This window comes from Myotis yumanensis, unplaced genomic scaffold (assembly GCF_028538775.1).
Source record: "Myotis yumanensis isolate MYYU_CA2020_CCGP unplaced genomic scaffold, mMyoYum1.0.hap1 SCAF_6, whole genome shotgun sequence".
Classification (NCBI taxonomy): Eukaryota; Metazoa; Chordata; class Mammalia; order Chiroptera; family Vespertilionidae; genus Myotis; species Myotis yumanensis.
In genome coordinates, this window is record NW_027223757.1 from 9,511,032 (window position 1) to 9,655,210 (window position 144,179).

The 144,179-nt window shown below is 45.2% G+C and overlaps 1 protein-coding gene and 1 pseudogene across 1 annotated transcript; one reads left to right on the plus strand and one right to left on the minus strand.

Annotated features, from left to right (window-relative positions):
* Positions 1 to 12,722: 12,722 nt before the first annotated feature.
* PPP1R14C (protein phosphatase 1 regulatory inhibitor subunit 14C) lies at positions 12,723 to 75,177 on the minus strand. The gene is made up of 4 exons (XM_070417472.1): positions 74,353 to 75,177; positions 40,517 to 40,600; positions 38,966 to 38,998; positions 12,723 to 14,293 (listed from the first exon to the last, which is right to left on the minus strand). The coding sequence occupies exons 1-4, from the start codon at positions 74,656 to 74,658 to the stop codon at positions 14,219 to 14,221; spliced, it is 498 nt and encodes a 165-aa protein (XP_070273573.1). The 5' UTR covers positions 74,659 to 75,177; the 3' UTR covers positions 12,723 to 14,218.
* Positions 52,376 to 52,521, plus strand: LOC139013392 (small nucleolar RNA SNORA48; annotated as a pseudogene).
* Positions 75,178 to 144,179: the final 69,002 nt, after the last annotated feature.

Here is a 144,179-nt window from a genome sequence, read left to right on the forward strand (position 1 = left end):
AGAAAACGGAGGACTATTCCCAACAGGTGGTGCCCGTGTTTTCTTTAGTGACCAGCTTGATCTTCAGTTAACAGGAAAACTGACTTCTTCAATCAGGCAATGGATTTGTGGCCAATCACTTTCAAAAGGGGGAGACCTCAGGACAGCTCATTATCAAGGATTTGATTTCCACTTCAAGGACAGAGAGTACCCAGTGGAATGAATTGACATCGGGCAATTCTGTCTTTTGCCATCATTAAGGGTTTTCCTGTCTTTCTGAGAGCCTTGGAACCAGTTCCTTAGGTTGTCTGGACTCAGCAGTGTACAGACATGAAAGGGTTTTATTGTTCTCCTAACAAGGTCTCTGCCTGGGCTGTGAGGGTCTCCATTCAGGCCCTCTCTACTCTCTCTATGTCAGTCGTTGCACCTAAAAGTAGGGAGGATCACCCTCCCTGTGTACATTGGGGGTGACAGCTTGTTACATGACACCTATAAGCATTATTTAACCTATATCGACTAGGGGATGCTTGCAAAATGCTTGGGAGAGAGTGCAGCGTGTCACAGGTACAGGGCGTTGGGCTTATGCAGAGGGATTCAGCCTGAAGATCCCGTGTAATCCGACCTAATTTTTACACAGAAATAAGTGTAACGTGGGAAGAAAATAACTCCCCACAGCATGCAAATCAACAGCCATGCAGTAATGCTTTTTAAAAATGATCTAGTATCATCTTTAATATTTCAGCAAGCTCTCTCTCTTCTGAAGCTAATAGCATGGTACGTCCTGATGCTGGGCCTTCCTGCTAGCTTTTTATTTCTAATGTTCATTCAACCCATCTTTCAGCACGAGCACTGCCAACTAAATGAGTGCTTATTGCGAGATATACAATATAACAACAGTGTATGTTAAAATATAACAGCAATGCACGTTAAAATCAAGGCACAATGGCCCCAACTTCACTCTGTCTGGGTTCCTCTGCACATTAGTCATCAGCTATTTATGCATCTGCCTCAGGGCCAGAGCATAAGCACATTTTACAATTCATTGGGCCCAGAATGTAAGCTGGTCATTATGGGTTTAATTGTTCCTTTGCCAAAAGATGTTGAAATCCTAGCCCCCAGGACCTGTGTATCGTACCTTGTTTGGAAATAGGGTTTTCATAAATGATCAAATTAAGATGAGGTCATTAGGGTAGACCCCAATGCACTCTGACTGGTGCCCTTATAAGAAAGAGGCGGACACACATAGAAGAAAGACAATGACAATGTGAAGCAGAGGGAGAAGATAGCCATCTACAAGCCAAGGAACGCCCGGGGCTCAGCTACTGAAGCAGGAGAGAGACATGGAGCAGGTTCTCCCTTGCAGCCCTCAGAAGAAACCAACCCTGTCACACCTCGATCTTGGACATCTAGCCTACTGAACTCTGAGAGAATACTGGACTATTTAAACCACCCCGTGCGTGGTATTTTGCTATGGAAGCCCTAGCAAACTAATATACTAGACCAGTGGTCGGCAAACTCATTAGTCAACAGAGCCAAATATCAACAGTACAATGATTGAAATTTCTTTTTTTTTTTAAATATATTTTATTGATTTTCACAGAGAGGAAGGGAGAGGGATAGCGAGTTAGAAACATCGATGAGAGAGAAACATCGATCAGCTGCCTCCTGCGCACCCCCTACTGGGGATGTGCCCGCAACCAAGGTACATGCCCTTGACCGGAATCGAACCTGGGACCCTTTAGTCTGCAGGCCAACACTCTATCCACTGAGCCAAACTGGTTAGGGCTGAAACTTCTTTTGAGAGCCAAATTTTTTAAACTTAAACTATATAGGTAGGTACATTGTTATTAACATAATTAGGGTAATTCCTAAGGCTTAGGAACAGCCACACTCAAGGGGCCAAAGAGCCGCATGTGGCTCGCAAGCTGTAGTTTGCCGACCACAGTACTAGACTATTCTTGATTATTTTAATTTGGAGGGGTTCTCTTCCGTAAGGTAATATTCTATCCATTACTTAACCATCGTGCTTCTAGGGTACACAATTAGCTGTAGGAAAGTGGGAAGTGTTTGGGAGAGAAGAATTTGTGGAACCATGGATACCCTATGAGTGAAGAATGCAGGGCTCAAAGCAAAAGATTTTAGGACAGATGTGTAAATAATAATTCAAATCACAGCTAATATTAATTGGGTGTTGCCATGTGCCAGGCACTGAGTTGAGCCATTCGCCTGAATTAGCTCATTTAACTTGAAGTATTACAATGATCACTCCCATCTTTCAAGTGAGGAAAATGGGTCAGCGTGAGGTTAGTGACCTGCCTAAGGCGGCTCAGCTGGTAGGTGGTTCGATCCTTGGCAGCCAGGCTTCAGAGGACACCTCCCCTGACTAGAAAGACCTAGAAGCCATTAGTTGCATAAGATTAATTCCAAGATCAGCATCTCTGAGATAACAAGGAGGTTTTTCATGTATTCCTTCCACACATGCCCATGGATGGCCTGTCATGGCCAGGCGTTGCTCTGGGGTCCAAAGCTGAACCCGATGCAGACCCTGCCTGCAGGGGACACGTTGTCTGTGGAACAAGGGCCACTGCACATGTCTTCAGTTTCATTTTTGTTCCTCTGTGCTGGTGCTTAAGTCTGCCCACTAAGGAAACTGGGACTTATCCTAGGAGGATTTCTATAATACAGCTGTGATGGTTAGTGTTGTGTGCCAACATGGCTAGGCTTCAGTAACCCAGTTAAACAGAAATCTAGGTGTTGCTGAGAAGGTATTTTGCAAATGTGCATAACTTCTACAATCAGTTGGCAGTCAATAGAGATTGACCTTGGCAATGTGGGTCAGCCTCATTCAATCAGCTCAAGATCCCGAGAGAAGAGAAATTCTGCCTCTAAACTGCAGCATTAACTCTTACCTGAGTTCCCAGCCTGCTGTCTGCCCTACACACTTTGAACTTGCCAACCCCTACAATCACATAGCCAATTCTACAAGATAATAATAATTCCTTATTTATATGCATTCCTTATATAACAAACAATATGTAAACATTTATGTATACATATAAAGTTATGCAATTTATTAAATAATATGTTATTTAGGTTTATATACATATATGTATGCATACATGTATGCACACATATGCATTTATATAGGTATATGCATATGTGTATGTGTGTGTGTCCTATTGGTTCTGTTTTTCTGGAGAACCCTGATCTAAACAACAGTCTAGTTGAAAAAAAAAATCACAGTATTTTTGCAGTTGAAGGTTTGGGTCGAGTCCCAGATCCATCATGTACCAGCTCTGGGAACTTCAGAAAATTCTGGAAGGCCAAAAATTCTCTTCAAGCTTTAAATTTCTCAACCATAACATGACAATAAAGATAACTTTGAATGATAATACTTGCCTCACCTACTGCATGGAGTTGATTTGAGTATCAAATGATATGGGTGAAAACACGTCTTAATAAAATGTCATTAATATCAGTTATTAGATCCCAAGAGAATATTTTTTTACGGATGATAGGTAACTGCTTTTCTCTCAGACTTTGTAAAATGGTCTCAAAGTGAAACAATAAAAAGGGGGTGCTTGGTTCAGACAGAATGAGTAAAGCCGGAACACTTGAGGGCACAGTGAGTGACTTCCAGGGGTAATCGATACACTGCTGAGGGCTGTATTTGCTTGGCCTGAGGAGGACAGGGGAGGACAGACACAGCCTACAAGCTTACTGTTGCCATGGAGACAGAAGGGAGGGAGGCCTTTTCCATCAGTCCTGCAACCTCCTTAGGAGACACATGACCAGAACAGCGAACAGGTGTGTGAGCTGCCATACCTGTCGCAGTGTGGCTGCTCCTCAGCCCTGTGGCGGGTGAAGTTGCTGTCCCAGGCCACACGGAGCTTGTGTCGGGTGTCCCTGAGCACTGAGCAGGCCTCTGTGTGACATGAGAGGCAGGGAGGGAGCCGCCAGACCTACCACAGAGCAGAAATGGACTTTAGGGATGTGCCTGCTGTTTTCTGCATTAGGAGTCAGCTGCGAGGAGTGCCACCTTGCTGGTGCCCATGGGTCAGCAGACACGAAAAAAGGTCAGAGAAAGATATGGCGCGCAGAATGCTGATGCAACCACACAGAGTGTGTGATTGTGAGCGACACTCCTTGCGTGCTCTCAGGGGTGCAGGGTGGAGGGGTGTGAAAAAGGCAGCTGCAAAACTACCACAGCCTCCCTTTTCTCTGTGCCCCTGTCTGGGACTTGCTGCGGGTATTTCCCTGTTTACGCAACACTGAGCCAAACGGCTGCTTTTGCTGTTTCCTGAAGCCTCGAAGCCTCATGGGACTGCCTGTTTGCTCCTCACGCAGGCCTCACCAGAGCTTCTGGCAGCCTGGACCCCACCCATTCTCTTTATCGGCTCTAACAGAGCCCAGTGACACCCTGCCTGCGGGCAGGGGCACTTTAGTATTTCCCTGGTCCTCCAGGAGGCCAAGTGTCATCCAGGCCAACAAATCAATTCTGAGAGCAAAATGCTTTCTCCTTGATTCCAGCAGACAGCCCACTCCTCCAGTATTATAATTTTAATTTAAAAGGTGCTCTGAGCTTGTTCCAAGTCCCACTGCCCAGAGTCTGGGATTTCCCTGTTTTCTTAAAGCTCCTTGTGATATACTTTTCATGACAAATGTGACTTCATACTCACCCCCCACAAGACCTGTCATACTTTCGCATTTTCAGGACGGTTCTGTGTTAATATTTTCTTTGTCTTCCAGGATTCCCTCCATTTTCCATGTGTTCCCCCTGCATAATCATAAAAATCAAAGCCTTAATGACCATGGTTCACTTCTAAAACTTCATGACACATAAACAGATGATTGGCAGTTATATTTATATTGATATAGAGAAATATAGATATTTCAATATTATCCCTTAGATTATTTGTACACCATAAACATTTTATTGTTATGATTTTAAGTTACTGCTAAGTCATCTACTCTAAATAGATGTCCCAGGAAGCCAAAGTCTTTTAAAATTAATATATGGATCATATGTAAGAAATTCTATACTTTCTGGTCCCTTTCAAGAGATTAATTTATGAAGTGATGAAAATTTTAAAAATCAGCTGACTTTTTCTAATCCTTTTAGGGCAGTGGTCGGCAAACTCATTAGTCAACATAGCCAAATATCAACAGTACAACGATTGAAATTTCTTTTGAGAGCCAAATTTTTTAAACTTAAACTATATAGGTAAGTACATTGTTATTAACTTAATTAGGGTACTCCTAAGGCTTAGGAAGAGTCACACTCAAGGGGCCAAAGAGCCGCATGTGGCTCGTGAGCCACAGTTTGCCGACCACGGCTTTAGGGGGAAGGTCAGCCGGTCTGGGTTTGATTGAGGGGGCTCTTCCTCTCTTTTTCTGGAAGTCCTTTAAACATGGGGTTTTCTGTCTCAAGGAGGAAACATCGCTTCCCTAAGCTGCTTTCCGGAAGCAGCAGGAAATGCAGGTCAACGTCCTCCTTAAAATACTTTAAGTGGAGACAGATTCGGAGCAGAAGCAGGAGTGGTGGCCGTGGGGTGGTGACAGGCAGGTGGAGACAGGCAGCGGGTGGCTTGAGGACAGAGCAGGCTGGGGCCTCAGCAGGCTCACCACAAAGACTGGGAGAGAAGAATGCAACCTAAGGCTGCGAACAAAGGAAGCTTCCAGAAAGAAACAAACCCATTGGCGCTGCCAGAGAACAGCAAGACCTGCAAATAAACCTGGGGTGGAGGAGGGGCTCTGCTGGCTGGCGGTGCCTGTGAGAGGTGAGCACAGCACAAGGCGCCAGAGGGGCTGGCTGCAGCTTTAATTAAAGATGCTCTTCCATACCCTTGTCCTTGATTTGAAAACCTAGGCCCTGAGAAATGCTGGGAAAATGTGTGCCTCGTTAGATGGGTTTCTCCTTCTTTGAACCTTGAATTTGGCCCTCTGGGCCCTGGCCGGGTAGGTCAGTTGGGGTTTTGATCCTCAGTCAGGGCACATACAAAAACCAATCAATGGAAAAAATAAAAAAGCACAAATAAGTGGAACAACAAATTGATGTCTCTCTATCTCTATCTCAAATCAATGAATAAAAAATAATAATAATTTGGCCCTCTGGGATGGCTATTGGATATGGGATTTTTGCTCAACTGCGACCTTCACCCCCAGACAAATAAGACCCCAAGAGAGAGAAATGACAAAAACACATTTCAAAATTAAGAAGTAGAAATTGTAATACACAGACAACAAAGGTGAAAACATGAGTGTTTCAGGTCCCCGTGTCTAACTTGGACTTTGAGAACCGGAGAATTCTGAGGGCGGAGGCACCTGTCCCTCACCTGCAGGCACTCCAGTCTGGCTTCTGGCGACACCTCCTAATTCTGGCCTCGCAGGTAGGATGTGCGGTCAGCTCCACTGAGCGTCCTGGTCTCACACGTGCGGCTGAGCAGAATCAGATGAATGACGGCAACAGACCAAGAAGTAAGAGGGCGGCCTGCTGGGAGGGGCGGGGCACCCGGCCACCTGGCTTCCTTCCCGACAGGGCCTCCAGAGTCCTGGACCTGGCTCTTTCCCTGTCGGTCGTGGGTGTGAATGTTGGAGAACCTAAAGGTAGAACAGACCCGCTCCTTCTGAAATGTTCACGCCTCTGCACTTCTCTGTCTGCCACTCTTCTGTCTCTCTCTTTCTGGCACTCTCTCCTCGGCACACGGGCTCTCTCTGAGGCTCCGCCTGTGGCTCTATTGCAACCTGTCCCTCTCCTGCCAGGTTTAGAGGTTGTGAGGACCCCTTAAGCTGCCTGAGCCGTAGCTCTGAGAACCCCTGGTTTGAAGATCGAGGCAGGGAGTTCTCAGTTCTGAAAGGAGCACACATGCTTGAAACAGAAATAACATTCAAAAGGGGGAAAAACCCACACTGTTTGAGAGGTTTGGTTGGACTCATCACCGATTTCAGAAAGATGCACTTCTTCACGGCTTTGGGAGTATTCTGTGAAAGTGACAGCAGCCTACACGGTAGGTTGTAATCTTGTTCCCCTGTGTTGGGATTATAGCCAGAAAGCGAGGTGCTGTGCTAAATGCTATATGATATTCTTTTAAAGATATTTATCTTATTTATCCCCTTTCCATGAGCTATCAGAAAAAGAGTTTGAGTCCCCTTTTCATAAATCTAATCAGCACCTGTCGCCAACAATAGAAAAACCAGATGGTAAATCACTCACAGCAACTTGTGACCCACAGGGTATGTGGGGGTCACACTTTATATAGATCACTTTTCGACCTGACGAGAACCAATCTGGTAACACCAGATATTCTATGAGCTCAACTTCTATTTTTGGTTTCAGCTACCACTGGGTGGACTGTGATACTGCCAATAAATTAGCCTCAAAACTGCTTTAGGAGTTTAATTTAGAAACTTCAAAATAGCAAGTGATAATGTGCTACACGTATTACTTAGGCACATATTTCAAAGGGAAAAATGTGTGACAAGAATTGCCATTTGCCTGTCTTCTCCACCTCACTGGGGTGTCATTTTTCTGTAAATTCGGTGTGTCTCTCTTCCATCGTTCATTTTCCCTGATCTCCACCAGGCAGCATTCCCTTTTAGCTGCTGACAAAGGAGGAAGGGAGAAAGTGGCTTTTGTGAAAGTAATTTCTGTCCACAGAACAACCATTTTCAGGCATAGATCCCTTTAAAGGGAACTTCTGACCCTAATAGTTGAAAATGATTAGTTGAGTTAGGGTCTAAATATAAGAAGGTATCTCCTAGCTACAAGAGTGATACAAGTCGTACTAAAAGAGACCGAGAAGATTAACCATTGTCAAAACTTGTGCAGGCTATGAAATCGGACCCTACCACAAGTTGACAAGTTTGCCTGCGACAGTGTCATCGATGCTGTCTGCAGAGGACCAAACAATCCTGGGTCAGAAAGAAAGGATGGTTTGTTACTCACAGAAATAGCAGTAGCCAGAATAGCAGCGTATTTTGGCAATGATTTCTCAAGTCCCAATTCCCACAGGGGGTTGCAAAGAAGGCTAGGTGACAGCTGCACATGCCGTGGGTTACATTACAGGAGAAAGAACTCTGAACTTAGGGAACCCTCATCTTTTATAATGGGCAGTAAGTTCCCCTGCTCTTTGCTCTAGAGCAGCGGTCGCCAACCTTTCAGACCTCATGAACCACCAGTGGTCTGCGGACCACCAGTTGGCAACTGCTGCTCTAGAGCAATAATTTTCAACTGATAGGCCACAGCACATGCATATTTTTAAAATTATTGGGGCACACTGGTTGAAAATCACTGCCTTAGAGGGATAAACTATATCTTCCAAAGCTATTTGCTATACATACATAAAACAATTATTCAGAACTATGGTAGTCTCTGCTCACAAACATGCAGAAACATGACGGACCCATATAGAATTTTCTCCCAACAATGGTAACACTGAATTGAAAATATAAATATGATCAAGTATATACAGTCATGTGTCACTGAACAACAGGGATAGGTCCTGAGAAATGTGTCATTAGGTGATTTATATTCATGCCAACATTATAGAATGCACTTACACAAACCTAGATGGTCTAGCCCCGTGGTCGGCAAACCGCGGCTCATGGGCCACATGCGGCTCTTTGGCCCCTGGAGTGTGGCTCTTCCACAAAATACCACGTGCGGGCGCGCACATACAGTGCGATTGAAACTTCATCGCCCATGCGCAGAAGTCGGTATTTTGTGGAAGAGCCACACTCAAGGGACCAAAGAGCCAAGCCGCATGTGGCTCACGAGCTGTGGTTTGCCGAGCCACAGTTTGCTGACCACTGGTCTAGCCTATTACACACCTAGGCTGTAAGCTATAGCCTATTGCCACAAAGCAGTACAGCATGTTATTGTACTGATACTGTAGGCAATCGTAACACAATCTATCTTACCTAATAATAGACAAACATGTAAATTGACTGTCCCTCCGCTATGCTACCAGCCAATCAGGAGAGTATGCAAATTAACCCAACAAAGATGGAGGCTAATTTGCATACATAGGTGTGAAGTGGCGGAGCGAAGACTGAAGGCTCCGGCCAGAGCAAAGGCCTGAGTCCCAGGTGCCGGAGGAAAACCAGTGCCAGCAGCCAGGGGAAGGGAAGGCCTATTGCATGAATCTCTTCATGCAACGGGCCTTTAGTATATATATAAAAGCCTAAGCAACTGGTCAACCAGTTGCTATGATGCACACTGACCACCAGGGGGCAGATGCTCAACGCAGGAGCTGCCCCCTGGTGGTCAGTGCGCTCCCACCGCCAGTCTCCCATGGCCGGCCAACCTCCCACTGTCCCTCCCCCCCAGCCAGCCAGACCCAATCACCTAATTGGGAATGGGCGAGAGGGCCCTGGTTGCTGGCCAGGCCAAGGGACCCCACCCATGCACGAATTTGTGCACTGGGCCTCTAGCGGTAAATATTTGTGTATCTACACATAAACAAGGTGCAGTAAAAATATGGTTCAAAGATAAAAATAGTACACTTGTATAGGGAGGGCACTTACCATGAGCGGAGCTCGCAGGACTGGAAGTTGCTCTGGGTGAGTCAGTGAGTGAGGATGACTGAGTGTGAAAGCCTGGAACATTCTGTACACACCAGAGACTTCAGAAACTCTGTACACTTAGACTACATTCAATTTATAAAGAATTTATGTTTTTTAAATGATAAATTAACCTTAGCTTAGTATAACATTTTTACTTTTAAACTTATTTTTTAAACTTTTGATTCTTTTGTAATAGCACTAAGCTTAAAACACAAACACTTTGTACAGTTATCCAAACATATTTTCTTTATTTATATCCTTATCCTATAAGCTTTTTTTCTATTTTAAAAATTTCTAATTTTTTTAACTTTTAAAACTTTTTTTTTGTTAAAAATGAAGATGCATAAAGAATAACAGACTCAATCCCAGCAGGCTGATGTGGAGCAGTGCCCAGCGCAGAGCTAGGCCACAGGGCAAGCGTCTGGCTCCCCCTTGCAGCCTCTCCTGCACTATGGAAGGGAAAGGGGTCCTCTCCCACCTGCTTCTCCAGGTGGTAGGCCTAGTGCCTGGGCCAGTCTGGCTCTGTCTTGGCCTGGGCCCCTTCAGTCAGTGGTAGGGAAGTGGTAGCCATGGCTCAAAACGACCTCAGGGGCCCAGCTGGTGTGGCTCAGTGGTTGAGCATCGACCCGTGAACCAGGAGGTCATGGCTCGATTCCCAGTCAGGGCATATGCCCAGATTTGGGGCTCAATCCCCATTAGGGGGTGTACAGGAGGCAGCCAATCAATAATTCTCTCTCATTGATGTTTCTATCTCTCTCTCCCTCTCCCTTCCTCTCTCTGAAATCAATAAAAAAGGGTTTTTGTTTTTTTTTGTTGTTGTTGTCTTTTATTAGAAAGACCTCATGTTTCCAACCACTGCATCATCTTGGAAGAGCCAGGTATAATCACATACTCACCTATTGTTGAGAAGCTGACTCTGCACAACCTTTCGCGGGGACTCTAGGCGGTACATGAAAATCAGACACTTGCCTGTTACAGGAATTGCAAACCACCTTACCCTGAGCAACTCTTTCTCCCAGTTTTGCGTTCTCGGGAGACTGATGAAAGGATAGTCTATGCTCAGCAGCCACGGCCACATCAGGAGCCTTTTGTTAGGGGAGAAGCAGCACAGAGCCGGCTACACTACAGCTCAGGAGCAGGGAGCCCCTGGGTTGAGGAAGAACCAGCAGGTGGCCAGGGAACCTCTCCGATCACAGAGCACCCCAACCCCCACACACAGGCTTGGGGGCCCAGCTCACATCAGATGCAGCTCATTGCTTTCACTCATGTGAGTGAGGATAAAATTAAGACCCTGTGAGAGGCAGGAAAGCCTCATGGTCAAGGGGTGTGGAGTCAAACAGGTCTGGGTTTGCATTTCAGCTCTGTAACTCCATGACCTCAGGCAAGCTGCTCAACCTTTCTTAGTTTGTTTCCTCATTTGTAAAATGAAGATTGTGCAATATACCTGGTAACATTAATGTTGGTATTAAATGAGATAAGGCATGTAAACACTTAGCACAGTGATACATAAACAGGAACTGTAATTATTATTGTGGAGAATGGGTGCCACTCGGTAAAGTTTAACCTTAGATTTCTGTGTTGAAGGAGCACTGGACCAGAAGCTGGAACTTAGGAGTCATCCCCCAGTGCTGTGCTTTCATTCCTCTCCAGCAGAAAATAAAATGAGAAATAGTCAGCGTGCTGATGTCATAGCTGCCACCTGCGGTAACAGCACAAACACGGTGAGCTGAGGTCAAACTCACACATCAGGCGACACATGAATGACCCAGTGGCCCAGGGGTGCTCAGTCCGGGAGCTAGTAAGACGCGTGCCTAAGATCTGCTCCTACAGCTGCTGATTAAAATGGTCAGGAGGGGGGTTCTAGGCTTCAGCAGTTTTTAAAGCTTCCTGCATGAAACAAATGTACATTAAGGTCTAAGAACCACTCTCCCAGCTGTGAAGGAAACAATTTAGTTTTCTTAAAGAACCTTTTGTGTTATTTATTCCATTGACAAATACATATTGATCCCTTTGATGGACTGGGCACAAGACCAGGTCTTGAGTTATAAAATCCAGTCCCAACCTCAAGGGTTCTAGTTTAACAGAAGAGAAGAACAGGGGAACTGACAGTAATAGTACTATGGATACGTGCCATGAGAGGTCAAACTGGAAGCTCTTCAGATAGAGCCTGCTGGCAGAAGGAGGTTTCAGACCAAGGCAATAGTTTCTGCAAAGCCCCAGAGGAGAAAACGCATAGAACATTCCAGATATCCCAAAGAACTCAGTAGACTAGCCATTAGTGCAAGGCCGAGAGGGGGGGCTGGAGAGCCAGAGACCAATTCCTTGTAAGAAATGTAGCAATGTCTGGATTTTATGTAGGGAAATAGAATGATCAGAGCTGTCTTTCAGAAAGATTGTTCTATCTTATAAGTACCGCACGCTAACTGATTGTGCCACTGGAGCCCCGAGAAAGATTGTTCTGGCTACCGGGTGGAGAGCAGATCAGAGAGAGGCAAGACTGGACATGGAGAAGCCAACTCCAACGGTTCCAGCCATCAAGGCAAGCGTTCACAAGGGACAGATCTGAGAGGTATTAGGGGAAGAAGAGCACAGTGACTGGGGGTATGTTGGGGACAGAGATGGGAGTCAGACGAGGCCCAGGCTTGTGGCTTGAGTGCTCAGGGGACATTGGGTGATGCCAGGCCCTGAGTGAAGGAAGGAAGGGAAGGCGGGAGTGCGTTCTGTGGCCGGATCGGAGGCCTTTGGAGGAAAAGCTCGTTCTTGCTTCATCTGAAGACCATAACTTGGGCTGGTCAAGCCTAAGGAAAATCGCACAAATCCTGCATTTTTCTGTATTTACAGGGTGCACAGAATTCTCATGGTAATGGGAATACCTGACTAATTTGAAATCTTCTTGAGGATTTATATCAGAGGGGTAAAGGGGCGCTTAAATGAGATGAAGGGGCACGGCCGAGGAGAGGGTTGGAACAGAAGGCAGGCGGGACCAAGTGCACAGAACTCACCCTCTGTTTCCTTCTCAGCCCCGGAAAGTCCTCCAGCTCCGCTGCTCTCATCAGGAGAGGCCCGGGACCCAAAGCCTGAGAAGGAATAGCTGGACACAGCAGCCTGGCCCCTCCTCTGCAGAGCGCCTGACAGAGTCAAGTCAGCACGTGGCCATATTTTACGAGGCAAACAGTGAGCAGAGTTGTAAGCAGCTCCATTTATTTGAGTAAATAGCTTGTAAAGAAATCATTGGTAAACATTACAAAATTAAATACATTTTCAAAAGCTTGCCAGTATACATAAAATTCACAAACATAGTTCTTTTAAAAAATAAAATATGTTCAAAGCACCCTTGATAGAAAATGCCTGACCCCTGTGCTCCAACAGGGCCCCCCCAGACATAGCTCACTATAGATGGGGCCTCTGTGGGGAGGCAGCGGGACTTCCTGGAGGGAAGCAAGAGTTCCTACTCTGACCTTTGACTCCACCCGAGTCCATCTGAATTTTGAGCCTCCCCCAAGGAGCCGGTGTGTAACTAAGAGGGGCAGGGCAGGTGCCCCAGGCCTAGCTCCAGGCAAGGGAATCAGGGTGCCTAGAGCCAGAGTCCTCACCATATGCCACTAGAGAAACCAGAAATGCACTCTTCACTGAGCTTCCTGACCAGCCAGTGCTCCTCTACCAACTTTCTTGAGAGTGGGAGAGGCTTCCCCACCTCTCCCTCTGCTCACCACTGAGCGCACCCCCTCTGGTCTGCTGCTGCCCAGGCACAGAAGTGAGCAGAACCTACTTCTAAGAAGGGAGATGCATAATCTGCTGGCTTCCTTTTGACCTACTTTCATGGAGAGAGTATTACACAGTACTTGGTTTAAAGCAGAGAATTCATCACTACCCAGTGCTCCCATTTTCCACAGAAAACACTGCTCAGATAGCGTGGGCTCCTCTCTAGACATCCCAGTAGTTCTTCCAACGAAGGATTCGTAAAACTTTAAAGTACCACAAATGAGGCAATAAGTACACGACCTGGCAAAGCATCCCAATGAATGAAATAATAGAAAGTCCATAAATTAAGCCCTTGACCAACTCAACACTTTTGTAGTGTAGCTCATTCAAATAACGGATACACTGGATTCTTTCACTTTGGTGCATAAAGCGGATGTTGAAGGTCAGCAGCACTCACATGAAGAATACCTAGTGGCCTCTGGCCAACACACGTGCTGTGACCTCCAGTTAAAGGACGACCACACATTCATTTCATCAATGTGAAATAAAGCTCACATCTACGCTGGAACTCTGTTGTGTGTAGATATATACAAGTATGAGAAATTCGACGTCTGAGTCAAATGCAGAACTTAAGAAAGAAGGATTACCCAACTAGTTGTTAAAAAACAAACAAACCATCATCCCTGTATAGTTAGGTCATCAACATCGGATTTCTTGAAGAAAATACTGCCTAGCCCAGCCCATCCTTGGATGTCTGTCTGGTTTGACAATCCCTGGTTGGGCTGAAACCAGAGTGGTATCTTTGCTATTAAAATAGTACACTAATGAAACCTTAAAAAAAAAAAAAACAGAACGCTCTTGAATAAATGTCTAACAGATGCCCCCTCCCCCCAAAAAGTGAAAGAATAGTCTGAGTAAAGTCCAGTTCCCAGGACCCTGTCTTGGTCTCCAGGCAGCTCCACCCTGTGCAGAATTACACAGTCTTCTTCTGCGGGGGGCTCAGCTTCCTCATGCCTCTTATCCGAGAGAGCAGCTCCTTGATAAATTCCTAAAAGAGATCAGAAGAAGTTAATGTGAGGGGCTCACTCTATTAAAATGTGGGTTGAAAAATCTGCTTGAAGTAACTGATGTCAATTGAAGTTAACCTCAGTTGATGAGTTTGTTTGGATGTATTAACCCCAACTGATATAAGGCAGGACATTTTCAAACAAATGAAGAGTGCTTAAATTTCACACCATAATGCCTTCTAATTGCTACACAGATGCTCCTCGACGTACAAGGGATTTAGGTTGAAAATACTGTAAGTTGAGCCTGCTGGTGTGGCTCGGTGATTGAGTGTCAACCTATAAACCAAGAGGTCACAGTTCAATTCTGGTCAGGGCACATGCCTGGGTTGTGGGCTTGATTTCCAGTGGCGGGGAGGGGGGGCATGCTGGAGGCAGCCGATCAATGATACTCTCTCATCATTGATGTTTCTATCTCTCTCCCTCTCCCTTCCTCTCTGAAATTATAAAAATGTATTTGGGGAAAAATGCTGTAAGTTAAAAATGCATTGAATACACCTAACCTATGGAAGATCATAGCTTAGCCTAGCATCCCTTACACATGCTCAGAATACTAACAGTAGCTACAGTTGGGCAAAGTCATCTCACTGCCGTTATCCAGCATCATGAGAGAATATCATACGGTGTATCGCTAGTCGGGAGAATATCAAATTTCCAAGTATATTTTCTACTAAACTATCACTTTTGCACCATCGTGAAGTAGAAAAAAATCATAAGTTGAACCATCATAAGTCAGAGACGGGCTGTGCTCTCTATGGAGAAGTCCAGGCTGCCTTCATTCACTGACATTGTCTACTTGGCCCCTGAAGGCATATGTGGCTTAGATCAGTGCTTCCAAACCTTTGATAAACCTTTAATCCGAGCAGACAAATCACCCCTGAAGCCTGTGGATTCTGATTTTGTAGGTCCAGGTTGGGGCTTGGGATTTTGCATTTCCAGCGAGCTGCCAGGTGATGCCAGTGTTAGACTCTGGACCACACCCAGGAAGGCAGGGCGAGACCAGTGGTTCTGAATTTGAGTGTGCACCAGAATGGCCAGGGGGCTGGTTAAACCACAGGGTGCTGGGCCTACCCCCGGAGTGTCTGATTCAGTAGGTCTGGGTGGGGCCCGAGAATCCGAATCTGTAACAGGCTCCCAGGTGACACCTATGCTGCCTGTCCTGGGATCTTACTGAAAAGCACTGGTCTATGTCACAAGGAGACTTTTGACTTTTTTTTTTTTTTTACTGAAAATCATCATTTTAAGAACGCACACATTTTCCATTTACAATCTAGCACATATAAACACACCCCTACAATAAAAACGTAAAGTACTCATACTTACTATACCCAATGGACCCTATATCTTCCATGTATGCTAATTTCACTTACAACATAATGCTGGGAGACCCACTGAAGTGATTTCATGATTCATGGCTGAGAACCCAAACACTGAAGAACCATCTAGAATGGTTTCCAATTTACAGCATCAGGAATCTTTCACTGTTGCCTCGTGTTTTAAAATATTTGGTACCAAATGACAGAAAAATTTAATGAATTAGTAATTAAACACATTTTACAATGTTTGTGGTCTCTTTAAGGGCAATTTCAGCAGTTAAAGAACTTGGATGAGAAAAAGAATGTGCACATATAGGTTGCCTCGCTTGCAATGAAATAAAACTCAAAGTCTGTGTTCCCACAAAAATATTTGGCTACTAAATAGATCACATTTATTAGATAATTACTTTGCCTTCCTATCTGTGTTTGTCAAAGACAAGGCGGACAGCAGCCAGACTTTCTCTGATCAGCAAGTGACAGCCAGCGATGCAGAACTGAGCAAAAACACGAAGGAACCTTCCCCTGCATTGTGCCTCTGCACTGTGTAAGCTCTCAGACAGTCTCCTACCCCAATCACAGCCCTTAGTCACCAGCTCCCAGGCTAATGATGCCTGCAACTATTCTCTGGCTCTAAAACACAATAAGCTTGAATACTTCATATCCTATTAGACACCTATTTCCTTTTTCAATAATCCTTTTGCTATTATAAAAGCAGTATGAGCTTGTCCTAGAAAAAATTGAAAATACAAACCAGCAACAATTACTCCTCAGAATGAACCACTACTAACATATTTTCTTCTATGGAAAGTATTTTTTTACCTAATTAAGATCATACTGTATAAATATATCCTTCTTTCCATTTAGCAGTATGTCAGAGCTTTTCCCCACAACATTAAATTGTCTTTCTAAAAATAAAAGATTGTATAACCATTAAAATTAATTTTTACAATCTGCTTAATTCCCCCCACCAATGGATATTTGGTTGGCTCCTGGCTTTTCAAAATTATCAACAATGCCACAGGCAACATCTTTGTGCATCAGTCTTTGCCTGCAATTTGGATTATTTCCTTTGGAAAGCCACCCCAAAGTGGGTCGAAGGACAAAAGCAGTTTTATCACCACCATTTCTAAACTTGGACAGAATGAAATCCATGTGAACAAAATGAGGTCCTGTTTTCAGTTTCTGAACACTATTTCATCTAATTTAAAGAATTCTCTAGGATAAAATAGTGCTGAATTTTCCCACATAGTCCGTTTCCATTTTGAAAAGTTAAATGCATTTCCTATTGCCCTTTTACTATGTGATTTAAACAATGCAGAGGCTGCACATACAATTTCAATTTTGCGGTGTTTTTAATCTGTTACTCAGCTGACTGCTGTGAAAAGTTCCAGCATTTAAGTGAAGATTTCCTTTCTCTCTCTTTTTTTAAAGCAAAAGTCATAATTACAAACCCTATCATTTATCTTGTTAATAAGTCTGGTAACTTTCCTTCACTATTTTAATAATATTTTTCATAAAGATCATTATAAAATAAAGACTAAAATCATATAAGGAATGATGTAACCTAAACTACAGACATTTCTTCTTCAAGACACGAGTAATTTGGTAATTTAAATCAAATTCAAATTTCCTTAAAACATTGGTTATGATGTATAAAAATCTGAGTGATTAAAAAGTTAAAATAAATAACTCATCTTGTATTTATGATATATTAACATTAATAAAAGCCTCATTTTAAATTTTATATTAACATAATTTATGTCTATAACTAAAAATAACCTATTGTGCATGTTTAAACTGTTCATTAAATTTGCATAATGAGATGCTGAGCTCACTAAGTTAAAAAATAGCAAGATCAGTATTTATTCTCCAGATAGAAACTTGACAACACCACTTGCAACAAAGATTATGTTGATTACAGACGATTCACAAAGAAAATTCAAAGATCTCTAATAAAAAATACTGACTGATAGCTCTTGGTTTCTATTACTCAAGAATCCTATCTAATAAAGAGGGAATATGCTAATTGACCCTCATGCCATCGCAAAGATGGTGCGCCCACAGCCAATAAGGAGGGAATATGCTAAATGACCGCCACAGCCACAAGATGGCGGCACCCAGTCCTCTCAGCCCCACTGGGGCTGCCACACACCTGCCTCCGGAATCTCCCAGTCCCCTTAGCCCTCCAGCCGCCCAGGGCCGCCAGAGGCTCAGGGAACCAGGGCTGGCCGAGGCTTGTGCTGCCAGCAGTGGCAGCAGCAGAGGTGTGATGGGGGTGTTGCCTTCCCCTAATCGCCTCCCACCCCTGAGGGCTCCCACACTGTGAGAGGGAGCAGGCCAGGCTGAGGGACCAGGCCAGGCTGAGGGACTGCCCCCCTCCAGTGCATGAATTTTCATGCACCAGGCCTCTAGTATTCTATATAAGTAATGACATATCTCATTTACTTCCAAAAAAGCCCTGAATTAACAAAATGAAGCCAGCATGGGGGACTAGGTCACTGCACACATGCAGAGGCCTTGCAGAGAAACAAGTGAGAAAGTGGGCATTCCTGGCAAAGGAAAGCCAAGGTCAGCATGGTGGGAGCCCTGGTAGAGATGCTAGGGCCTTGTTGGTCACAGTTAGATGATGAGAGATCATTCTCGGTGCAATGCAAAGTCACCAGCCACTTTCAAGGACAAGAGAATCATCTGGTTTGGGGTTTTAAAAGATCCCTTTGGGACAGATCCAAAGACTGAGATACAGTGATCAGGCTATCAATCCCCAGAAGGAAAGTAGGGGAGGGAGGAAGTAAGGGGAAGAGATCAACTGAAGGACTTGTATACATGTATATAAGCCAAACCAATGGACATGGACAATAGGGGGATGGGAGCATGAGTGTGCGGGGGGAGGGGATAGAGGTTGGGGGTTAATGGGGCAGATGAGGACACATTTGTAATACCTTAACTAATAAAAAATAAAAATAAAAAATAAAAGATCCCTTTGGCTGCTGTGTTTTATGAAGAATGGGTTTTATGAAGACAAGAGGGAAAGAGAGATCAGTGTGGAGCTATTACAATGGTCCAAGCAAGGAATGCCAGTGTCTTGGAGTTAAGTTGATGGAAACTGAAATGGAAATCAGTGGATAGATTTGGGATCCATTTCAGAGGCAGAGCCAAAAGACCTTGCTGGTGGGCTGAATGGGGGTAGAGTGCAGTGGGGATAGGAGAATGGGAATTAAGAACTTCATCAGAAGTTACTAGAAAAAAGGCAGTGGCATTTGCTGAGACAGGGGATAACTGAAGGGCGGAAAGATTTATAGATATGAGATTTCTACTAGACATCTGGGCTAAGACATCAAGAGAATAGATAAATATGACTTTGGGTTTCAGTTCATGGTTGAATGCATAAATACGGGCACTACCAGCACTAGATCAGTGGCTCTCAACTAAAAAACAAACTGAAAAACTAAAATACTATGTGTGACCCACACATTGTTATAGCAGCCTAGTAGACAGAGATACCAGTAAAAGACTAAAACCAAAGTTTTGTGAATAAAAGATAACGCTTACCTTCTGCACAGCAAAAGAAACCATCAACAAAACAACAAGAAAACCCACCTCATGGGAAAACATATTTGCCAACGTCATATCTGATAAGGGCTTAATCTCCAAAATTTATAGGGAACTCATACAACTTAACAAAAAGAAGATAAACAATCCAATCAAAAAATGGGCAAAGGATCTAAATAGACACCTTTCAAAAGAGGACATTCAGAAAGCCAAGAGACATATGAAAACATGCTCCAAGTCACTAATCATCCGAGAGATGCAAATCAAAACAACAATGAGGTACCATCTCACACCTGTCAGAATGGCCATCATCAACAAATCAACAAACGACAAGTGCTGGAGAGGATGTGGAGAAAAAGGAACACTTGTGCACTGCTGGTGGGAATGCAGACTGGTGCAGCCACTATGGAAGGCAGTATGGAGGTTCCTCAAAAAATTGGAAATGGAACTCCCATTTGACCCTGTGATCCCACTTCTAGGAATATATCCCAAGAAACCAGAAACACCAATCAGAAAGGACATATGCACCCAGATGTTCATAGCAGCACAATTCACCATAGCTAAGATCTGGAAACAGCCTAAGTGCCCATCAGTAGATGAATGGATTAGAAAACTGTGGTACAGCTACACGATGGAATACTATGCTGCTGTTAAAAAGAAGGAACTCTTACCATTTGCAACAGCATGGATGGAACTGGAGAGCATTATGCTAAGTGAAACAAGCCAGTCAATGAAGGAAAAATACCACATGATCTCACTCATTCATGGATAATTAAGACCATTACAAACTTTTGAACAATAATAAATACAGTGGCAGAGCTGCCTCAAACTGATTGTCAAACTGCAGTGGGAAGGCCAGAGAGAGTTGGGGGGCAGGAGGGAGGGGAATAAGAGTTCAACCGAAGGACTTGTATGCATGCATATAAGCATAACTAATGGACATAAGACACTGGGGGGTAAGGGAGGGTAGGGGTTTGTCAAGGGCGGGGGGGAAAAAAGGACACTTATGTAATACCCTTTGTAATACTTTAAGCGAAAAATAAAAAGAAAAAAAAAAGAAAAAAAAAAAGAAAATATTTTAAATAACAAAAAAAAAAAAAAAAAAAAAAAGAGATCAACCGAAGGACTTGTATGCATGCATATGAGCATAACTAATGGACATAAGACACTGGGGGGTAAGGGAGGGTAGGGGTTTGTCAAGGGCGGGGGGGGAAAAAAGGACACTTATGTAATACCCTTTGTAATACTTTAAGTGAAAAATAAAAAAAAATAAAAAAAAAAGATAACGCTTACTATAAGTAAATACCTCTTGATATTTTCATTCTATTTTATTTTGAAAAAACACAGGCCATAACCAGCTAATGGGTTATCACCCATAGTTTATAAACACAATGATCTAGACTGAGGCTATTCAATACAGTAGCCCTTAACATGTGTCTATTTAAATTCAGATTAATGAAAATAAATAAAATTTAAAATTTAGTTCCTTTGTCATACTACCCACATTTCAAGTACTCAATAGCCACATATGACTAGTGGCTACTGTAATGGACACTGCAGATACAGACTATTCCCATCACCTCAGAAAATTCTACTGGACACAGCCAATGACAATGCTTTGAATCACAGGACTAGATGCAGAACATTGGAGAGAAGCATAGAGAGGAAAAGAAGGCTGGAGACCAAGGCCAGAGTCCCCCTAACAAGTGAGGTCTGGTAGAGGAGTTAGAATCAGAAAAGGAGACTGAAACAAAAGAGAGATGGAGGAAACCCATTAGCAAGCGTGTCAAACTCACGCCGGAGGGCCGCATGTGTCATTTATTTAAACAAGGCATGTGGTACATGGGCTGCAAGTTTGACATGCTTGCGAGAGTGTGCTATTAAGAAGACAAGGGAAGTGTTGGCCAGAGGGTTTTCTAGTGTTTCTAAAAGGAAGAGGTACTCAATGAAGTCAAGAGCTGATAAAGGTTGAGAAAGTCAAAGACAAACAAAGCTATTCAATTGGCAAGAAAGGGGCCATTGTGTATCAACTAGGGTGTGTGGAATTATACACAGTTATTAACTGGCAGCAGCTACTATGGAAGAAGGTTCTAGAGATTTTCCTTTAAGTCCTGAAAAAACACTAGCCAGCCTGAGGGAAGTTAGGGAAAATGAGAAGCATTTAGGAAAGGGCAGAGTCCAAGATATGTGTGTGTGTGTGTGTGTGTGTGTGTGTGTGTGTGTGTGTCAAGCCCTACCTGAGAGATCAAAAAAGCAATAGAAAGAAAATAAACATTTCCAGTAACCTTGGAAACCTGACTTTATATAACATGCAGCTACCCGATTTACAAGAGACTTCTAAGAAACAAAGAAGCCAACGCAGGTTTCCGAGGGGACCTGGCAGCCACTGTGAACACAGAAGGTCCTTCCTCACTCTGGAGTTTCAGCCATGTGGCACTGTCAGAGGGCATGGCATCACAGTGGCCACACTCTACTCTGAGCTCTCATCCCTCGATCCCTCCTGGGCCCTGTAGCTCTCAGCTTCCACCTCCTCCTGCCAGCTCCGTCCTGTGCAGGAAGTGGCAGATGGACACCCGTTTTGTAATTATCACCAGAGCCAGGTGTCTGGGAACCTTACCTAGACGCTCTGAGTGATTCATCTGTTACTCTCATTGAGGATGTTGCAATGCTTAAAGCGAAGATGGCTCCATCAGAAAGGTGGAAAAGCAGAAATCACAGCATCATTGCAAATTACTGCTTTGTGTATAAACTGCCTTTCTGTCATTCTATGAGCATTTCAAGTCATTTTAAAAGATAAAGTAAATGGATATTATGTGGTAGCCCTTTGATTAGAAGCATTTTCTGAAAAAAAAAATTAGAAAGAAATGCTTCGACCACTGCTCGGTGAATGGTGTCACCAACCACGTTAATTATATAGATCATGCCAGCTCCAATAAAGCATGCATAGCAGAACTCTGGATGCCGGACCTGCTTTTCCAAAAAATTATCCACCCCTTACACAGAGTACAGGGTGGACGAGGAGAAAGAGCAGGTGAGGATTATGAAGACTGAGATTCACATGGGTCAGCAACTTCCCTGTGCTCTGTCTTCTCTTTGTCACCCCAGTTGATGCAACAGTCATTTCCTTAAAAATGCACAGTCACAGGGACCATCTGCTCCTGGTCTGAGACTCTCTGCTGGATGACAGCAAATCAAGTCAGCTTGCGCTCTCCCCTCCCCCGCCCCAATATAATTTTGTATTAGTTTCAGGTGTACAGCATAATGGTTAGAAATTATATACTTTACAAAGCAATCCCTGTGATATTTCCAGTACCCACCTGGCACCATATATAGTTATTACTATATTATAGACTATATTTCCTATGTTGTACTTTACATCCTTATGACTATTTTGCAACTGCCAATTTGTACCTCTCAATCCCTTCACCTTTTTTTCACCCAGCCCCCAGCTCGCACATTTTATGTAGCTACCTGACATTTCTTCCAAAAAGCATGGCATTCAATAGATGACATGAGAGTGAGGCAATTTGTGATCAGGTGGAGGAAGAGAAGATTAAATTTTTTTTTAATTTGAGACATAAATGACATATGTTATATTAGTTTCAGGTGTACAACATAATGCTGTTAACGTAGGTAGCTAGTTAATATTAATAAAGGGAGGTCGAGATGGCAGCATAGGTAAATGCAGTACTCGCTTCCTCCTGCAAGCACATCCAAATGACAACTAAACTACAAAACAACCATCATTCAGAACCATCTGAAATCTGGCTGAATGGAAGTCCTACAACTAAGGAATTAAAGAAGAAGCCACATTAAGATTGGGAAGAGCTCCTGCACAGCAGCTCTTCTATTGTAGTCACAGTTGGTCCTCTCAGCCAACTGGCCTGAGGTTCAATCCCTCCCAGTGATGTCAACAGCAATCAAGGCTCAACTACAATAGGACAGTACACAGAGCCCACGCAGGGGCATATCTGGACTGCCCAGCTCAGGTAACTGGGAGGCTACACTACTGGGCCCTACAGAACACCTACTACACAAGGCCACTCTACCAAGTCTGACAGACTTAGAAACTCTACCTAATACATAGAAACAGACACCAGGGTGCAGCCAAAATGCAGGGACAAAGAAATATGTGGCAAATGAAAAAAAAACAGAAGAAATCCCCAGAAAAAAAGAACTAAATGAAATGGAAGCAAGCAAACTACCAGATACAGAATTCAAAACAATGGCTATCAGGATACACAAGGAACTTAGTGAGAACTTCAAGGAACTTAGTAAGAACATCAACAACATAAAAAGGATCAGTCAGAGCCCTAGCCAGTTTGGTTCAGTGGATAGAGCATCAGACTGTGGATTGAAGAGTCCTAGGTTCAATTGCAATCAAGGGCACATGCCCAGGTTGTAGGCTCAATCCCCCATTGGGGGCATGCAGGAGGCAGCCAACCAATGACTATCTCTCATCATTGATGTTTCTATCTTTCTTTCCCTCTCATTTCCTCTCTGAAACCAATAAGAATACTTTTTTTTAAAAAAGGATCAGTCAGAAATGGAGGATACACTTAACTGAAATAAAGAATAATTTACAAGGAAACAACAGTAGAGGATGCTGAGAATCAAATCAGTGATTTGGAATATGAGGAAGCAAAAAACACACAATCAGGACAGCAAAAAGAAAAATAATTTAAAAAATGAAGATAGTATAAGGAGCCTCTGGGTCAACTTTAAGCATACCAACATTCACATCATGGAGGTGCCAAAAGGAGAAGAGAAGGAATAAGAAATTGAAAACCTATTTGAAAAAATGACAGGAAATGTCCCTTACTTGGTGAAAGAAATAGACATACAAGTCCAGGAAGGGTAGGGAGTCCCAAACAAGATGAATCCAAAGAGGCTCACCTCAAGATACAAAAGTAAAATGCTAAAGGTTAAAGACAAAGAGAGAATCTTAAAAACAGCAAGAGAAAGCAGTTTGTTACCTATAAGGGAGCACCCATGTGACTGTCAGCTGGTTTCTCAACAGAAGGCAGTGCCAAGAAATATTAAAAGTGATGAAAAGTAAGGACCTATAATCAAAATTACTCTACCCAGCAAAATTATCATTAGAATTGAAGGTCAGATAAAGAGCTTCACACACAAGAAAAATCTAAAGGAGTTCATCACCACCAAACCAGTATTACATGAAATGTTAAAGGATCAAGAAGAAGAAGGAGAAGGAGAAGGAGAAGGAGAAGGAGAAGGAGAAGGAGAAGGAGAAGGAGGAAGGAGAAGGAGAAGGAGGAAGAGGAGGAGGAGGAGGAGGAGGAGGAGAAGGAGGGGGAGGAGGAAGAGGAGGAAGGAGGGGGAGGAGGAGGAGGAGGAGGAGGAAGGAGGGGGAGGAGGAGGAGGAAGGAGGGGGAGGTGGGAGGAGGAGGAGGAGGGGGAGGAGGGGGAGGGGGAGGAGGAGGAGGAGGGGGAGGAGGGGGAGGAGAAGGAGGAAGGAGGGGGATGTGGGAGGAGGAGGAGGAAAAAGAAGAAAAAATATGAACAATAAAATGGCAATAAATAGATATCTGTCAACAATTGAATCTAAAAACCAAAATAAATGAACAAGCAGAACAGAAACAGACTTGTAGGCACAGAGGACATTTTGACAGTTGCCAGATGGGAGGGGGGTGGGAGATTGGTTAAAGGGATTTAGAAGCACAAATTAGTAGTTACAGTGTAGTCATGGGGGTGTAAAGTACAGCATAGGGAATACAGTCAATAATATTCTAATAACTAGGTATGATATGAGATGGGCATGAGATTTTGGGGGACTATCACTTAATAAATGTTATAATATCTAATCATTAGAGTGTACACCTGAAACTAATGTAATATTGTGTGTCGACTGTAATTAAAAAATTAAAAAATGATTTAAAAGTGTTAATAAAGGAAGGGAGCAAAGGGAATCAGACATTAAGCATAATAAACTAGGGAACTGACTTGAATGCTAAGCCTGCTTCACTAGGAAGCTGCAGCATGCAGAGGCTCCCCACGGGACTGCTGCATCCTCTGCCCTCAGCACCAAATCCCCCAAATGGGCAGGAAGGATCTGAGGGAGGAATAACGTAATAAGGAGATCATTCCTTTGCTGGGTGCATGTGTAGCAGGAGCCAAGATGGTGACCATAAAAGGGAGGTGCCTAGCCGTGGAAAAGGGTAGTATTGGATAAAGGACACAAAACCCAGGGAGACCCAGAAACGGGATTAGTTAGGGGATGGACCCAGTACAAACCATGAAGGACTGGGAAAGAGATTGGTAAGTTGGAAAGCCTGAGATAATATAACTGAAGCTCTACAATGGCAAGGGCTTTCCACCCCTGAGTCCCAACACACATTAGTGCATTCTCTCTCCATAGCAGCCATGTGGGCCTAGCAGCTGTGCAGGCCCCAAGCTCAGCCTCATGGCAGCCAGGCAGGCTCCAAAGCAATGGCACAGAATTTCTGGACTCCGGCCCTAATTCTTGATGAAGACAAGGCTGGACTTCTCCCACAGTGGGACAGACGGAGATGGGCCATCGGAACCTGGGGACAGTCTTTTATTTCTATTCCAATAAATCTTACCACTACAGCTCATCCTCCCATATGTGGGTCTCCAAAATGCTTTTCTTGTGACTCAGTGGAAGGACCTCATTCCCACCAGCAACATCATGACATACTCACCATAATAAGTCTAGATAACATTCACTACCACATAACTACCCTATTGTTTTCTGTGATGAGAACTTTTAAGATCTACTCTCTTAGCAACTTTCAAATATACAATACGGTATTAACTCTAGTTACCATACTCTGCAAGATGAATTTCTAGATTTGACAAAGTTTAGGCAAGGAAGGACAATGGAATGTTAATAGGTATCTCTTTTAAAACATGATGGCAACCCTGAAAATGGTTCCAAATGGCAAAATATCCTCACCCAAAGAACCAGCGAAGCATTTAAACATCACACTGTAAACTTTTATTGGCTTAAATATTCAGATCACACAGGAGGCCAAAGGGACAGGCAGCGATTCAGCATGAGAATACAGCTTCTGGGGCGTTCCCAGCCCCATGTGACACTGGGATTTGCTCCCTGCAGTCACAGGCTTTCAGCACCGTCATCACTACCCACTGAGATATTTAATTTCTTTCCTCTCAGAGGAGAGGGTGGATAGTGCTGTTTATCATTGGAGAGGTTCATTTGCTAGCAGGGCACACCAGAACTGATCCTATTTTTCATTATCTGAAAAGAGGCTCATGAATCTGTTATGAGTAAAGGTTTGTGCCTGCTGTTGCTATAATCACTTCTGCCAACAGAAATTCCTGAAGGTCTTGGGCATCCTGGATGACCCCCTTACCCAACCCCCACCACCCCATCTCCTTTAACTTAAAAAACCACTGACACTACTTTGTCCATTTATTTTCTTGACTATGTGCCTTTAAAGATTAATTTGTTCTGCTGATAAGAGCAGTCCCCTTAATCTACTTTAGAGTTTCAGACTACTGCTCTTAGGCTAATTTATTTTGTACCCAAATTCTAGCCCTTATTTGTATGCAGAACAACAGTTCCTTTGCTCTTACCATATTCAACTTTACCAGCATTTAGTTCTTACTTCACTTACTAATAGTTTTCTCAAGATCCACACACTTGGAATTCAGACAACATAACATAAAATCCACATAAATGATCCAACCAATGCAAATAACCAATGGAGTTAATTCAGCAAAATTATAATCTCCCATTTTATAATCACCACAAAACTAAAGTAATTTCATCAAGGATCCCATTACCAATGAGGGACAATAGTACTTCCTACAAGAACCTCAGTCTCATGTAAATGAAAGAAACCCATTTCCAAACTTTGAAATTTGGTTTTGATAGTAACTCCCTTTGCTAAAAATTATAGCAATCCAAATGTCATGTGTTAAACTGCTCTTAACTCATATTCCCTCTTCTGTCTAGATAAGTCTAAACACAAGAAGAGAATGTGGAGCTGTTTATAAGATAGAGTTGATCAGCTTTTAAAACTCGATCATTCATTTTGAGTTTAATGAAAAAAGGAAAGGCCATAAAATCACACTCAAATCACTCAAAAATGCCAATCATTTTAAAGGTCCACTGCCCTTTAAAACCTGTACCCTTCTCTTCCTCCATCTCGCTTTAAAAAAAAATCAGGAGGAAAAAAAATGGCGGAGGCTTAGACGGATGTGTTGGTGCTTTGTCCCGGAGCAGATAGGGGCGAGCAGCTGAAACGGGTAACAATCAGCCCGATCAAGCTGGGGAGGTTCAGCTGAGAGACAGTCTGCAGCCAGGAAAGACAGAGAACTCCTAAAAAATGCGGATGGTTAGAGACTGAGGCTGAAACCTCCCCCTGGGTGCCAGCGCAGCGGCGAGACCGCGCCATCTTGGGTAGCGGTTACCGGCATCCAGAGATCGGCTACTAACCCGGCGGCTACTAACCTGGAGGCAACGACTAGCAAGCAGCGCGACTGCAAGAGCCCAGAGGAGACCTGCACCCCTCCACGGAAAGGTTAGACTTACCCCAAAGGTGCGGTTTGCAGTTCAGGTTGGAGCGAGGAACGCGCGCGCGCGGCGCAGGGGGAAATCTGCGCCCTCCAAAATCCGCGCCCATAGAGGCCAGCGTGACTCGCAAGTGGGGAGGGCTCCCGCAGGGCTGCTGCCAGAAGGTAACACTATAAATGAGCCCATAGTTGGACTGGATGCAAAAGGGCTGCCTCAGAGTTTCCCTGATAGCCGGCTACTTGTTGCCAGGGGCTTGAGCGCGCGCAGACACTCCGCGCAGACACTCCCGCAGTTCTGGAGGGTGGAACCCTGCAAGTTCGAACAGCTTCCCAGGCTCTTGTTTGCACACTTCCTCTTACTTCTGTGAGTTTGATTGTTGACCCCAGTACATGTGATTGCCCAGTTGGGGTCACTAGCAGAGCTTGTAGGGGAAGATTGTTTTTGGGGAGCCTGGGAAACAGAGCTGGGAGTGGCGCCTGGGGAACCAGCTCTGGGCGGAGCTGGTTCAGGTACAATAGAGAGCTCCTGGTCAGAGAGAACTTATAGCCTCAGAGGTCAATCCAGACACACTGCCACCCAGAGGCAGAGCCACAAACGGACTCTTCTGTAAATACAGATAAGGCAATAAGGGGATTTTACGGCCGGCCTTAAAATCAGGACTGTGGCTTACAACACGGAGGAACAGTGTATCAGAGGGAAATTCAACATTCTCCTGAATTCCGGGCGTGCCAATAAGAAGAGTAGAAGATCTGAAGCACCTGCATTACTGCACATTTTTATTTTTATTTTTTTAAATTACTTTTTCTCCTTTTAACTAAGAAAACATTTTTTTTCTTTTTTTTCTTTTTCTCCATCACCTGATTTTGCCCTTTCAGCTACTACATTTTTATTTTTAACTAGTATTATTACCGCTACCATTTTACCATTTTTTAAAGTGTCATTTTATTTTGTCTTTATTTTATTTTGGGACTAATGTTCTCCATTCTATTTTCATCGTTCCTTTAGCAACATTTTTCTCTACCTCAATTTGCCTCTGTGCTAAACAATCTTCCCCACTTTTTCCCTTTTGCTGTCCTGTTTCTCTTACCCTACTCCAGCTTTTGATTTTCCCTATTCTTTTTACCCCCTGTCAAAATTTAACCCTGCTTATATATCCTACGTCCAATCCCCTGTTCTAAATCCTTATACACCTTTCCCTTATCTTCCTTCACTATCCAATTTTTTTTTCTCTTCTTCTTCTTTTCTCTCTCTATTGTTTTATTGTTGTTTGCTTGATTGACGAGTATATTGGGGTTTGTTTTTTTTTTTTAGGATTGTTTGTGAGGTTAGACTGCTTATTCTTTTTATTTTCCTGCCCCTCCCTCCCCCTTCCCCCCCCCCCCCCCGGTTATTTCTGTGCTTCTGTTTCCCCTTGCGTCGCTTGATATTATTGGTTGTTTGTAGTTTGTATTCATCTCCAGGAATCTGTTGCTGTAATTTGTTGGTATTAGTGGCGGACCTATAGGAGTTTTCTCCTCATATAAATAGTCTCTTCCCCTTTTATACTTCATTCTCTTTTCTCTCTTACTTTTTTTTTTTCCTCCTCTTTTTCCCCTCCCTTTTTCCAATTTCATTTTTGCACTCCTTTTTTTCTTTCTTTCTTTTTTCTCTTCTACCTTTTTCTCTTCTTTCCCCCTTATCTCTCAACTCTCTTAGCTCGGGTGGCCACCTTTATTTGGGGTTAGTAATATCGTAAATACAATAGTGTTCAGTGCCTGGTACGTTGTGCCTTGTTGTGTTGTATTTTGTGCCTTTAAATCAACGCAGCAGATTCAAGCAACAGCGGCCTCCTGATCACCACACGCTCTGCCTGGGGAACAGTTGCTGTGTGTGAAGCCTCCCTCCACCAGCCAGAAGAGCCACCACAACTGTGAACAGCACCCACCAGAGGCCCTGCTATCAACAGAGGAGCCGCTGCTATCACAACCGCCCAAGGAGCAACCACAGCCCGAGGAGCCACTGCCACCCAGGGAGCAGCCACTGCCACCCACGGTCCAGCCACTGAACGACTCAACAACTAGTCATGTCAGTGAGATCAAACATGGGTAGACAAAGAAACCCCCAAAGGAAAGAAAAGGAGGACTCGCCAGAAAAGCAGCTAACTGAGACAGAGATATGCAACATGACGGAAAAAGAATTCAGAATAAGGTTCCTAGAGTACATGCACCGGATGTTCAAGAAGCAAGAAGAAGCAGATGAAAAACTCAACTACTTATGCAAGAAGCTAGAAGAAACAGATGAAAAAATCAACAACTTAAGTAAGTCCCAAGAAGAAATGAAGAGCGACATAGCTGCAATAAAAACACCATTGAAAGTATCAACAGTAGACTGGGAGAAGCGGAGGACCGAATTAGTGAATTAGAAGACAAGGAAGCAAAACACACTCAAACTGTACTGCAAATGGAGAAAAAAATTAAAAGACAGGAGGAGAGCCTAAGGGAACTTTGGGACAACATGAAACGAAACAACATACGAATAATAGGGGTGCCAGAACAACAGAAAGATGAACATGGATTAGAAAACCTATTCGAAGAAATAATATCAGAAAACTTCCCTGAGGTGGGGAAGAAAAAAGTCACACAAGCCCAGAGAGTCCCAAACAAGGTGAACCCGAAAAGACCCACACCAAGACACATCATAATTACCATGGCAAATGTTCAGGATAAAGAGAGAATCTTACAGGCTGCAAGAGAGAGACGGAAAGTAACATACAAGGGATCTCCCATTAGATTATCAAATGATTTCTCAACAGAAACACATTAGGCCAGAAAAGAATGGACGGAAATCTACAAAGTGATGCAAAGCAAAGGACTGAATCCAAGAATACTCTATCCAGCAAGGCTATCATTCAAAATTGAAGGGGAAATAAGAAGCTTCACAGACAAAAAAGGGCTAAGGGAGTTTATCACCACCAAGCCAGCCATGCAAGAAATGCTAAAGGGACTGGTGTAAACAGAAGAAATATCAAGCTCAGAAAGAAAACAGCCACACACACACACACAAAAAGAAATGGCTACAAACAAGTACCTTTCAATAATAACTTTAAATGTAAATGGACTAAATGCTCCAACCAAAAGACATCGAGTGGCTGAATGGATAAAAAAACATGACCCATACATCTGCTGTCTACAAGAGACCCACCTCATTAGAAGGGACTCACACAGACTGAAAGTGAAGGGATGGAAAAATATCTTTCACGCAAATGGAAAGGAAAAGAAAGCTGGGGTAGCAATACTTATATCTGACAAAATACATCTCAAAGTGAAGGCCATAACCAGAGATAAGGAAGGCCACTTCATAATACTAAAGGGATCAATACAACAAGAAGATATAACCCTGGTAAACATATATGCACCCAATGCAGGAGCACCCACATACATAAGAAAACTTCTGGAAGATGTCAGGGGAGAGATCGACAACAATACAATCATAGTAGGGGACTTTAATACACCACTGACATCACTGGATAAATCCGCTAGACAAAAACTCAGCAAAGAAACAGCAATCCTAAATGACTCACTAGATCAGATGGACTTAATTGACATCTTCAGAACACTTCACCCCACAGCTGCGGAATATACATTCCTCTCAGGTGCTCATGGGACATATTCAAAAATAGACCACATATTGGGTCACAAGCAAAGTCTCCACAAATTCAAGAAGATTGAAATCATAAAAAGCTTCTTCGCAGACCACGATGGTATAATGTTAGAAATAAACTACAATAAAAACAACCCAAAATACTCAAACACTTGGAAGCTGAATAGCATGTTATTAAATATTGATTGGGTTACCGATGACATCAAAGAAGAAATTAAAAACATCCTGGACACTAATGACAATGAAAACACAACAATCCAAAACCTCTGGGACACAATGAAAGCAGTCCTGAGAGGGAAGTTTATAGCTCTACAGGCCTATCTCAAAAAACAAGAAAAAATGGTAGTTAGCCATCTAACTCTACAACTCAAAGAATTAGAAAGAGAGCAACAAGAAAACCCCAGAGTGAGCAGAAGGAAGGAGATAATAAAGATTAGAGCAGAAATCAATGAAATAGAGACCAAAAAAACAATACAGAAAATCAATGAAACCAAGAGCTGGTTCTTTGAAAGGATAAACAAGATTGACAAACCCCTAGCCAGGCTCACCAAGAAGCAAAGAGAGAGGTCCCAAATAAACCAAATCAGAAATGATAGAGGCGAAATAACAACAGACCCCACAGAAATACAAATGATTGTTAAACAATACTACGGGCAACTCTACTCCAACAAACTAGACAACCTGGAGGAAATGGACAAATTCCTAGAAAAATACAACATTCCAAAACTCAATCAGGAAGAATCTAAAAACCTCAATAGGCCAATAACTATGGAAGAAATTGAAGCAGTCATCAGAAAGCTTCCAGCAAACAAAAGCCCAGGGCCAGACGGCTTCACAGGGGAGTTCTACCAAACATTCAAGGAAGAACTAAAACCTACCCTCCTCAGACTACTACAAAAAATTCAAGAGGAAGGAACACTTCCAAGCTCATTCTATGAAGCCAGCATCACCCTAATACCAAAACCAGGTAAAGACATCACAATGAAAGAGAATTACAGGCCAATATCCCTCATGAACATAGATGCCAAAATCCTCAACAAAATCTTAGCAAATCGGATCCAGCAGTACATCAGAAGGATCATACACCATGACCAAGTAGGATTCATCCCAGAGATGCAAGGATGGTACAACATCCGTAAATCAATAAATGTGATACATCACATAAACAAATTGAAAGAAAAAAACCACATGGTCATATCAATTGATGCAGAAAAAGCATTCGACAAAATCCAACACCCATTTTTGATAAAAACTCTCAGAAAGGTGGGAATAGAAGGATCATACCTCAACATAATAAAAGCCATATATGACAGGCCCACAGCCAACATCATACTCAATGGACAAAAACTAACACCATTTCCCCTAAGAACAGGAACAAGACAGGGATGCCCACTCTCACCACTCCTGTTCAACATAGTACTGGAAGTATTAGCCATTGCAATTAGGCAAGAAGAAGAAATAAAAGGCATCCAAATTGGAAAAGAGGAAGTAAAACTGTCCTTATTTGCAGATGACATGATATTATACATACAAAACCCTAGAGACTCCATCAAAAAGCTACTAGACTTAATACATGAATTTGGCAATGTAGCAGGATACAAAATTAACCCCAAGAAATCTGAGGCATTTCTATACACCAATAGTGAACTTTCAGAAAGGGAGATCAGAAAAACAATCCCATTTACCATCGCACCAAAAAAATTAAGATACCTAGGAATAAACTTAACTAAAGAGGTTAAAGACCTCTACTCAGAAAACTACAGGACGTTGAAAAAAGAGATAGAGGAAGACATAAACAGATGGAAGAACATATCATGTTCTTGGATTGGTAGAATCAACATCATTAAAATGTCCATACTACCCAAAGCAATCTATACATTCAACGCACTTCCCATTAAAATACCAATGGCCTTCTTCAAAGATCTAGAACGAACTCTCCAAAAATTCATCTGGAATAAAAAAAGACCCCGAATAGCTGCAGCGATCCTGAGAAAGAACAAAGTAGGTGGGATCTCAATGCCAGATATCAAGCTGTATTACAAAGCCACTGTTCTCAAAACTGCCTGGTACTGGCACAAGAACAGACATATAGATCAGTGGAATAGAATAGAGAGTCCAGAAATTAGCCCGAACCAATATGCTCAATTAATTTTTGACAAAGGAGGCATGAACATACAATGGAGCCAAGATAGTCTCTTCAATAAATGGTGTTGGGAAAATTGGACAGATATATGCAAGAAAATGAAACTAGACCACCAACTTACACCATACACAAGAATAAACTCAAAATGGATAAAGGACTTAAATGTAAGACAGGAAACCATAAAAATTCTAGAAGAATACAAAGGCAACAAAATCTCAGACATATGCCAAAACAATTTCTTCACTGATACAGCTCCTAGGGCAGTTGAAACTAAAGAGAAACTGAACAAATGGGACTACATCAAAATAAAACGCTTCTGCACAGCAAAAGAAACCATCAACAAAACAACAAGAAAACCCACCTCGTGGGAAAACATATTTGCCAACGTCATATCTGATAAGGGCTTAATCTCCAAAATTTATAGGGAACTCATACAACTTAACAAAAAGAAGATAAACAATCCAATCAAAAAATGGGCAAAGGATCTAAATAGACACCTTTCAAAAGAGGACATTCAGAAAGCCAAGAGACATATGAAAACATGCTCAAAGTCACTAATCATCCGAGAGATGCAAATCAAAACAACAATGAGGTACCATCTCACACCTGTTAGAATGGCCATCATCAACAAATCAACAAACGACAAGTGCTGGAGAGGATGTGGAGAAAAAGGAACACTTGTGCACTGCTGGTGGGAATGCAGACTGGTGCAGCCACTATGGAAGGCAGTATGGAGGTTCCTCAAAAAATTGGAAATGGAACTCCCATTTGACCCTGTGATCCCACTTCTAGGAATATATCCCAAGAAACCAGAAACACCAATCAGAAAGGATATATGCACCCAGATGTTCATAGCAGCACAATTCACCATAGCTAAGATCTGGAAACAGCCTAAGTGCCCATCAGTAGATGATTGGATTAGAAAACTGTGGTACAGCTACACGATGGAATACTATGCTGCTGTTAAAAAGAAGGAACTCTTACCATTTGCAACAGCATGGATGGAACTGGAGAGCATTATGCTAAGTGAAACAAGCCAGTCAATGAAGGAAAAATACCACATGATCTCACTCATTCATGGATAATTAAGACCATTACAAACTTTTGAACAATAATAAATACAGTGGCAGAGCTGCCTCAAACTGATTGTCGGACTGCAGTGGGAAGGCCAGGGAGGGTTGGGGGACAGGAGGGAGGGGAGTAAGAGATCAACCGAAGGACTTGTATGCACCCATATAACCATAACTAATGGACATAAGACACTGGGGGGTAAGGGAGGGCAGGGGCTTGTCAAGGGCGGGGGGGAAAAAGGACACTTATGTAATACCCTTTGTAATACTTTAAGCGAAAAAATAAATAAATAAATAAAAAATAAAAAAAATAAAAAATAAAAAAATCATTAATTGCTGGAAGAAAAGCATCCAAAGGCAAAATGCGTGTGGCTCTTCCTATCATGGCATCTCTTTTTTCTTTCCTTATGTTACATCACAATTATTGTTGTCAACATCATCATCACTATTCTCATGGTCAAACTGCTTCTAAGAGTGTGTAGTAAAGAATTTAACCTTGCCCAGAAAGATGTCTAGTCTTTGCCCTCAGCTCCTGGGAGGCAAGCTCTAAGCCCTTGGAATGTTCTGCCTGATGAGAGTGTCTTTGTTCACCTGGGGCCTTGGGACGTGAAAGACAGTCTAACAATGTGATGTAGGGTGGGGGCTTTGGGTCACATGGTACCAGCTCAATGTCCAGAGGGCCTGGTGACTTGAGGTCACTGTGGGCAGTCAACCATGACTATGTGACCAAGTCCCAATAAAAAATATTTGGCTCAGATGAGCTTCCCTGGTTGGCAATACTCTACACTGCCACACCGCATAGCTGAGAGTCAACACTGTCTGTGCCTCCCCTGGGAGAGGACGGCTGGAGGCTCTGCACTTGGAACTTTCCTGGACTCTGTCCCCTGCATCTCTTCCCCTGGCTGACTTTCACCTGTAGCCTTTCACTGTGATATAACTGAGAGTGTGACAACTTTCAGTGAGTTCTGTGGATCCTTCTAGCAAAACAGCAAACATGAGTATGGCCTTGCACTTGCAATTGGTGTCAGAAGTGAGAATGGTGTTGGGGATGGTTTCCTAACTCGGCAGAGGATGTGGAATGAAGACTAGAAAATAAATGCAGAGTTTTGCTCCATAACTCCATGTCTTTGGCAAGCTCACCTACTAGTAATGTTTCTGGCTTGATTTTCCTCAATGAAGATCATCTTAATCAGGTTTATAAATATTCCAGAGTGGAGCATGTGCTCACCCAGTAAGAATTCAGAGAAAGGAGGTGAGAAGTAGACAGAGCACAGGATGTCAACTCAAATGTGGGGTCCAAACACCAGCTCCAGCACAGCCCGGCTCTTTTTCCTGGGCCGAGGAGGCCTGGTGTATAAAGAGCCCTATTCTAAGTGTGTGAGCAACTGACCTACTGGGACCAAATTTTTTTGGCTACTAGGTAAGGTTACTCATGTTTCTGGTGAATAAGTCCCACCCCTTAATTACTTACCTCTAATTACCGTACACTGAAACATAAGGCTCTCATAGCCGAGGGCTACAACCACTAGAATGTCCTTTTCATCAAAGAAAGACTATGACTATAGTCTTTCTTTGGAAGCTCCCAGTTCTCTCACTAGTCAGAAACATTGTTCTGAAGGTGGCAGCTTTCAAAGATTGTATTTCAACTTAATCTAGCATTCAAGCTCTACCTCACCGCAGCCCAAAACTGCAGTCTTTTTTAAGGAAACCCCCTAAGAAGCCACATGGAAAGGTTCCCCTGAGTGTAGACACACCGGTTAGAGTGGAGTGAAGTGCCCCCTTCCTCAGTTTCTCTAGCAAGTACAGATTCCCATAAAATCATATCCTATTAAGCAAGTTGGTTCCTAACTTAGAGAACTATGGGATAAGCTGACACCCTGGCATTTCTGTCCTGTTATTCCTTTTTTAATATTCTTTCAGCATTTAAATTCTCCCCATAGCTCACTGTGGCCTTATACGAGATTGTTTTTAAAAGGAACATACAGATTCGCTGCTTTATCTGAGTTCCTAGATTAGTTACAGACACATAGATGTTTGATAAACATTTGTTGAGCAAATGAATAAAGAAAATATAGCAAAATGCCAAGCCGCATCTCTTCCCATCACCCACACAGCCTCTCTGTGTTGTAAATATCCAGTTTATAGTTTCTCTCCCCTACAATCGGCTCAGTGAACAGGGACTGTGAGTACTTCCAGGGACACAGAAACTCAAGAATATTTCAAACAACAGGTTAAAATGCTACATGGGTAAGAGCTGATGTGATCAGAATGAGTTGACAATGGCCACCACCAAAGCGTGTCAGAAAGTGAGACCAAGGCAAAAGCTGAGGATTCTGCTTTCCGGCTGCCAACACAGAAAGAACCACAAAGCAGGCCTGCTCCTGTCTGCTTCTATTTACAACCATGAGCAGAAATTCCTTTCCTGCGTCTTCATGTGGACGTGCCATTTCCACAACCTGGCAGGTTACTGAGGCCCAGAGATGCTTCCCACCACCTACTCTTAGACTTAGTCATCTGCACGAACCTCTGATCATATCCACTTTGATTGCCAAAATGATAGGAAATAGCACAACCTCTGTTTCACAGAAATGAAATAAATGCACAGAAAAAAAAATCGGATGTTTATCTGAGAGAATGGCACAGCCACCTTCAACTGTAAGAAGAGATTTCTAAAAGCCCATTGATTGGACTGGCAACTACCTTAACAGATGCTAACACAGGTGCCCTCAAGCCCATATTAAATGCATTTTCTGTCACATCCCAAAGCAATGGAGGCGCTTCTATGTGATCTTAAGATCTGAAAATCATGCACAGTTAGACTGAGAAATAGAAAAGCAAGCTCCTCCTAGTACCCCCACCCCTGATTGCTACAATGTCCACTATGCTGTTAACTATGGATCCTCCAGGTCCAAGTAATAACCAAACAAAAATACTCCTTTTCTTCTTGCATTACATAAAGACATTCTTTTTCTACATTTTAATCAGCTCTATGTTAATACCTCTCCAGGAAAAAAAAAAATGGATGTCCAAACCTGGGGGGGAAGGGAACAAATCCAATATAATAAAAGCCTAGGTGGCGTCACACCCTCATGCGATGGCCCCCACAAGATGGCCGCACGCACAGTGGAAGCTCCGCGTGGTGAGGCCTGGGGGTCCCACTGCTCTGCGCAGCGTGGAGGAGGCTGGTCACAACAGGGGAGGGCACTTGGGGGCAATCAGGCTGGCAGGGGAGGGCAGTTGTGGGTGATCAGGCTGGCAGGGGAGGGCAGTTGTGGGTGATCAGGCTGGCAGGGGAGGGCAGTTGGGGGCAATCAGGCTGGCAGGCAGGCGAGCAGTTAGGAGCCAGAGGTCCCGGATTATGAGAGGGCTGTCCGACTGTTGGTTTCCCTTGGCAGTTGGACATCCCCTGAGGGGTTCCAGATTGGAGAGGGTGCAGGCCAGGCTGAGGGACACCCCCTGCCCGTGCACAAATTTCATGCACTGGGCCTCTAGTTGATTTAATAAAAGACACTGCTGTTTTTTTTCTTTAGAAGCTTAATCTTATATCTGACTTTCAAAAGTATGACTATGTATTACATTGATTAAAAAATATTTTTAATAACTAAAATTAAAAATCCCTGTGACCACAAGATAGAATCAATATAAAGAAGAACTAGAGATCGTAAGAATAAATCTCAAGGTAGTAACTGGCCATAAACCAAATGATCATAAAACACCCAGTCATTTAAATCTTACACATTCTTATAAAAGCATGCTTTCCCCTCACTTTGTAATTATGTCACTTTAAAAAGCAGAAGTCCTACCACCAAATGGACTCCCAAGCATCTGATAAACCTTCCTATTTCTCTGATTTATCACAGATACAATAAAAGTACTTCTTTGACCAATATTTTCTTAACTGATCAAATCCTCAATTCCCACATTGTTCTTTTGGTCTTTAGTGTATACATTAAATGCTTCGGTCTAACCAAACTAATACCCATTGTTTTCCACAGTAGTACTTATACACTTGATAAGTATCCAAACTAAACATAAAATCGCTCCTTCCAAAAAAGGCAACTGTTCAATTTTGAACAACAGAATTGGCTGTAAGCTTTTTAAAAAATACACACCTAGACACCAATAGAATGCATTCTCCAGTTACAACCTAAAACCTCTACTAAAATGATTCCAAAACCTCTTACAATTACCTTTGAAGTTTGGCTTTTATATAAAAGCAAGCAACGCATGAAAATCAATTCATTTTAAGTCTTCCTAAACCAGGCATGTTCAGGCTTACAAATAATTATGGGTAATAATTGCTACTTAGTATATATGTAATCAAACCCACTTATTGTGGTTTGGCTTTAAAAATAGACTAATTGATTTAATAAAAACCAATTAAACATGGCATTTAGGAAACATGATTTGCTTACCTCTGTTGGTTTGTGGCAGTCTACGAGAGCTTCCTGGAATGAAATACACAGAAGGTAAGTTTTATTATTTTAAAAATCAGTATCATTTTAAAGGTGAAATTAAAAATTATTTCTTCTTTATAGTATTATTCTAAACATGGTGAATCAACATTTCATATTGACTATCTAGAATCACACTTTATTTCAATACCCACTGACCACCTAGAGATATAAAGAGTTGTGCGGGACCGGGGTGGTTCGGTGGTTGAGCTTTGGCCCAGGAAACAAGAGGTCACGGGTTTGGTTCTTGGTCAGAGCACATGCCAGGATTGCGGGCTCGATCCCCAGTAGGGGGTGGGCAGAAGGCAGCCAATCGATAGTTTCTCTCTCATTGATGGTTCTATATCTCCCTTCTTCTTCTAAAAATCAATTTAAACTTATTTTTAAAAAGATATAAAGAGTTGTGTCCTTCATATGCAGGAATGCCTTACATTTTCCAGAGCACATGCATGCACAGGCATACACACACACACCTTTCCTTTGGGCTGCCAACTTGGTTAATAATGAACGGGATATACTTAAATTGAGACAGCCCATGAAAGACGGTGACAATCACACTGGATAATCACACTGGAGAGTCAGGGGCCTGGGTCACACCTCTACAGGCTTCAGTGTCCTCACCTGGGAACCAAAGGGGATGACCTGATGGTAGCTACACCCCTTTCAAGTTCTCAATGTTAGGAAAACTTGATGTCATTCCATGCTGTATAAAACTGATGCCCGCTTTCCTTTTTTTAACTTTCATCTCCCACTTAAATTTACCAACAAGATATAATCATTAAACCAAGACTTGTTTGCCACTCAAGGGATGTTAGTAATTATTAACACATTCATACATTAAAATGTGCCCTTTAATTGCCTTTAGCGATCATTTGCCCCTGGTAATAACCAACAACCATTAACAGTAATTACCTGTGAACATTCAAAACATTGGCAAGTCAAAGGTTGACTGGTTTTAGAAACTCCCAAATACAGATTTTTAAATGATAGATTTGACCTCTTCTGGGAAGGGAAATAAATATTGTATTACTGTGGGCCAAGGAAACATGAGACATCTCAGCATGTACCAGGATGCTATCAGGTGAGCATACTCTAGTAAAAGAAACTTTATTAAACAGAATTATGTTGTACATAATCTTATGTAGAAATGAATGTCATGAATGATATAATCCACAACTGCAAGACCAGAGTCCTGGGTTTAGACACCCAGTTCCAGCTCAGCCCTTCTCCCTCTCATACAATTGTTGGGCATCTCTTCCTTCTCTGGCAAATGGATCTCAAGAGGAAGAGCCAGCTCTCCCTCCCAAAAGAAAAGGCTGGAAAAACTCACATCCATAAGGTGCTTCGAAAACTGACTGTTGTCAAGAACTGCTTTACCGTCAGAGAATCAGAGATGAGCTTCATGAGGGTGAATACTTAGCATCCCATCGCTTTCCCCTCTGCAAGCTCAGGAACCCCGAGTGGATTCAAGCACCTACAACGGGAAGGTTCTAGATTTTGAAAGCTGCTTACCCGTAATTTTAAAGCTCTCTCTTCTTCACTGTCCGCATCAAGAAGATCATCAATGTCAATTTCTACATCTGGCATTTCTTCTTCCTGGAGGACAAATGGGAAGGCATTCTATTTAGTGAGAAACTACATCGTGCTGAACCAACTTAGTTGAGTTAAATAAATGACTAGATCACCAGTTGACAATAAAGGGGAAGAAGAGACCAGGAGGAAGAGGAGGGAAAGGAGGGGAAGGAAGGGGAAATGGGAGAGAGGAAAAGGGAGGGAGGGAAAACAAGAAAAAGTAGGAAGAAGGAGGGAGAAAAAAGAGGAGGGAGGGAGGAGAGGGAAGGGAAGAGGGGGAACAAAGGAAGTTTAAGAGTCACAAAGCAGTAAAAAGTAAATTTTCAAAAATAACAACTTTCTGCTTTCGGGCAGAAAACTGCAATGATAAGTACACAAGAAGGATTGGTAAATTATAGAAAGAGTAGTGAGAGTTGGGGTTTCCTACCCAACGACTCCCCTTCTCTCAGTGACTACTGGATCTTTGATTCTTTTTGGGGGGTTGAATAACTTCTTTTATGACTCTGGGTCTGAGGAAAACCTGATTTTGTCACAGGTTTCTGAGGTGGGGCACTTGGATGAGTCTCGCCTGAGCCCAGCCCCAGTTACTGACTCAAGAGAGGACTCGGACCCAACTGAGATCAGTGAGGGCCTCTGGGAATAGAAGCTCTTCCAACAGACGCATCCCTCCACTCTCCCTCCGATCTGACCGTGGGCTGGGGAAGCTCTGAGCCTGAACATTGCCAGCAGTCATCATGGAACCCGAAAGGAGTGGGGCTGGCTCCACAAAGGGGCAGGGGCAGAGAAATAGGGAAAGAGGGTTCTGGAGAATGTCACTCAGTCACCGAGTCAAACCTCCTCTAAAACTGGCACCTTCACAAGTAAATCCCTGTTATCATTTCAGCCAGAATGACTGGAGTTTAATATTCCCAAAACTAAACATCCAATCAAGAAGTTAGGGCAAGAATGTATGGCTGGAATGTGTGAAAGGCCTCACTGACTTGGAACCCGTACTTCCAATCCAAAGTAAGTCTTTGCTGCTTCTCATTTCTCCTGCAACCTGATCTTCCCCCATACCTCTGAGGGTGCTGAAATCAAATCACATCTAAGAAGCGCTGTCATTTTGCATTGCACCTTCCCATTAGGAGTCACCTGCATTCCAACCCCTCCAGCCACAGGGATGGGCGAGAAGCGATTGAGAAACATGTGGGGGGGGGGGGGGGGGGGGAACACCTGTGCATCCACCTGGCTTAGCCGCTCTGTGTCAGCTGCATCATCTGGTCTTCAGGGCAAGGCTGACTTCCTGAGTCTTTCCTTTCTAGTAAATTGCATTTACTAAGAACATTTTCCCCTGTTCCAACACAAAAGCAGACCCAAGTGTTTTGAGGACACTGAGGACTCTGATACACTCCTGTGAAACCATAGGGGCTGCTGCCCTGACCTGAAATGCACGGGGCCCACTTGCATCCAGTCCCTCTGTCTCTCTGAGTGGAGCCCTCCTGGGGCAGAGCAGAGAGGTATGTACAGATGTGGCCTCTTTATGAGCAGAGGATGCTGGGAGGACCCCAAGGCTCCACTCCGTTGTCAGGACACCAGGAAAGACCACACTGAACATGTGTGCAGCTCCCCCTCCCTGGGTACCGGTCTCCTTGCCCAGCCCTAACCTTCCCCTCCACCACCTGCCTGTGCCTGCCCGACTTCCTCTTTTTGTGTCTGTGTGAAACCACGCCGAAAGAATTTAAGATGACAGTGGTGGAGCTGTCAAGGGTGCCAGACTTCTCAGAGTCAAAGGACTGGTGGGACCTGAGACACCATCCAAGAAATGCCCTTGATGACAACACCACCGGCAGCCCCTGAACTCGGAGTGATGCTGGGAAGGCACAGCCTCGGGGCCTCCCGGCCACGGCCTATCTCAGTCATAGTCTATTTCCTTCCCTCTCCCCACCCCCCACCCCCCATATCAGTCATTTGGGTGCAGCATTTAAAATGTTTGGAGCAGCAGGTATATATTTATGTGATGGTTCATGAAATCAAGCAGAGGAAGACGGTGTAGGACCTGCTCCAGGAGTCACAGGTACAGGGCCTTTGTGTCTGCTCTTCTTAAAGGAGATCATAAGTAAATAATGGCTTGCCCAGAACGCCAGAAAAGAGTTTTCCTGCAGCTGCTATTCAGCTTTGATGCCCCACCCAATTTGGTTAAAAGGGCTTTTACTTGTGTCGCAAGACGGCAAGCTCCAGGCCTGCCCACGTAGGAGGCCCCGGCAATTAGGTGTCCTCCTCCCAGCTCTCCCTCGGGCCCCGCATGACCCACTTTCCCCAGTCCTCGAGATCCAGGCCGCCCAACATGGCAGCCACAGGTGGTGTTTAAACTGAAATTCACTGAAATGAAATCAACAAAGAATTCAGCTCCTCAGTCGCATGAGCCATAAATTTCAGTGCTCAATTACCGCCTGCGGTGAGTGACTACTGCCCTGGACGGTCCCCATAGAGCAGTAGTTCCCAACCTTCTGGCCCTTTAAATACAGTTCCTCATGTTGTGACCCAACCATAAAATTATTTTTGTGGCTACTTCATAACTGTAATGTTGCTACTGTTATGAATCGTAATGTAAATATCTGATATGCAGGATGGTCTTAGGCGACCCCTGTGAAAGGGTCATTAGATCACCAAAGGGGTCGTGACCCACAGGTTGAGAACCGCTGCTATAGAGGCTCTCATTCCTCGGGACAGCACTGCCCTGGAGCCCACCCACCCTGGACTAGAGGTGGGAAGCAAAGTTCCCTTCCTTCTCAGAGACCCTCAACAGGAGTAAAGAAAATGCATCGCGAGGCCACCGCCATTACCCAAGGCAGGTGGCTGGGAAACCCTGGGGGTGACCATCCCGGTGGGAAAGCTGATGCAAACTAGTCCCCCAGTCATTACAACAATCATGAGGCAACGGCACTGGCTACCAACCTATGTTGCTACCCACCCTCATTCATCAGAGGGTAGGAGGGACCTGAGCCCAGGTGCGTTCCCACCGTCCATGATGCCAAACCAAAGTCTGGATGAGAAGGACATGGAGACACGGGCCACAGAGGCACATGTGGGAGAGGCCTGGGCAGCAAAGGCTGATCTAGTATCGGGTATAGAACCCTGTGTCTATTTGGCATTCAACATTTTTAATGAGGAGTGTGGAAATAGTCTATATTCCATTGACGGTTTCTGTGTCTCTACCTTCTGAATAAAGCAGTATCACTGAACGTAACCTTAGTGACACTGCTTACTCTGGTGTCCCAGAGTTCACTGGGGCTTGGGGGTTTCCCCACATTAAACACAGATCAAACAATCACTTCAGAGTCGCTGTGGTAAGCCACCGCCTGACAACATGTAGTCACAGGCCCTCCTGTAGGGACGCACGGAACAAGGCACCTGATTATTTGGCGCCTCTTTCCTGCTGGGAACCCACTGTGTACGAGGCACCATGTGTCAGCCGCTGTAAGGCTCTGTCTGGGACAGACATGCCATCTAAGCTCAGGACAAAACAATGTACAATGGCACCAAAAGAGAGAGACAGCCCAAGTGCCCTGGCAATTAAGGAGAGGGAAATTTCCACCTGGGCCGGGCCGGGAGGTTTCACAGAGGAGAGAGCATGTCAGCTGGCCTTGTGGAATAGCAGGATTTGGACAGGTTTAAAGGGGGAGGGGGAGCACCCACAAGAGGCAACAAGGTACAAAGGAGGCCAGAATACAAGGTGTGTTCTAAATACATCGTGCAGAAAGGCCCTTTTCTTGAGTCGGATAGCAGATATTAAAAGAGGCTACTCAGGAAACAGAGATGAGCGCTGAGGCAGATAGGGGCTCTATAAGGAGTAGTGGGGAGTGTGGCAAACATGAAAACGAGTCCCAGGAGAAGACAGCAAAAAGAACACTCCATTCCTGCCTATTGCACTCAGGGCTGTGAGATCCTCCAAGTTTTCAGGAAAAGTTGAAAATACAGATCTTTAGTGTAAAAATATCTTGATTTCTTTTAAGTTGGTTAGTAACTCCTTAAAATGTTGTGAAAGACAAAGTCCGTCAGCCTGACAGTTTCCCCTCATCCTGTAAGACCAGAGCCACTGAGGGCTCCAGAGCGAGGGTGGGAAATGCCAGGAGGGCAGCTGGCCAGCGGCAGGGCCCGGGCGAAGGGAGGAGGTGAGCAGGCCGCTGAGAGGCTGAGAGGCACTTCGCTTATCGCTCATCACCCGCCTCGGGGAGAGTAACAGGGCTTGAATGTAGGTTGTGGTGAGAATGAAGATTTCAAACACTGATAAGCAGGGAGGGCAAAGCAGGTGGAATCTGGAGATGACCTGGATGGTGAACGAGGGAGAAGGACAAAGTAGAGAAGATCCCAGTTTTGAGCTGAGAGGTTTTGGAGAAGACGCCATCATAGGACCACACTGGGACCCTGAGGACATTTCACAAACCAACAAGCAGTTCTGCGTTAAGCCATTTCCAGTGCCTGCCCCATGCCCGATGAGCGAAGTGCCTCTCAGCAGCCTCCTCCCCTCCTCCCTTTGCCCAGGCCCTGCAGCTGGGCCAGCTGCCCAACTGGCACACCCAGGGGCATGCTGCCATGCTGAGTGACAGAGGCACAGCCCTGCCGGCAGAACCCTTGGCCTACAGCCAGGCCTGCAACAGCCAGGAGCTCCCCACAGGCTCAGGCGCCAGGCTGCAGCAATGCAACTGAGGCAGGTCCCCGAAACAGTCAGCCTGGGTGACAGCACATGCCACATACCACACACACACTCGCATGCACATACACTCACATACACACATTCACATGCACACACCACACACATTCACATGCACACAGCACACACACACATTCATATGCACACACCACGCACACACATACACATACCACACACACATTCACATGCACACACCCCACACACATACCACATACACTCACACACATTCACATACCGCACACACACATTCACATGCACATACCACATACACACATTCACATGCACACCACCACGCACACTCACATGCACACATACTCAATACACACACGCACACTCACATGCACACACCACACACACACTCAACGCATACCACATGCACACACACTTCTAACGAGCTACACCATGAAGCCTGTCAAGTGGAGTGTCAGCTTTTAAAAAATAGACACGCTCACCTCTCTCCACAGTGAAGGGGGCAGGACTGCTCAAGCTAAAACAGCTTGAAATGGATTATGGTTTTCAAGCTCCATGACAACCAGCTTAACAGCTTGCCGAAGGTGACAGTGGCTCACAGCACAGTCTCCGCCTCAAAATGGGGGTGTGAAGTGCCCTGGGATGGCAGCCCTACGAACACTGGCAGCTGAGGGAGACTCATGAGCAGCGGGGCCGGGGGTGGAGACAACCTGTTATGACAGCCACCACCTCCGAGGGCCCCTTACTCTAGGCCTGCAGGGGAAACCCACACAGGAAGACGCCGGAGAGCGGAGGCAGCCTGCAGCCTGGGGGTTGGGTGAGTGCCCTGTGAAAATACTTACACATCATGGTTTCACTTTATGACAATCCAAACAACGTTCTATAAGCAAGCCTATTTATTCTAAGAATCGTCTGGATGGCTGTTCGCTAGCCAAGTTGGCTCTGTGTGTACACATTGGCATCGAGCAGAATTACGTTGTCATGGGTGACTGAGAAAAAGGCCAAAGGGTAGGTTTAATACTTAAATGACTTATTTACACCAAGCAAAGCCAGAGATGTCGCTTTAAGGACGCTGAGCGGCAGCAGTCTGCACCTAATTCCCAACCCACACACGTGACACCCGCCACCACAGTGAACTCATGTTGTACAGCTGAGTGCCACTGGCTGGCTATTTACATTTGATTTGCAATTTTGATTTGATTTTATAATTGGAAGAACCATCAGCAGAAGGAGTTTATACTTGGTTTTAAGTGGGATATGTTTAAATATTATATTATTCAACGTTTAAATCAGCCCTGGGATCTGGAAGACATTTCTTCAGTTAACAAGGAGCCAGCTTTGCCGCATCACTGGAGGGGCCTCAGAACATCGGATGAAGGGAGACGGGGAAGCTTTCAGAAGGAAAACGGGTCACACGGAAGGACAGAGGACCGATGCCCTCAGGCCTCCCAGCAGCACCGCTGCCCGCAGGAAGCCGAGGAAGCAGTGCGCAGGGGCAGCAGGTGGGCGCAAGGGTGGGTGTGAGCACTGGCGCTGTGGACTCCGCGGTGAGGGGGGCACTGGTGAGAAGGTGCTCAATCCGAGAAGTTAGGGGAGCACGGGATGCTGACTGCAGGAGGGAGGAGCTGTGTGGGAAAGCGGGATGACGTGGAGCCAAGCTGAGGAGGTGCTTTCCCAAGTCTGAGCCCCATTTCCCTTCCCCACCCTCCATGCAGGGCGCTCCTCCTCCACCCCCAATCTCTGCCCTTCTTAAAACCAACATATAGTGACTTGTTGAACAAATGAATATTTCTGGAGAGATTATCGTAGCTCTCCAGACGCAGTTTTTAGAAAAGGACTCAGAGTCGGACAGAAAGGGTGTGATGTGTCCCACCCTTGGTCTCAGCGGGTCATAAGGCCACTCTTTTCTGAGATAAAAGGACCTGGGGGTGGGGAGGGTCTGGGTCAACAGGGCACAGAACAGGAACCCAGGGAACAAATCCTCCATCTTCCCACACCGGCCCCTCTGACCTGCCTCTCAGCACAAATGAGACCCTTGGGCAGGGGCCAGGGAGTGGCCAAGTGCAAGGAGTTTAGAGAGAGACCAGCCCAGGTTTAAATTCCATCTCTGCCACTCACTACCGGTGTGAGCTGGGGCAAGAGAGCTCACCCTCCCAGCCCTTGCCCTACGCACGTAAAATGGGGGTGACTGATTCCAAGAGCTCAATGCAAAGTTGGCGTGAAGGTGCCCGGGCGTGGAGCGCATACTCAGCAAACGGTAGCAAGGACCACAGAAGCTGCTAAGTAGCCTGGGCACCGAGGAGCATTCGTTACTCTTTCTAAAAAGAAGTTCAGCCCTAACCGGTTTGGCTCAGTGGATAGAGCATCGGCCTGTGGACTGAAGGGTCCCAGGTTCGATTCCAGTCAAGGGCATGTACTTGGTTTCGGTCACATCCCCAGTGGGGGGTGTGCAGGAGGCAGCTGATCGATGTTTCTCACTCATCGATGTTTCTAACTCTCTATCCCTCTCCCTTCCTCTCTGTAAAAGAATCAATAAAATATATATATATTTTTAAATTTCAATGCAAATGTCTCTTCCCAGGAACCTGTCACTCCTGGTGCCTGAATATTTCAAGTAAAGACCTAACACACCCCCAACTTGTTCAAAACCATAAGGGTGAAAAGAAAATGTGAGCAAAAGCCCCCAGATGCAGAGCTTCCTGGAAACAGGAACACGTGCTCTGCATTTCTGCAGCGTTGTTAATAATCACCGCAATAATGTACACTAAGTGAGTGCTTACTCTGTGCAGGCCATGTGACTACTGCCTCGGGTGCCTCACCCACTGACTCCTTCTCTCCCTCCGTCTGCTGGTGGTGAGAGGCCCACAGTGTAACTTCCTAGACAAACCACAGGAACTAGAAAGTCAGCCTTCGCATGAAAGTCATCAGGCTGCTCCCCGAGGAGACCGTGCCTCTTACACTGGGCTCCCCTCCTAGCTTTCTCCTCTCCCTCAAAAACACTCCCCATCCTGAACCTCTCCAAGGCCTAAGGCAGGTACGCGTGGCTGATAATCCTTCTAACCCTCTGCGGGCCTTCGAGGATTGAGATTTGAGTCACTGCCCTAGGATAATAAACTGCTGCTTGGTAGACAATTGAAGAATTGTTCCTTTAATTAATGATAAAAGAATGATTGGTACTTGACATACAAATGGTGGTGGAACATTATTTGGTTCTCTTCGCTAAGTTACACACACCATTTAAAATCCTGCATCATTTCGTGCACATTCTTTCACCAGAAAATAAACAGGATTGTACAATACAAAGATAAATCGTGGCTCAAGCTGTGTCCAAATCCTCAGAAGGATTATGAAGTGGCTGAGTAACCATTTGGAGGTGGGAGTGGAGGTAAGGAAAGGGTAACCACAATAGGAGAGGGATTTGGAGAAAGAAAGGAGATAAGAAAGCCATGCCCACACCAGGCATTCAGCATAAACATCTGCCGAGGAATTGGAGGAGAGCTAGGGTGAGGAGGTTGGGGCACCGGGTCAGGAGCCACATCACAGAAATGGCAGTTGAAGGGAATGGGGTCTAGCTGTTATCACAAATGGGCTGCCTCAGAAGGACCCAGATCCAAGTGACCCAGAGCAGCCGATGGAGAGCTCCCTCCCTCCTCCAGGTCACAGGCAACTTCTTTATATATGTCAAGTATGTATTATTGGGTGTGTTCTCTGGAGATGCTGACTAAGGAGGCCTGGAGTGGTTTCTAAAAGCTCCCAGATGACTCTGATAAACAAGTTTGCAAACCACAGGATTTGGTATCATCTAAGCTTCCTTCTCTGCATAAATCAAAGCCTGGCCCACATCAGCACGTGGCAGCCTCTATAAATGATTTTTACTTTGTAGTTAAATAAGAGATCAAGGAAAGAGACTGCAGAAAAAGGGAACTGAGCCCTCACACTATTATAGGGTCTATCTCCATCCCACTAAACGGCCAACCGAATGTACTGTGCCCATGTCATCCTATAGCACGCTCAAGCACGATGTGAATAATCTGGGCCACATCTTAGAGACAGTTAAATAACTATTTCCAAATCAAGTCCACAAAATGGGTGAGAAAAGTCCAAATGGATCAGCCTACTCCTGCAGCCAATCAAATCTCCTGCCTTAAATTTCTACATTGTGAAGATCCTAGGTAAGCATTCAGCACTCCTCTAGGGAGACACTGAACTTCACAAACAGGAAACTTAGAAGCAAATGAAATTACCAAACCAAGTGACTCATTTCCCATGCTGAGTGCTCCTGCGTCACTCAGGCACATGGGCATCCCCACCTGGAATGCTCTCCCACCCCCCAACCAACCTCACATTCCAGCTGTAGACCACTCCCATGCCTGAGACCATTTAGTCTCATATCACCAGGGCACTTCATGATAAGGAGGGGAGCCCTGACTGGTTTGGTTCAGTGGATAGAGCGTCGGCCTGCGGACCAAAGGGTCCCGGGTTCAATTCAGGTCAAGGGCATGTACCTTGGTTGCGGGCATATCCCCAGTAGGGGGCGTGCAGGAGGCAGCTGATTGATGTTTCTCGCTCATCGATGTTTCTAACTCTCTATCCCTCTCCCTTCCTCTCTGTAAAAAATCAATAAAATATATTTTTAAAAAAGGAGGGGTCGTGTGCACGGCTTGTGTCATACTATGGGGAACACTCAAAGAATAGTATACATGTCGATTTATTTTTGTGCCCCTCCCAACCCTAAGCACTCTTCTTTGTGCATAGTTATAATAAATAGACACTCTGTGGATAAATTCATCCCACAGATAGTTATTGAGTGCCTACTATATGCTAGGCATTATTCTAGGCACTGGGAATAGAGTAGGAAACAAAATAGATAAAATCTGGCCCTCCTGGAACTTAGATAAGCAAAATAGTGTTAGATGGAGATAAGAGCTGTAAAAACAATTAAAGCAGGAAAGGGAAATAGAAAGTGTTGAGGGTGTTGTGATTCCAAACAAACAAAAAAAAACGGTGATCATGAAAGGTTCACTATGGGTAAAGCTCTGAAGGAGGTGAGGGAGTGAGCCACACAGATATCTAGGAGAAGACTGTTCCAGGCAAAGGGAACAGCAAGTTGCAAAGCCCTGAGGAGGAAACACTTACGGCATGTATAAGGAATGAGGAAGCCAGTGGGGAGTGTGGGGAGCAGAGTGAAGGGGAAAGAAATGGAAGATCAGAGAGGTATTGAGATCAGTGTAATAACACATGCTACATCCTATATAATAAAAGCCTAATATGCAAATTGTCCCTTCTACCAGGAGTTCAACCAGGGGGCGGGGCCAGCTGGCCAACCGCCTGGGGCCCCTCCCCCCAGCTGGCCAGGCCCAATCAGTGCTGATTGGGGTGGGCTGTCCAAACCCCACCTGTGCACAAATTTGTCCACCGGGCTTCTAGTATATATATAATTTGATTTATATGATTAGTATCACTCTAGTTTCTGTGTTGAGAATAAAGTGGTAGGGGATGAAGGAGGAAGAAGGGAGAGCAGGTGGAGCTTACTAAAATAATCCAGGCAAGAGAAGTTGGTGTTATGGACCAAGGAAGAGGAGGTCAGACTCGGGGTTTATTTTGAAAGTTGAACCAATGGGATTTACTGACCAACTGAATATAGGATACGAGGCTAGGATGACACCAAGGTTTCTGAGTTGAATAACTTTTAGGATGAGGTTGCCATTACTGAGAAGAACAAGGCAGAAAGAGCAGTTGGGAGAAGGACAGGGCTGAGAGCTTGTGTTTGCATGTTAAAGCTGAGCTGCCTACTAAGTGAGATGTCATATTCTTGATAGCTTTGACCGGTTCGATTCCGGTCAAGGGCATCTACCTGGGTTGTGGGCACATCCCCAGTAGGAGATGTGCAGGAGGCAGCTGATCGATGTTTCTCTCTCATTGATGTTTCTAACTCTCTATCCTTCTCCCTTCCTCTCTGTAAAAAATCAATAAAATATATTTAAAAAAAAAAAAAAGACAGTGAGGTGAAATATCAGAGCACTATTGGGTGGGCAAGAAGTTACAGTGCCTAGTTTGGAATGTGGACAGTTCGTCCACTGTGAGAAGACTCACAGTGTGTGTGGACACATGCCAGTGGGGACACGTGGGGACTTGTGGAAGTTCCCTCCGATTGTCTTTATCTTCTCAATGAAACAGGAAACAAGGCTGATGGCTGAGATGAGGTGTCGGAGAATGGAGGAAGAGGAATGGTATGCATATGTCACCTAGGAAAATGGGAGAACTGGTGGTCTAGACAAACATAGTATAAGGACCAGCTTGTAGTTACCCATCATGAATTCACAGTGAACCCAGGCAGAGAATGAATGAGTGAATTCACAAATATTTCAGAAGAGATCAACAAACCACAATCTGGACAAAGAAAGTTTGGCTAGCTCTCCTTTTTCCCTCCAGACCAAGTAACACCAAGACTGGGGACAGTGTGTAATTGGACACTTCAAGCAGGTTTCTTCTTAGTGGACCTCAAGCATCATCTTACACATTGTTGACACTCCATTAAATATTTGCTCTTAAAGGAATATTTCTGAAACTCGACATCAGCTTGACCTAATAGTATTTCAGAACAGATTTTAAGCCAAGCAGACTTGGGTTCTGGTCCCTGCTCTAGCAATTACTATTTGTGTGATATAACCTCTCTGCACCTCAATTTCCTCATCCATAAAATGGGAATAAATAAAAATAGAACTCACCTCACTGGGCTTCAAGGATTAGATAGTATGTCTTTGCCTAACACAGGGCTTGCCTTACAGTAAGTATTTCACCAATGAGAGCTACTGTAAGTCTGAGGAAATCAACAGTGGACCCGGGCCAGGGAGAAGATTAGTCTTGATTCAAATTTTTATCAGATCTGGGAGACGCCTTTGTTTACAGAGCTCAAAACGTCAGTTTTATTTTGCATCTTTTAATGATTACGGGCCTCTGTCCAGAAGACTGATTAGCAACTCACCTGATCTACACCCTCCAAGAATCAGTAAATCAGTCCCAGAGTGGGGACTATTATGTCCTTTGGTTAATATAAAAAGGCAAAGTTCTGAACCATAAATCAGCTATGAATCAGTGACTTAGAGCCCATGTGTTTGTTTTCTTTAAAATATCTGTGTAACCCCATGGCAATGGGCAAGGAGACACCTGATTGAATGGTGTTGCTCTATATCAATCAGGGGCAAAGCAGATGTACATTTCTTAGTTCATCCTAGCTTGAGGCCTGTGTCAATGGCCAGAGCTGTTTCATGCCTGAGGCACATAAAAAAATAAAATAAAATACCTATGTAAAACACAAACTATCACAAAGTACATTGCTAGGCCTGGTCAAAGAAGTGCAAATTTGAGTAAGACAGTCCTCTTTTATAAAAACAATAATAGCTAATATTTATCAGGATCATTGAACCAGGCACTGTGCCAATAGCTTTTAAAATCAGGAGTTTAATTACTTCTCATCTCAACCCTAGTAGCAGGTGCTATCATTACAAGTGAGAAAATGAAGACTTTGGGAGCTTATGAGATTTATCCTGGTCAGGCACTTTGACCTACAATGAGATGAGGAATCAAGGCCAGACTAAGAGCTTGGAGGGCCTTGCTGAACAGTGACGGCCTTGGCCTTGGCCTTCCTGTAGCTTCCTAGAGGTGTTCTGTTTTAGGGGGTGGAGATAAAGCTGGGGGATTCATAAGAATTAAGAGGAGGGGCTGGATTCAGTGTAGAACTATCGCAGGTTAAGATTCCAAACTGTAGATGTTGGTGTTAAGGTGTCCACAGCTTTCAAATTCTATCCAGAGGCACACTTGATAATAAAACATTCCATATTGGTCTGGAGTAAGGTTTTAAGGGTTCCAAATGGGAGCAGCCCCAGAATGTGAGGTCAGAAAATGTTTCCACAGAAAGAAACGCTAAAACAATCAACATCAACATGAGGAGCTTAGCCATCGCCAGAAATCCCTCTAACGTAAAAGATGCTTTGATGATATATTACAAATGAGACTCAGGTATTTCCCCAGTTCTCCACAACAAGGCCAGAATGTTGGCACAATTCAATCAGGGACACCCGGAGGGCTGCCCTATCCAATCAAGAGACCTGAGTCTTCCTCAAATCCAATTAACAGTGACCATGAAAAATGGGATGAGGATGTCAATTAAGTCACCAAAGAACATTGCAATCTGCTCTATTGCGTTAAGACCTCTGTCTGAGCTGACACTGTGTCAAGAGAAAGAAGTATGTTAAGACGTGGGAGATGGGGAGTAGACTCAAACATTTTAAATGCATCACTCTTCATCTGACACTTTGGAGGAAAAAGATCACACAGACCCTGGAGGGTTATATCCACAAAACTAACGCCAAGAAGGGGAATTAATGAGTGAACAAAGGGTAAATTAAAATACCTCGGAAGAAGGTGGTGCCCTTTGTACTGTTCCCCAATCAAGCTTCTGATTTCCTGTCTCATTTCCCAAGGGCATCCACCCACCAGGACAATGTGTCCTGAGCAAATGACTACTGTCACCTTCCTGCCAGATGTCACACTTATTCACTAGCAAATTCTGTTGATCCTACCTCCAAATAGCACCCACATCTGCCCACCCTTCTCCATTCCCACCTCCAACACCTTGGTCTGGGCCACACAGCTCCCTCCGGCTTCCTAACTGTGGCCTGACCTTCCACACTGCCCACTTGGCCATTCTCCACAGAGTAGCCACACTGTCTTTTCAACACTCTAACTCGCCTTCAACCACTTAGGAACGAAATTTATAGTTTTTGAATGTGTTGTGTAAAGATCTGTCTGACCATCTAATTAAGCTATTACCAAAAGAAGATTCAAGTAAGTAGATTATCTTGCCACAAAACCAGCAAAACCAGAAGTAGATGAATCTGTTCTGAATTAGAAGCCCTTAATGCTGTAAGTAATATGTACAAAGTTACATTTTGACAAGACAACAAGTTGTAGTCATCACCTAATGAAGTAAATAAGCCCCAATAATAAATATATCTCTCTCCACAGTGACTGAATCTATGTTAGAGTATAATATTCTACTTTGATTTTTTTCACATTGTTGAATTTTCTGTGTGAAGGAAAAATATTGGAAAGGATCAGATTTAAATGTGGTCATTCAGTGTAAAATATAATTTTAGGTTTAAAACAGAAATACTGTGTAGAATTATTGTGGATCACCTCAGTAAATCTCACATCCCTTCTGTTACCCCAATTGTTTGGGTAAAATCTGGCAGAAACCAGAGAAAAAAAAGGCTGAGTAATTTCCCCAGTCAGTGTGTCAGACTGACTCAAACTCTTGTCTTACTCATTCTATGCATGACATTATTTACTCACATCACAACTATCTTCTATAATAATAAAAGCATAATATGCTAATTAGACCAGACAGCGGCGGCTGCAAGGGTCGAGGGCAGGCAGCCGAGGTGGTTTCGAGGGCGGAGCCTTCCCCTGATCAGCCTGGTTGCCGTTGCCTCCCACAGAGGGAGGCCAGACTGTGGCTTAGACCTGCTCCTCACAGGGACATCCCCTGAGGGCTCTCAGACTGTGAGAGGGGGCAGGCTGGGCTGAGGAACCCCTTCCCCCGTCCCCCAATGCATGAATTTTCGTGCACCAGGCCTCTAGTACTAAATAATAATAAGGTTGTTTCATCTCACAAATATGAAAGCCTCATCATGAATGTTATCAACTATTTTTAATAGTCCATGAACCAATGTCAAAGATTTAACATGACATGTGCATTTGGGGATTCCAAGTCTAATAAAGGGCAAATCGGTAGTTAGTTTCTATTTAAAAGACAGGACTGTGTGTCCAGACCCCCAAATCTAGATGCTGACTGGGACTCTCCTCACCTGGGTGATCCCCTGCCCTCACTCTTTCCTCGCAGGGCCTCCCGGCACGCCTCCCCATGCTGGCTCTAGTCTTGGGACAGGCAGACCGCATAGGCCTGCCTTCCACCAGGAGGAAGTGACTTGGAGGGGATGTGAGGAAGTTGAACAGAGCTTTGAGTAGGCCTTCTTTCCTCACAGGAACGGAGAGCATCTAGACCAGCGGTTCTCAACCTGTGGGTTGCGACCCCTTTGGTGGTCAAACAACCCTTCCACAGGGGTCGCCTAAGACCATCCTGCATATCAGATATTTACATTACGATTCATAACAGTAGCAACATTACAGTTATGAAGTAGCAACGAAAATAATTTTATGGTTGGGTCACAACATGAGGAACTGTATTTAAAGGGCCAGAAGGTTGAGAACCACTGGTCTAGACAGTGGCAAGTGCAGCTGGCTGGCCTTCCCAGAGAGCTGGCTTAGCCTGAGCATGCCCTTTTCGGGCCAGTAATCCAGGAGGTACCTAGATCTCATTTTCTGTCCTTCTCTGTGGCTGAAGAAGTCAGTCTCCTGTGAGATTGGAAACCCACCTATCAGAGAGCACACCTCACTGCCTCCATATCTCCTTAAACTGGGTCAGGATAGCTGAGACAAAGCAAAACTAGCTCTTTCTTCATCTTAGATGATCACTTCCACTCATAGTAACACAATCACCAAGAGTGAAAAAAGATCCTTTGTAGTATTTCTGATACGCTATTTAGTAAAACAATGAGAATTTTGAAAGCCAGGCATATTTTATCTTTAATGATTAAAAAAAGAAAGAAAGAGGAAGCAGCAGTCAAGATAATACATCTGTTAGTATGCTTAGGTTAGACACAGTCATCTCTTGGTTGAGATACTTCCAGTAAGTCTATAAATCAATTGTGTTCACTTTACTTAGATTGAAGAACTCAACTTCAAGGGCTGGTCCTGCATGTTAGGAAAATAACAGATATCCGGTAACCCCCTTCCCCTCTGATTGTGGCTGGAGCCTCCTGAGATTCTCGTGCTGGTCTTGTCCCTCTGTCAACCTACATAGGGCTTCCATCGTCCCTGGGACCCCATTCCTCTGTCCACACTTGAGGGTTTCCTCCGCCTCCCACCTGGGCTGGATTATCAAACAGACCACTGGACCCTTAGCCCAGAGACAGGTCAGCGTAAACCTTTCCAGTGTGGTGCCAGCCCCTGATCACAAGGCACAGGTAGACTGGGAGGGCACAGAGCCTCCACAAAAGCCTCAGGTGTCTGCAGGTGGGGGTGCAGGGCCCCCGGGGAGGGGGGGCAGGAAAGAGACGCACACAAAGCCCTCTGGGAGGTTATGGTCACAGTACGCAGCCTACTCACGAGTGAGGTAAAACATTACACTGATGAGTAGCCAGACAATATTTATACCACAACCCAGGCTAACAGTAGAGCAAAGGGGAATGACACAGGCAGCAAAAGGAAGCCCATCTCCCATGCCCAGGGATGAAGTCTGTCCCGATCTACTCACTGGGAGTTACTGGGCAGAACCAGCCCCTAGTCCAGTGATGGCGAACCTTTTGAGCTCGGCATGTCAGCATTTTGAAAAACCCTAACTTAACTCTGGTGCCATGTCACATACAGAAATTTTTTGATCTTTGCAACCATACTAAAACAAAGATTTATATTTTTGATATTTATTTTATATATTTAAATGCCATTTAACAAAGAAAAATCAACCAAAAAAATGAGTTCGCGTGTCACCTCTTGACACGCGTGTCATAGGTTCGCCATCACTCCCCTAGGGTTCTGACACAGGTCCACTTGGCCCAATTAAAGTAACTCACCCCCACCTGCCCTCTGCCTCCCTGCACCAAGGAGAAAAGGACAGCAAAGCAAACTGGAAAGTAGGAAAGAAGGAAGGAAGTGGCGGCTACGTGGAAACCCACTGCATCTTCACAAAAGCCAAGTTACAGCCCCTTGGGCACTCCACACCTGACCCTATCTTTACCCTCTTTGCTGTCAACAGACAGGGTCCAGTCCTCGGTCACATGGGCAAGACTTTGCACTTCTTATCTACCAAGATAGTTCCCTTCCCAATATAAACCTGGCCCGAAAGCACCATTAAGTGAAACCCATATATGGGCCCAAACTCTGGCTTCATCTTCCCTCTCTTCTCTGCAGGTCCCGTCACAGAGACAACAACAGGCAGAGGGTTCTGTAACAAGACAGTTGTCTTGTTTTCTGCTTCAAGGCATCGTCTAGGTGCTCCTGGGACTGGGTAGATGTGTGCCATGCCCTCTCCGACAGGCAGTGCAGGGAGAGGCCTGCTGAGTGTGAAGACTGGCTAAATCCTGTCCAGAGGGCAATGCAATGTCGGAAACTCTACAGCAAACCCACCCAGCAAGGCATCTGTCGGGAACCAGGGTGAAGTTTGCAGGCTGGAAAACATGGGTATTAGGATTTCTGGCAAACAGGACATGGAGTCAAGAACACAGGAAGCCAGAAGGAGGAGAGTGACAGGCTAGCCGGTACACAGGTTAAGGCCAGATCACTTGCTCAATGCGACTTGCCTTAACTAATTGGCTATTCCTAGCAGTCTTGCTTCCCACTTTCCTGAGTAGTCTCGTCAATCAGTGTAAACCCACTGTCTCTCCCACAGGTTCCTCCACACGGTGAACCGGATTCTCCTGATTCAGCCACTCCTTCAACTTCACTGCCAACCAGACACCGGGAGCAATGGCAAGGACCTGCCCTTACATGGGCCTCACTCCCAATAACAGAGTAAAAGAAAGATCTCACTTCTGTGGCCCGAAAGGGATTTGTTAGAATGTGGACTAGTTGAAGGTGATCGTAACAACTCTATGGCCCCCGAGACACCAATCCACTAGGTCACAAAAATATCCATAGAAAGAAGCAGATTGTGAATTAGAACAAAGAATAATTCCTTCAAATAAACTAAGGAAGTTCTCACATGTTTATTTTGTTTTTCATCCTCACCCGAGGACATGCTTAGAAAGAGGAAGGAAGTGGAGAGAGAGAGAGAAACACTGATGGTTGCCTTCCATACGTGTCCCACCCGGGGATAGAACCCACAACCCAGGTATGTGCCCTGAATGGGGATGGAACCAGCAACCTTTTGGTGAATGGGACAATGCCCAACCAACTGAGCCACTCTGGCCAGGCATTTGATACTTTGAATAATATAGCATAGATAGAAACAGGAAGTCGCTTTACTGTGATCCCTTTGGCATTCTACAAAATGCCTAAACAGTCCTCCACACAACTGTCAAGGTCATTAAAAACAAGGAGAGTCTGAGAAACTGCCATAGCAGAGATAATCTGAGAAACATGACAACTAAATGTAATGCGGTGCCCTGGATGGAATCTGGGAACAGATAAAGGATACGAGGTAAAAACTAAGGAATCTGCATAAAGTGTGGATTTTAGTTACTAATAATAATGTACCAATAATAGCTCGTTAATTGTGACAGATGTACCATCCTAATTTAAGATGTTACTAATTGGTTGGAGAGTATATGGAAACGATCTTAAAAATTTTTCTGTAACTCTAACCATCTTTTAAAAATTAAGTTTTGTGGGTTTTTTTTAAAGTGGGCCTGGTAGAAGGTGGATGGATAGTGGAGGGAGGAACAGATGGACAGCACAGTGGCTGATGGAGGATGGACAGAGGTTGGGATGGCTGATGGATGGGTAATAGATGGAGTGGCTCTGGGAAGCAGGACAGTCAAACATTCTGAGAGCATGAGGCTGAGCACTGGGATGGGCACCTGGGACTTAGCAACCTGGGGGGCATGATCCTCTCCATAGAGATAAGCAACACAGCAGGGGCCTGACAGGAGAGCAGAAGGGGACAAAGTAGGGATGAAGGAGAGTTTTGTGGGCCTGTGTGTCCTACTGCTGTATTGAGGTATAATGTCCACATCATGAGGTGCACAGATCTTAAGTGTGCAGCTCGAGGGCTCCTGAAATGGAGGAGAGGCTGCAGGTAAAGAAGAGGAAAGTCCCTGAGCAGATGGAAGGGATGGGCTCCTGAGAGAAGGTAGAGGTGACGCACTCTTCCTTCTGACTTTCCTCTGACCTATGGGTGGAGCCACCACCCTCACTGGAGATGGCCTTTTTACCCAAAAAGATAACGATGACACCCTAATTCCTTAAAAGATTATCGGTGCTTATTCTGCAAATGTAAAGAGAAAGAGCTGAATAGGAACAAAACTGTTGGCTTATTTTTTCCTTATTTACAATTTCAAATTTTTTAAACCCTGGCTGCCTCATATAGAAGAGAAGGCAAAACAACACGAAAGGTGGTCTTTTTCTTTTCTTTTCTTTTTTAAGGACTATGGTCTTAACATTGTAACTGTAGATTATTCCTTCTCTAATAAAATGAATACATGTTCATTATACAAAACATAAATTAAATAAAAATTGCCCATAATGACACTAATTAATATTTATTACATATCTCTGCAATCTTTGCCATCTATTTTAGGCAATTATAAAAGGTATCTTATGGAAAAATATTGTTATCAATTATCACTTAACTCAAATGTCATAATTCTGTTGAATTAAAAAGGTAATTCTCTTAAGTCAACTCAGCAAGATTTTTTGTTCTGATATACTAACTAGATTATTCTATATTCGTAAAACCTGATGTGTGACCAAAATTTTCAATCAAGCCCTATACCCCACCAAAGAAAAACCTCAAATTGACAAATGATAAAAAATGTCTGCTCTCTTTTTGGCCAAAGAACATATCTTTAATTTGAATATATGTATTAATGAGGCAGAATTCATTATGGCAAAAAGGTCATAGATGTTGCTAATGAAGCTTTCATAAATATCCTGAGCTTTTCTTGGGGTGATTATTATGATTTTTAACATTATTAATGCTGAAAACACCCCTGAAAGGGCTCTATCATTTAAAGGGGGGTTAAAGGAAGCCAAGGATGAAGGCTCATAGCCATCCTGTGAATGAAGGTGGGTCAGGAGAGCTCTCGATCCTCCTGGTGGACCAAGCCCACACCTGGGAGAAGGAAGGGTCTATCTTAGAATGTGACTCCTTGCATTCGGACATAAAGATGAAAGAACCCCTAATATATAATATATGATTAAAATATATATCATAAAAATGAAAAAAGGGGGGAAAAGAACCCCTGATCACAACCAGTAGGGATCTCTGAGATGGGACAAACTAGTTCCCACAACTAGCAAAAAGCCATATCTAGTGACTTTTCTGTTTATTTTGATTTTGTGAAGTGGGGCCAAGAGGGAGCAAGAGAGGAGCTGAGTTCCCTGAGAGGAAGGCAGGTCCACACCCACACCCCCGGCCTACTCAACGCCTCGAACCCCAGGAGGCGGTAGGTCAGCATTTTAGTCTCAATGGCTGGCTTGAGAACTTGGATTTCATTTTGCTCAATGATTTATATGGGCTCTGAATCTCATTCTGTGCCCTCCTTCCCTGTTTTAAATTGCTTTATGCAAGGCAACTTATGTAAGGTGTCAATGATCAATAAACTCATTTTTTTCTCCTCTGGAGTAATAAGTGAACGCAAGCTTGGGCTCTCTGCTTATTAAACACAGCCCTCTAGTCCTCCCCCAAAGTTTACCATGGGCATATCCCAGAGGTTTGAGGCAGCCTGGGCAGCTCAATGCTGTGAGAGTCTCAGGCTAGTTCAGGTGATCGTCTGTTTACCTAGATACACAAACGTTTTCACTAGCCACCCTTAAACACTGCTCTGGCATGAGATTACTTAATACTGAATCATCTGGGCTTTGATGAAGAAATGAAATATTGCCCTAGTCAGTGGTCGGCAAACTCATTAGTCAACAGAGCCAAATATCAACAGTACTTCTTCAAAATAGACTCGCCCAGGCCGAAAACCGACTTCTGCTCATGGGCCACGAAGTTTCAATCACACTGTACATGTGCCTGCATGTGGTATTTTGTGGAAGAGCCACACTCAAGAGGCCAAAGAACTGCATGTGGCTCGCAAGCCGCAGTTTGCCGACCACAGCCTAGCTGATTTGGCTCAGTGGATAGAGCATTGGCCTGCGGACTGAAGGGTCCTGGGTTCGATTCCAGTCAAGGGCCCATGCTCAGGTTGTGGGCTCGATCCCCAGTAGGGGGCGTGCAGGAGGCAACTGATCAATGATTCCCTCTCATCATTGATGTATGTCTCTCTCCCTCTCCCTTCCTCTCTGAAATCAATAAAAATATTTTTAAAAAGAAATGGAATATTTTAGCTGAACAAACGGCACTTGTCTACCAGAGATAGTGCGTTATTTCGTAGTTGTAATATTTGTAGGATGTTTTCATTATAGCAAGCATAATCATGTTTTAGCATCAAGTCCATGATTCATCTTCTTGTGACCTGTCAGAGCTCCCACACCCCAGCACAAACAGGAGAAAAACCAGTTGACTAATTAGAGCTGTTACGCAGACTATTAGCTCACAAGAACTAGGCAGAAAAAAACATTTTTGCCAAACTGAAAACTCAACACCCTGCTACATCGCTTGAATCAAATTTGATTTAATATTAGCAGAAATGAATGAAACAGCGACGTCAGCCGCACTACTGACATATAAAACATAAAAGATGTCAACCGATGACTGACCACAGTGCACAGAACAAAAACAGCCTTTAACATAAGCCAGACAAGTTGTTACGGATGTTTCACATTTTATTTAGAAGAAGCTCTATTTCTTTACTTCTACCATGCCAAAGGTAATAACAGCTGGTCCTTTCAAACATGTAGAATAAAATACCCACTCTGTATCGTCAGGCTTATTTCAGGCGAGTTTCTAACTTTTACTAGTAAGCTCAACACTCCATTTGAGTGAATAGATGGAGAGCATAAGGCTCTAATACTAAGGGTTCATGTAAACCTGGCCATCAATGAAATAAGTAACATGCTCACGGGAATATATATTTGAGAACGAATGGATTTGAATTTTTCTAAAGAGATAGCTTAACCCTACAAATGGCTTCTCTCAGGCAGCCTGTACATTGTTAAAGAGGAAGCATATTTGAAAATGTATCACATAAATTAAGCAGAGAAGCCTTGCCCGGTGTAGAGGCCAAACATACTAGACTTCACGGAAATGGTCAGGTGGTGAAGGGGAAACTGATGCTCACATTTAACAGAAACGTGATTTCTCAGAAACTGATTTCTCATTTAAAAATGAGAAAACTACTCACATCAAAGAGCTTTTGTGTGGATTGAATGGGATTATCTGGTGGTGCTTTATGGATTCTATCTTCACACAAAATAAATATTACCAAGAGGGATAAATTCTGTTTTTCACTTCCTACCAACACTGTCCATGAGAAATCTACACTTTTTTTTTTCTATCCTGTCATGTTAGTTCTGAAACCAACTATAAAGGGACATTCCAGAAATAAATTCCCCAATGAAAATTAATTTGTTTAGTGCAGATTTATTTGGCTTCTTATTTAGGCTAATTTGTAGCCTTCACAGTTTTTAAATTTTATTTCCTAAAGCTGCTGTGATTCTACTTCTCAGATGCTCATTTTATACCTCAACACATATGTTCCTCAAGTTAAAATAAATATCACTATTGGTTAATTATGAGCTGCCAAGCTAAAGGACAAATAAGAATAGGAAAGGCCCTCCGACAGCCAATATTATAAATTATACGCTGCAAGTGTTTAAGTCAAATATGCCAGCTCTTCTTAAAGGTTAACCCAATTAAAGCAAAAAAGCAGATAGGTTAGCTATGAATAACTGTATTTGTCAGATTTCAAATTTAAGTTGGAAGTTTATAATGGGGAGGAAGAGCTGGAGGGGGTTAGAAGTGGGGGTTTTTGGGTTTTTTTTGACGATTGTTGATCTGATCCTTCCTAAGTCTCATCACACCAGAGATCATGCCAAGGAGAGGATGGAAAAATACATGCTCACTTTAGCTACTAAAATTAACTATGTAAATTGGATGATCCTTTGGCGAACTAGTCTAGCTCTCATCTCAGGTTTGCAAGGGAAAGATCTTTCTATTATTGCCTTATTTATTTTTAAATATATGTTTTTTATTGATTTCAGAGTGGGAGGGAGACAGAGATAGAAGCATCACTGGTTAAAGAGAATCATTGATCAGCTGCCTCCTGCACACTCCCTATTGGGGATCCAGCCCACAACCCAGGCATGTGCCCTGACCTGTAATCAAACCGTGACCTCCTGGTTCATAGATTGACACTCAATCACTGAGCCACACCGGCCGGGCTCTATCACTGCTTTAAATATAACCTTCTCTTTAATAAATCTCATTTTTTCTAATGTGGAGCCAGCTTTATTAAAGAATCTCTAAAGCAGTGATGGCAAACCTATGACACTCATTTTTTTTGGTTGATTTTTCTTTGTTAAGTGGCATTTAAGTATATAAAATAAATATCAAAAATATAAATCTTTGTTTTACTATGGTTGCAAATATCAAAAAATTTCTATATGTGACACGGCACCAGAGCTAAGTTAGGGTTTTTCAAAATGCTGACATGCCAAGCTCAAATGGTTCGCCATCACTGCTCTAAAGTCTGGAGCTTGAAAGACCTAGAACCTCACTTTTTTTCAGATGGGGAACGAAAACCTAGGAACAAGAGTCTATCAGGAGAATTACTTCCAAGGTCACTGAGCTATAACAGAGTCCCACGGCCAGAGCCCTGCCTGCACCATCCTGCTGGGAACAACAGACACGCTTTGATTCCATAGATCTCACAGATTCCAACAAGGCCCCACAGCCCACGAATGATGTTATCTATTTATAAGCCTGCCCAGGTTTATTAATTCCCAAAGTTCAGCTGGTAAGAGATTACTTTCGCTTACTTAGCCCTTATTTTCCATTAAAATGGAAGATAAAGTGTTCTCAGTTGTTGACATTACAGTGTTAATGAGTTCAGCATACCCTCTCCTGAAAACAGGCTGTGAGTAAAGGAAGCACACGCCCGCTGTGCAGTGAATCATTTACTGGATGGGCTAACACAAAGGCCTGCACTCATAGGGATGCCTACATTCTTCTCCTACAGGAAGGGTCCCTGTACTTTTCAACTCCTTCCTTTACACAGTTTAGAGGGATGGAGTAAGTCTTCTTGTTCCCTTTCCTCATCTATATAAATATGTGCTGAATGAATGAATGAATGAATGACTACCTCTGCCCTCCATAGCTCCTGTCACAACCAGCCCTACAGATTCTTTCAAAGAGGAAAAGCCCTTTTTTGATCACTTTTTCTGGACCACAGAGTCATGTTTCAGAGCCTAATCCGCACTCTGGTCTCCCCTTTTCTCTAAGCTTTCACGCAGTGGAACAGATTTCTGAACTGCCGCTGCTGACTAAAAGGGTCTGGGGGAGAAGTTATTGCAGAACTTTTGAGCAGAAGCAGAAATCCTGGCTTTCACTCCTGTTCTCGCCAGACCTGTGTGAGCCTGTGGCTCGGGTCTTCTCTGCTGGTGGAGCAGCGCTCACCACTCCCCGGCACAGCGAGCATGTCCACTCCCAAAGAAATGAACGGTTACTGGGCAAATAAGGCCGTATTCGTGCACATTCCGGAAAACTGAAAATGACGGTAAAGAATGGCAGGAACCTGCGATTACTTCCGTGGAAGACTTTTCCTGCCCACACGTCTGTGCTGTATTCCAAACAACTTCCTTCTAGTTCACAGGTTCAAAGGACTGCGTGGACATAACTCATAACCATGAAAATGGGCCAAAACTTCCAGTCACAATGAAAGAGCAGGTTTTTAATGCTGGCAGAGCCCAATTACATGAATGCAGTCTGTATTTCTGAAAAGCAAAGCACCAGAATATTTGCCAACTGCCCTTGAGGCCCAGTTTGTCTCTCTCACTTAACAGCCAGGCACGGGTGCAGCCAGGTGTGCAAGAGGCAGTGGGGCTGCAAAAATCACAAGGTTCTGCCCCCTCGAAGCTGCTGCTGGGGGGACAGGTGTAGGGGGCCCTGGGTGGGGACAGGATTATAGAAAGACTGCTGAGGAAGGGGTAAGAAGCAGCCAGCAAAGGCCTATAAGTCTGCCGGTGAGGAGACCTATCAGAGAGGCTGCCTGGAGGAGGCAGCTCAAGAGTGAGCCTAAAGAATAGGTAACAAGTAGCCAGGTAAGGTGGGGAGGGAGGGGGAGGTGAGTCTGGCAGAGGAAGAAGCAAATGAGAAGGGGCTCCTGCCTTCCCTGATTAGATCTCGGTTCATAACTAAAGAAGTGGGGTGGGGACAGTGGCAAGAGATGAGACTAGAGCAGGGGTCCTCAAACTACGGCCTGTGGGCCACATGCAAATACAAATATTGTATTTGTTCCCGTTTTGTTTTTTTTACTTCAAAATAAGATATGTGCAGTGTGCATAGGAATTTGTTCATAGTTTTTTTTTAAACTATAGTCCGGCCCTCCAACAGTCTGAGGGACAGTGAACTGGCCCCCTGTTTAAAAAGTTTGAGGACCCCTGGACTAGAGGGTTGGATGGGGCAGTCCCCTGAGCCCTTGTCACAGGGTAAGGTGCTCACGCTTTACCCTGAAGGCCATGGTGAATGGCCAGCTCCAGTCTGGATTTTAAAGATGCCCTGGCAGTGTGGAGGGGGCTCTGAAGCATCACAGAGGCTCAGAGGAAGAGGCCCCAGCCCGGGAGTCAGAGACAAGGCAGGGGCCATCCTGACTCGGCCACTTGAGGGATGTGGCAGGGACTGAGTTTCTTTACCTACCTTGAAGAGTTCACGAACCCTTGCAAGGATTCAGTGAGAGCTTATAAAGGACGGGGTATGCAGTAGGAACTTAATAAATGTAGCTGCAGGGATCAATGGTAGCATTGTGGCTAGGCGACTCTGGAATCAGCATGATCTTGCACAAGGACAAGTAACAACTTCTCTGATCTCAGTGCTCTAAACCATGAGCAATGAAGATACCAGCCACCTCACCGAGGCATTGGGAGGTTTGACTGTAGGAGACGAAACAGATAAATCCCCTGGCCTTCACAGAGCTGCATTAGTGGCAGAAATAGTAGTAATAATAACAGCAAGCACAGAGGACTGGTAATAGCAGCAATACTATAGTACTAGCAGCAATTTGAGGGAAACGAGACTGAAATATCTATTGCTATAATACAGGAGAGAAATTATAAGTTGCTGGGCCAAAGCAGTGGCTGGGAGACAAAGGAATTAGTCTCCAGAGCCATAAGGAGCAAGCACGAACAAGACTTCGTGACCACTGGGTGTGGCGGGCCAGGGAGAGGCGAGAGAGGACGCCAGCGCAGTCTTTGGCTGGGACATCTGTGGATGATAACATGTGAGAGAACTGAGAGAGAGGAGTAGGTCAGCAGAGGAAGATGATAAACTCATTTCAGATGAGTTAAATATGAGGTTGCTATGGAGCATCTGAGTGGAGTTGTCCACTTCAAAACTCTCTGAATATGTCTGGTGCTCAGAAAACAGATCTGGGCTAAAAATGTAGATCGAAGAGTTGTTGGCATATGGACTGCAACTGCAGTCACGGGAATATTCCTAGCACCCAGAAAGAGCGTGCAGCGGTGAAAAAAAAAAGCAGAGAAGGCAGAGCTGGGACCCAGAGGCAGACCTGTGTGACATCAGCACTGAGGAGGCGGGCAGAGAAAGAAAACCCAGGAAGGAGTTTGTAAGAGGAGCTAGGGAACAGGACGAGAAGGCCTTCTAGAGGAAATGGTGATGGGCACCCAGTGGCACAGAAGGCCAAGTAAAATAAGACCCAAGCAAGCCCACTGGGTCCTCAGGGAGGCCGTGGTGGGAGCTGACATCAGACTGTGGGTGGAGAAAGATCTGGAAAAATAGATGGTAAGGGAGAGAGAAAGATAGGGTGCCAACCAGAGGAGATACAGGATTGGGGGGGGGAGGGGACAAGGGGTAGTTGTTAACACAAGTGAAAGACTTCAACTTGTGTATGTGCTGGGAGCAAGGGGGAGGTTGAAATGCAGCCAAGAGGGGAGGGCAATGAGGGAAGGAAGAGCTGGGAGGGTGCTGGACTGGCTTGAACAGGAGGCTGCAAGGACTCTGAAGGGAGGAGAGATGGAGCGAAGGCGCCTTGAAAAGACAGGTGAAGTTTGAAACAGCCAAGTGCAAGAAAAGGAGACTGAACAGAGTAAACTACAGAATGAAATCGTGCGCACACGCCATGGAGAACAGAACAATTCAGCCTTCCCTCCATCTAGAACAGTGGTTCTCAACCTTCCTAATGCTGCGACCCCTTAATACAGTTCTTCATGTTGTGGTGACCCCCAATTTCATTGTTACAAATTGAACATAATTAAAGCATAGTGATTAATCATAAAACAATATGTAATTATATATGTTTTTTCTGATGGTCTTAGGCGACCCCTGTGAAAGGGTCGTTCGACCCCCAAAGGGGTCGCGACCCACAGGTTGAGAACCGCTGATCTAGAAAGAGATGGCTTCTTTGAGGAGAGCTATGAGCTAGGCCAGGGGTGCCACAGGCAGCCAGGTTGTTTCAAAGCTGGGAGAAAAACAGAAGACACTGGATGCGAACACACAGAGGTGAGAGCAGCAGTCAGAACTAGTGTGGCAGGGGACCCAGTAGAAGCGAAGAAAAAGAAAGAGTGGACGGGAGACTCAGGGAAGGTCAAATTTTCAAAAGAATGCTCTCAATCTAAGCTTAAAAATCAATTAGCTGCCACTGCTATTTTTAAATTCCTGCTTGGAGCAAATAAGTCAATGAAGGAAGGTATATTTTCCAACAATGCTGACATGAAACAGTAGTGATGCAAGAGCATGATATGGATTATTATAACAAAATCATGGATCGGTTGTGTTTCTTAGCCATGACTATGACGAAGAAACACTACCCACTAATTCAATATTAAAACACCGAAGGTTTTTCAAAGATTTTCTGAGGACTGGCCCTTTTTCATTCATTCAAACAAATGCTTCATGGTTGAAGAACTGTGCTCTACTAGGGCCATAGACAAAGAAAATTCAGACAGACCCCGCCTTCGAATTGTTGAAGTCTAATTTCTCTACACATATATACCTCAAAACCACAGGAACTTACCGAATGAGGAAGGCTCTAGGAAAAAGGGAAATAATATAGAGCAGCAGTCACCAACCTTTCGGACCTCACGGACCACCAATGGTCTGCAGACCACCGGTTCGCAACCGCTGATAATTCATAGACACACCATCTCTGACCCCAAAGTACCCACACATCCTTCTCCAAATTCTATAACCTGGTAGATGTGAATACCTGTTTTCTTCCTCCTCCTGCCCTCTCCCCACATCATAGAGAATAACCAACAGTTAGTGGCTGGGTGTGGTTCAAATTACAACAATGACTGGGCACCTACTATGTTCCAGCTACCAGGTTCTGTGTCTCACCCATTCAGTCCTCATGACAACCCTACAAAGAGGCCAGGATGATTCCCTTAAATATAGGGAGAAAGCGAGGCCCAGAGAGGTTAAAGATCTGCCTCATCTCTAACTACCACTAAAGGCTGGGGCCTGCCCAGCCTGTGAGCCTCAGTGGTTGAGCATCAACTTGGGAACCAGGAGGTCTCAGTTCAATTCCCAGTTGGAGCACATGTCCGGGTTGCGGGCTCAATCCCCAGTGTGGGGCGTGCAGGAGGCAGCCGATCAATGATTCTCTCTCATCATTGATGTTTTTTATCTCTTTCTCCCTCTTCCTTCCTCTCTGAAATCAATAAGAATATATTTTAAAATAATAAATAAATAAATAAATGCTTGGGCCTGAGGTGACTTAAGGCTCATCTAGCTTCAAAGCATTTATTCTTTCAACCATAGCTCCACATCAAGTTCCTGTAACCATTGTTGCAAGCGGAAATGTGCGAAGTACAGTTTTCCTTTCTTCCTTTGGTAACTTAGAATTCTTTTATTCATAGACTTTTTTTATTAATCCTCACCCGAGGATATTTTCCCATTGATTTTTAGGGAGAATGGAAGAGAAAGGGGAAGAGAGAAACATCGATGTGAGAGAAACACATCGATTGGTTGCCTCCTGAATGCACCCTGACCAGGGCCCAGGCTGGGGAGAAGCCTGCAACCAAGGTACATGTCCTTGACTGGAATCGAACCCAGGACCCTTTGGTCCGCAGGCCGACGCTCTATCCATTGAGCCAAATCAGCTAGGGCTATTCATAGACTTTTAACGTGTTTAGTTTATTCCTTAATATTTTACAGATTGACTTTATGGAGATTTTTTTAAAGCAGTTTTGTTTAAAATGCTATTCATTCTCAAATACACAAATGGTGTTTCACCAAATAATTCACAAGCCAAATTCTAAGCAGCAGTTTCTACCACCAGCCGAGGGACTCACAAAGCAGCACAGCAGGCTAATTTGATGTTGTAGCAGCGGATCTACATACAAAGCAAGGACCTGAACTTCAAGCAAGAGGCCTGATGCAGGCACAGAACACACCCGCTGACAGGGGTATCCCCACAGGCACTGTCAGTCAGCTTAGAAGTTCCAACCATCACACCTGGAGAGTGGGTGAAAGACGGGGTTCACAGACGGGACCCACTGTCCTCCCTCAGGAAGCAGTACAGTGCAGTGGTTAAGGTGCCATCCGACTTTCCAGGCACATCCCTGCTCGGCCAAGTCCCACTAGAGGGCCCTGGAGCAACTTCCAGACTTCTCTGTGCCTCAATTTCCACATCCATAAAATGGAATATGAGAGGTTGTTACTTGGATTACACAAATCATACCTGTTACATAGAAAGCACTCAATAAATGTCAGCTAATTTTATTACATATGTTTAGACTTTTCCCTTTTTGAAGTAGTATTTTTTATCATTTTTTTTTCAATTACAGTTGACATACATCATTATGTTGGTTTCAGTGGCCAGACATAAATTAACAAGTGATCACCCAATAAATCCTGTACCCATCCAGCGCCATGCCTAGTTATTAGAATATTACTGACTATAGTCCTTATGCCAGTGGTTCTCAACCTTCCTAATGCCGCGACCCTTTAATACAGTTCCTCATGTTGTGGTGACCCCCAATTTCATTGTTACAAATTGAACATAATTAAAGCATAGTGATTAATCACAAAAACAATATGTAATTATATATGTGTTTTCTGATGGTCTTAGGCGACCCCTGTGAAAGGGTCGTTCGACCCCCAAAGGGGTCGCGACCCACAGGTTGAGAACCGCTGCCCTATGCTGTACCTTACAGTATTTTTTTAAACTACAACCCATGGTCCAGAAATGTGTTATGAGATCAATCTAGAGGGTCACAACCAACAACTCTGGGAAATGAAATAGAACAGAACATCAGATTTAAGTATTAATAAAGTCCCATCTTATATTTCCTTTGTAATTTTTTCTTTGGTGCACATAGTAACATGAGGGGGTGCTTGTGGCTCTGCTCATACATCCGCGTGTCTGTGTGTGTATATCAGGCAGCAATCCAAAGGGTATTTCTTTCTATGAGTCACCATCTGAAAAACTGATTTACAGCCAGAGGATGGTAGGGAGTTGGGGAGGAAGAAAAGGTGTAATATGCCAGAAACCACTTTTTAAAATGCAGCCGCTTCAGCAAAGAGAAAGGCCTCCTCAATGGACAGTCCGGATAACAACTCAGGAAAACCCTCGATGCACAAACCTGTTTATGGTGAGGCTTCCCCTTGCATTTTGAGATGAACAACAGGCTTTTATTTCCAAAGCAAATGGAATTGCACAACAGGGAGTGCGGATGTTATCTAGATGTTGGGAAAGATGGAAAAACTAATAGGACTTGTCCAGTCAGTCATCTTGCAATATGTGTCCATGGAGATGCTATGCCAGATTTCAAATGCTCTTAAAACCAGACATGGTTTGGAAAAGATAGGAAAATGTCTTAAACCAGAAAGCCTTAACTGTGGATATAGACTTAACCTAACAGTCCCATTATAACCAAATTCCTAGGAGGAAACTGTACAAGGAGATGAAATGGAAAATAAAGGGAAACACAATAACTAAGCATTTTAGAAATGCAAAGGGAGGCGGACCCCAGGCCCAGGAAGATTCTCCCCAACCGCATTCCAGCTCTGAGCTCTGGGAAGCCTGAGAATTCCAAATCCAAACCTAACCCTGCAGGCCATTCTGAAGCAATTGTTGTCAAGGCAGGTAGATAAATGCTCCTTTGTTGACTTAATTTATAACTTTAAAATATTTAGATGTGTGCTATGAGAGCCTCCATCTGTTCTCTTGCTTGAGACCCTGCCAAGTTTCAGGCAGGCCCGGGGTCCACTCCCCCCTCCCACCCCCCCACCCCTCGCCATTCACCAGCTATGTGAGCTGGGAAAGCCTCTTAATCTTTCTGTCTCCGTTTCCTCATCTGTACGATAGAGATACTAGCAGCACCCTCTTCACAGGGTTGTTGTAAAGACTAAGTGAGTGAGTGACTACAAAGTGCCTAGAACAGCACCTGGTACCTAGTAAGCTCTCCTCACATCCTGTCTTTACATTATTCTCCATGCTAAACTGATGGCAGTGCAAACTTCTGGATAAGACCACAGCCAGGAAGTGTATTTCTTCCTTCCCACTCTTTTCTAATGTTAAATCTCATGCTTTATGCTGCTCCAAAAGATCATTATTTTCTACTCTGTGAAGGACAAGTCATCTAACTGCTGACCTGCCTTTTAAAAGTTCTTCTGAAATTAAATACGTGTTCAAACCACTCTCCCCGCACCCCACCCCCAACTTAGCTGTTAGCTCAGGCAAATTGGCTTTCTGTGTCAACTTCATGTGATAAATAGTTGAAAAAATTACCAACTTTAAGTGTTAAACAAGGGCATTTCCTAATGCCGGGAGCCGGTCCAGTATGCCATATATGCCAGGTCCCTTGAAACAGCAAGGATGGACCAGCTCCCGGCATCCTAACCTTTGTATTCATGAGATTCAGAGCTTTAAGCCAGGGTAAGTCCTTCTCCATGCACATGTCACAGGCTGAACTACTTGAAGCTGTCAGCAAGGGAAGGCTACCAGGCCAGAGAAACGAGGCTGAAAGAGAGCCTACCAGTGGAGAACTAGATGGAAGAAGACAATCCTTTATAGGGCTAATTATTTGTCCACGTGCTTTCGATTATTAAATGAGGCGTGCCATCAGCATAGTAATTACAAATTGCCAAGAACCTTCTCAATGATTTATCTTCCTTCACTCCAAAATGACAGAACACACAACTGGAAGAGAAGTGCTTGCCACATTTTAATGACAGGGGGGCAGCATATAGCATCTTGTATCATTTCACCACAAAACCTATCTTTCAAATCAAAGCTGTTTGCTATATGTTGGAGGTCTAAAATGAGAGAAGAAGAAATACAAAGAAAAGATTCAAGGTTATATTTACCCTTTAAAAAATATACCCACATGTTCAATACAGTGAACAATCAACCCTCCATTTTCCTCCCAGTTATTCTGAAGAGTTTTTAAAACATATGAATTGGCAACCTACTGAGAGTCTGGAACTCTCTCGAGTTGCCCAAGCTCCATCCATTCAGTCTCCCATAAAAGGAACATTGCCAGCCGAAACCGGTTTGGCTCAGTGGATAGAGGGTCAGCCTGCGGACTGAAAGGTCCCAGGTTTGATTCCGGTCAAGGGCATGTACCTGGGTTGCGGGCACATCCCCAGTAGGAGATGTGCAGGAGGCAGCTGATCGATGTTTCTAGCTTTCTATCTCTCTCCCTTCCTCTCTGCAAAAAATCAATAAAATATATTTTTAAAAAAAGGAACATTGCCAAAGCATTGTTAATTTCAACAGCAGTTTTTCTATGAACTCAAATCTTTCACATTCAAAATGGAGTATAAAGGCCTGTATGAAACTAATAAATGAAAATTAATTGGATTCTACAGAGGCAAGACAGAGCATGCAGTAGCCCCATCCAGATCATGTATATTGTTCCTTTGGAGAGTTTTGCCAACTTCCTACTTAAGAAAAACATGAACACTTCCGACGTTGGCCAGTTTTTATTCATGACATTAAAATGGCTTTTTATAGGAGCTGGGCTGGAAAAACAATATATTTTACAAGCCCATGAGTCAGATAGCCAAGCTTCATTATATCATAACCATTCAGCGGTAGTCCATAATGAGAATGCTGTTTCCTTGTGTGACGAGAATGTTAAGGAGGATATGTATTCACAATTAGCCACAAAAGGTGTGAAACTCTAGTTTTCCCCAAACCAATGAAAAGGCCAGGGAGTCCATCTGGCTTTCATTGTTACTGAAGAGCGTTAACAGTTGTAAGGACACAGACCTAGCTTCAACTTAGACACCATGTCCTAAATTATTAATCCTCCTCCACCCTTCCCAAATTCCACTCCCGCAGAAGTAGACGACTTCATTTTAAATTACTGTTATTAAAGACTCTGAGGAGAGATCATACTGGCCTTGGTTTTTTTCCTAGCCTACCTTTGTCACAGCTCTTTCTAAATATTCCTCCTGACATCAAATGTAAACATGTCGGGCGGAGTGGCGTACAGCCTGCGCCCCTCAGCTGTGGGAGGTCACAGCGTCCCGACCAGCGCTGAGCTACCTTCCCTCCACCCAGGCGCCCTTCCAGGGAGGTCGCCCGAGGCTTTCATTCTGCACCATAAACAGGAGCAGCTGAGCTCGGCCAGGAAGCAAGAAAGCCGCTTCCACAACGCTCAAGGTGTGCAGCTTTGGGCAATGAAAGGATTAATTATGGGAACAGGCTGGGCCGGAGGCGGGGGGGGGGGGGGGGGGGGGGGGGGGAGCCTGGGAGAGGGAACGCGTTCCTCTCCTGATTTGGATGTAGAATTTCAGGAGCAGAAGGAGCCTCTGAGATCCCCAGAACCTCTCCTTTCGGTTCCCTCTCCACAAAAATCGGGATTACCAGGATCCCAGGAGCGAGTTCTGTTCTCCCCGGGGTTAAGCGCAGCTGGGGTGAGCCCCTGGAGATCCAGAAAGGCAATATGCTTAACAAGACCCAATCCCACACCGTCACCCACCGTCACCAATTTTAAGTCTGGCTCTCCATCCTGGACACAATTTACATCTGGAGCCAGCAAGGGGGGTTGCAGCTCTCCGGGGCACCCAGCGGCTGAACCCAGTCAGAGGCGTCCCACTCGCGGCTCCCCGGGGCCAGAGAGCACCCTGGATCGAGAACGCGCCGCGCCCCGCCCCAGCGCTGGGTCTTGGGGGAGCCAGGACCGTGCGCGCCGGGCCCTGGAGAATTCCTGGGTGGGCACATGGGGAGAGGGAGGCCCCCACCCTCCAGGCCCCGTGTCCAGGTACCTCGCAGCCGTACAGCCGTCCCAGCTGCTCCACGATCCACTCCTCCAGCACCAGCCGCTTCCGGAGCTCCTTGCGATCGTATTTCACTGTCACTTTTCCCTGCTGGTGGCGCCGCTGCTGCTGCTGCTGCTGCTGAACCTGCCCGGCCGCGGGGGCCACGGGCGCCGAGTCCTCCCGGGAGGAGCCCGCGCCGCTGCTGGAGCCCGGGCTGCCGCCCGCGCCGCCCCGGGGGCTCTGGAAGAAAACCCGCGCGCCGCCTGCACCAGCCCCACCGGCTGCCTCGCTGCTGCCCGTCGCCAACGACATGTCCTCGCGCGCCGGAGCCGAGTGCGGCCGGGAGGAGGGGCGGGCCGGGCAGCGGCATGCGAGGGGCTCGCCGCACCTGCTCCGCGCCGCGCGCGCCTGGCTGCCGGGCTCTCGGGGAGGTCGGAGGAGCCGAGGCTACACCACGAGGGCGGGGAGGAGGGAGGGCGGGGACCGCAGCCTTAAAGACGCCGCCCAGGACCCTCTCGGTCCAGCCCAGGAGGCGGATCTGGCGCCCGGCGGGCAGGGGGCCCGGGCGTGGGAGTTGCGCGCAGAAGCGGGAATGTGAGCGCGTCGTCGCGCGGTGGCCGTTGTGTAGACACCGAGACGACAGGCGCGGGTCTCGTGCCAGGGATGGTCCTCAGCGCGGGCGACCGCGTCCTCTTCTCCCGGAGACGAGAATCGCGCGTCCCTGTGCAGTTCCAGAGCCCACGGACCCGCCTCCCAAGGCCTGGGCCCTGGGCAGGGGGTGGCCAGGAAGGGGACAGGGAAAGGAACCGCGCCGCAGGTTCCCCACGAGGGTTTTCTTCTTTCTACCGTCTCCTCCGAGGGCGGGGAAGTATCTCCTCCGCTGCCAGCCCCACCCCGCCGCTCCGAACACACATTCCTATTCATGCCTCTTCTTCTCCCAGACGATGACAAAAATCAAGGAGGCAATGTTTGTGCAATCGGGCGATCGCCACACCTGAGAACTCTTCAGACCAGTTTTCCCTCCTAACTGCCTGTTTGTTCATAGGTCGAGCATTGGAACATCTCTATATCTAAAGGGCAGCAGGCGTGCTGTCCCTTGGGCTAAGGGGCTGGGGACATCCAGACAGCGAGCATTTCTCTAAGAGTCAGGGCCGGTTTACTGGTCTTACATGTCTTACTGCATAGCCAGCTTGCTTCTTTCTCAATACCATTTCCAAACAACCTCTTTTTACCTGGGGAAAGCACTGCAGGACTAACCACTTTAAAAACATCATGCAGCCAAGTGGCGTTGGGAATGAATGAGCTTATTATTATAAGGTTTAGGGCAAAGAGATGGAGAAGGAAATTATAAACAGAAAACTGCGTGTGTGTGTGCGCGCATGGTGTGTGTGTGTGTGTGCATGGTGTGTGTGTGTGTGTGTGTAAAATTATAAGGAGACACTATATTTCTGTTGTACATAACATTACATTTCTGTTCAGGCAACTGAAAGAAGCCACAAAGATGCTCAAACACAGTAAGGAGCTTTTGTGATTTTTTTTAAGGTGGTAAAGGTTACTGGCAGCTACACAAAGAAGTTTCTCAGAGATAAAACAGGTAAACTAGTCATTTTACTCTGGACACTTCCTATGGTGAAGATTCTGTGTGATCCTAGACCCGTAGTCAGCAAATGGTGGCTCTCGAGCCACATGCGGCTTTTTGGCCCCTTGAGTGTGGCTCTTCCTAAGCCTTAGGAGTACCCTAATTAAGTTAATAACAATGTACGTACCTATATAGTTTAAGTTTTAAAAAATTGGCTCTCAAAAGAAATTTCAATCGTTGTACTGTTGATATTTGGCTCTGTTGACAAATGAGTTTGCTGACTACTGTCCTAGACCAACAGCGGTAAAGGCCCAAAAACAAAAGAAGCTACCAGCAACTTTCTCCTGGCTCTTCTGGCTCTTCGTCAACCGTGCCCAGGTCTGCTCTTCCCAGATTTATGATCGGCTCTGTGTCTTCCGTTTGGGGTTTTCCAGCAAGAGCCTAAGTAGGGAATTTCCCAAATTGTTTCATGCCTGAAGCTCCCCATCAGGACAGGACAGGCCTGGAACAGTGAAAGGAACGGATCTAGTGAGAATGGTGTGGAATAGGGTGGCGGGTGTGGGTCATAATAGAGGGGGGTCAAGGCTAAAATATCTCCGCCCCCTGGAAGAGGCCAGCTGTCCATCACAAGATGGCTTTCCTACCCGCCCTTTCAGGGACAGGGGAGACAGAACTACTGTGATTGGGCCCTAAAGGTGGATTACCAATCTCCAAATCACCTCTGCCCCCACCTGCCGGAGGCATCTAGATAATTTTAAACCCTGAACACATGGCCAAGAGGGTGAGCGCCTCAACAAAAAGGGACTCTGTGGGGCAGGAGGATGAGGCGGGAAGGCCCCTGAGATGAAATCTCCCCACACAGGATAAGCGTGTCTCTCTCTCTGGACATGTGGCAAGTATCCAAGTTAGCTGGAACTAGCTTTCACCAGCTGAACCAACCAGGAGAATGTCAATCAAAACAAAAACAGCCATCATTTTAGTTAATGAAGAAGAAACTACATATATTCAAGAGAAACTTCAAGGAACTTATCACAATTCACTAAGTTCTTTCTGAGAAATTCTTGTGTTAATTTTCTCTCACTACATAGCATACTTCTTCCTTTGTGCTTAAAACTCAGCTCTCATGTATGACTTCAAAAATGACAGGTACTAGGACATAGAAGAAATTTGGGGTTTTAGGCATCTTATAGGAAAACTAGAGGCCTGGTGCACGAAATTCATGCACAGATATGTGTGTGTGTGTGTGTGTGTGTGTGTGTGTGTGTGTGTCTGTCCCTCAGCCCAGCCTGCACCCTCTCCAATCTGGGATCCCTCTCACAATCCAGTACTGCTGGCTCCCAACCGCTCGCCTGCCTGCCTGCCTGATTGCCCCTAACTGCTTCTGCCTGCCAGCCTGATCACCCCCTAGCCACTCCCCTGCCAGCTTGATCAACGCCTAACTGTTCACCTGCCTGCCCGATTGCCCCTAACTGCCCTTCCCTGCTGGCCTGGTCACCCCTAACTGCCCTCTCCTGCCTGGTTGCCCCTAACTGCCCTCCCGTGCAGGCCTGAGTCCCCCCAACTGTCCTCCCCTGCAGGTCTAGTCACCCTCAACTGCCCTCCTCTGCCAGCCCGGTCATCCCTAACTGCCCTCCCCTGCAGGCCTGGTCCCCCCTAACTGCCCTCCCCTGCAGGCCTGATTGCCCCTAACTTCCCTTCCCTGCAGGCCTGGTCCCTCCCAACTGCCCTCCCCTGCTGGCCATCTTGTGATGGCCATTTTTGACCATATGGGGGCAGCCATCTTGTGTGTTGGAGTGGTGGTCAATTTGTATATTACCTCTTTATTATATAGGGTAGCCAGTGAAGATTCAGCCTCTGCACAGGTACATTGATCTTCAGATGCCCAAATAAGTCACCTTGGCTGGCAACTAGGAGTCGAACTAACATGAGAGTTCCTCTTCCTATAAATCCACTTGCTCCACCCTGGACACAATTCACATCTGGAGTGAACTCTATAGTCTGCACCCCCACCATACACACACACACACACACACACACACACTTTTAATTCTATGTTTCAAAATATTTGGAATAGGGAATTATTCTCAGGCTAGAGACCCCCATGGATGACTGTTTAAATTCAGGAAAAACCGCAATATTTCTCATCTACAAGACAGATATAGATATGTAGATATTTGTTCACGGCAAGCTTTTTTATTTCTAACCTAGATAGACAAGTTTTTCAAAATGCTGATTCATCAAAAACAGTGAATAGTTTTTAGAGAATTGAATGGTCTGAGAATATTCTGGAACACAGGGGATGAGCTTTTACCTTAAGGCAATTACCCGCCCATGTGAGAGGAGCCTAAGGAAGGTTCCTTTGTCGATATCCTTTCTGCATAGCTTTGTGTTTTCTTAACTGAGTATTTTTACTTGCTCTCTCATTTGGGGAAAGTTTATTTTAGGAATTACATAGGCCCTTCACCTCTGAAAACCATCTTTATGCCCATAGCTTGTTACGCAAGGTGACTTAATCAGGGGTCCCAGGGCTTTCTCCTCTCCCCAGGCAAACAAGGATTAACTACAAATGTTTATACTCAGATGCAAATTTCCTTATTCCTTGCACACTAGGTGTTGCAATAATTATGCAACACCTGGTAATCTACTTTGAGAGTGTGATAACTACAGCCCCAAGGCCCACAAACCTCAACATGGAATTCTTACCTTGAGTAACAGTGTAGGTGACATGGTGCCTACATCCAAATTCTCTCAAAGATTCAATAAAGCAAAAGGACAAATCAAAGGTAACTTTAAATCTGGTTTTCCTCCTAAAAGTAGAAGAAATTTAATCTGTCCTTTGGGTTTGATCAGTTACTCAGAGCACTTTAAGTTTTCAGAATATGGTCCATTATTTCAATATTCTTTATGGAGTGATAGCAGCAATGGTGGTTATCCTGTTTCATCCTCTCTCTTTCTCTTCCTCCTCATAATTCTGGACCTCTGATTGTATTATGTGCTACAATTTGGAATCCTACTTCCAAAATCAATTTAGCCATTACTTGTATAAGCAACCAAAACAACCGCCGTCATTGTCACAGTTGTAAAATTTTGTCTCAGCAATTAAAAGAAATTCTCCCTGCCCTGGCTGATTTGGCTCAGTGGATAGAGCGCCAGCCTGCGGACTGAAGGGTCCTGGTTTGATTCCAGTGAAGGGCACATGCCTGGGTTGCAGACTCATTCCCCAGTGGGGGGCGTGCAGGAGGCAGCCGATCAATGACTCTCTCTCATCATTGATGTTTCTATCTCTCTCTCCCTCTCCCTTTCTCTCTGAAATCAATAAAAATATATTGAAAGGAAGGAAGGAAGGAAGGAAGGAAGGAGGGAAGGAAGGAAGGAAGGAAGGAAGGAAGGAAGGAAGGAAGGAAGGAAGGGAGGAAGGAGACAGAAAGAAAGAAAGAAAGAAAGAAAAGAAAAGAAAAGAAAAGAAAAGAAAAGAAAAGAAAAGAAAAGAAAAGAAAAGAAAAGAAAAGAAAAGAAAAGAAAGAGCGAGAAAGAAATTCTCCCCTACTGTTCAGAGATGAGGAAAAGTAAGGGGGATAGAAATGTAGCTTCGTGGCCGAAACCAGTTTGGCTCAGTGGATAGAGCATCGGCCTGTGGACTGAAGGGTCCCGGGTTCGATTCCGGTCAAGGGCACGTACCTGGGTTGCGGGCACATCCCCAGTAGGGAGTGTGCAGGAGGCAGCTGATCGATGTTTCTCTCTCATCGATGTTTCTAACTCTCTATCTCTCTCCCTTCCTCTCTGTAAAAAATCAATAAAATATATTTAAAAAAAAAAGAAATGTAGCTTCGTGTCATTTCTTCTAAGAAAGATTAAATACCCCTGGGCCTGCCTGTGAACTCAGCTTGTGGAATATTGTCTCTCTGTAAACTAGGGTCATTTGTTTTGAGAAGACAGTAGCCTCTCTAGCAAGTAGCCACTTGCCTTCCCCCTTCACTGCCAAATGTTTGGGAAGAGTTGCCCATTGGCCCATGTCTCTGTCTTTCCCCCTTACCGCTCAACCTTCTGCATCCAACTACCACCACTGGTCTGAAGGCACCAACCAAAGTCACCATCGACCTCCATGTTGCTCAATCCATAGGTACTTTTCAGCTCTTATCTAACTTGACCTCCTGCCACCTTTGACCATCTTGAACCTCTCCCTCCTCTTCAGACTCTCTCCTCTCTTGGCTCCCTTGCCAACACCCACCTCTTTGTTTCTTCCATTGCAGCGAATTGTGTGTGCTCCTCTCCTACATCCCCGCCTTAAAGGCAGGTGGCTCCCACTCAGCTGGTGTGGCTCAGCAGTTGAGCATGGACCCAGGAACCGAGATGTCACTGGTTTGATTCCTCAGTCAGGGCACATGCCCAGGTTGCAGGCTTAATCCCCAGTCGCAGGGAGGTGGGGGTGGTGCAGGAGTCAGCTGATCAATGGTCCTGTCTCATCATTGATGTTTCTATCTCTCTATCCCTCTCCCTTCCTCTCTCGATAAGAATCTATAAATATATATATATATATATATATATATATATATATATATATTTAGAAAAGATAGGTCGTTCCCTCAGTTCCTCCTTTGCTCATTCACAGGCTTTCCCCAGGTGATTTTGTCTCCTGCTGAAGCTCCCACTTTGACTCCCTACCACCATCTACCTGCCACGAACTTCCCAAATCAAAGTGGATTTCTAGTCTGAGCTTTATGTCCACACATAGACTGCATTCAGTGCCAATGCACTATGCAAGTATGTTTCTATTGGAAGTACACAAATATACAACTTTATCAACTCACTAGAGAACAAAATAGTAGAGTGAATATATTTTTGGCCATGGATGGTCAGTACAGTAAAGGATGCTCTAGCATAGTATTTTTTAAACATTTTTTTAACCCCAAACCACAGTAAGAAATACATTATATGTCATGACCCAAATATATATCCACACACATAGCTTACCCAAATTACATGTGATACTCTCAGACACATGCTATTCTATTCTGTTGTGTTTCATTATTTTTAAGGAATGCTGCTCACAATCTACTAAATTGATTTCCAGCCCACTAAAGGATTGCGACCCAGAACTTGAAAACTGCTGCTGTCAGCCAGAACAGTGCCCGCAGGTGCCAACCCTGGCTCTCCTCAGTCTTAATGGCACACTCCAGGCTGGTTATTTACTCACCTGGCACTCTCTTTCTGTCATTTCTAAGTGACTAAGTGTTCATGTAAACAGTGTTGACCCAAAATGGCTGGCATAGGGCACGCATGTGACTCTCCTGCAGGTGCCACAAAAAAACTAAAGAAGAATGTTGGACATTAAGATGCACCTCCACTGACCTCCACGTCCCCTCAGGAAATGGCCGAGTGCCTGGAGGATAAGATCAGAAGGCCATTAGCGGTTGGTAGAGCCTCCAGCTTGAGGACAGGTATACAGTGATGGGTTCCAGCACGAACCTGAGATCCCAACTGCATGGATTGAGTCTGGCCTCTGCCACTTAGGCACCGTGTGACCTTTGTAAGTTACTTAACCTCTCTGTGCCTCCATTTCTCTATCTGTAAAATGATCAGTAGTGCTTGTGTCACAGGCTGTCCGGAGGGAAAATGAGTTCCTGGGAATAAAGCACCTAGAACGGTGCCTGCTGTTATGTGTGAAGGAATCATGAACACTGCAGAGAGGACTGACTCACCATTGTTCTAACAATGTCCCCAAGAGTCTGTGGCCACACCATATCCTGACTTCAGGGATGTGAGGAGAACAGTGAGAAAACATTTCCATAGGGATCCTGCTCCCACTCGCCACACAACACGGTCCAGTTATTGTTCCGATTGACAAGTCCCAATAGGTGGAGGTGAATGCCAACATCCAACTGCTTACCCAGTTGACACCTGCCCCTGGATGCCTTGCAGTCACTGCAAGTTACAAATTCAAACCGAAGTCACTGCCTTCTCTGGATGAACCTGCTTCACTTCCTATCTTCCTATTGCTGGGACTGTTTAGCACCATCCCCTTCTTTGTACAATCTAGAAACTTTATCCACTGTACCCAATCAGTAAGCAAATCCTAATGATCCCACATTTATCTGGATCTCAGATCTGCCCCCTCCTGTCTGTTTCCATGCTCCCTCCCAGATTTCTCCTGTGCTTTCTTAGCTTGATCCCCTGCCTGGCCTCCCACCCCCTCTCTGTGTTACTAAGCAAATGAGATCATATCACTTCCCTCCCCGATCTCTTCAGGTAAGGTCCAAACAACGTAGCATTGCACAGGAGCCTTTTCTTTCTCTGTTCCTTACTTTCTGTGCAGACACTCCCCACCCCACCCCTCACACACACAGGTCATGCTGCCCAATATGTCACTCAACTTGGAGTTCCCAAATCAAAAACTGCCCCTCTCTACTTCCGCCTGTGCCCACAAACTCCCAACTAAGCTCTTCTCAATTTCCTAGCGAGGTGTCACTCTCATGTTTGCCCAGGGGCCACCATCTGTCTCTCTATCACATCACCCATCACACCTTCCAGTGATCAGGTCTCTGCCCACGTGTCACCTCCTCACACAGGCCTTCTTTTTGCACCACCACCCACCCCCTCACCCTCTCTGTCTCGTCCTCATTCTTATGACGACTTGAAAATGTATATGTATTTGTTGACTGCCTAGCTCTCCCACCAGAAAAAAAATATATATATATGGAAACTTCATTTGGGCAGCACTCTATCGTTTACCTTGGTATCTCCACTTCCTGAAACAGTGTGAGACTGTTAGTAGCACCAGGCACCCCCCTGTGACAGAGGAGCCTGTTAGGTCATCTGTCCCTCCCACCAGATGGTAAACTCTTGAAGATGAGGACGTGCTTAACTGGAATTTGTGTTCTTAGAACCGAGAGCAGAGCTTACCACAGGCAGGGGCCCCAAATAGTGAACAAGTGAAACTATCTCCATTTCTGGCTGTACACATTTTTTAAATATATTTTTATTGAATTCAGAGAGGAAGGGAGAGGGAGAGAGAGAGAGAAACATCAATGATGAGAGAGAATCATTGATCAGTTGCCCCCTGTGCAGCCCCTACTGGGGATCAAGCCAGCAACCAGGGCATGTGCCCCAACTGGGAATCGAAGGTCAATGTTCAACCACTGAACCACATCGGCCATGCCACATTTTTTTTTTATTCTCCAATGCAAATATGCAAAAATGCAGGTCTCAATAAGGCCCAATCTGGTGTGTATATTCCTTTAAATCATAGCAAGTCACAATTCTCCCCTCTACAGATCCCTGGGTTTTTACTGTTTCCACAGTAACAAAGGAAACAACTGTCACCCAGTTGTCCCAGCGTCCTACACAATCACCTTTTCCTCCAGTGTTCAGTTCCAGCTTTTCAACACCGTGTTCGTTTGAGGCCGTTATGAGACAGCGTCTAAGGAATCAGGTGTAAAATCAGATTATGACTCCAGCCCTCCTCTTATCCGACTAGGCCATCGCCCAGCGGTTGCTTTGCATCTGCAAAAGTGGGAATGATTCCAAAGGCTACTACCTAAGGCCATCTGTGGAGAAGGACCAGCTTTGTTTTCTCCCAGGTCATTGGACCAAGGTGTAGTCCTACTGTGCACAATTCATCTGCAGCATGAATCACCTGCGACTCACCAGGGACATCTGACAACAAAGGCGTGGTCTAAAGCAGTGGTTGCCTGGTTTCAGACCTCACGGACCACCAGTGGTCCTCGGACCACTGGTTGGCAACAGATGGTCTAAAGCCTGTCCTCTGACACCAGTCCATACCACTGGGTCCATGACAATGTCAAATGTCTCTGAAACTTGGTTAGCCTCTCCCTCCCCCAATCCCCTCCCCACATGGCAAAAGGTGAAGAGATTTAGAAGTACAAATTAGTAGTTACAAAGTAGTCATGGGGACATAAAGTACAGAGTAGGGAATATAGTCAATAATATTCTAATAACTATGTATGGTGCCAGCTGGGTACTAGACTTATTGGGGCAATCACTCCATTCGTTACATAAATGCCTGATCATTATGTCGTACACCTGAAAGTAATATAATGTGTCAACTGCAACTGAAAAAAATGTAAATGTCTCCAAAACTTCGCAAACATCTACTCTCGAGTTCTGCACTTACATCACCACGGACCAGAAGGGAGAAGCAAGCAGCTCACAGCTGCACCAGGTCCAGAGCACAGTGGGGAAAGCAGTGCCAACGGTCATGTTTTGTCATTAGGACTGGCTTAGAAACCGTCATGGCCACAATAATAGCAGTAATAACTGGGCACTTCCCTCCAGCTTGAGAGAATGAGATGCTGGTTTTAATTTCCTCCTCTGAAAATCTCTGATAAAAATAGGGCTGAGTCCAGCGACCCAGAAAGATGGTCACCTTCTGCCAAGGCCACATGGCCATTGCTCTGTCTGCACACCGTGTGCTAGAGATGGTGGCGTGAGAATCCTCCCCTTGTCTGTTTCTCTATGTGTCTCTCAGGACTGCTGGGATAGTTGCACTGTGCTGTGTGTTGTGTTGTGTAGCAATGTGTGTTACAATGGGCTCCATCCTAATGGACAAGGGTCTGGGTAACAAAGAAGGGCCTAACATTCCAGTGTCAATTATCTGGAAATTTAGAAGGTCCTTCTAGAAGCCAAACTCCTTGGGCACCACTGAGGAAGGTAAAAGAAGCAATTTTTCTTCAGCCTCATGATTGGATTCTGAGATGTCCTCCACAGGGCAGTGGACCCACAGCCGTGGTCGGCAGGTTCTGAGCTAGTCTTGTCCGGAGCAGATGACCCAGGTTTATAACAGTTTGGGTCTAATACTACCAAAAGCTACCCATCACTGACACCTGTTATGAGTCAGGTGCTTTAACATAAACATTACCTCATTAAATTTCCCCACAGCCCTGCGTGGTAAGCTACGTGCAAGGCTGATGAGCACGTTTGAAAGATTGATAATCATTTTTGAAAGATAAAGAAACCAACATGCAAAGTTGATAATCATGTTTGAAAGATAAAGAAACCAACATGCAAGGTTGATAATCATGTTTGAAAGATAAAGAAACCAAGCTCTGAGAAGCTAAGTGAGCCCTACTTCACCCCTGAGTTTAAAGAGCAATGGTGGTGGTGTTGCTCTTATATCAATCAGGGGCAAAGCAGATGTACAGTCCTTAGTTCATCCTAGCTTGAGGCCTGTGTTGGCTCTCCTCGGCCATCTTCCGTTCTTTCTCACCTTAACTGCTCTCTCCTCTGTGGCTTTGCTCCACACATAAACACAGAATCATTATCATCAGTTCCTCCATAAGTGCTTAATCAAACAGGTCGATTTCTATAGAAATGCCCGAGTCAGCCACAGTGGGAATTTCACTGTACAATTTGAAACTGGTGAATCAATTTGAAATATAAAAAGAATGTACCTTTAGGAACAGACAAAAACACCCCATTTATAGAATAATAGAGGAATCAGATGGAATTATATAGTTGTGTATATCTATCATACCACCAAGAAATTGAATAACCTAAGTAGAAAAATACAAGCATACAAACAAAACACCTTAAGTAGAGAATGGCATTTTTTTTTCCAGCTTTCATAGTTAAAATAACAGAAAGATCAATTGCACTGTATTGCATACCAAATGTTTGACATCTAGACCAAGTTATAACCCTGTATGTCAGGGTAGAGCAATAATGCTACAGCCCAGAAAAAGACCCAAGCAGTCAATGTAGATAATGTCCTCCGTGTAGACAGCAGAGCCACACGCTATAGAATAAGTAATAACTAACCTTAACCTCCTCTGCCCCAACTGCCCAACCCACAGAGAGAGAACATTATTAAAAATCCCAGATGCCCTCAGGCTGTCTGACCCCCTAGAAAGAGTTTCTATAGAGAGAAGCCCAGGAATGCGGGAGTGCATAATGAAGGAGGAGAAGCCTCGAGGTCCTTCCCACACTGTCACTGTATATATCTCAGAACTGCCATTGTCATCGCAGCCCTCCTTTCAGAAAATAAAAATGCTAGTACATGCATGCTTCTAGAGAACCAAGAAGCCTGGCGCGTTCCTGGGAAACAGGAAGAAGCTAATTTCCCTATTGTGCTGCAAAAGCAGCCAGGCGGGAAGGAGCAAGTCAGACTCCACACACAGGGGGCGAGCTGGGCCATCTGTGGTTGCTAATCCTGGAATGCAGTTCTGGTTGGGTTCCAGGCTGGAGCCGAGCTGCGAGCGGGTGATTTGTGTCTCTCTTCCTAATGTCCAGGTCCTGTCCTCCCTCAGGTGCAGATTCCAAGTGCTCTGTCCCTCATCACAACCCTGTGCTGGCAGAGTTTAGCACAAGCCTTTCCCCTCCCACATGTCCCCTACTCCTCCCTGCCCCCAAGGCCAGCCCTCCCTCTCATCCTCCAGGACCAAGGAAGCAGCTATTAACTGGGGTACACCAGCTGTGTGATGACCGTCGGCAAAGGTCCTGTGCTGGGTTGAATAGTGTCTCCACTCCCCAAAATTCATGTCCTTCCTGGACACTCAGAACATGGCTTTCTTAGGAAATTAGTGAGGATATGGTCATACTAAGGTAGGGTGGGCCACTAGTCCAGGAAGACTGGTGTCCTTATAGGAGGAAAAGAGAGAATGCTGTCATCACGGAGGCAGAGAGTGGAGTGATGTGTCTACAAGCCAAGGAATGCCAAGCCACACGATGCATCTACAAGCCAGAAACACCAGAAGCTAGAAGAGTGGAGGAAGGATTCCCCTACCAGAGTCTTCAGAGAGAGGGTGGCCCTGCCAACACCTGGCTTTTCTACCACGTCTCCGGAACTGGGAGAGAACAGATGTCTGCTGTTTTGAGCCTCCCGGTTTGTAGCACTTTGTTACTCCAGCACTAAGACCTGATGCAGAGCCTTAAAAGGCGAGTGTGCTCCTGGCTGCTAACTACAGTCTCCGACAGACTTGGGACAGAAAATACCTCTTATCTCAAAAGACGGCTCGTGTGGCCTCACAGGGGCCACTACGCTCTCTGCTTGGTGGAGGACTGTGAGGCAGCGTCCAGGCTCTGCAAGGAAGAATGCCATGGGCACTAGTATTGTCAGCCATCAACCCAGAAGAGAGAGTGGCAGCTCATGCCACCTCCTGCCAGTCCTGCTGGAGGCACTTCCCAGGGCTCAGATCTCGGCACCCAGGTTCCAGTCAGTGGTTCCCACTCTCACCCACTGTCCTACCTGTTGAAAAATTTTGTTTTCCACCTTACAGGGGGGAAATGGAAATAAATACAAAATGCCACACTTAGAATTAGAAGTAATCTTCTACAAATGTCTTTTTGGAAATGTTTTTAAAAGGCTGGAATTATTAATTCTTGTTCAAATGCACTGAGTGTCAGTTGATGTTTTTAATTAACAGAAACTGGTCCCAGTACCTAGTTAGTAGGCCAAAATGTTAGAGAAAGAATCCTGCAAGAAAAGACCAGCTTATAAAAGTTTAAACATTTGAGATAGAAAATAAAAGTAGATTTAGAAAATTTGTGAGGCTAGAAAACATTAGTTTTAACCAACAGGGTTTAGATTATAAAATTTCAGGAAAAAAATGATTTGGCTTACTCTATTACCTAGTGCTTAGTGTGGTATTTGGCAAGCAGTAGATTTAATGAATAAATGCATGACTAAATATGTTAATTTTTTAAATATGAAAGATATTTAAATACCAAATGCTATTTGGACATAAAAATATCATGTCGGTAATCTGTAACTCTTATATACTCTTCTACTCAGTTTATTATGAAAGAAACATTGAGAATTACTTAACTGTTCTAAAAGTCAATATTCAGGAGAATATTAATACTACTACTATAACAACAGCAATACTTATATAACTCTACAAAATGCCAGCTACTGTCATAATTGCTTCTTGTACATTTACTAACTATTTAATCCTCACTCATCATTTTGCAGATGAGGCAATGGAAACACAGAGAGGTTAAGTAACTTGCCCAAATCACACAGCTGGTAAGGGCAGAGCCAGCCAATGCAGCCCTTTCCCCCTCTCATCATAAACTTCTCCAGCAGGTGTTTATGAAGTGCCCACTGCATGCCAGTAGCACATCTGGCCATTGCTCTGAGTCTCTGAGGGGCCAGCTCTTCCTGGGCACCACCCACTCACATTCCTCCAAACCCAAGATTCTGACACCGCACAGCCTCCTTCAGAAAGCTCATGTCCAGAGTCAGCAAGCTCTCGCTCCATTCTCTCCCCGGCCACCTCCATCAGGCAGGTACAAGGAATCCTTTCTAATGGAACACCCCAGGGCAAGGTACACATCACTTTGTAATTGGAAGGACCTAGAGTTGTGGCTTGTCTTCCAGAGGAGGAAAGTTAGTGTTTGCAAATAAACTCACTTTGGAACTCTTTGTTTGCTTAAATAGCTGTCTTCCCAGATGTCGCATGTCCCCTGGACATGGTTAGAAAGACCAGAATTAAAAGTGAAATTTCTAAACAGACTAACAAGAGGATGGTAGTGATCATTCAATTCACAGGATAGAGACTGATGACTTCTTTTCTTCAAACCTCCTGAAGGTTCTAGTAAGTTTTCTGAGTGCACATGAGAAATTAGAATGAGACTGCAGGAGTTTTGTTAATTGGGATCATTTACCTGATGTGGTCAAGATAATATGTGGATCATATTTATTTAATATATTTTTATTGCTTTCAGAGAGGAAGGGAAAGGGAGAAAGAGATAGAAATATCAATGATGAGAGAAAATCATTGATTGGCTGCCTCCTGCACGCCCCTTAATGGGGATTAAGCCCACAACCCCGGGCATGTGTCCTGACCGGTAATTGAACCAGTGACCTCTTGGTTCCTGGATCGGTACTCAATGGCTGGATCACGTTTATTTATGAACTCCTCAAACTGCCCCAGGACACTTCCCAGGCTGTAGCTAGTTAGCTGACCCTGTATTGGCATGAAATGATATTTTGAAACTATTCAGAAAAAACTTTAATCCTTACATTTATTTTTCTGGGAAGTAGTGCCACACAGGGATTTTTATGAGGCGCTTATCTCCATCTGGCCCGTGAGCCACATACTCTGCTTGTGCACCTGCTCATGTCTTAGTAACACAGTGTGTGCTCATTAGAATAGCTAATTGCTATGGCAAAGACCCAAACTATGTAATGGCTGCACTACTACCCAGTGTATTCTGTGCTCATGTATATTTTAATTCTAAGGAGATGCACAGCCCTCCCCCATAGCGGCCCTCCCCCATGAAGTCACTTAGAAAGACAGCCGGACTCATAAAAACTGCTACCTTCAGCTTTTGACAGTCCTAGGCGAGGAAGGGACAGCCTAGAAGACAGCATAGGGTAGCTTTTCAGAGGCCAGGCCAGGAACCAGCACACATCACATTCTATTGGGTAGGACTCGGTCACGTGGGCCACTCCTAATTGCAAGGGAACCTGGGAAATAGAGTTTAGCTATGTGCCCAGGCAGAAAGGGGAACAAGGTTTTGATCAGCCCACAGCAGCCTCTGCCTCATAATGAGTTGTGAGATTATGGATAAGCCCTGAACCTTATTTCCTACTTTCAGCAGAGATGTGCCATTCTGAACAATGTAAGGTATAGGGAAACTTTTAGTTAATATTTTAAAGTTCTGTTTCTAGGGCTTTTCTGGACAACTAAAAACTGATAAAGTCTTAACTATCGCAGTAATCCACACTAGGCCCTGGAGTCAGCTAGACCTAGCTTTGAATCTGGGCTCTGTCACTGAGTAGCTGGTTGATCTTGGCCAGATGTTAAATTTTCTAGCTTCAGTAAAATGGGTACAAGAACAGTGCCTATCTCATAACGGTGCCAGGAGGATGAAATGAGAGCACGCGTTTAGACTCTAAGTGATTAACATGGGGCCCGACACAGTAAACCTCTCCGACCTAACACCTTGTAAGAGGAATCAAATCTCATTTCACTGAGACCCCCAAACAACAGTAGATACCACATGCCAAATTAAGTGTGAGACCACCGCCTAGCACTGCAAAAAGGAAGTGGGGAGAAGGGGTCATGCAACTCGCACACCCCTCTCTCACATTGAGGGTATTCACAGAGAGGAGTGGGGGGTTGTTTCTGGGAGTCCCGCTCACCCACGCACGAGGGGGCAGGTTGGACCCTGAGTTCAGATCCTGAGGGGTGGGCTTCAGCAATAGCACTTGGGAACACGGTGGGCCAGTGCCTGACTCAGGCCAGGGGGACCTCCTTGAGCCTGGCTGTCTGGCTGCCGGGCAGCAGAACAAGAAGAGGTGGTTGCATAAATCAAGCATGGGCCCTGTGAAACCGCCCAGGTCAAATGCCCCTGGAGGCAGGCCTTCAGAAGAGGGCCTGCCCCGGACTGATTTGGTTGAGCTAATGCTGTGGGAGCCCTGTATTTACACTCTATTCCTTTGGAAGCAATAGAGCAGACCATTCTAATTTCTCGTGTGCACTCAGAAAGTAGCAACACTGAGTAGATCACCTTCCAGAAGCATCCAAAGCCTGAAAGCCCATGAGGAATTTCAGCTTCAGACACGATTACTCCACACATGGTCCTAGCTGACCCTGGTCCATCCATCCAACTGTGACCTCCTGGTTCATAGGACATTCAACCACTGAACCACACTGGCTAGGCTGATACAGTTCTTAAAGCAGAGAGGTTAACTTCACCCTCCTGGAGAGAGAAATCGCTTTCTGGTCGTTTAACATTTTAAGTTGTTCCCACATTCTCCTAGGAACTCGATCATTCACTGACCAGATTCCCTAATTTCACCGATTAGCACAGTATTACACAGAATTACTCTCTGCTCAAAACCCCAGAGCAGCAGGACATCCTTCAATGTTTTATATCTTTTAAAACCACTCTCAAAAAGATCTCCTTGGTGATGTAGGGGGTCCTGTTTTGGTTAAGCTCTGCAGGGACTGGTTACATAATTTGGGGAGGCCGCATAGTGTAAAATGAAACTACTCCAAGATTATCAGTAATTTCAAGACATCAACAGAGCATGAAACTAAACATGAGGCCCTGCTGGATTGCACAGGCCTTCCACGGTGAGCTTCACCGGCCCCCTCACCCGCCCCCAGCCCCAGAACCGACTTTCCTTGACTCTGAGGAACTTCCTGAGTAATACAGCCTCATTGTGAAACCATGTTTATTCAAATGCAAATGGATCACTTTTGTCACTTCCTTTTGATTCCAGACATGGGGTTCTGAGCAAAGAATCTCAACTCTAACTTCCTCCAAAACCGCACCAGGCACTAGTTCCCCAGGGGCCTGGTGGTCCCTCATCTCCACCTGCAAGGCCTTCCCCAGCCTGCAGCCCCCAAAGGGAGTACAACAGACCTATTTGCACACAAATACAGGTACATTCTTCATGTCCACCAAGATCATCTAGTCAGTGCCCACAGGGCCACCTCTTCAGATTTTCAAGAGAAGCCAGAAATACAGATTTTTCATGTGAAATCTCCTCATTTTAAAATGTCAACTAAATAAAAATTTAAGAAAACTGCAAGCAAAACAAAAGATGCCCATGAACATTACTTAGTTGTGAACTATAGTCAACTAATTTTGTCCCAGTTGAGGGTTACCTCTGTAGGACCTACACTGCCCCTGGGGGTGGCCCCCACAGCCTGCCCACAATGATGTCCCCGCCTTAAGGCTGCACCTTCTCCCCACAGGCTTAATTACAGAAAGGTGTGATTTTACATGTACATACGGAGCAACTCGGGATGGCCTGAGCTCCCTCAAAAGCAGAGCAGACCAAGGGGTGCTGGGTCTCTTTGTTCATCCCAGGAGTAGGGAGGACCTTCTCGTTTACAAGCCAAGGGAGAGGATGAGAAGGTGAAGCTTGGGATGTCCTAGATGGGGGGGAAGTTGGCCTTGGATGAAGCCTGTTGGCCTGGATGGTTGGGAGCCAGTGAAGAGAAGGAAATGGCCATGGACTGGGAGTGGTGAAAACAGAGGATGAGAAAACCAGGACAGGATGTGCTGATGGAGAGGACTCAAAGGAGAGACCCATAAGACAAACCCACCCACTTCAGAGTTTTGCCCAAAGCTGTCCCTTAGAGTCCAGGCCTCATCAGAGAACTGGTCGCAGAAGTGGCCTTTGGCCCTGGGTGGTGGAGTCCACTCCTGGAGAACAGTGCTCCCTTCCAGACATTCCCCTCAGAGCAGCATGAGCATGACTGTGACTGACTGAGAGTCGGCTAGCTGGGCCCTCAGATCGCTCCAAGGGCAAGAAGCACAAAGTACTCTCCTGCCCTGGCTGCTCAGAGAGGAGCAAACACTCATAGAATTTGCTCATACTTCTCATTGTGTGTTTCTGTTTGATGAATTACAGGCTCCCAGGAAGTGCCCACAGCAGTTTCAATAACACAATAGCTCTTGTTGGGGTGGTGAGGGACAACTTTGTAAAGCACCTGATTGATACCATGAATAGGAAAAGGCAGCTAGACACCATTCCTTCCCAGAACTGAGCTGTGTTGCCTGGAGCCAGGCTATGTGGACCAGCCCTGAGGGACCAGGGAAGGCAGGGAAGGAGCTGAGGGGCAAACAGCTGACCCTGCCCCATAGGCAGGCCTGGACTTGACCGTGATCCTCAGGGCAGACAAAGCTTCCAGGAGGCCTGAGAGGACCAGAAACCTCTGTCGCCCCTGAGATTCTGGGACTCAGATTAATGACCAGGATGGCTTCAGACCACCCAAGGCCATTGTCGTGGACACTTAGCCAAGCTTGACTCATTCACAGGTGTGAGCATTAGTAGATTAAAACCTGAAGTGATCTGAGGTGGGCAGTAGCAGCTATTGAATGTATCCTGATAGCAGGAATTATTGACAATAGCTTTCAAATCTATCTGTGAAATATGAGCCAAGTGCAAATTTGGCAGCTACAGTATCTTGCAGATTTAATCAAATGAGATAAAATATATTTTTTGTCTAAATTACCCAGTATGGTTTTGAACACTGACTACATTAACCATGCAGATTTTAACTTCTACTTCTCTCTAAATTGTGCAGATACATGGCAAATATTTAAGTTAGAAAGGACTTGTATTCTTAAACATTTTACAGGAAACCATATACACTTAATATATTTGTTTTAATTTTTATCTTACTAAAGTAATAAAATTAATCCTTATGGAATTTTACACAAATCTTCTCCATACTCCTTGCCTATAAAGCAATGCAAACTTTCAACTAAGTGCCTTCAATGTATTTTTTAAAATATATTTTTATTAATTTCAGAAAGGAAGGGAGAGGAAGAGAGAGAAACTTCAATGATGAGAGAGAATCATTGATTGGCTGCCCCTTACACCTTCCCCCCCCACCCCCCAACAGGGGATCAAGCCCTCAACCTGGGCATCGAACCATGACCTCCTGTTTCATAGGTTGATGCTCAACCATTGAGCCACACCAGCTGGGCTTAAATATAAGGACTGATTTTATAATTGTGCCAGTGTGTAGGAGTATAAAGAAGGAGAAGGGGAGAGTGAGGGAAGGCGGAGGAGAGGGAAAAGTATTGCAGACTTCCCCAGGTAGCCAGCAGCACCTTCTGAAACAGACAAGAGTGGGTGAGACCACCTTTTCCCAGGCAGAGGGGAGCAGCCCATACCTGACTAGTGGCTGTCTCAGGGGTACCCGTCGAGGAGATGCTGCCGTTTCAGAATCTGGAGCCTCATCTTGTGCAAGTGAGCTCTGGTGGCTTTGCCTGCTCCTGCAGGGAATGGGTGTCAAGGAGGCCCCCATGTAGGGTCTTCTGTGTCTGAAGCTGGTTTGTTCTACTGAATCACTTGCACTCTCTCCCCACCCAGTGAAATGCAGACGTTACAGCTTTCAGTTCTTTCTTTTCGTTGCAAAAAAAGAAGCTATGGCCTCTTTGTGATTTTCCGTTTGTATCAGTTCCTCAGTGTGTTGTCTCTCCTTATGGGACTGATGAAGAAAATATTTAATAATGTTCTTCAGATTCATGGCACCCCCATCGGAGCAGCCAGGCATGGTGGTATATGTAAGGCATATGGAGACACATGGAGGCCCAGGGGGGTGCCTCTGAGTCCTGAGAGAGGGGTGACAGAGCACCTGGGAGAGGGGTGAGGGTGGCTGAGAGGAGGGATCAAAGGGAGTCTTGGGTGGGTGGAGCAGGTAAGGGGAGCATGTCTTGAAACTGTTCTAGGGATTCAGGCCCAATTGAAGCAGGAAACTGAGGCACTCTCTCTATACTGAGCATTGGACCATCTTGTTTGTATACCATTGATTCATACTTGTACCATACAAAGAGCCATCTCTATATATACTGCCCAAAATATTGTTAGGACTGAAAATGCAAGACAATGGGTTCATAGAGAACCAACCAGTAAAATCAAACTTCATGTGCCATGTACACTAGTTCTGTATTGCTGCATAGCAAATTACCTCAAAACTTAGCTGCCTAAAACAAATATAAACATATATAATCTCGCATAGATCCTAAGGGTCAGGATTTTGGGGGCAGCTTTGCTGGGCTGATCTAGCTTCAGTCTCTCATGAATTAAAGTTGGGGCTACAATCATCTGAGGGCTTGGCTGAGGCCGGAGGATCTACTTTCAAGATGGTGCACTTATGTGGTTGTCAAGCTGGTGCTGGCTGTTGGCAGAAGGCCTCAATCCATTATCACATGCATGTCTGTAGGATTGCTCCAGGTCCTCACAACCTAGAGGCTGGCTTTCCCCAGAGTAAGTGATTCAATACAGCAAGGTGGACACCACAATGTCTTCAGTAATCCAGTCTTGGAAGTCACACCCTTTCACTTCTGCAGTATTCTACTGTTTACACAAGATTGCTACCCTATTTAGTGTGGGAGGGACAATTCAAAAGCATGAATACCAGGAGGCGAGGATCATTGAAGCCAGGGTGGAGGATGGCTGCCATACCATGGAAAATGCATGTGTTAGAACCCATTTAACACCAATGCATTCTTAGGATAAATGATCAACTGAAATCCTCAGAAAATCCAATGCTGTCCAAGTTTCAAATCCATCCTGCATTCTTACCAGAAATACCAAACTCCACTTTCCTTTCATCTTTCTACTTACCCCTGAAAGAAAAGGACTAAGATTTCATGAAATGCTCAAAGGTGAGACTCCCAGGGAAAAAGAGAGGCAGAAACAGCATCCTCTTTTCTTTCAAGTCACTGGAACATATATTCCCACTTGCTTGAAAAGTGCCACCAAGATAAAAGACTGCTCTTAATCAACAAATCAAAGCGAAGCAATAATTGAAATCCAGTGAAATCCAGCTCTAATAAAAAGACCAAAGGAGCAATCTGCTAACATAACACAGATGAGATGTGATAGCATCAAACTCAGAGAAATGACAGCTGACAGAGGAGTGAAGAAAAAAAATGATCTGATGTTAACAAAGTCACTTTCACACAGATTGATTGGGAATTCTAAGCCATGGTGGCCAAAGTGAGAAACGACAACAATTATCTTCTGTCAAATATCAAGGCATTCAAGGAAACTTCCCTTTCAATTAACTGCAATCAACATTTGTCACCCAAAGATTGTGTGCAGTGCACTGTGCTCATTATTTAGAGGGGACATCTAAAAACAAAGAAAACATGGTCCCATTGCTCAGGGAGCTTATACTTTATGGGAAGAGAGAGAGAGACACACACACACACACACACACACACACACACACACACACATGCACACACACACACGCACACACACACACAGAAAAGTCAACCAAGAGTGACTACAGGGAAATACAGGCAAGGGATTATGAGAGTGCTGAATGAAGAGGACCCAAGGAAGGCTTCCCAGAAGAGGTGGCTATTGAGTGGGGCATTGCAGGATGCACAGGATGTTGATACATAGGGCCAAGGGGGACAGCAATTCTGATGGAAGAGCTTAGACAATGCAACAGAGGTTGGCAAATGCAGGATTTGTCTGGAGAACAGAAACAATTTAGACTGGAACTAGAGTGAAAGCTTGGAAGTGATCAGTGGTAGAGGGTTGTCCTTGATGGGAGAAGAGACTACAAGGGTGCACTGAGACTAGTACGTGCAGGGTCATTAATGCCGTGAATTTATTTGAAAGCAATGGAAACCATGTTGACAAGGTTCAAATACCAGCTCTGCCACTTACCAGCTGCATGAGCTTGAACAAGTTACTTAAACTCTCTGCACCTCAATTTCTTCATCTGAAAAAGGAGATGGTCAGCCTGGCTGGAATGGCTCAGTGGTTGAGCATCAACCTATGAACCAGGAGATCATGGTTCGATTCCTAGTCAGGGCACATGACCAGATTGCAGGCTTGATCCCCAGTGTGGGGCATGCAGGAGACAGCCAATCAATGATTCTCCCTCATCATTGAAATTTCTCTCTCTCTCCCTCTCCCTTCCTCTCTACAATGGGTAAAAATATATTTTTTAAAAGGAGACGGTAATAGTACTAACTTCACAGGTTATGTATGAGATTAAAAGACTTTCTTAAAGAAGGAAGAACAGTGCCTGGAACAGTGTCCACCATCATCATTGTCATCACCATTTGTTCAGGGAGATAACAAAGGCAGCTCTGTGAATGGAAAATAAGGGCAGACCTGTGGAATGTTGCAAAGGTAGAATAAAAAGGACTAATGACCAGTCATATGTGAAACTATGAAGTGAGAGGAGTCCAGATACATGGCTAAGTTTACAGTCCCAGGAGAACGAAGAGGATGGAGATTGTACTGGCTGGGATAATAAATAGAGTTCGCTGAAGAAACAAGTGAATCTCCCAAATCCCAGGCTTAACAAAATAATGAATTATTTCTCCCCTAGGAGACATACCCTGTGGAGGTTTTGCTCCACTCAGACTCCCAGGTGCCGGATGGAAACCCCACCATCTTGGAGCTATGCCTCTGGAACAGTAGCTTCCTCTTATGACAGGGGATAAGATTGTTGTTGCCCAAGACCAGAACTAGTTCGTGGCCCCACCCAACTAAAGGGGGGCAGGGCTTCTAAGGAAATTTCGTGGCTATTCAGTGAGCAGTAAATGCCTCTGTTGCAGAATGAATGAGTTTAGGTAGGGAAAGAAATAAATTTGGTCTAGGATATTGTATTAGTTTGCTAGAGCTACCATAAGAAAATACCATAGATAGGATAAATTAAGCAACAGAAATGTATTTTCTCATAGTTATGGAGGTTAGAAGTCCAAGATCAAGGTATTGACAGGTTTGGTTTCTCCTGAGGCCTTTCTGCTTGGCTTACAGATGGCCACCTTTTGCCCATCCCTGGTGTCTCATCCTGTGTCCAAATTCCCTCTTCTTATAAGGACATCAGTCAGATTGGATTAGGGCCCGCCCTAATAGCCTTATTTTAACTTAACCACCTCTTTCAAAACCCTCTATCCATAAGCAGTCATACTCTTAGGTATTGGGAATTAGGGCTTCAAAACATGAGTGGGAGAAAGGGGGACACAATTCAGTACATGGTGGATGTGTTGAGGTTGACCTAACTGAGTCATCTAAGGTTTGTCTTAAGAAGAGATCATTTTTGTTAGATGTTGGCAAGTTTTACGCAAAGTCAAATGAATCCATTCGCCCTAAGGAGCAGTGATCATGAATATTATTTCTGTTCAGTTTTTGACAGAACCAACCAGTTAAATAGCCTAAACATGAAACAGAAAGAGGATTTCCTCTTGCCTAAAGAAAAAAGGACCTCCGGAATATGCAAATGTTAACAAAGAATGGAACTCATTCACAGCTGTGAAGTAAGTAATGGGTTTGACCTGGCATTTATTAAAGAAATTGAAGGCACAGTGATGATCCTAATTAAAATAAAATTAATCTCGGGCTCATGCAGTAAACACTGACGCAAGGCAACATGTCCATGATTATTGCCTTACAGCTCTCATTAACCCGAGATTAGATCTCTGTCACTGCACTGTCTCAGCTTGCACGCTGCCAATGTTTGGAAGAACAGTTTAAAATTCAATCAAGCAAAGAAACAAAAGAAACCAGACAGATGATTGAATGTTTCTCTGTCTTCATCCACATGTTTCAGCATCACAGAAGAATGGCCAGAAACTAGAATTATTAGAAAAGGTACCTTATGAACTTTCAGTGAAACTCTAATTAGATAAAATATTTTCTCGCTGTTCTACTTTATGAAAACCAGACAAATAAAAACATTGACCATGTTGTGAAACACAATGTAAACCGAAGGTGCTTCCTTCTTAGATTTTTCCCACAGTGGCTCCCAGGATGCGGTAAAATCCCCTCTGACAGCCTCCATCTCCGCCCCTTTCAATAGATGTTTATTACGTACCCACTATGTGCTAGGGTACATATCACAGAGCAAGACAGGCAACATGCTGCCTTCATGGATCTTACCATCTAGTGAGGCCACAAGATGCTGCTTGTCAGGGCCAGGACCTCTAAGAAGACACAAGACCCAGGGCCGATTGTCCCTAGGGCTGATTACCCCTATGGCTGACTGCAGACTCCAGCTTCTCACTCTCTGTCCTCAGACCCTGCCCTCTATCTGTTGGCCACACTAGTCAGCTCTCCGAGGCCACTGAGCCCGCCCTCCCAGGGCCTGGCTCAGCCCACAGGCAGTGTCCTGGCATGAACCCTGTTTGCCTCACTTGTTGTGCAGCCTCTCTCTGTCCCCTTGGCAAGCCCTTCACCTGGTCTCCTCTCTTGAAGGTGTCACCTGGGGATGAGACAGTCCTAGAGCCCTGCTTCTGACTATTGCAGAGATCTGGTGTCTGAACCCAGGAAATTATTTAATTCCACATGGTCTGTGCCATAAAATATAATAGAAATACATTTTACATAGTGTTAAGGAGACTTTTCATCAGTCTAATTTATGAACACATTTTAAAAGTATTTCTCCAATCTTTCTGCAAAGGAAAAGGCCTCTGGTAGGCCATCCAAAGGTCTATTTGTGGTGGGGACATTTTATTTAAAAAAAAAAAAAGAAAGAAAAAGAAGATGGTTTACTGTTAGAATAACAATTTAAAAAGATAAATGTTTGGCTAAAGATCACTAAATTCATGACTGATACTCATTAACAGTCAAAAGGGTAGGTAGGTAAGTCTTAGACCTTTAAAGTTCATCAGAAAATCACTTTGGTGTTTACCTGAGATGCTGATTTCTTCCCAGAAGGAGGTTGTGACTTTCATCACTCCCAGGATTCTGTCCCAGATGAGGTTTAGGACAATTTTCCCTTCAGAGTTGCAACTCAGAAAACACTTGCATGTATCACTGAAACGGAGGTCCTAATATACAATTCTTCCCTCCCCAGGCCTAAAGAGTTTCCGCTTTTCTCTTATTTTCCACTTCTTTAAAAAAAAAAAACTGTTTTTCATTTTACAACCAACCTCAGCATGAAAACCACCGCTGTGGCCGCTTATGCTTCTGTGCCAAAAGGAGTAATGCCAGGCACTCTGCTCTACCAGGTTGTCATTTACTTACAAGAAAGGTGCGTTCCAAAGTCTCACTGCCCTTGAGGTGCGGGGGCCTTCGTTTAAATGTTTGATGCTTCATATTACTCATCATAATCCAAATGTTTTCTAGGAAACACTTCTAAATTTTATAATGGGAGCCAATATTACAAGATAAGAACGTTCCTAGCAGCTTTACTTATAACGGGTAGAAGTCAGAAACAGCCCAAATGTCCATCAACAGTAGAATGGCTGGTGTAGACAGAAGAAGTGTGTGTGATCATATAAAGAAACACTACTCATAATTTCCAAAAATAACAAACTACTGGTACAAACAACTGGAATGACTTTCGCAATCATTATGAGAACAAAAGAAGCCAGAACATACTGTATGATTCTATTTATATGATGTTAACGAATAGGCAAAAACGAATCAATGGTGACACAAGTGGTGACCTCTGGAGGTTAGAGGTGTTGGCTAGGAAGGGACATGATGAAGATTTCTGGAAGACTTCTAGAAACATTGACTTTAATCTGGGTGGCAGTTATATGGAGGTCAACGTGTCAAAATTTGTACTCTTGTATGTTATATCTCAAAGATAAAAAAGAATATGCTCTATACAGTAGACATCCACTTTAAACTCAACTTTTTAGAACAAATTTATGACCAATTCCTAAGTTTCTTTAACAGAGTCTTACATTTCATAATGCCGTGTGCTTCTGAGACATGCTTTTTTTGCATGTGGTACCCTCACATAAGTATTTATTGATAGTTACTAGTTTTCTTTTCATTCTCACAATAACTCTGGGTGGTGCAAAGAATCAGACATTATTACTTCATTTTTATAAATAAACAAATTGAGGATCAAACGGTTAAGAGACTTGTTCAAAGTTTTACAACCGATTGATGACCAAGCCAGAGTTAGAACTCAGGTCACCTGACTCCAAATCAAATAAATAATCCTTCTACAACAGTCAGCCATCACCCCAGCATCCAAGAATAAAAGGAAGACCCTCAGAAGACCTGCACTGTCATTGCCCTTCAATCCCCCTGCACTTACAGGACTGAACGGTGGGTGGCAACTATCTGGTAACTACAAATAAAGCTGCCACATTTGACACACATATGCAAGCAATGTGCTTCCCTTAGTCACAGTGGGTATACTCCTCTCAACAGACTTATGGGTAGGTATATTTATCCCCACTTTACAAGGTCTCATCACCGAAGCTGGCCTGACACTCACAGCCAGGCCCTGGTGTTCCCCTGTGGAACATAAACACTTTCACAGAACATCGACACCACACAGAGACATTCTCTGACCAGGATGGATCAAGACAAAAACAAGACCATCCGTCTGAACACAAAGGTTAGAACATTGCTGAAACAAATGACCAACATCTCCCTGCCCTGGCAAATAGGAGCGGCCGCTGCTTCTCTCCCAGTCACAGCTCTAGCCTCCTCTGTCCTTTATGCCTTCTAGATAAGAATGATTAGGATCCCCAGCCATGGGATTTTCCCTACTTCCTGACAGCATCCAATGCAGATCAAAGCAACCCTTCCTCAAACCCTCCCCCAAAACACCTAATGCAGCCCAAACCCTGTAATTCCTGTCTCACACCTTCTTACTGACATGCCCCAAAACCCCCTCGCTCTATGTCCTCCCCATTACAATGAGTAACAAACCCAATCTGCTCAACCACAGCTGAGCTTCTTGGTGGTCTCAGGCTGAAGAGTGATGTCATCGGCTTCCTGCCTTCCCACCTTCCCATTCCGTGTCATTGGGAAGTATCATAAATATAGAAAACAAGATGAGACATATTTCAATATAAACCCGTGGATCCTTCTTTAAGGATTTAGACTTCTATATTATAAACCAGTGCCGAAGGGTCTCATGAAAAGGCAGGTGCTGTTCCCTATGACCACGAAGTTTAATGAGCACCTATTTGAGCAAGCCCTACTTCCAGCTTCTACATTAATTAATGCTTAACGTAAGAGGAAGGGCCAGGGGGAGCTGATGAAGAGTGTTCACATCTGAAGGTCAGACCCCAAGGAGGGCCATGCAAGTGGAAGAAAGGGAAATGGATGTTCCCCACTGTCCCAGACATGAGCACAACAGGGAGACAGATGGGGTTTGAAATACATGTGTTGCCCACCTGGCCTCAAAATGAGTATGTGATGACGGCATGCTGTACTGCCATTAAGGTACACAAGTGTTCAACTTCCAGCTAATACTTCCTTGCGGCTACAGGATTGTTCACTTTAGCAGGGAAGAACGACACTGAGGAACACATGTAATTTGGCTGTGACTATCTGGGGTTGGACTTTTCTGAAAATTTGCTGGATATAACTTCACTTAGTCCTTCAGAATTCCATAACATGGAAGGTCAGTGTGACTGGGGAACACAAAGCCACCATCCCCAAAACAGTGCCTATTTGTGTATGTTCATAACACATCCTCTACCAGGCAATTCCCTAATGAGTAATATGTAAATTCTCCAAAAAAAAAGGGGTGTTGTTCAGCTTCCCAATGACCAGAGAAGCATGAGCTGGGACTAGCAGGATTCAGAGCAAATCATAGCTGAGAGGTGTTGATGGGGTCAGAAGTCATCATTTACATCACCCAGAGTTGCCTAGCAACTTCCGTAACATTTTTCTCACTCAGTTTTTTTCCCAGCAGCACCATCCCTGTAGCCTGAAGCAGGCTATTGGTTCCTGGTTTCGCTGATACTTACCCAGATAACATCATCATTTTCAGTGGGCAGGAGGAGATGGGCTTTCGCAGTCACCCTAGAACAGTGATGGCGAACCTATGACACGCGTGTCAGAGGTGACACGCAAACTCATTTTTTTGGTTGATTTTTCTTTGTTAAATGGCATTTAAATATAGAAAGTAAATATCAAAAATATAAGTCTTTGTTTTACTATGGTTGCAAATATCAAAAAATTTCTATATGTGACACGGCACCAGAGTTAAGGTAGGGTTTTTCAAAATGCTGACACGCTGAGCTCGAAAGGTTCGCCATCACTGGCCTAGAACCAGAGCATTGCCCACAGTCTGCACCCCACTTCTTCCAGCCACTTATTGACAAGCCAAAAGCTTCCAATGACTGCCCACCAACCACCAAATGAAGGAATCAAGACCCTCCACATCTTGGCTCTGAATTTCCTCCCAGCACTACTTTCTTCCAGCCCATTCAGGCCTTCTTTAGTCCCAGCTTTCTCCTTGTGCTGAGCCCTGCACTGTCTCATTCTGTGCCTGGGACCTTGCTATTCACCCCACCGAGGACATCCTCCCACCAGACTGACATGACCAAATCCCACCTGCCACTCCTCAAGTCCAAGTTTTCAGGCTTCCTTCTCCCCAGCTTTTCCTGTGTGGTCACAGCTGAGATGGATCTGGCCTTCGTTGAGCCCCATGACACTGTCTCTGGACCTCCATCTTTTACTTATCACCATCTCCCTCCTTCACATCAGGGCTTTCGTCCAGGGCAAACAGTGCAGTTCCTAGATATGGGAGAGTATTTAATAAACACTAATGGAATAAATGGAAGACTGGAAAGTCACTGCATGTGATAAGATACATGATATTAAAATAATGCATTTGTGTTCTCTCTGCATTGTCTTCTTTTTCCTCGTTTATTATTTTGTTTTGCTTATTTATTTGTTGGTGCCTGCCTTCTAAATTGAAAACCTGTGTTTCCAAAAGTCCACCTGTTCCAAGAAATGTTTCTTTTCTTCCCCCATTTTTTCTTTCCATATAAAATAACTCATTCAATTTTGTTTGTCCATTTATTCTGTCCTTTAGATTCTACATATCAGTGAAATCATCTGGTATTTGTCTTTCTCTGACTGACTTATTTCACTTAGCAGAATACCTTCTAGATCCATCCATGCCGTTACAAATAATATTTCATTCTTTTTAATGGTCAAGTAAATACTCCATGGTGCATATGTACCATAGCTTTTTGAAACAGACTCACAGAGACCGAGAACAGACTGATGGTAGCTAGAGGGGAATGGGCTTAGGGGACTGGGTGAAAGGATTAAGAAGTACAAATTAGTAGTTACAAAATAGTCATGGGGATGTAAAGTACAGCACAGGGAATATACTCAATAATATTGTAATAACTACTGTGGTGCCAGGAGGGCCCTTGGAATATCAGGGGGATCACTTTGCAAAGTATATTGTTGTCTAACTATAATGCTGCACACCTAAAACTAATACAAAATAAAATTAAATGTAAACTGTAATTGAAATATAAAAAATAAAATAAAATTATGCTCTTTGCCTGGAACAGACAAAAATACAAAGCGTGCAGAAGCCACAACTCGGGAGGAGGTGTGATTTTACCAGGGCTGTGTTGAGGTGCCGTGAACTTAACTCACAGTTTACAACTGTGTTAAAGACCGTGGTAGGACTCATATCAACTCTGATGGGTTCCACTGCTCAGTATCAGGATCCTTTCTGAGACCCCAGGTCACTCCCTGTGCTGCTTATCTCTTTGTCCTTCCGGTGGCAAAAGAGCCTGCATCCTCTCCTGACAGAGAAGCCCCTCAAGGCCATTCTCTCCCCCAATTTCCTAAGTCAATTCAACCAGCACCCTGCTGCCTCCTCACCCTCCTCTTGGCTACCCTGGAAGCAAGTACACAAAGCCTTTCTTTATAAAGTGTTTTCACAATGGGAAGACTGGCACTAGTTAAGCAAACAGAACTTACAGAGACTCCAGAAGTCCTAAGGCCACGGTTCCTGATCTCCAAGACTTGGCCCTTCACGTCTGAGCTTGGGTTTGGGGCTCACTTCTCCCCTCATCCTCCATACTTCCATGAAGGCCAGCGAGTCCTTTCCTCCATTGTAGGCCCAGTTCCTAAGACAAGAAAGCAGAACAAGTGTGACCCCTTCTATTAGGTGGGCAATCCTTTGCCCATTGCTCCCTAGGAAAAACAATTAGAAATAAATTCAAGATTGCCGGTTGGAGGTATTTGATTAGCTATGAAAATAATTACCCAACTGTTATGCATAGTTACAGGGCATAGTGACATCTCCTTCTCTAGGGTGCTTTTGAAAACGGTAGACTTTCATCTGCCAGGAACAATCAGATATGTCTGCCTAAAGCCAGGGAAATAAATGAACCATTTGCTCAAAGTCCTCCCACTCTACAGCAGCCACCTCTTATATAGACAGTTTTATCTTATTTGTTTGAATATTCATTCCTTCTAGCCCAAGGAAATGTCTTCATCACTAATTTGTCATAACATAAGTCAAGCAATTGGGAACCAACAGAAACACCTTTAAGAAACCAAGAGTCACGCCCAGCTGGTGTGGCTCAGTGGTTGACACCAAGAAGTCACTGGTTTCATTCCAATCAAGATACATGCTCAGGTTTCAGCTAGATCCCCAGTAGGGGGTGTGCAGGAGGCAGCCAATCAATGTCTCTCTCCCATTGATGTTTCTATCTCTCTCTCCCTCTCCCTTCCTCTCTCTCTAAAATCAATAAAAATATATTTTTTAAAAACTAAACCAAGAGTCACAAAGCTATGGACTCACTTGGTGGAGGGGCCAAGGGGTGGGCTATCAGTCACTGGCTTCCCTGGGAAATCAGGAAACCAGTTGGAACAGCACAAAGTGAGACAGCCTCCACCTGGTGGCTTACCTGTGGATAAAAGGCCAAACTTCTTTCTGGGTTGAAAGAAGAGAGTTCTGTAGTGAGTTAGTCTTTCCCCTAGTGAGCAAACATCTGGACATTGCTTTAGGAAAGTTAGTTGTAGAAACCATAATTTTTAAAGGAGAGAGGGCTTCTATAGCATAATAGTTAAGAGCAAGTGGCTTTGGGCTCAGATAGCCTTGGCTTGAACTCTGGCCCTGGCACTATTTAACACCTGGTCCCAGTTATTTAACCTCGGTAAGTCTCATTATCCCAATTCTATCTAATAATAGAGAAACATGGTAATTAACCGTAACTTCGCTACCCTTCCCATTGGCTAATCAGCGAGATATGCAAATTAACTGCCAGCCAAGATGGCTGCCAGAAGCCAGGCAGCTGAAGTGAACATGAGGCTTGCTTTTTCCAGTGACAGAGGAAACCAAGGTTCCCCGCCTGCCACAACCCAGCTCTGAGCTTGCACTCTAAGAAACATTGTTGCAAATATAGAAGCTAAACAAAACCCAGAAACCTGCTTTCAGTCAGCCGGGATCTCAGAGCTGGAGTCGCAACAAAGTTTCAAATACAGAAGGTAAACAAAGCCCAGAAACCTGCTTTCAGCAGCCGAGGTCTCAGAGCTGGAGCGGAGCCTCAGAGCTAAGCTGGCTCTCAGCTCCAGTGACAGCCATAAAAGGTAAATAAATCCCAGAATAAAAATAAAGAAAAAAAGGACAGGTTGGGAGATTCAGTCACCCGCCAGCCTGAAAACGGCCCTCAGCCCCTCACCCAGACTGGCCAGGCACCCCAGTGGGGACCCCCACCCTGAAGGGGGTATGGCCAGCTGCAAACAGCCATCATCCCCTCACCCAGGCTGGCCAGGCACCCAAGTGGGACCCCCACCCTGATCCAGGACACCCTTCAGGGAAAACCAGCCAGCCCCCACCCATGCACCAGGCCTCTATCCTATATAGTAAAAGGGTAATATGTCTCCCAGCACTGGGATCAGTAGAGCCATGAGGCCTCCTGGCCCCTGGAGCAGCATAACAGGGGGCAGCGCCCAAACCCCCTGATCACCCTGCGGCTCTGTTTGTGACAGGGGGTGGGGCCACAACCTCCCTATCCGCCCTGCTCTGTGTGTGACAGGGTGGAGCCTCAACCTCCCCATTGGCCCTGCCCTGAGTATGACAGGGGGAAGTGCCCCAATCCCCTGATCGGTCCTGCTCTGTGGGTGACAGGGGGTGGCGCCCCAACCCCCTGATCCGCCCTGCTCTGTGCATGACAGGGGGTGGCGCCGCAACCTCCCCATCGACCTTGCCTTGAGTGTGACAGGGGGCGGCACCCCAACCCCCCAATCTGCCCTACCCTGAGCATGACTGAGGGTGGCATCGCAACCTCCTGATCCACCCTGCTCTGTGCATGACAGGGGAAAGCTCCCCAACCCCCTGATCGGCCCTGTTCTGTGGGTGACAGGGGGAGCTCCCCAACCCCCTGCTCTGTGTGTGACAGGGTATGGAGCCCCAACCCCCCTGATGGGCCCTGCTCTGTGCGTGACAGGGGGCAGCACCCCAACCCCCTGATTGGCCAGCTCTGTATGTGACAGGGGTGGCACCACAACCCCCTGATCTTCCCTGCTCTGTGCGTGACATGGGGTGGCGCCGCAACCTCCCCATCGACCCTGCCTTGAGTGTGACAGGGGACGGCGCCCCAACCCCCCAATCGACCCTACCCTGAGCATGACTGGGGGTGGCATTGCAACCTCCTGATCCGCCCTGCTCTGTGCATGACAGGGGGCGGCGGCCCAACTCCCCAATCGGCCCTGCTCTAAGCCCGACCAGGGGCTGCGGGGCAGGCACCTAGGGATTGGGCCTGCCCTCTGCCACCCAGGAGCAGGCCTAAGCCAGCAGGTCGTTATCTCCCGAGGGGTCCCAGACTGTGAGAGGGATACCCCCGCCTTACCAGTGCACAAATTTTTGTGCACCAGGCCTCTAGGTATACTAATAAGAGGGTAATATGCTAATTAGCCCAGATAGGCTGGATGTCCTTCCAGACAAAGCCAGGGTGGTGGGGGCCAAAGCAGAGGCGGTTATGAGCCAATCAGGCCAGCAGGGGAGAGCAGTTAGGGGTGATCAGGCAGGCAGGCAGACTGGTTAGGGGTGATCAGGCAGGCAGGCAGATGACCTGTTAGGAGCCAGCGGTCCCGGATTGCAAGACAGATGCCCGACTGCTGGTTTACTAGGTGTACTGGTTAATAATGAGGATTTTATAGTATTTAAAAAAAACACATAATTTCAAGAGAACCATCAAAAGTGCTTTATTCAAAGTAATGTCCACCTCTAGCTATACATTTCCCCATCTTTCAGGTAATTTGTGGATACCATCCCAATAGAACTTTTCTTGTTTTGAGGTATACCACTCAGAGACCCAATTTTCCACTTCTTTCCACATTTTGAAGTGCTGCTCAGAAAGTGTGTGTGCCATCGATCAGAACAGGTGGTAATCTGAAGGAGCAAGATCTGGTGAATACAGCAGATGAGTTAATACCTCCCAGGCAAGATCTTTTAATGTGTCTGGTTTTGAAGTGTGTGATGGTGCATCATCATGAAGCAAAATTACTTCACTGTGTCTTCTGGAACATTCTGGTCGTTTCACGATCAAAAAGTGGTTCAAATTGATTATTTGTTGTCGGGAGTGGTCAGTATTAACGATTTCACCTGGTTTTAGAATCTCATAATACACCACACCTTCCTGATCCCACCAAATGCAGAGCATTGTCTTCTTTCTGAAGCGATTTGGCCTTGCAGTCGAAGTTGATGGTTAACCTGGATCATACCATGATTTTGTGCTTTTGAGATTCTCAAAATAAATCCACTTTTCATTGCCAGTCACAATTCGATGCAAAAAAGACTTTCGTGCCATTGAAGCAACATTTTACTGATGACTTTTCGGTTTTCCATTTGTCTTTCATTCATTTAATGTGGCACCCATTTTCCTTTCTTTAAAATATTTCCCATTGCTTGTAAACAATCAGAAATTGTTTGCTGAGCAATGTTTAATCTTTCTGCAAGTTATTTTTGAGTTTGACATGCATCTTCATCCAATAATGCTTGTAATTGTTGGTCTTCAAACTTTTTCGGTTGACCTAGACATTCTTTGTCTTTCACATCGAAATCATCACTTTTAAAGCATTTAAACCAGAGTTTACAAGTATCTTGAAATGGAGCATGTTCACCATAAGCTTCCCGAAGTATTCAGCAGCACTTTTCTTCAAAATAAAGTAATGAATTACAACTTCCCACAAATACTTTTTTTAGCACAAAATTTAACATTTTTAAGTGTAAAAATATCTATGATGTTGACACCTTCAGCAAATTTGACATATGAGGTTTTGAAGCTTGTTGTCAATAAAATAGCATACATATCAAATTGCATATATATCAACATATGTGTAACTCCATCTATTGAAAAAAATCTGCATTATTAATTGGTTCACCCTGTGGGATCAGGCCTAAACTGCAGTCAGACATTCCCTAAGGGGTCCCGGATTGGAGAGGGTGCAGGCCAGGCTGAGGGTCCCCTGCTCCTGTGCATGAATTTTGTGCACTGAGCCTCTAGTTTATAAATAAGAAGAAAACATATCCACAGCATTGTTAGGGGGCTTAATAGTTTAATAGGAAGAATCATGTAAAGTACTTAGCCCAGTTTTCTGAACAAAGTGGAGGTGAGCATATGTTGGCAATAGCATTGCTGTGATTGGTATGATTATCCATTGTCATGTATATGATGCTCAAATAAATGTTGGCCATGAGTATTATTTTGATTGTTATGATTGTTCTTGTGTCATATATAGATGGTGCCCCCAGAAAGTTCCATCTTTGGAGGTATGGGGAGGAGGAAAGGAGGATTTGTCCTTGGATTAAATTGGGAGGTTGTAGTGAACTAAGAAACATCAAAGTGGCCACATGTGCTCATATACATGTCACCAGTGTCTTGGGACTAATTATGTTACAACATGACCAAAGGGAGCCCCAGATAATAGCCCCAAACTTCAGAAGGGCTTTTTAAGCCTTTTCTCTCCAGGTAACAATTCTCAAGCTTTAAAACAATAACACAATCAAAATCAAGCACCACATTGAAAGACTTGCATTAGAGCAGACTTCAAAGTCTCAATAAATGATCCAACTTTCCCCTCACACCTCTGAGATGTTAGCAAGCCTCTGCTGAAGGAGCTGTCTTCCTTACCAGGCTAAGCAATAAACCCAGCTGTGTCTTGTAGAACAAACACTGACAAACTAAAAACAAAAACACAACCGTTGGGCGTGCATTGACTCTGGGGCAGCTTCCTCCCTGCTTCCCAGACTAAAGAGAGTTCATTTGTGAACCCCTGAAATGGCCCTCTCTGGGGCCTTGTAAAAATATTTGCACATTCCATGTCATTTTTGACAGTTGAGCTATGAATTGTGTGGGCAGATTAAAACAGAGATCTAAAGCTGGTTGGTTTCCAAAGAAAATTACCATAAATTAGAAACCTGAATATAGCTATTCATCCTCTGGCCTTGGGATATGAATGGGTCATTAATTAGGGCCAGAACCAAAAATGGTGCTGTCTCAGACAGGATGGCAAGGAGAAAAGACTCTTCCTAACTAGTGTGAGTTCCCTGCAGGCAGGGGCCATGGCCAAGACCCAGATCCCCAGGGCCCAGCCCACACAAGGCAGCTGATCCACAAATGAAGAATGAATGAATATAGAATTGGTGTCAACAGATTAGGGGTTGAGCCCCTATTCTACCATTTCAGACAGCACAATCCTATAAAAATCCTGTTTCCAAATTCTAGATTTCCACCTCTGTCAAGCAGAGATTAAAAACAATACACATCTCTTAAAAATCATTGTGAGAATTACATTTTAATTTGGATGAAAACTTTACAAGCCACAAACAGAGTTTGCATGAGAAAGGGAGGAGGGATCTGAAAATTCCCTTAGTGCCTGCTATTTGCTAAGCATCCTGGCAAAGACTTTTTGTATTTGTTACTTCGTGTTATAGAATACAACATGAGTTACTACCAAGTATTCGTTAATGAATATGTGTTGAGTGACTCATTTTCTAAGTGGATTCAGTTGCTTCCTCCAAGCCATCATCACTTCCTTGGTAAAGGGGTTGCTTGGGGACTGGCGCTGCCCAGAACCTGCCCGTGGTTCCCGGGACACGGGGTGAGTAGCATCTGAGGATGAGGCACTAGCTTTGCAGGGATGCTCACAGCTGTGGGCCTTGCCTGGTGCATCAGCGCCTGAATGTCAGGAGGCCAGTGATAGCATGGCGAACCCCAATCAGGGGAATTGTATCATGATTTACCATAAAATGCTGAGGACCCTGCCTTTACAGCAGCCTCTTTTAAATCTAAGTTTGTCTTGGGAAAAAGTCAAGTAAAATGAATAGGTTAAGTTCATTATTGACTAACAGCTCAATAATGAACCTGAAAACAGATAACCAGAAGACACCTTAGGTTCAAAGAGAACTACATAAAGACTGTTTGATATTTTTTCCCCATCTCTCTGCTCCTTGCCCACTCCCACATTCCCATTCTAGAAGGAGGTAAGAGGCCATGCCAACAAGTTGAGATTCCTAACCTTATTCAGGAAAGGGTAAACATCTACCACTAGCATTGCTGTGAGAACTAGGCCATACACTTAAATAAAAATAGTAACTCCCATTTACTAAGCACTTACCATGGCCCAAGCACTGTATGCTATTTTGAATCTCTATAAAATAGGTATTACTATCCCCATTCTGCAGATAAGAAAACTGAGGTCCAAAGAAGATATATAATTGATCCAAGATCACAGGGAATAATAAATATTAGACCTAGAATGGAAGTCAATCTGCCTGATGCCCTAATCCAGTGGTTCTCAACCTGTGGGTCGCAACCCTTTGGGGGTCAAACAACCCTTTCACAGGGGTCGCCTAAGACCATCGGAAAACACATATTGAATATATAATTACATATTGTTTTGTGATTAATCACTATGCTTTAATTATGTTCAATTTGTAACAATGAAAATACATCCTGCATATCAGATATTTACATTATGATTCATAACAGTAGCAAAATTACAGTTATGAAGTAGCAACGAAAATAATTTTATGATTGGGGGTCACCACAACATGAGGGTCGTGGTATTAGGAAGGTTGAGAACCACTGGCTTATAGTGTCTGGAGAAACCCAATTTGAACCCTGATTCTACCTCTTTCTGGCTGCATAGTTGGGTTTTCAGATGCAAACGGCAGAGGCCATCAATGAAGAAAGCCTCTATTGAAAGAGAGCCTCTCAGGGAGGGCTGGGGATCCAGGCTTGCAAACCACAGGAGCCAGGCCAGGCCCAGCCAGGATCACCCACAGGGGCATTCTGCTTGGACACCAGGCTTGCCCCACCAGGCACTGCTCCATGCTCTGCTGTGTCACCCCCGACTCACTCTGCACCATGGGCCACTCCAGCCACATCAGACTCCCAGGCAGAAGCATCCAGTCAGCACACTTAGGCCACAAGCCTGTTGCCTGGCTGCCAGGAGCTGAAAGAGAGAATATCTGCCCTCCTAGGTCCTCCCACCATGCAGCATAAGGGAACGCCGTGTTTGAATGTGGCAAGTCCCCCATACATTTCAACTCACATCTCCCCTAGCTCCCCACCACCACCACTACCACCACCAGTGAACAAAGCTAAGACTACCGACTCCTGCACACAGCCCGGCCACAGGCCAGCCTCGGAGAAGCACAAGCCGGTCCACACACAGCCATCCCATCTTGACACCTCACCCCTCTTTGGGAGAGTGGCAGTGGCTTTCCCGTGGCCATGGGATGTGAGATTTTCATAGTTGTGCATAGTTCTAAACCACTGGGTCATAGGGGACGGTACTAACACTCTGCTGGAAGTTGAATAATGGCAAGGCAGCAGATCAGTGCAGGAAGTGTTCCTAGAATCTGTCTCAGAACGAGAATGCAGAGAAAGCATGCCATTTGACATCAAGTGATTTGGGTTTGAATTCAATGACCCTTACTAACTGGGGTGTCCTTGGGCCTGCGGGTTCACCTTTCCACATCTGTTCTCACCTAAGAAATGGAGTAAATAGTATTTCCTGAGCAATTTGCAACGTGAGTCCAGTGGGTACCATGAAAGATCTGCCCACACAGGGGTTCAGCTTTGAAAGTGAGCGAGATGGTTGTATACGGGATGGACAGAAAGGCAGAGGCATGGAAGCTTCCACTGACCCTTCTCTGCTCAGCCCAGCGGCAGATCTGATACAGGTTTCCAAAGCCACATGCCCCAGCTAGTCTAACTTGCAGGTCTCCCTCTCCCTCCCCCTCTCCCTCTCCCTCAATCCTGCCTCCTTAAAACTGTGTTCACTCTCTCCAGGTAGCTTTCAAAGACTTGTCCCAATGCATAAGCTTTAAATTTTCTTTCCTTCTGGTGTTTCTTTCCCTTTTGCTCTGGATGTGTCATACAGGGTCTCGCTGGGAGCAGTGGGTGTAGCTAACACATTACAAGAAAATTTGCACTTCATCCCAGATGACCACTTATCCATTCTCATGTCAACAGAGGGATCATCTTTGTGAAAAAAGTGAATTTATGCCCTCCCCAGCCTGGAATGAAGTACAGTGTTTTCAGAAGAAAAAGCACTGAAATTAACTTTAAAAACAACAACAACAACAAAAAACACTTCACAGCACGAAGATTTCTTTCTTTCTGCAGCTGGAAAGTAGTGATGTTTTCCCTGTTTTCCTATGTACTGCCCTTGCCTGATCCAGCAATAATCACAGCGATTTAGACTGGAAGCCCAATCTACCTGCATGTGTCAAAGACAGGGAGTCAGGGACTCATGCCAGTAGCACTCTGACCACAGAGCCTGGCATAGGCTGTGCCCAAGTGCAATCAGTGAACCAGCTCTGTGGCCCAGCTCTGCTCCATAGAGTAGACAACAGTCACTTGGGAAGGATAACATCAGCACCAAATTAAAGAAATGCTATGGTGAGCCCTTTGGGGAATACTTTGAAATGGCTCTGTATGGCCTTCCAGCAGCCAAAGTGAACTTGCATCCCAGTTACTTTAGCTGTCAGGTCAGCTCTTGTCCTGACACAGGTGCAGCCATGACATGGGTAGTGAAATAAGACCTTCAAGTAGAAAGGGCCAAGTTTGAGATGAGAAGGAGCTACAGCTCAAAAGCTTTCGAGTGACTCTTATCCCCCACCCTGTCCCCCTCCAGGCCATTGCTAGAGCTAAGGTCTCACAGGCAGAGCTGGGCTCCTCCCTGGAGTGACTACAGTGGATGAAAAGGTAGTTAGTTACTGCCCTCATGAACCTTGCAAACCAAGCCCCAGGTGCAAGGTGTTTGTCAGCCTTTCTACAGGACACTCCTTCCAGCCCAGTTATTTACCCACAAAAGGAGAGAACTCTTGGGGGCCATCAAAACCTTTTTTACTATAAATAAAAAAGAAGAAAGAAAGAACGAAAGAAAGAACGAAGGAAGGAAGGAAGGAAGGAAGGAAGGAAGGAAGGAAGGAAGGAAGGAAGGAAGGAAGGGAAGAAAAAGGAAGAAAGAAAACCTTTTCTGAAACCAGCACAACCTGCAGAGAATTTGCTGTCTCCCTGAAGAGCACACAGAATTAGTGAGTCTGAAGTTAATTGTGGAAGGGCTGAAAACAATTGCCAACAGGCGAGATGCTTTAAACTGGCCTGTTCCAACTTAAGACACTGCGCCATTGAAGAACTTTTTGGCATGAGGCTCAAAAGCATTGACTGGGATGGAGCCAGCAGGATCTAAACAAAACTTCTAAATATTGTCTCAGTGATAGTTGAATCCCTACCAGCTGGGATCAGGCCAGGGCTGTTAATAGCCGTAAAGAGGGACACTTGATAAGAAATTCGAAGGAATCATAAACCAGGATGAATTCAACATTTGGGGATTTACTCCCTTAAAATATTGTTTATTTATTCACTTGTGCATCCATTCACTTGTTTATTCATAGATTTCACAACATTCCCTAGGCCAGGCTGCACTAGGTGACAGGGACATGAAGTCATGTATGCACAGCGCCTGCTCCCCAGGCAATCTCAATCCCTCTCAGGAGAAAAGTGGGGGAACTACGTGTATCACATCACAGGAGGGGGAGGTGACAAGGAGCTGGGAGGTAAATGGGGGCCAGGAGTTCGTTCCTCAGGCAGGAGGGGGGGCGGGTAGGTAGGCATTGCAGACAGGATACGTGAGTAAAGCACTTACCTCTGTAATCTTCCATTTCTTTGTCTCTAAAATCCAGGAAGGCCTAGGCCAGTGGTCGGCAAACTCATTAGTCAACAGAGCCAAATATCAACAGTACAACGATTGAAATTTCTTTTGAGAGCCAAATTTTTTTAACTGAAACTATATAGGTAGGTACATTGTTATTATCTTAATTAGGGTACTCCTAAGGCTTAGGAAGAGCCACACTCAAGGGTACAAAGAGCCGCAGTTTGCCAACCACGGGCCTAGGCTCAACCTAAGGACATTCCTGGGAGGATTGGAGCCACTGTGAGCGCAGTGCCTGACAATCACACAGCAATCTAGAGCTTTCACTCTGGTGGGCCTGGTTTCCCCACAGTGGGGGGTGGATTGATGCAGATTCCTTCTTGACCACTGATGGCCTGTTTCTAGTATCCACAGGCCAGAATTAGGAAGAAGCCTGAAGCCAAGCAATAAAGCAAAGCTTAGCAATAGAGGCCAATTAATGAATCACTGACCACAGCTGTGAGGACAGAGCAGCAATCAAGTACAGTAGCTTGAAATTAGAATTGTTCCTGGTAAACCCACTTCCGTCCCTTATCAAAGTGCCTTCAAGCGCTGAAGTTAAAACCTTGTGCTCCATCTCTCTCTCTCTCTAAAATCCACATAATACAGTATAAAAGTTAACATCGTATTTATTTTTAAGTGTGCAGTTTGATGGTATTGAATACATTCATATTGCTGTGCAACCATCACCACCATCATCCCCATAACTCTATTATCTTGTAAAACTGAAATTCTATACCTTTTAAATAATATAACTCCCCATTCTCCCCTGCCCCCAGCTCCTGGAAACCACCTTTATACTCTCTGTCTTCATGATTTTGACTGCTTTAAAAGTACCTCATATAAGTAGAAGCATGCAGAATTTGACTTTTTGTAACTGATTATTTCACAGAACATAATGTCCTCAAGGCTCACCCATGTTGAAGCATACTGCAGAATTTCCTTTCCTTTTTAAGGCTGAATAATATCCCATGGTATTTATTTAGCACATTTTGTTATCCATTTATCTGTTGATGAAACATCTGAGTTGCTTCCACATTTTAGCTCTTGTGAATAATGCTGCTCCAAGTATGAGGTGCACATGCCTCTTTGAGACCCTGCTGTAAGTTCTTTGGGGTATATACCGAGCAGTGGAGATTACTGGATCATATGGTAAATTCTGTTTGTTTGTTTTAAGAACCATCATAGTGTTTTCCACAGCGACTGCGCCATTTTACTAGTAGATTCCCACCAACAGTGCACACGTGCTCCCGTTTCTCCACAGCCTCACCAGCGTTTGCTGTGTTCTACTTTTTTGATAGTAGTCATTCTAATGGGTGTGCGGTGGTATCACACACAGTTTTGATTTGCATTTCCCTCGGTGATTAATGACGTTGAGCATCTTTTTATGAGCTTATTGGACAGTTGTATACTTTCTTTGGAGAAATGTCTATTCAAGTTCTTTGCCCAGGTTTGAATCAGGTTGCGTGTGTGTTTTTGTCGAGTTCTAGTTCTCTTTATATTCTGGATATTAAACTCATGTGACATACATAATTTGCAAATATTTTCTCCTATCCTGTGGGTTGTCTTTTTATTCTGTGAATAGTGTTGTGTGTGGTTTTTTAAAATATATTTTTTTATTGATTTCAGAGAGGAAGGGAGAGAGAGGGATAAACATCAATGACGAGAGAATCATTGATCAGCTGCCTCCTGCATGCCCCCTACTAGAGATCAAGCCTGCAACCCAGGCATGTGCACTAACTGGAATCAAACCATGACCTCCTGGTTTATAGGTCAATGCTCAACCACTGAACCACACCAGCTGGGCTGTCGGTAGTGTTTTTTGATGCACAGAATGTTTAATTTTCCTGAAGTTCAATCTATGTTTTATTATCCATAACCTTGGTGTCATATCCAAAAAAATATTACAAATCCAATGACTTGAAGCTTTTGTCCTATGACTTCCTCTAGGAGTTTTATTGGTTTAGGCCTAACATTTAGGTCCTTGTCCTACTTTGAGTTAAATTTTGTATATGGTGTTAGGTAAGGGTCCAGCTTCATTCTTTTTGCTTGTGGACATCCAGTTCCCCAGCATCCTGTGCTGAAAAGCTGGTTCCATCTCTTTTTATAGCACTTCAAATGTGGTTTCCTGGAGTCACTGTGTGTAAACTGCCACAAAATTCACTTACTTCTGGGTCGTCTCCTCCAAGTATCGTGGGAGACTGTGTGTTGACAGACACTGTTAACAAGAATGCTTTCTCATTCACCAAATACTGGAACCCTGGGAGCACTTGCCCTGCATGAGAATCCACAGCACAAGATAAAGTGTTTTGTTCTTGTTATTTGTTTTCATTTTATTCATGTGAACATTTAAGCCTCAAAGCAGCAATCCAGACGAGGGTAACAAAACTATGCACAACCACCTCCCAAGGCATGCACGCCCAGGGAGCTGGCGGCTAAAGTCAGACACGCTTTCCCTTGTCCTCTATGGGAGACTACTGGCCTACTACTTCCACCACCAGGACTCTGCTCACAGTTTTCTCACCCTCTGAAAAGATTGGCCACATTCGACTTGTACTGAAGAGCCCTCTGCTATTATTCTTGGTTTAAGCAATCGAAGGCATTGGCCTTTGCCTCCTGTTTCAAAGTGTTTCGCGGTGGTAATTTTATCATCTGTTTCTTTTAAGTAGCATCTGGAGATAAACTAGAATTATGACTTTGTAAAAAAAAAATTTTTTAAAAATGCTTAGAAGCCACAATCTGCAACTTTCTTAGTAGAATGCTAAGTAAGTAACTTCTTCCAGAGCCTCGCTTTCTCCAGTAAGAAACTTGGAGATTGTTAGCTCAGGACTCAGCCTACAGAGCAGGGAAGACAACTCCCTCATCTGCAAGGCAAAGAAATCGAGACCCAGAGAAGGAAAGGGACTTGCCGAGGTGATATAACCAGTGACCTTCTGCCCCCATATCATAAGAAGAGGACAACTTATAGTTATTTGTTTGCTTGTTTTGTTTTTATACACAGAGCCCAGGCCAAGGCAGGCCTTCCATCTCTTTTTAACTTGTCTCCCTGTGCCCGCTAGCAGACTTTTTTCTAATACACTGTTTCCCTATATCTCATCTCTAGATGGTGCCTCAGTCCAACTGGTCACCTGGATAAAGCCCATAACCAAATCTCTGGTCCCTGAATAGGAGTGAAATCTAAACCCCCAGCATACTGAGGCCAAGAACCTCCACTTCCCTTCCCTGCCCTTCGGCCAACCTCTGGAAAGCCACAATGTCCACCCTTGGTTCACCACTCTGCTTTTCTTCTCCCATTCCACCTTCGGCCCTTACACATTTCCCTCTCATGTAAACTGAGCTGAGTTTTTAAAAAGGGAGTTACAGATCCCTCTCACTTTGGAGACAGAGAGCTGAAACTCTACACCTAAAAAGTCATATTTCTTAGTTAAAGATAGACAGATTCATCTTGAATCTTAACCAGTTAGAACACACAGGAAGGACAGCAGTAAATGATTCTCAGGTGTCCTTATCCAACTTAACTTTCAGAGAATGAAGACCAACTGAGTGGACTTTATTGCAGCAACATAAAGGATAACTAGATGTTTCTCCATGTGTTTCCAACTCCCCTTCCCTCCAGGTAAGCTACTAGCTCTCTGGGTCTGTACCCTCAGGGGAGATTCATGGCAGGGGAGAAAAAGAAGTGTTTTTCTTTTTTCTAAAATTTTAAGGTCTGAGAGAAATACCTAGATAGTGTCTTCAAGAAACATCAAGAAAAGATTTCCCTACACTAGAGAGGCCCAAGGAGACAGTGATAAATCAGTTGAGAGTTGTACCCCTATGTCCATTACAGCATTTTCACTGTGGCCAAGACATGAAAACAACCAAAGTGCTCTTCTATAGATGATTGGATAAAGACATGATACATACACATAATAGAATACTACTCAGCCATAAGAAAAGATGGAATATTGCCATTTGTGACAGCATGGATGGATCTTCAGAATATCATGCTGCAGTAAGTGAAATAAGCCAGACAGAAAAAGTCAAAAACTATATGATCTCATTCATATGTGGGATATGAAACTGAAAGCAACAAATGAACAAACAAGGAAAGCACACAAAAACTCATAGACACAGACAACAGTATGGTGTTTACCACAGGGAAGGGAGGGTGGAGGGATAGAAAGTAACAGGTAAAGGGGGTCAAATATATGGTGACAGAAGATGATTTAACTTTGGGTGGTGAGCACACAATGCAATATACACATGATGTATCATAGAATTATACACTTGAAATCTATATAATTTTATTAACCAATGTCACCCTAATAAATTTATTTTTTTTAAAAAGGAATTCCTGCCGAAACCGGTTTGGCTCAGTGGATAGAGCGTCGGCCTGCGGACTGAAAGGTCCCAGGTTCGATTCCGGTCAAGGGCATGTACCTGGGTTGCAGGCACATCCCCAGTAGGAGATGTGAAGGAGGCAGCTGATCGATGTATCTCTCTCATCGATGTTTCTAACTCTCTATCCCTCTCCCTTCCTCTCTGTAAAAAATTAATAAAATATATTTTTAAAAAAATAAATAAATAAATAAAAAGGAATTCCTGGGCAAGTGTTCATCACATGAACAACTGCAGTGTTCTAAACACTACCTAATCCCTCTGTTCACAATTCATATGATACTGTCTCGGGTTTCTTCCCATTCTCCTCCTTCTCCTTCTTTCCCAGGGCATGTCCTTGACTGCTCACCTAAGGCCCAACCATTCTCTTCCCCACCAATGGCTACCAAACAAATTATTAGACCTGGCTTTGTGAGAAAAAGAGCATTGCTTGCGGTAAACAGACTCAGCTGCGCAGTATCAGTGACTGACTTAATGCTATCCATGTGGGGAAGCAGAGAGACTAAACATAATAATCACAACAATGAATCTTTTTGGCTCAGAATGGAGACCAGGAAGGGTCCTTATAAAAAAAGAGAGAGGGGTAGGGAGAATTCCAATAATATCAGGTAAGAATGTTTTGCAAGCAAAAATCAAACAGAAAAGCACACTCCTCTGAGGCAAGGCTTACTTTTATGAAGACATAAGGCCTATTTTGACAGTAATTAAAATGGATGGCATTCTCTGACAAGAGCAAAATTTTCCACATTTTTTCAATATTGTGGAAGAAAAAGTAAGAGGAAATGTTTTGTAATATACCAAAAATTCAGAAAAATTCGAAAATAAAAATTATCTGATTTGTTAAATGCAGGTGTAATTAAATGTTTAGCAAATACCTGCAAATAAGGCAAAAATTTTCATGAAAAATGTGTATTATTAGCTTTTCTTTTTATGTCCATACATCTATTTTCAAAGATAAATATTAATTCCCTCTATTGACAATTTAACCCATGACTGCAGAAATGAGCAGCTTAACTATTGTTCATCTCATTGCTGTTGTTCCTTGTTTGTTAGTTTGTTGGTAGGAAGAGGTACCTTAACCAAAATGCTTTTCAAAAGAAGAGCTGAAATCATATAATTTCTAGCAGAAAATTTCCTGGTTTTCTTGCTCTGCTGTTGCTATGCCACGTGGTGTCTGCCAGCTAGAGCTCAACAGTCAATTACGCAGTTTCTAGGCAGAAAAATGCTCACATTGCAAGGAAATGTCTACGCATCCCGTGAGGTAACTCTAGTAATGTGTATTTTGGTCACTCCTTTATACTCTTAAAGGTACAAGTCTTCACACTTGACATATTTCCCTGTAGTGCCACTCTGTATGTTAAATCCAAAATTAATAGTTTCTCTTCAAAGGCACAGTGTTACTATAAATCACACAGTTTAGGTATATTCTAAAAATGCATTTTAAACTCTTTAAATTTATTAAGCTTCTGTTGGAGTCCTAAAACTATCCAGTAACATCTGATTAATTCAGCTGAGTTCAGTTTTTAAAGAGTGCTGTGGTTGTTTATTGTTAAAAGCTTAGAATTAATATGTGTTTCCAATGACTAAAAGGGGTTGGGTATTTTATTAAAGTATCTATCATACCCACAACAAGTCTAGGATTATGTGGACTGATTTTATGAAATTTATAAAATATAAAAATGAGAGTAAGCAAAAGTGACTTATTCTAGTCCCAGCATTGACTTTATCTAAAAACTAAAACATGTTCGGTGAAAATATCATTCTTTTGTTTCCCTCTGCAAACCTGAAGATAGCACTGCTTGGGTATATGATTCGCTATAGAATCTACAAGTTGGTAAGATGATTCCTAGCTGAGGTAATATCATTCATCTGCTTCTATTTCCACAGCCTGAAACATGCCTTAGGATTTGGCCAAATGCCTCTGGGTTTCTCATGTACTCCCAAAGATGAGTGACTGAAAGTGCTTGGATTCAAAAAGGAGAATATTGAACGTAAATATCTCAATAAACTTGATTTTTATACAAGGTGGAGGGAGAGAAGACCAGTAGTGCTGAACAAAAGAAAAACAAGGAACTTGTCACACTTATAAGTGCACTTATTGATCTATTGGTTTATAACGTTTTTAAAACCTTCCCTCACTACCATGAGACTATGTCTGGTGACCTAGAATAGTGCAAAATCAACTGAATGGAGAGGGCAAAGGAGCACAATCTTCCTGCCCTCGCCCATGCCCCATGAATCCTGAAACTATAGAAGAAGCAGACTAATAGCAGTCTTCTCTACAGCAATCCTGGTTGCAAGAGGACCAAGGTGTATCATCCCCAAAGATGTGAAGGAAAAGCACTGTGGGCCTAGAACTTTATATCCAGTCAAATTTTCATTTAAATAGATGATGATAGATAGATAGATAGATAGATAGATAAAGAAAGTATGTGTATTAGTTTTTTATTGCAGCCATAACATATCATCACAAACTTACCTGCTTGAATCAACACTTATTTATAACCTCATGGTTCTGAAGGTCAGAAGTCTGAGTTGGCTCAGTTGGTTTCTCTACTCTGGGTCTCACAAGGCCAAAATCAAGGTGTAGACCAGCTGGGCCCTTAGCCAGAGTCCCTGAGAGAAATCTATTAGCAAGTTCATGCAGGGTGCTGGTAGAATCCAGTTTTGTGGGGGTTTCAGGAATGAAGTCCCTGCTGACTTGCTGGCTGCCAGCTGGAGGCTCTCCTTGTCTCCTAGGGGCCTTTCTCCTGTCTTTGCACATAGTCTCCTACCTCTCAGAGCCAGCAACAGTGCGGGAATGCTCTCTGACTTCTACAGCATCTTTCTTGCTTCTGGGCTGATTAAGTGCTTTACTTTTGAGGGTTTGTGTGATTACGTTGGGCCCACTTAGAAAACCCCAGGTAATCTCTTTATCTTTATTTTTAAAAATAATCTCTTTATTTTAAAGTCAATGATTAGTAACTTTAATTATGTCTGCAAAGCCCTTCACAGCAGTACTTAAACAAGGTAGTTTTTAACTTTACACTTTTTAGATTGTACACCAAAAAATGGTTAAGATGATACATTTTATGTATTTTGATCATAATTTACATTTTTGCATTATTTTTTCAACAGCCCTTAATATTTTCCTCATGTCTTATGTCCAATGTGGGTCATCAAGAATTCATAAAAATCAAGGAGAGTTGGAAATCTCTAGAAATCTATTCTGTTAGATTGACACATCCTATTCCCACTAACACAACCATCCTCTCCACTCCACAGCTCTTGAGATTCTGTAAAACAGTTTGTTTAAGACGAAGTGAAGTGGGGAATAAAAAAAATTGAGTCATTTTTTGAGTCATAATTGAGTCATTTATGTAGAGTGATGTAACAGTGGTGTAAGACATTCTTCCTTTGTATCCCTCTTTGTTAACAATGGATTAGATATTTATCTGTGACCAAAGCACCTTTGTGGGTGTTGTTGGATGTAGCACCATATGCTAAGGGACCAAGAATTCTCATCCACCTGAGCACCTGGTAGTAGGGAGACAGACCCCAGCCCAGGCTGAGGCACTGCCAACGCCTCTCTCTCCACAGTCAGGGGGAAACCAGAGAAAGCTGACTTTGAGCAGATACCCACAGGCAAGAGCAGATACCCACAGGCGAGAGAAGGTACAGAAGTCCAGTGTTCCCTAGGGCAGGTTCCAGCATGCCATTGGAGGAAAATACACGACTTTAGTCACACAGCTGCCCCCTCCCACCAAAGGAATCACTGCCAAGGCTGATATAATTGTGGGTCGGGACTTCTGGGGAGAGTTTCGGGGAGCGGGGAGAGTGGTGTACATTAGTGCCCTGGCTACCTCAGTTGTGAGGACTGTGGCTGGAGAACACCCCTTTCTCTCTAGCAACACCAGACTTCAGAGGCAGTTGCTGCATGAATGAGGGGCAGGAGGAGACTGGGAAAGAGGTAGATAAAGAAGGTAATTCCTGGTGACTGCACTTCACCACAAACAGGAAGTGCCATACCCCAGGACCCCTACCAGGCCTGTGAGCACCCCAACACTGCAAGTGCTAAAGCCACACCTTCCCCAACTCCTCAGCTGGCTCCCTGTGTGAGCTTCTGTGTGTGGTGTGGGAGAATTCCAGGAATCAAGAAGTCACTCTGAAAGCAGGCCCTGATACAAGAGCAAGGGAGTAACCACAGACTGGAATTACAGCACCATCTCCTGGAAAACTAAAGAGGAGTTTCTATTAGCCAGGCCGATGAGATGTAAAAAACAGAAAACATGCTTACGAATCCTGCCATTAAAAGAGCAGGAAGAGTGAAGCAGGTGTACCCATATAGAAGCACAGAAAACCTCAAATAATAGCACCACCATCTAACAGAACACCCCATCTGAAGGTAACTAGCAAAGATTTCAGGGAGTATCTAACACTTCATGTGCAAAAGCAGCAACTCAAAACTCCAAGGAACATCAAAAATCAATGGGAAATAAAAAGAGAAGCTTTTGTAGACAAAGTCAAGTTGCTATCACTTAAAATGGACTGTTTCATCAATGAAATGTCTCATGTAAACTTCATGGTAACCTCAGAGTAAAACCCAGAGCAGAGGAACTAAAGATAAAGATAGGGGACCCAGAGCATCCCAGCACTGGAAATCCTCGATTTACAAAGGTAGGCAGAAGCAAAGGAAAAGAAACAGTGGAAGGAAACACCCAGAAAACAATTTAAAAGATACCCATCAATAAATGTAGTAAATGTAAATGGGTTGAATGCACAAAATAAAAGGCACACAGTGGCTTTCATCTCAGCTGCTGACATGCCCTCCAGGCTGAGGAAGACCCAGAAACTTCAGGGTCCTGTGAGCCTGGGCCAGGGAGGGCCAGGGCAGGAGCCTCAGCAAACCCCAGAAGCCCCAGGGAGACTAAGGTAACGCTGGTGGCATGCATCAACTATGACAAATATCACCCAGGCCACGTGGGAAAAGTGGAATGAGTCATTACCACTTAAAGAGGAACCAGAGCTTCTGCCCAACTCTCAACTTTGATAAACTGTGGCCTTGGTCAATGAGCAGACACAGGTAAGTGCTGCTCAAGCAAGGCCGGAGCTGCCCCTTTCACAGGTGTGGTGCGACTGGCTTCCACAATGTTCCCCAAACAGCCTGTCAAGGTGTGTCAAACTCAGCCTGTCAGTGGTGTGAGTAGAGTAGGGGCATAAGGTCATCTGTGGGTCTAATCCTGAAGAAACGCTCCTTTCCTGATGCCTGGGGTTATGGGATAGGGGATCCCAGTTTCCCAGAAGCAGAACATGAACCAGGTGAAGAAGAACTGCCTGCGTATGACAAGTAATGTGTGTGTTTCAGCAGAATTTCTTGCTGCACACACTCTCCCTCCTCTCTTCTCCCCTGGTGCACTTATCCCACATCACTTTTTCTCCCTAGCCACTTGGTTGTTTGTTTGTGGTTTTTTGTTTGTGTGTTTGTTTATAGGGGTTTTGGTCCTTCTTCTTGCCTGTAAGGAAGCAATTTGCCCAGGATCCCAATGTGGAAATGAGCCTATGGAATGGCCCCCACTGGCAGAAATGTTCTGGAATGTCCTTGCGCATTCCATTCCCATCCGTGAACTTAATGCCCCTACCGCCTCCTCCCTCGATTTTCCCCCTCCCCACTCACCCCATGAAGGTTACATCCCAAACTCACCGCCTTGCATGCAGCTACCCAGGAAAAGTCTGGCAGCACAGTCAGAAGCAGGACAAGAATGAACTGGGGAGAAAACAAGATGGCGGCATAGGTTAATGCCGGAGTTTGCTGCCTCAAACAACCACTTCAAAAATACAACTAAAAGACGAACGGACATCACCCAGAACCACAGGAAGGCTGGCTGAGTGGAAATTCTACAACTAGGAGGAAAGAGGAAACCATACGAGACTCAGAGGAGGCGCAGTGCTGAAGTGAAATACTAAGGTGCGGAGGTGTGCGCAGAGCGGGCTGGTGGCTGAGGGCGTGGTTGTCTGTCTCATTCTGGAGGGAGCCTCAGACTCTGAGCTCCAGATCCGGGCGAGTCTCTAGGGACCCAGACTCAAACGGGAGAAGGGGGACTGTCTGGCTTCAGTCGGAACTCGAAGGCAGCTTTCTCTTCGAGGTTTGCAGAGGTTGCTGGGACTCTGAGAGGCAGAGCCCCTGGGGACGGACCGAGAGCAGCCATAACTGCTCGCTCTGCCCACCCTGTAGATCCCCTGGGACCCGCCCCACCCAAGCCCTGCACAGAGGCATTTGCCGGATAGCCTCAGGCAAAGGCTAGATTAGCACCTTCCTAGAGGACAAGTTCTCCCACTGCAGACACAGCTGATTCGCACAGCCAGTTGGCCTGGAGGTCAAGTAGCAATTACCTACAACAATCAAGGCTTAACTACAACAAGACTGTGCACAAAGACCACTAGGGGGTGCACCAAGAAAGCATAAAAAATGCAGAGACAAAGAAACAGAACAGAGATGTCAGATTTGGAGGACATGGAGCTTAAAACCACACTTTTAAGGTCCTTCAATAATTTTCTAGAAACTGCCAATAAGCTTAATGAGATCTAGAAGAAATCTAATGAGACCCTCGTGATAAAGGACCAACTAGAAATTAAGCATACACTGACTGAAATAAAGAATATTATACAGACACCCAACGGCAGACCAGAGGAGCACAAGAATCAAGTCAAAGATTTGAAATGCGAAGAAGCAAAAAACACCCAACCGGAAAAGGAAAAGGAAAAAAGAATCCGAAAATACGAAGATAGTGTAAGGAGCCTCTGGGACAGCTTCAAGCGTACCAACATCAGAATTATAGGGGTGCCAGAAGATGAGAGACAGCAAGATATTGAAAACCTATTTGAAGAAATAATGACAGAAAACTTCCCCCACCTGGTGAAAGAAATCGACTTACAGGTCCAAGAAGGGCAGAGAACCCCAAACAAAAGGAATCCAAAGAGGACCACACCAAGACACATCATAATTAAAATGCCAAGAGCAAAAGACAAAGAGAGAATCTTAAAAGCAGCAAGAGAAAGAAACTCAGTTACCTACAAGGGAATACCCATACGACTGTCAGCTGGTTTCTCAACAGAAACTTTGCAGGCCAGAAGGGAGTGGCAAGAAATATTCAAAGTGATGATTACCAAGAATCTACAACCAAGATTACTTTATCCAGCAAAGCTATCATTCAGAAGTGAAGGTCAGATAAAGAGCTTCACAGATAAGAAAAAGCTAAAGGAGTTCATCACCACCAAACCAGTATTATATGAAATGCTGAAACGTATCCTTTAAGAAGAGGAAGAAGAAGAAAAAGGTAAAGATATAAATTATGAACAACAATATGCATCTATCAACAAGTGAATCTAAGAATCAAGTGAATAAATAATCTGATGTACAGAATGAACTGGTGATTATAATAGAATCAGGGACATAGAAAGGGAGTGGACTGACTATTCCTGGGGGGGAAGGGGTATGGGGGATTCGGGAAGAGACTGGACAAAAATCGTGCACCTATGGATGAGGACAGTGGGTGGGGAGTGAGGGCGGAGGGTGGGTGGGAACTGAGAGGAGGGGAGTTATGGGGGGGGGCGGGGGGAAAGAGGAACAAATGTCATAATCTGAACAATAAAGATTTAATTTAAAAAAAAAAAAGAATGAACTGGGAGCAAGCGAACCCCACCATGGTGAGCAGCAGTCTGGAGCCTGACTCCTATGGCAGGAGGAGTGTCTACCTGAGGGCCCAGAAAAAGTGTCAGGAGCAAGTTGAACCATGGTACTTCACCAACAGGCTGAATGCCTTGACAACGCTCTGTGAACCACTATGAGCCCTGGTGCCCTGGTCCACGAGCCACACTGTGAGCCCCAACCCTTGAGTGCTTGTCAACCAGCAACTCTGGCACAAATACTTAAGCCACAAGCCACAGGAGCTGCTGGCCAAGCTGAGCCTCTGGCCCTGCTGTCACCCGACAACACGGGGAATCTACCCCCAAATACTCTCAACCCATCTTTTTGCACCCACCAGACCAGGAGAAAGGAGAGATGTCTCCTAGATACCAGACCACTCCAGTCCCACTGCAGCCAAATGAGGGCAGCACACAACCCCACTCAGAAAGGCCGCCCAACCCCGCCCTGCCTTCCTCACCCCAGCAGCCAGTCGAGTTAAGCTTCCTAGAGCAACTGTGAGCCACAGTGTCTCAGGCCAGCTAGCACTTCCACACCTTGCCCTGATCCCCAATGAGCCCTGATGCTCCAAGCAGGCAGCACCAGGGCTGCCCCAGCCCAGCAGGCCTCCTGCTCTCAGAAGGCCTGGCCACAGCACATAGCTCCTGAATCACCTCCGCTCTGGGACCAGCGTACCGCCCCTGCAGGAGACCCTTTCCTGAAGGTTGTGATTGCTGCTGAGCCCTACTATGCAGCCAGGAACTCTGCCCGCAGGGTGCCCTTCTCCCCCGCCCCTGCCCCGCTGCTCTGAAAACCCACAACACCAGGCCCTCACCCCCACCAACTCCCAACCCACCTTCTCTCCAACTCACAACCCCCCTCTCTATAGAGTCTAGAATCAGGGTTAGAAATGAACTCCGGACACCACATCACTTCCGCTTTGCACCATACCAGTTCCAAATTCCACTTTTGGAACTCATTCTCTGGAGGGACCTTTTCTTTTTTAAACATTTTTAAAATATATTTATTTATTTATTTATTTATTTATTTTTATAGAGAGGAAGGGAAAGGGATAGAGTGAGAAACATCCATCAACTGCCTCCTGCCCCACAACCAAGGTACATGCCCTTGACCTGAATTGAACCCGGGACTCTTTTTTTTTTTTTTTAGTTAAGGCATTACAAATGTGTCCTCATTCCCCCTCCCATTAACCCCCCCCCCCCCCCTCCACACACACACACTCATGCTCCCATCCCCCTGTTGTCCATGTCCATTGGTTTGGCTTATATGCGTGCATACAAATCCTTCGGTTGATCTCTTCCCCTTAGCCCCACCCTCCCCTACTTTCCTCCTGGGGATTGATAGCCTGATTGCTGTTTCTCAGTCTTTGGATCTGTCCCTTTTCATCAGTCTATGTTGTTCTCTATAATCCACAAATGAGTGAGATCATGTGGTATTTATCTTTCTCTGACTGGCTTATTTCACTTAGCATAATGCTCTCCAGTTCCATCCATGCTATTGCAAAAGGCAAGAGTTCCTTCTTTTTTACCACAGCATAATATTCCATTGTGTAGATGTACCACAGTTTTCTAATCCATTCATCTGCTGATGGGCACTTAAGCTGTTTCCAAATCTTAGCTATGGTGAATTGAGCTGCTATGAACATAGGGGTGCATATATACTTTCTAATTGGCGTTTCTTGAACCCGGGCCTCTTGAGCCGCCAGGCTGAATGTACTTTTTCTCTCTTTGGCTAGGCTTGCCCCGCCCCGCCCCACTCCCGCCTACTCATGGAAGGCGTGGCACAGACAACTGTTCCAGAATCCAGTGGCTGAGTAACCCCGCTACTGCCTGCCTCCGCAGGTGAGCCTTTCCTGAAGGATGTGATTGCTAATGAGCCCAATTATGCAGGCCCGCAGCTCTGCCCAAAGGGTGCCCTTCCCCCCACCTCCCGGCCCGCTGCGCTGAAAACCCACAACACCAGGCCCTCACCCCCACCAATTCCCGTCCCACCTTCTCTCCACGGAGCCTAGAAGACGCGGAAGAGAAATGACGCCCTGACACCCGACCACTCCCGCCCTGCTGCTGGGGAACCCAGGCCGGCCAGGGACCCTGCTTTTCTCACCCGTTGCTGCTTTCTCGCCTTCCTGAACTTGGAAGGCGTGGCCGCAGCACACTACGCGGGAATCCGCTCCGCTCTGGAACCAAAGTACCGCCCCTGCAGGCGACCCCTTTCCTGAAGGTTGTGATCGCTGATGAGCCCTACTATGCAGACCAGGAGCTCTGCCCGCAGGGTGTCCTTCTCCCCCCGCCCTCCCCACCCCGACTCCCGCTGCGCTGAAAACCCACAACACCAGCCCCTCACCCCCACCAATTCCCATCCCACCTTCTCTCCACCCAACCTAGAAGACGGGGAAGAGAAATGACCCCCTGACACTCGACCACTCCCGCCCTGCTGCTGGGGAACCCAGGCCGGCCAGGCAGCTTCCCTACTGGCTGGGTCCTCCGCCTCCGACCTTAGCTTTGGTGGCAGCAGTTGTGGTGGAGGCAGAGGCCCAGCACACGGAGCCTGAATGACGCTCCGTGACCAACGACCCGCCCCTGCAGGCGACCCCTTTCCTGAAGGTTGTGATCCCTGATGAGCCCTTCTATTCCAGGCCCGGAGCTCTGCCCGCAGAGTGCACTCCCCTCCCCCCCGCCCCCTCCCCACCCCGACTCCCGTTGCGCTGAAAACCCACACCACCAGTCCCTCAACCCCATCAGCTCCCAACCCACCTTCTTTCCACCTATTCTAGAAGGCAGGGTTAGAAGTGAAGCCCTGACACCGCACCACTCCCGCTCTCCTGCTGTGGAACCCATCCCCGCCTGGGACTTTCCCTTGCTCCCTAGAGCCAGGCGGAGCCCTTTCCCTCTAATAGAGAGGCTTCCTGAAACCCTGGTCCCATCAGCTTTTATTTACTTGAATGCAAGTAAACTAGAAATGAAAACAGGCATATCAATGGTAAAATTTGGTAAACAATAAAAGGATTATCGGGTTAGGGCAGTGGTTGGCAAACTCATTAGTCAACAGAGCCAAATATCAACAGTACCATGACTGAAATTTCTTTTGAGAGCCAAATTTTTTAAGTTTAAACTATATAGGTAGGTACATTGTTGTTAACCTAATTAGGGTACTCCTAAGCTGGCTTTTGCTAAAAACATCCTCAATCCGGGGGGTCGACCTCAATGAATGTACCCCCACTTCTTCTAATGCCACTTCTTCAAAATAGACTAGCCCAGGCCAAAAACCGACTTCTGTGCATGGGCCACGAAGGTTCAATCGCACTGTACCTGCGTGCCTGCACGTGGTACTTTTTGGAAGAGCCATACTCAAGGGGCCAAAGAGCCCCAGTTTTCCAATCACTGAGTTAGGGGATTGCCTTCTGCCATTCAGCCAACAGCAGGACGATATTATGCTGATTTTCAGCCCCGCTGAATATCAAAGTCCTTTAGCCTTCCAGCAGACTTCTCCCATAATTATGCTAACTACTGTTGGTCTTAGCCTCAAGCAGAGAGATTTGCATTTAAATGGCCACTGGTCTTGTGAAACAGGTGCCATCATGAATATTTTGAAGATTTCAATGTTTTCTTTCAGCATCTTGGTTGTTTCAAATTTGAGAGAGGTCTAGATTATTTTGTCTGTCAGGTAGAGAGAAGTAGAAATATTTTAACAGCATTTTTAATAGATTTTCCTTTTCTGAATATTTAACCTGTTGCTATTTTTTTGCTATGACATACAATACTACAATAAAAAAACATATAGTATCCACATACTTTCTAGTCCATGTTTCTAAGACTTTAAGTAACACTCAGATTTCCATATATGATGAGTCCACTGTACTAGATACTGTCATATTTCACGGGGTTGATACAATTCAGACTTCTAACAACCCTGCAAGAAAATTCCTGTTACTGAATTTCCTGTCCAGTGATTAGCGTTGACACAATTTAAAATATTTGACACTTTTATGAGTGTGTGAGGGTATCTATTGTACTTTTTATTTGTATTATGTGGATTATTTGTGAGCTTTTCAATCTTTTCAAAATGTATTTTCCATCAGAACGCCCGCCAGCCCTCCCACCTGCAGGCCGCTCTGGGTTTCGTTGCCTACCCGCCCCCTCTGCCAGCGAAGGTACCGGGATCCGGGCCTCCCCGCCAGCGCTGGGGCAGGAGGAGGAGAAAGGTGCCCCCGTGGGGTGCAGCGGAAGAGGGTGTCCTGGGGGGAGAACTTCGTAGCAGTCATCCTTTTTAGGAAAAAAGGGGGAAAACAAAACCCTCTCCCACCATCTCCTCCTCCACACCCCTCGCCGCACAGCACACAGCACAGGTTTCCCGGCCCCAATGCGCCCGGGCCCAGGCGCGAACCAGTCCTGCCTTCACTCATCAGTGGCTTTTCGGAAAACGCGCTTGCTCTTGGGAGTGTAATCAGAGGCCAATTCCTGCCCCTGTACCCGGCGCGTCCACCCGCCCCTGACCCGTCTCTCCCTGGGGTGATGCGGTCCACGGATAGGGGTCCAGGTCAGTCCCTGCGTGTGTGTGTGTGTGTGTGTGTGTTTGTGTGTGTGTGTGTGTGTGTTTGTGTGTGTGTGTTGCCCAGAGGCGGATACCACAGGACTTAGGCAACTACAGGGCTGAGAATGGTGATTCATCCGCTGCCACCACCGCCTTTTTTTTTCTCTCTCCTGCTCTTGAGATCTCCAGTTGAGACTCCTGCGGGTTGACAGTTCTGTGAGGAGGAGTCTGAGGATCCATCTGCCAATTCTCCTCGTTTATTCCACTGCCCACCCACCCCCAACTCCAGATTCGTGTGGAAGTTGCACAGCCGCTATCACCGGGAGTTCTGAAGATCCATGGGGTCTTTGCTTGACGTATTAGTGTTTTTTTGTTTGTTTGTTCGTTTGTGTTTTGGGGTGTTCTTTTTAAGATGTTGGCAACAGGACTTTATTAATAAACAACAGACGTGAAACTCCGAAGAGAGAGTTTGCACAGTTGTTCCTTTCAGTTTTCATTATTCTAAGAGAAGTTCAGTGAATAGGTTTGCAAATCATTTTTTTAAATTTTGTTTTATTGCTTAAAGTATTACAAAGAGTATTACATATGTCTCCTCCCCCCGCTCCCCCCTTGACAAGGAAACTTGACAGAGGATCCTGCAGTCCTTAAAAATAAAAGACCACAGAGGAAGTAGACTGATACAGACAATAATCAATAATAATGTGCATTGTGACATAAAGATCCAAAAGGAAATGAAATAAAAATTATGGGCATCTCATGCCAAGAGGGAAAAACCAGAATCAAATGTTCCGAGTGACTGAAGACAGCCCCTCATCCATGGAGGCAAAGCACATCCAATAAAATAGCTGGATTATTTTTAAAAATTTATTTTCCTTGGACTCCCCACAACCTTTCTCATACATCTTTGAACAATTTGATGGGATCTAATTTATTTGCAGCTCTTTATATATCCTGGATGCTGATTCTTTGTTATGAGCAGATTAAACAGCTTTAAGAAGTAGAGATGTTTCCACCCTAACCGGTTTGGCTCAGTAGATAGAACATCTGCCCATAGACTGAAGGGTCCTGGGTTAGATTCTGGTCAAGGCCATGTACCTTGGTTGCAGGCTCAATCCCCAGTGGGAGGCAGCTGGTCAATTTTTCCCTCTCATCAATGTGTCTAACTCTCTATCTCCCTTCCTCTCTGCAAAAAGCAATAAAATATATTTTTTAAAAATAGAGATGTTTCAGCCACTGAAGGAGGTGAGTCTGCGGGGACAGAATCACAGGGAAGTCACTGTGGGGGTGGATGTGCTGGTAATATCAGAAAAATCCTCATTCCTTAGGATCCATATGATTTTTTTTATTGCATGATATGACTAAGATGGTAAATTCTGTTTCCATAGGAATTTATCAGAATCCCTGGTTTCATTTACTGCATGACGTGGACAAACAATAATCACCTAAAATACTGTGTGTTATAAAACAAAATTCCCTAGGAATTGTATTTTTATAGTATTACTTTTTAAAGAGATATAAATTTAAGTAGCATTACATAGTTTAAAACTTTCTAAAAGTAACCATCATAAATATCATTTTCCCCTTTAAAAGATGGTGAGGCCCTGACTGCTTTGACAGTGTTCAGAGCATCAGCCCAAAGGTTGGTCAAGGACACATCCCTCCCTTTGCAGGTTCCCCAACCCCCGTAGGGCTACATGCAGGAGGCAACCAACTGATATGTCTCTCTCATATCCATGTTTCTCTCTCTCTAGAAACTCCTTCCTACCTCCCTTCCATTCTTTCTAGAAATCAATAGAAAAAATATCCTCGGCTGAGCCTTTTTAAATTAATTAATCAAATAATAAATAAAATAAAAATACAAGATCCTGAGGTAGAGATCTACTTCATCTTCCACAACCAAAGCAGAGACTGAAAAATGTTCTCTCCGGCTAGATTTCTTCTTCAAGCAGCTGGAGAACTAAATGCAAGAATTACAACAATTGGCACCAAGAGAAAATGGAGCCAAATGTTGAAAAACGTGTAGAGGTGCCAAACATCTCATGGACTAAAGGGCATGAGCATTGCATCTGCTGAATTCTCACGACCTTCTGCAAGTCTCTGCATTTGCTGGAAGGACGGCGGCTCCTGGAGGTCAACAGGTGAACAGCTGGAGGTGGAAAGGCAGCCAAACAGCTGAGACACCTTCTGAACTAGACCACACTCCCAGGAGCATTTGAGCAGCATCTTCTGCCATATGAAAAGAAACACGTGTTTGTTCCACAGGCTGCAAAAATCCTGGGTCAGTTCCCCTGGGGCTACCTACCCCAAACCCTTCCATCTCAGAGCCCCACCCTCATGCGAGTCATATATTCCCCATTAGTTCTCAACACCACCCTGAGTCCTACAGCTTGTACCCATATCCTTTACCACAAAGCAAGTCAGAACTAAAGGCAGGTGGGGCTCAGGACTCAAGGCGCAAATGAACTGGTATGCTCCCTCTACTGAAGTTTTGATTCTAAAAAAGCCCAGAGAAGCCTTGTCCAAAGAGTGAGGCCTGCATCCTGGTTCTTGTACCACTGGGGACGGTAAGGGTTGGGCAAAGATCCTTCTATGCCCTGCTCTCCTCATCCTGGTTAAAGGCTCACCACTCCTAGAGTGAGTGTCCCTGCCCTGCCCCATGGATTCCTGCTCCAGTCACCTGTCAGCATCCAACTCCACCAGCAGCTCAGCCACACCTATCCCTGGAGTCTCCTCTGCTCAAGGCAGGGGGTGCTCAGTGGCACAGGATTTGAACTGTAGAAGACACTGGCTGCCAGGTGATTGAATCAGGGCTCAGCCATGATTCCCAGGGAGTTCCAGAAAAAAATGGCTTCCATCTAACTTGTCCTGCACAGTCCATACAGTTTGCCATCTCTCTTCCCAGATGTCTCCAAGTCACTTTCTGGGAAGGCAGATGTGAACTCCAGCAAGACCTTCCACCTCTCTTCCTGGTATCAAACCCAGGTCCCTCTCCTCTTAGCCCCCTGGATACTCCCTTCCCCTGGATATATCACATGGAGCCACCATGCTGCTCTCACCAGAATGGGAGTACTTCCCATGTCCTGTGTGCCTGCTGTTCCCACACCACACACACTGGCTCAAAATATACTCTCCCAAACAGAAAATCTGAGTGAGGACTGAAGTCACTAAACCCCTTTAGCATCTATGGCTGTTAAGCCTTGGTATGGGACCCTCCTTTTCCCACTGCTTTGACAGAAGATAGCAGAACTCAGAACTGAACTTGCCCAAGTTATTGCTATCAAGCCATATTACATGTTAGCTCCCTAGTCTAATTTTCACAAAGAGAAGGTTCAGTAAGGGGACAGGGACAGGCTGGGAATTCACCTTTCCCTGTCCTCATGCCAGGCCATCTGCCCTTCATTTCCCACTCAATTCTGCCCTCTTTACCTTTTTCTGTAACAGTACCTGATGATGCAAACGATAATCGGGACAATCACAGATACGCTGACAATGATGGCCCAGGTCTCCAACCGGTCTATGGTCTTGGCTGGTGAAGCTGAGGCTATGGTCGGTGTGGTTGTGGCTGGGGCAGGAACTGTGATTGGTGAAGCTGAGGCTATGGTAGGTGGGGTTGTGGCTGGGGCTGGAACTGTGATTGTTGCAACTGCAATGAAAACACAAGAGTGACAGCCTATGCAGTACTCAATTCTGAGGAGACACCTCCTCAGCTCCTGATGTCCCAGGTAATGCTATCTTGCAAACAGTTTCTACCCCTTTCAGTGAGGCAGCCACTGTGACAGGTCCTGGGGCTGGAACAAAGAATGGAGATGGGCCCTGTCTCAAAGGGACTCACAGAGCTAATGGGGGAAGAAAGGGTCACAATCTACCCAGTCACTCCTGCTGTGACAGAAGAGGAGGACACTCAAGAGGAAGGTGGTACGGAAGTCTTCCCAGGAGCTGATTAGAGGTGATATTGAAGGATTTCCAGAAATAGGCCAGGAGAAATGAAGAAAAGTGGTGCCAAGAAGAGGGAACAGTAAAGAACAGGTCTGAAAACAGACTCCTGAGGAGATGAGAAGGGAAAGGAGAGATGGTAGAACACACCCATGGCCATTACTCTCCCAAGAACTCACCACAGATTAGTCACTTTTCAAACACACTCACACCCATTCACACACACGCTTACACACTGAGACACACATACACACAAGGGTAGGTCTAGCTTATCTCAAGAGAACAACACCATCCCTGTCTCCCCTGTTACCTGTTGTCTCCAGCTCTTTCTTCCAGGGCACCAAGCATTGAAGCAATTCCTTGCAGTCTCCCTTTAAGGTCATTTTGAAGAATTTCTTCAATCCCTCATCTTTCTCCCACTTCTTTTTCAGCCGTTCACCTAGGGAATTATCCGCTCTAAACTCTTCTGTCTCAGAGTGAAAGGTAAGGAACCTCTCTCCACCCAAGGAAAACTCCAAGGATCCACTGGTGCTTCCACCGGCTTGGCACAGGCACGTCATCCTGACCTGCAGGGTGAAAGGAGCTGCCCCACAGTCCCCATGGGAAAGACATCAGCCTCTGGTCTTGACAAATGCTTCACCCACCTGGTGTCCACCTCTTCTGAACACTTCTAACCCTGCCCTGTTCTCCCCGACCTTTCTGCTGGCCCCACAATCTGCTCACTAATGCCCTTGGATTTTTCAAACTTACCTCCATCTGGGTATTTCTCCTGTTTAATGTCAGGCAGTAATCCTCTGATATTGTCACCCACATCGTTCAGGGTAGTGGGCATTACTTTACAGGAATTCGTGGCCTTTCCCTCATCTCTCAGGAAATTCATAGGTATGTCCTTATTGCTGCCACATTCATTTGAAAGAAACTTCTCTCCATCCATCTGTCCTTGGACCTTGCACCATGGTTCATTAAAAGAAATGTTGAAATCATAGTGCAGAGAGTGAGAATCTGTGAAGGAAAAATGCTGCTGAGGATTGGGTAGGAAGAAAAAGACCCAAAACACCAGCCCCCATCTCTGTGACAGCAAGACCATCCCCAGGACAGCTGGACTGGAAGAGCAGGCCTGACCCTGCCCAGTGCCTCCCTTCACCAGGGGAAGGTTGGTGCCCCTCCGTCGCTTGAGGAGGACCAGGAGGCGTCTGCCTGCCAGGAAACCACATCTCCAGATATGTCCTCTCTGAGACCACCAGGCCTATACTCATCATCAGCCCATAACTAACGCAGGGACATGCCAGGTGGCTAGGAGGATAGGTCTAGATGCCCGAGGATTGTCAGAAACTGGCCCAGTACCCAGTGTGTACGGGCTGCTGTTGGGAAAGCTGGGTGGCAGGTAGAGGAATTTGGATTCATTCTAAGGTTGGAGAAGAGGAAGTTTACAATTATGGGGAAGTTTACAATTTTACATGGCCCAGGGAGGTAGTGCTAACTTGTTGCTAGGATAGATCTTGCAAGCTTGGGAGAAGGCATGGCTACAATGTGTGGGACAGAAAAGCCAGAAATTCTGAGGCACATAGGAGAGGAAGGGACCAGATGGCTCAGAGAAGTGACTATGCCAGGGGGAGATAATAAGAAAAGGCAGAAGAGTGTCCAATCAACCTGCTCCCTGGGAAAACCTAAAGATAACTTCTGAGAAAACTGTGGTACATCTACACGATGGAATATTATGCTGCTGTTAAAAAGAAGGAACTCTTACCATTTGCAACAGCATGGATGGAACTGGAGAGCATTATGCTAAGTGAAATAAGCCAGTCAATGAAGGAAAAATACCACATGATCTCACCCATTTATGAATAATAAAGACCATAATAAACTTTTGAACAAAAATAGATACAGAGGCAGAGCTGCCTCGAACAGACTCTCGAACTACAGCGGGAAGGCCAGGGATGGTTGCGGGACAGGGGGCGGGGGCGGTAAGAGATCAACCGAAGGACTTGTATGCATGCATATAAGCATAACCAATGGACATAAGACACTGGGGGGTAGGGGAGGCTGGGGGATTGTCAAGGGTGGGGAAAAAAAGAGACATATGTAATACTCTTTGTAATACTTTAAGCAATTAAAAAAAAACTTGTGAAGAACAACAAAAAAAAGCTAAATTCTGGTTTATGAAGCTGCTGAGGAAAGCATGGATAAGAAGAGCACCAGAATTCTCAAAAAGCTCACTGATGACTTTAGCTGAAGGTCAGGAATCTGGTAGGGTCCGTGTTCCCCAAAATGGCTTCCAGTAGTAACGGGGACAGACAATGTCAACATAATAACTTATAGGGACAGGTGCGCGATGTCAAGACAAAGGAGATATGATCATCGAGATGATTAGGAAGCTCAGAAATCCAGCCAGAGCCTCAACCACAGAGAGCTATGACTATGGCTCATAGAACAGGATGATCCTAGAGGCAAAGGACCAACAGCCAACCTGAATACTAACCGCTGGATTTAAATAATTAAAACAAACAAAGACAAAACACATAGTATGGAAATTTAAGTATAATATTCTCAAACTGTCTTCCCTTTTTCTCTAAATAGAAAGTTAAAACAGTATTTTATGCCAGCTGGTGTTGCTCAGGGGTTGAGTGTGCACCTATGAACCAGGAGGTCACGGCTTGATTCCTGGTCAGTGCACATGCCCAGGTGCTGGTTCAATCCCCATTGCCTGGAGGGGGTGGGCATGCAGGAGGCAGCTGATCAATGATTCTCTATCATAGATGCTTCTATCTCGCTCTCCCTCTCTCTTCCTCTCTAAAATCAATAAAAAATATATTTAAAAACAAGCAAACAAAAAAGTATTTTATCCTGGATAAAACGACAGAGATGAATACCAACTTTAAACCCTAAAGGGTGAAGGATATGAATCATATTCTATAGCCATGTAGTAACAGTCTGTCTGGAGACTTTCTGTAAATGGCTCGCTACTAAGTAGTTTAGACTGTGCAGACCATAGGTCTCTTTGCAACTACTTAACTCTGTGTTGTAGCATGAAAGAAGCCAGACAATATGAATGAATGAATGAATGAATGAATGAGAGTGGCTGGACCTGCCACTAGGGCTCCGTGAACCACAGTGTCTGAGACACTAGGGTTTCAGTGCTGGGAAAAGTTGGTCTGTACTTCAAGGCATCCTAATTGGAGAAGTCATATCACAGACACACAGGGTCAGAAGACAGACCATGCCACTTGCAGCAGGGAAATCCGCACCATTAAGGAGGGCCTGGTGGAGATGAGGACTCTGGCTAAGGGGTATCACCAGTGCCCAGCATGAGTGTCATTAGGTAAGGAAGGCCGATTGCTCATAAAGTAGAAGTGATTTTCCTGGCACTGAAATGAACAGGGTCACAGGGAACAAATGAGATGCAGAAACAGGTGGCTCCAATCTTGATACCAAAATGTCCCAGCACCACTCTCAGCTCACACCTATGGCTTCATGCAGTGTCTCTCATGGGCCTCTTCCACCAAGGAATCCCTCCACAGAAAGGAGGGGAGCCGTGGCCCCCACCTGTGGGATCCACATCCTCTCTCATTCACCCCACCCAAAGCCACAGGCAGGACAGGGCAGGGTTCTGGCTCTTCAACACACTGCAGACGCACCTGGGAGATGATTTCCTAGGGCAGTGGTCAGCAAACTGTGGCTCTCGAGCCACATGCTGCTCTTTGGCCCCATGAGTGTGGCTCTTCCTAAGCCTTAGGAGTACCCTAATTAAGTTAATAACAATTTACCTACCTATATAGTTTAACTCCTAGAGTGCCGGGGAGCGCAATGGTGCTCCTCCCGTCTTTCACCAAAAGTGCCAGGAGCGCTATCAAAGCTTCGAAATGGTGTCCAGTTCTAAGTCTGCTTTTATTAGTGATGATGATATTGCTAAATATGTCAATGTAGTACAGGTTTCCTTAAGTTTTTGAATATGTAACTTCATTTACTTGCAATTCATAATTTTTTCCCTAAACTGCTGTAAAATCAGCAAAAATGCCTTGGCAATTTTAACATAATTCCTAGGATATTGGTTGGCACTCAAAGGGTTAAGTTTAAAAATTTTGGCTCTCAAAACAATTTCAATCATTTTACTGTTGATATTTGGCTCTGTTGACTAATGAGTTTGCCGACCACTGTCCTAGGGGATGGGCACCCATATCTGGCGTGAGGACACTAGGACAATGGCCACAGCTGATCCCTCATTAGTTTGCATGTTGTCCTTGGCTGCTCTTGGACCCCAAGCATGGAGGTGCCTAGTGCTTACACAGAAGGCATACACGAAGAGGTCTGTAAAGATAAACACCCACTGTCTGCCCTTTAGAGAAAAAATCCTACAGATCTGCCCTAATGTATCACCTTTCTAGGCTGCTGCCTCCGCAGTAGGTGAAAAATATGGGTTTGGAACCAAAGGGTAGAGGGAGCGGGTGCCCCTTCCTCACCAGCACCCCAGGGTCATACTTTGGAAAAATGCGCTGGTGCAGACGCTATGGCTGGTGTGTCCTCAGGCAACAGGGATAAAGCGCCACTTGGCGGAGGAAGTGATCAGGCTCACGTCACAGATAAAAAGGTATTGGAAGCACTGGTTTTGGGACCCCAGAGAATTGGACAATAAACCTGGGTGGGCTGGGGAGGGGAGCAGGGGCTCCCGAGGGAACAGGAGAGGGACAGGCTGGTGCAGAGTCGGGGGAGGTAGGACCTGCAGAGCCCGGGCTGGAGAGGAGAAGTGGCCGGTGACTAAGTGTGCAGCGGGAAACTGCTGGCAGAGCGCCCGGAAACTTCACAGGTGGACAGAGTGCGGGGCTGGGTGAACGTGCTGTGGGAAGGGGGGTTCCTGTCTGTGGGTCCGACTCTGAGAAACGCCCGGGTCCCAGGACAGGGGTCCCAGTTCCCCAGAAGCACGACCGGGGCGGGTAGGAGATGGACTGGGAAGCGCAGCGTCCTTTGCTCCTTCGCTACCTGGCGAGCGGCCGCGCATCACTTTCTCTCCCGCCGCTTCCTGTCCCTTCTGCCCGGGAGGCACCCAGCTGCCCGGACGCCGGGGGGAACTTAGCCCGTGGAGGGGTCGGAGGAGGAAGGTTCTGGACCGGCCATGGGCTCTGCCCGGGAGTTTAAAGCCTCTGCTGCCCCTTCCCCGCGCCCGCAGCTGAGACCCCATAGGAACTCACCTCCGCGCCCCCAGGCGCAGAGCGTCCCCCGCGCACAGTCAGGCAGCACCGCGAGCAGCAGGACGACGAGGTAGAACACGGAGCGCGGGGTCCTCTCCATGGCGAGCAGCAGCCGAGTGCGCTCGCCTACGGACGGACACCGGGCAGCTCGCACGATGGGCGCTACCCGGCGCTCGGCGGGCTGGCGGACTGGCGCTCGGCGTGCGTGAGCGCGGCCGGCGGGAAGGAAAGCGCGCGGCCGGCGGGAAGGAAAGCGCGCGGCCGGCGGGAGGCTCCGGAAGTGCGGGCGGCGCGCGGCTCTGGGCGTGCGGGCGGCGTGAGGCGCGGAGGGCAGGGGAAAAGTGTCCCAGGCCGACACCGTTCCTCCCCCGCCCTTTTCTGGGGGTGTCGCTTTCCTGAGAAGGAGAGGAGGGCAGGAGGCGCCCCGCGAAAAAGTGCCGGCAGTCAATCAGCGCAGGTGGAATCCCAGCCTCACGCCCGGGTCTGGACCTTCCCTCCAACTACCATCACCTACCGGCGGCTGGCACCACTCCCCGCCCCCCCCCCACCACCACCGCCAATTCCTCACTTCTAATTCCTCCCTCCCCCTGCCTTTCTGAGTTTTCTCCGATTTTCTCTGTCACAATTTTGTCTAGTCCTCCCCAAAGCAGCCTCTTAGTGAAGCACCCATCTTATATAAAAACTGCTGTTTGAAATTTTAACACTGCATTTTGGCTTCTGTAAATGCTGGCTGGCTTAAATAATAAGGAAAATAAGACTACTCCCATTTCAGAGAGGCCATTAAACATTACCCAGACGAAGTTATCAGTGCGGGCACCAGGCCAAGCCTTTGGTCGAGGTCTCAAAGCCCCGCCCAGCACATAGGGGCTCTTTAAGAACTTGCAAAGGGGACCAGAAAACCCCATATTTGGGAGACAAAAAGGGTAAAAAGGTATAAATACAGGAAACTTCCTGTGTGATTTCACCCGGAACTTGAGAGACCTTTTCCTCTGGGCCTGCATGTAATAATAATAAATGTAACTCCATCTCTCTAAGCGTTGCTTGGTTCTTCTCGGGTTTTTCTGTAACACCAGGACAACACCACAGACACACACTCCCAGTCCACTTTCTACCCCCACCCTTCCCACCACCCGCAGCCAAGGAGAGGGGAAGAGAGATGCCTCCTGAATACCAAGCCTGCCCTGATGACACCCACAAAACCACCCCCACCCCACCCTCTCCCAACACACTTTTCCACCCAGGACCCCTCCTTCCCTCCAGCAGCGCACATGTGGGAAAGCAGGAACAAGAGGAGTTACCAGGACAGGGGTGTTGGGCAGGGTCTCCACCCACAGGCACCCACACAACCCTTGCCCCTTCCCTGCTCCCCCACTTGGCCACACACAGCAAACCCTCCATCAGAACCATTTCTCTTCACCTAGAACTTCAAAGCGAACTCTTCCAGGGATCACAGAACCTGCAACCCCAGGCACTCATTTCAGACTCCTGCCCTCACTGGTGACTGCTCTTCTCTCCAGCTCAACCCGTTTTACCACCCAATTCTTTGGGGTCCCAAACCCATATTTTCCCCCTACTGAGGAGGCACAGCATGTGATGGTCATGGATTAGGGCTCAGGTCTGCTGATGGTCTCTATATACTGACAGATGGTGAATGTTATCATCTTTGCAGGCCACTTAGTGCCTGTCTCTGTATATACCACGCACCTCCACCTTCATGGCGCCATAGCAGCCAGAGACCACATGCAAAGAAATGGGGGACCAGATATGGCCACTGTACTTCTTTGTGGACCCAACATTTAGAGGATGTAGCGTGTCACAGATATGGGTGTCCCGTCCAATTTGTCCTCAGTGTTGAAGAGCCAGAACTTATCGCTGTCCAGTTCTAAACTGTAGCTTCTTGGTAGAATCAGTGAGGGAATGTGGATTGTGCAGCAATAGGCAACTGCACCACTCCATCCTGTAAGACCCTGCAGGAAGTCATCGGTGCAACCTGAGGGTAGTGCTGGTGCAACATTTCTGGTGTGGAGATCAGGGACATCTCTCTTTATATCTTACACTAGAGGCCCGATGCACGAAATTTGTGTGATGGGGGTGGGGGTCCTTCAGGCTGGCCTGTGACCTCTCACAATCCGGGACCCTTTGGGGGATGTCTGACTGCTGGTTTAGTGAGATAGGGCCTAAACCAGCAGTTGGACATCCCACTGACAATCTGGGAACTCTAGCTCCTAACTCCTCACCTGCCTGTCTGCCTGCCTGGTGGCCTCTAACCACTCTGCCTGCCTTCCTGATCACCCCTAACCCAGGGTGGCTGCCTGGCTTCCTCCCTGGCAGCCTTGGGCAGGCAGGTAGGCTTCCAGTTGCCTGGACCAGGTACCTCCCTCGCAGCCATAGCGCCTTCCTGGATCCTGTGGCAGCCACCTACCCAGAAAAGCTGGAAGGTCCAGAAGGAAGGATAGAGGTCCCAAATGACTTCTGCTCTATCTTTTTAGCATGTTACCCTTTTATTATATAGGATATTCCCTGTGACCCTGCTCATTCCTATTCTCTGACTGCTGGGCCTAGCTGACCTAATGATACTCACAATGGACAACTCTAATGCCCCATAGCCAGAGGCCTCATCTCTCCCAGGTCCCAGTACTTTACCAGGAGCCTCTTTGAATGGTGAGGGTCTCCTTGTGGCAAGAGACATGCTTCAGAACATTAGGGGTCTCTGCTGTGATCCTCCAGTAGGAAGGCCATGAAGTCCCCTTAACACCTTGTCTACTACAGATACCTCTCAGATCATAGGTTTGCTGGGTTTGATGGACCAAGAATGAGATCCAGCCACACTCACCCAACCAAGTATTGTCTATCACTGCTTTTATGCTACAACAGCAGAGCTGAGTAGTTGCAACAGACTTCTGATCTGCAAAGCCTGACATATGTGATATATGCCATCTATAGAACGTCTTCTGACCAGGCTGGAAACATAATAAAGATAGGAAAGGGATCACACCACCACATTCTTACAGAGGGTTTAAGATTAGTACTCTTCTTTGTTATTTCATTGAGGAAAAGATACTGTTTGAACAATCTATTTGGAGGAAAGAGAAGACACCACTGTGAGCAGAGCCTGGGACAGATGTCTATTCATTACCTGGGCCCCAGCCCCATGCACCACTTTCATAACAGGACCAATGGTGATGCTTCTGGTGTCTGGAAATGATGTCAACGGACACACTGGATCCAATGTGAATGTCTGGGTGGTTTCTGTTTCCCGGTGTACACTTAGCCAAGTCAATGACCACTTGGCACTTGCTGTCAGCTTAAAGGGTCCCTTCTCATGGGGACCGGGCCTCTCCTTCTAGTGATGGGTTACGGGTCTCAGAAGTGGCTCAGTTCTCAAAACTGGCAAAAGAGCCAGCCTCTTTCTAGGGAGGCTACGTTTAGCCTCCCAAGTATTTATCCTTGTGTTTTGTCTTTGATTTTATTACTCACATCCAGCCCTCTCTGGGCTGGCTCTCCTTCTGTTTCGTCTCTAGGATCACTGTGTTCTATGAGTCAAAGGGACAGCTTTCTGGGCCTGGCTACTGGGCCTACCTGACCTAATGGCCAGGCCCTTGTTCGGCATCCAACCTTTCTGATCATTTCAATAATGGCACTCTGTCTGCTTGTGACAGTTGAATGCCTGTATCTCTAATGTATTATTTCAGGATATTTCTTTTTAGCCCCATTACTACTAGAGCCCATTTCTGGAATACCATCTCCACCTGTCAAGCTGGGCCATCAAGACAGCCATCACTGAGCTTCTTGAAAATGGTGGTGCCCTTCCTACTGTTGGGTGAGAAGAATTTCTCTTCTGCCTTTCTAGGTTCCTCTAACTGCTCTAATAATTAAAATAACATGAGACAGATTAAATGAGAAAAGCAATTTTTAACTTGGTAAATAGGGATGCTCAGAGAAATATGAGGCTCTGAAGTGACTAAAGTAGGCAGTTTTTATACATTTTGACAAACAAACAATACATTTGTTAAAAATTGACAAGACAAAAGTTTGGACTTGGAATAGTAAATCAGTAATGAAGTCACAAGTTTTGTTTATTCAGCCTTCTTGGCTCTAAATTTCCTATGTCTGGTGTGAAGGATGTCTCTCTACCTAATAATACAGGGAGGGTGTCCTGTTTTTAGGGGACAAAGAAGAATCAGAGTATTAGCTCAT

Bases quoted from the DNA above. Each gene is read 5' to 3' on its own strand.
- PPP1R14C (XM_070417472.1), bottom strand. From the start codon at position 74,658: ATGTCGTTGGCGACGGGCAGCAGCGAGGCAGCCGGTGGGGCTGGTGCA. The intron at 38,999-40,516 runs GTAAGCAGCTTT...ATTTCATTCCAG, and splicing joins AGAGAGCTTTAAAATTACGG to GAAGCTCTCGTAGACTGCCA. The intron at 14,294-38,965 runs GTAAGCAAATCA...GATCTCTTTTAG, and splicing joins ACTGCCACAAACCAACAGAG to GAATTTATCAAGGAGCTGCT.